The sequence below is a fragment of the Dermochelys coriacea genome, chromosome 11, assembly GCF_009764565.3.
Source record: "Dermochelys coriacea isolate rDerCor1 chromosome 11, rDerCor1.pri.v4, whole genome shotgun sequence".
Lineage (NCBI taxonomy): Eukaryota > Metazoa > Chordata > Testudines > Dermochelyidae > Dermochelys > Dermochelys coriacea.
Genome location: NC_050078.2, coordinates 13,169,872 through 13,314,050, shown reverse-complemented (window position 1 = coordinate 13,314,050; position 144,179 = coordinate 13,169,872). Strand labels below are relative to the sequence as shown.

General features: G+C 41.3%; 2 protein-coding genes across 6 annotated transcripts in view; both read left to right on the top strand.

The window, feature by feature from the left end:
• The window catches only part of ZNF148 (zinc finger protein 148), a 52,073-nt gene extending 7,806 nt beyond the window's left edge, over positions 1-44,267 (top strand). Inside the window, exons 2-7 of one of the 4 annotated variants that reach the window (XM_038421652.2) lie at positions 17,439-17,784; positions 19,238-19,363; positions 27,490-27,613; positions 28,260-28,343; positions 34,858-34,976; positions 35,255-44,267. In XM_038421652.2, the coding sequence (XP_038277580.1) occupies positions 17,455-17,784; positions 19,238-19,363; positions 27,490-27,613; positions 28,260-28,343; positions 34,858-34,976; positions 35,255-36,850 (2,379 nt within the window). In that variant the 5' untranslated portion in view covers positions 17,439-17,454 and the 3' untranslated portion in view covers positions 36,851-44,267. Of the gene's footprint in view, positions 1-17,438; positions 17,785-19,237; positions 19,364-27,489; positions 27,614-28,259; positions 28,344-29,390; positions 31,034-31,306; positions 34,977-35,254 lie in introns of those variants that run through there. The other 3 variants (XM_043504964.1, XM_043504965.1, XM_043504966.1) reach the window with 3 other exon arrangements.
• A 12,424-nt stretch (positions 44,268-56,691) lies between these two features.
• SLC12A8 (solute carrier family 12 member 8) lies at positions 56,692-143,892 on the top strand. Of its 2 annotated transcripts, XM_043504962.1 has the most exons (14): positions 56,693-57,013; positions 66,065-66,293; positions 70,168-70,314; positions 74,775-74,966; positions 79,700-79,931; positions 105,925-106,038; positions 115,945-116,032; positions 117,946-118,033; positions 124,749-124,895; positions 129,901-130,588; positions 131,819-131,916; positions 134,863-134,980; positions 136,568-136,628; positions 140,178-143,892. In XM_043504962.1, exons 2-14 carry the CDS (start codon positions 66,174-66,176, stop codon positions 140,341-140,343), a joined length of 2,259 nt encoding a protein of 752 aa, XP_043360897.1. In that variant the 5' UTR covers positions 56,693-57,013; positions 66,065-66,173; the 3' UTR covers positions 140,344-143,892. The 2 variants fall into 2 exon arrangements, with proteins under 2 accessions (XP_043360898.1, XP_043360897.1); XM_043504963.1 differs by lacking the exon at positions 124,749-124,895 and having other exon boundaries at positions 56,692-57,013.
• The last annotated feature ends 287 nt before the right edge of the window (positions 143,893-144,179 follow it).

The window sequence follows — 144,179 nt, the reverse complement described above, 5'->3', positions numbered from 1 at the left end:
TGCCACCAACCCATAATCAGTATTGTGGTCAAAAGGTCTTATTTGTAGAATTAAAACTTGGTGTAACAGAGTCCCCTGTGGTTCCTCCCACAGATGGTAGGAGAACCTGACCACACACAGTTATTTTCACTGGGTGGTTCCAGCAGAGGCCCTGGTTCCTTACTACTTGCAAGGAGGGGTGGAAGGGCTGTCCTTTGTGAGCCTTCTTAAGTCTCTGCGGATGGGGGATCGAAAGAAAAGTCACAAACCTCAACACATTTGAGAGTACCCCCATTCCCAGGGCCCCTCAAAAAGTGAGGTGGGGAAAAGTCCATAGTGCTGCCAACGATGCAGCACCTGCATAGTGACTTTTGAGAAATCTCCCTGGCTGGGCTTCTGAGTCATTCTGGCTTACCATGGGAGTTCGCTGCACTCTCAGTAGGGTCAGGGTGAAGGTCTTCTGATTGGGAGTTCCCTCTGCGACTTTAGGAGTCACTCCTGCAGTCTGCTGCTTAGGGCAATTCCCTTCTCATCCCCACAATAGCTGGCTGCCGTTTCCTCCCTTTTAAATGCTCCTCCCTGTCATACAAGATTGACAGTCCTTGAGGGGGCGGGGGGGTAGCCCAGGCTGCCCCCAGGGCCTATCTGGGACCTTCCTCATCTGTGTAGGGTCTACGTACACCCCATCAGACTTGGTATTTATATGCAAATTGATGATTTCTCCAAAGAACTAAATAAATTAAAATGTATTTCTAGCTCAAATCAGTTGGCTGACATGAATCTTCAGTGCATTTTATGCAATGTGGTATCATTCAAGGTCTACACTAATTAAACAATTAAACGGTGTTTGCATTCATCATGGGAGAAGCATGCAGGGGGCAGCACTAGGAGCTCAAGTCATCTTATGCGGTGGGAATGATGCACTATGGTGCCTGGAAGGTTTTCTATATTCAGTCTGGCTGACAGCCAGCATTGAAAATTGGAACCTCCAGCCTTCTGATCAGTTGAGTTTCAAAACAGCATCACCAAACAGCTCAGGGAAGATTGTATTTAGCACTTTTACAACTTGAAGAGTTTGAGTTTAACCTTAAAGCAAATTATTTAATCTTAAGAGTGTGGTGAGAGTGTTTTTTGTCTGCATTGTTGGTCTTGGGGAGGATGGCATTCTTTTGGCCAAGTAGCAAATTTTTTTAATTTAGTTTTTGAATTTAGAATTTGAATATAGTTGTTTAACTGTATCTCCTGTATGTATTCGTCTGATTTTGGAGTTAGTGTTCTGTGACTATAGGTGGAAAGATGTCCCAAAATGCCTTTTTTTGCAAGACAATCATGACTATATTTCTTTCAGACTCTTCGGATAAATGCCTTTTTTGTGACTCCTAGACAGCCTTATTATTTTGTTACTTCTTATTTGTGATCTGGTAGTACAGTGCGCTGGACAATGTCCCCATGCTTATTTATACCCAGTAGCACTTCGTGCACAGGGAAATAGTCTGTGTCCTGAGAGCCTGGAGTCTGAGAAGACAAGCAGCATACAAAGGTAAGGGAAAGGCATATACAGTTTTTATGAATATTATACATGTTACACTACGTATTTTTAAATTAAAGAAATGTATATCGGCTATATCTAACTGCCCAGCAACTTAACCCTTATTAGATGGTCAGCTGTTATGTGTTGTGGAATTAATATCTGGAATTACTGCATTACACTCTAGGTAGGCCTTGAACACTATATAGAAGCTATAGAATGTGCCGAATGTGACTGTGGGACATTAGTCAGAGTGCATATATTACACCAGAACGTAGGGCTGGTCTACACTATGGGGGGTGGGGGGAAATTGATCTAAGTTACGCAACTTCAGCTACGTGAATAACGTAGCTGAAGTCGATGTACTTAGATCTACTTACCGTGGTGTCTTCATTGCGGTGTGTCAACAGGAGATGCTCTCTCGTCGATTCCCCTTGCTCTCCTGTTGATTCCCCTCGCTTCTCGTTGAGGTAGAGTACCGGAGTCAATGCTAGAGTGATGGGCGGTCGATTTATCTCATCTATACTAGACATGATAAATCGACTCCCGCTGGATTGATCACTGCCCATCGATCCAGCCAGTAGTGTAGACAAGCCCGTAGTTTCCTGCCTTTTTTGTGATGTTGGTTGCAGTGACCATCTTACATGCATTCTGGCTTGGTGGTGGAGTCCCCTGGGCTGTTAGTTTTAGGAGGTTTCCAAGTCAGTGCAGATGACAGTTCTGTGAGTTCATGGAACCAGTGTCTTTCATCAGTTTGTCCCTGATAAGTACAGGGAGTACAGACACAGATGGAAACATTCTTTGCTTTGTTTTTGGATCAGTCCAAATGTCTGTTCTACTGTATTCTGACACTTAATTAGTGCATACAGGGATCAGGGTACCAGTGCCACTGAGGTCAAGGCTCAGTTTCAGTGGTCCTTCCCCAGAAAAGTGCCTCTTCCAGAGAACTGTTAGAGAGTTCTTGCCTGAATTGCTATTGAGGCATTTCTGCAGTGGATTAATGGATTAGTTTAACTGTTTCAGAGTAGCAGCCGTGTTAGTCTGTATTCGCAAAAAGAAAAGGAGTACTTCCACATTTGGTGGAGAAAAAAAAATGCATCCGATGAAGTGAGCTGTAGCTCACGAAAGCTTATGCTTTAATAAATTTGTTAGTCTCTAAGGTGCCACAAGTACTCCTTTTCTTTTAGTTTAACTGTGTTTAGTTTAGTGTTTCCTATTGCCATTCATGAAATGGCTCCAAGACATCCTCTCTTTTTGTATCATCCCTTTGGCTTGATTTAATAAAAGGCTTGAGTAATTAAAAAATCAGGGAGAAGACTGAAGTCCTGGTGAAGGCCAATCTGGAGTCTGTGGTGGAGGCCAATAGGTTTTTCTTTTTCTTAAAGTTCTCTTAGTCTAGACTAGATTGAGGAATTATCTGGCAGAACTAGTTTGCATTGTTGGTAGTCTGGTGACTACAGTATGCCAGTGACCCGTAATGGGATTCAGCAGTTGTTTGCTCTAACACTTTTTCCTCATTCTTTGGACAGTAGTTCAGTCAGGATAGAAAAGATTGGTTTATGACTGTGGTATCAATATCTAAGCTGAACAAGATGTCTATACCCGGTCTGTTCTGGCTGAGTTTCAGACTCCCAAGATCAGAAAGGTTCTCAGTGGGTTTATTCCAGGGGTGGGCAAACTTTTTTTGGCCTGAGGGCCACATCTGGGTGGGGAAATTGCATGAAGGGCCATGAATGTAGGACTGGGGCAGGGGGTTGGGGTGTGGGAGGGAGTGTGGGGTGTGGGAGGGAGTGCGGGGTGTGAGAAGGGGTGCAGTGTGCCAGAAGGGGCTCAGGGCAAAGGGTTGGGCCAGAGGAGGGGTGTGGTGTGTACGAGGGGGCTCAGGGAAGGGGATTGGGGTGCAAGAGAGGGTGTGGAGTGCAGGAGGGGGCTCAGGGCGGGGGTGCAGGGAGGAGGCTCAGGGCAGGGAGTTGGGGTGCGGGGTGTGGCAGGGGGCTCAGGGCAGGGGGTTGGGGTGCAGGAAGGGTACGGGGTGCGGCAGGGAACTGAGGGCAGGGGATTGGGGTGCAGCAGGGTTGCAGGGTGTGGGTTGGGGTGCAGGCAGGGTGCAGCGGGGGCTCAGGGCAGGGGGTTGGGGTGTGGGGTGTGGCAGGGGGCTCAGGGCAGGGGATTGGGGTGCAGGACGGTTGCAGGGGGTGGGTTGGGGTGCAGGCCAGGTGCGGCGGGGGCTCAGGGCAGGGAGTTGGGGTGTAGGAAGGGTGTGGCAGGAGTTGGGGTGTGGGGTGTAGGAGGGTGTGGGCTCCAGCCTGGCACCACTTACCTGGTTCCCCGTTCCCGGCCAATGGGAGCTGTGGGAGGCACAGGCAAGGGCAGCGCACAGAACCCTCTGTCCCCCAGAGAGACGTAGTGCTGGCTGTTTCTGGGAGCAGTGCGGGGCCTATGGCGCCACAGAGGTGGCAATCCTGCTGGCAGATCCGGCCCACGGGCCATAGTTTGCCAATCCTGGTTTATTCTGACCACAAGTGTCATGTACCTCTCTGGCTGCCAGTGGTTTAGTGATGGGCTTGCTGCTAATAAATGTCAGTGACTCTCTTTAAGTTAGTAAGGTCTTGACTGTGCTTAAATGTGTGACGGTGTGGGCCTTCAGTTTAAAAAAATTCTATATTCTGGCAGTTTTGCCTGGTTTCTAATTTTTCATGTTTGGGAAAGATTTTTGAGAAAGTCATGACTTGGGTGCTCTGTTCCCACCAGTCTGCGGTTGATTAGCTATTCTATTTCTTTCAGTTTGTGTTCAAACTGTCTTGTAATACAGACATGTTCTGATCAACTTGCTGAATGCTCTAATGATCCTTGCTGATAATGTTAGATACTGATAGCAGCCTTTGATACAGTTGATAGCATGGTGTTGGTGGCCAGACAGCTAATCTTGATTGTGATGAGCAGAATTGTTCTTCAGTCATTGAGTTCCATAACTGGAAGAGAGATTTCAAAATTTGGTGATAGACATTTTCTCATCATTACTCAACACTCTTCTTTATGTACTGTCACAAGGTTCTCTGCCCCCTATTGTTAATTGTGCATAAAAAGTCAGAAGGGGTTATCATAATGGAAAATTGCCTGAGATACCTATAGGGCTGATACTCATTTCAATGTCACCTTTACTATTCTCTCCTCTTGAGGTTCTTATACAGCTCTGATCATCATAGTGTCTTAGCACCTTCCAGAAGTGCATTAAACATCATGATTAGTAACTTTCACTTGTGTTTCTCTCTCCCAGGGAGTATTGTACAGGAATTATTTAATTTCAATATATGTACACTGTACTGTGTTTACATTGGTACAAGCAAAGTCAAATAACTTTTTTTCTTGTGCTTTCAGTGGTAATAGTGAGGTTTATGGTTGCTCTTAGTTACTATGGGAGTTTATTCCACAGTCTTCGATGGGCCCCTGAGATAGCTCTTTCTCCTGTCCATGCAAGCTGTACCTCTGCTGTAGACAATTGCAATTCTGTTGTGCCTGAGGAGTGGAGCTGTCAGCTGTGGTCCTCACTCCAGAGATTTAGAGGGGCTCTTCTAGGTATCCTGGGCCCAGGCTGTTCATGGCCTTGAGGATCAGGATTGAGACCATGAATTTTGTATTCTTAGGAAACCAGTGTAAAGATTAGAGGCCAGGGTCACCATCTGGTCTCAGTCTTACCCCCACTTGCTGTTTCTATCCCGACTTCCCAATCCCAGTGTCCTTACTCAAACAGTCCCGGTGCAGACAGAAGTCTGTTGAGCATGTGCCAACTGAAATTTTTCAGAGGATGATAATTTGGCCAGATTTGGGTGGATTTTCATGGGGTATAAAAACGTGCAGGACTAGAACTTGGGACCATGAGGTTCTGGGTTGCTGACACTTCCTCATCGCAATGGGAAGCTTGGGCTGGATTTCTGCTGGAGGACACTGTGAAGCTAGACACTGCAGGAAGTACCACCCAACAGGGCCTGTGTGGCTGCCCCTCTTAGTCCATTGATTGCTGGTATATAAACTAGGAAGCCATCATGGGGAGCAGCCTGAGCAATAATGCGGACCGCCTCCTTGCTTCTGCTCCAGACCTTGCCTTGCTGTGTACCCTAGTCTCCAACTTCTGACCCTGGTTCATCTCCAACTCTGCTTTTTTCCTGCCGCCCGTAACCTGGTGCCTGACCCTGACTCCCTAGTATCTTGACCTGGCCCGACCCCAACTGCAACTTGGTAACTGATCGATGCACACTGGCCACCTTCGGATGTGCCCTGACATGGGGGCAGAGAAGGCACATCCCTGATATAAAAGCCATCCCCTGCCAAATTCCAAGTTCCTTCTCCAAAGGATGGGGGCATTAGAGCTTTTCAAAGAAAAGGTCACTAAAATTTTTTAATATGGGCAAAAGAACATGGACAAATACAATGATGTATTTTTTCTCTGGCCTTGCTCTCAGAAACTGCTGAACTGTTTTGGCTGAAATATTCAAAACAAACAAAAAAACCCCACAAATTCAGCCCATGTGGCATGGAAAATTTCAACCCAAACAGTTGAAGTTTGGCAAAGATATAAGCAACTGAAAACAGAGAAGTGTCAGGCAACCTTAAATATAGGCAGTGCTACTATCCCACCTATAGTAAAGCTAAAGCTAGAGCTAAGACTTCTTAATGTTTAAGTTTCACAATGTAAGGACACAGATACCATATGTAATCTATTCATTTCAACCATACAGTAGTAGAAATTCTAATGTTTTTTTGAAATATTGCTTTTATTAATGTTGTAGAGAAGCTGATAATATAGTGTCACAAGATTCATGGACCTTTCCATTCCAGAAAGTAAGCAAATGTTGCATATTTTATTATCATCCATGGTTTTTTGAATGGCTAAAGTGTGGTTGCCTCACTGGTTTGTGGTTTTTAACTTGCTTGTTGCTGGAGTAATATGGAAAGCTTTTTGAGACTTCTGTTCAGTACTGAATATGTTCTAGATATGTTACAGTATGATAAATGGTCAACTAATATTGAGTTTAGAAAAAGCAGGAAGTTCTAGACTATGGCCCCAAACCGCTAAAGGTTTTCACACATGCACTATAAATAATCCCGCTGGGAGGAGTCCCGTTGATTTTAATGGGGGTATTCACAGTGCACAAAGTTAAGCATATAGGTACATCTTTGCAGGATCAGGGCCTATATTGGCATAAGTTCAGCAACATAGTTATTCACAGGGGCATATGCTGTATGATCTGAATCTTAAGAGGGTTTCAATCGTATGGTACAGTTAGAATTCTCTAATTTTGTGATCTGTAAACTTTTTGTGTGTGTATTGATTTATGTTTGGTAACTTTCTTTGCAATTCAAAACTCAACAGCTATTAATTTATTACCTTGAGTGCTACTTTTCTTAATTTCTGAGGAGAGTTCTGCTGATAGTACTGTTTTATTAATACGAAGGATAAAAATAAAACATGTTAAGCATTTACAATTTTTAAAGCATAATTAGGTCATTTTGTCATCTCTCTCTTTGTTAGTATAAAGAATTGCAGGAATATTTCCGTATTTCCTCCTGTAAACAAATTCTAATGTTTAAATTTGAGAGTTTAAATACAAACCCTCTGCTGTTGTAAATTTTGGCATAGGTAAGGTTTCTACACCAGTCTTACCTTTCCTACTCCCAAGTGTACATACAGTTAGAGTTTGGACTGAGTGGCTCTGGCAAAATAAGAGTACAGACACAAGAATAAGACATGGAATAGCCCATGGAACTGGACTGGAGGCTTTTGTTAGTTTTTCCTTTGTGAATTTTATGATTGATTCATTTAAATCCTCCACTTGTCTTTTGTTGCGAGACTGTGTCTGCTGCTGGTACTTTTTTTAATGAGGCTTCAGCAAAAGTTGCTTGTTAGGGAGGTTTTTGCCAGTTTTTATCAGTTATACCAGTGTAATTATACTGGTATAGTTATACTGATATAACTTATTCCAAAATAAAAGTGACCTTTTTTAGTTTACCTTAACCCTCTTCAAATTAATGTAAGCCAGGGGTTCTCAAACATCATTGCAGCATTATCTTGATTTTGATTTTGAAAATTCTGAAGAGAGATTTATTAGCATGGCATCCAGTTGATAAAGATTTGATAGAATTTCTATTATACACACTATTTTTATATTTATTCTTGGCTGAAATTTGGAATGCACAGTGAGAGGGAGTTAGTGCCTGAATCTGTTCATAATACATTATTAAATTAAGTTTTACAGTAGAATTGGCTGATAAATGGTAAATAATTTCCCCCCCGAAAGTTATTTTAAAAAATATATAGATGTTCCATTTTGGAGTGGGATCCTTCCCCCCTTTTCTCTTCTTTTTTCTTTCTGCCATTTTGGCTCTGTAAAAAGATGGAGAACGATGTGTGGAGGGAGGAAATGAAAATGATGAAAACTCAAAACTTTTTGATGTTTTGTTTGAAACTCAGAAAATTTAGAAATAAATGTTAAAAATATATAAACATTTTCATTCAAAGAAGGGGCCATTTTTAATTTAATTTCTTTTTTTGGACAAAAAATTTCAACCACTTCTATTTTACAGCAGATAGGTAGGTAGGTAGGTAGGTAGGTAGATAGATTAGATAAAAATCAGTGTGAAACTTAAAGAATGCACATTTAATATGTGAGAGCAGATAGTCATTTTCCTTCCTCTTTTATTTACGTTATCAGTTTTTCCAGATACTTCCTCTTTCTTCTCTTTTGCACAAGTTGTCTATTCATTCATTACAATCTCCCAAATTCTCTTAAGCCTGTATTGCACATATTAATTTACATCTAAGATTTCTGAAATGCACCCAATTAGTATCTCAAGGTCCATGTTAATTATTTAATAAAATCTACTTTATTTGTACAAGAATAAAAGGAAAAACACATATATACACCCATCCACAACCAGTCAAAGAGCTTGGTCTTGCATTCTACCCTGATGTTAAACAAGCTGATTCTTTCCTGTGGGGTGTCTGTTCTACTCCACTGAGTAGTCACTATCATCCTAATTATCGAGTTAGGTTAGTTCTCTTGCAGTCATTTGGACAGCGTACAGGCCACAGAATACATCATGCAACTCCATGATTTGCTGTCCACTGAGTCAAATCTGGTGCATTACAAGATAAAATGGTTGTGAGGGACAGGGATCTGTTGACACTGTCCAGCCATTGTATTTTAGGTCTTCTGGGGGTCTTTTCCATCCTGGTTTCATTGGGTCAAAGCAGAAAATGATTCTTACAGAGAAGCTGGTAGGCATTTGAAGCAGATGACCATACCAATTTACAGACTGTTGGGAGACGGTATGACAAAGCACAACCTATTTAGTTAGAAAATTGATTTCTTCATTAGACTTTAATTCATGCTATTTGATATTTTTTGATCATTTGGACATGCTTCTTCAAAATGGTGTCCAACTTTTTTTTAATTTGAAGAGAGAAGCATCTCATTTCAGCCCCATAGGTCAGAATACTGACCACAGAAGCTTTATTTATCCTTAGCTTTGTCTCTCTACTTATTAGGGTGTTTGGTTCATGAAAGACATTCTTAATAAAATGCCCCATTACTGATGAGCTTTTGAAGTGGAGGCTTCAGGTTCTTTCTTGATACTGCTTGTATTATCAACAACATAGACAATGTTGGTGAAATCACTGACAATCCCAAATAGGTGGTTGTCCACATGCTAAAGGCCACAGCATATTCAAAATTGGAAGAATTTTGGCTATACCCCAATTAATTTTCACACCGACTTTGGCTGCTGAGTTTTCCAGAGATTTAAGAGCCACAACCAGCTCGTCTGTCGATTTGACAACCAGTGCTATGTTGTTGGCAAAATTGATGATGGTAAGGTTCTTATCATCAAGGCATATGCCTAACCTGCATTTACTTATTGTCTGGTCAAGCATGTAATCTATGATGGCACTGAAGAATTTAGGGGTAGTAACGTGTCCTTGTTGAACACCCAACCTAATTTTGGAAGAAGACAGTTCTTTTCCGATTTACAAGAATGAAGCTTGAGGAGTCATCATGTAGAAGACGAAACATTCTACAGAGCTTATCAGGGATGCCTGCGAATTTCAAGATCAGCCAAAGCAATACCCTGTCAACAGAATCAAATGCCTTGATATCCACAAATGTAATGTGAATGGGGCACTTGAATTCTTGTGCCTTCTGAATAAGCTGTGAAGATTTGCTCCTTTCGTTGTTGAACAGCCGGGAATGAAACCAGCTTGTTGTGGTCTTGTCTTATTGCTTAAGATATCAGCGGCTTGGGCCAATAAGACAGAAGCAAAAACTTTTCCCGGGGTGGACAGAAGAGTAATGCAACAATAATTACAAATGTCTTGTTTGCTGCCTTTACGTTTCCAAAATGGTAGAATATCACTTTTTTGCCAGTCGTATGGGACTGACTGTGCTCTCCGGATGATATTGAGCAGTATCTGCAACCATAAAATAATAGCTGGTCCAGAACTTTTTAACAGTTCTGCAGGATTTTCACTGAATCCTTCAGATTCCTTCCACCTTATTTCTCTTAAGCTTCTTTACAACTCTGTATATTTTGTTTATAGTGAACTTCTTAGGGTCATTTTGTGCAGAATGGGTCAACGTGGCAGTGGCTATCAGGTTACATTATCAGGACACATTTCTTTTGTAACCGCTGTCAAAATTTGGTGGTATTTGTCCTTTTGTTCTAAATAGGCAAAGGCAACAATATTTTTCTTTCAAGACATTTTCAGTTAAGTACCTTTTGCATTTTGAGTGGGGTGGGCTTGAGAGCCCAAGATGCTGCCTAAGCCACAATGTCCATACTGAGAAGGAGTACTTGTGGCACCTTAGAGACTAACAAATTTATTTGAGCATAAGCTTTCATGAGCTACAGCTCACTTCATTGGCTGCTACTCTGAAAAATGTCCATACTGCTATTTTTAGCAAGTCCATTTACTCAAGTGGAAGGCTTGTTCAAAGCTGTTATGTAGATATATCCTTAGATTTCCTTAATGCACCAGGAATCTTTGGAAAAACTTATGAGAGGCACACTGAAACTAACTGTTCTGAAGTGCTGTAGTAGGGTTTGTCTGAGTAGCAGTTTTTGAAACAAAGCAACATGGTTCAGTGGCTCTAGAAGGGGTTCTCACAACAAAATTTTTGGTGGCCTTAGAGTGTGGTCACCAACTCTGGCTGGTGGCCACTATGACAATTTTTCTGTAAAATGTAATTAACTTTAGGAAAAACAAATAAATATGCACTATACCTGTCCAAATCATTGTAATTTATTTATGTAGGGTTTTTTTTGCAGATTCAATAATAATAACAACATACAGTTGTCTCTGTTCTTTACAGGACCTAACCAGAATAAAAACACAAATAAGGTGCTTTGGATGTTCTTGTCTTTTTTGTTGTTGTTTCTTTTTCTTTTTTGGTTTATGATTTTTTTTAAAATAGAATTGCTAGCTAATAAGTCTGCTTCTGTGAAAAGTGATATTTGAATGTTAGTTAATCTTACTTTTCACTGCCATTTGTTAATATCACTTTTCTCGGCAGCAGACTTGTTAGCTAGCTGGGAGGCAGTGAAAAGTGGTATTAACAAACACAAATATCAGTTTTCACAGCACTTACTTACTCAGCCCTCGCAAACTGAGGGACAAATTTAAGCCTTGGATGGGGAGGTGGTAGGGAGGCATTGGGGGCCAGGGGTGATGGGATGGATGGATCAGGGACCGGGGAAGGCAGCAGGGGCCAGAGGCGATGAGGGTGGTGGTGACCCTGAAGCACAGTGGCATCTCGGGCTGAAGCCGGAAGCCTGAGCCCCACCATCTGCGGGAAGGTAAGGAAGTCACACCGGCTGTCTGCTCCTCCGGCGATGTGGCTCCAGAGGGGCACAGGGCCCAACTCCTACTTGCTGACCCAGGGTAGGGGCCAATGCTTTGCTCCCCTCCCTCTCCAAATCACTGCCCAGGCAGTTGTGGCTGCAAGAAAAGCCTCTGGTGGCCGCATGTGAGAAATGCTGTGTTCTGCAAGCAATTGCTGAGCATTGTATCAAAAGAGAAAGAAACTCTAGGACAGAGCAACTGTTCTGAGGTTGTTTTTCCAGTCCTTCCTTTCTTTTTGTTTCTTTCCTGGTATACATATCCGTGCAGTCTATCCTGTGGAGTCCCGCATTCAAGTGCCTTGCTTGAGGCGTTGAGTTTGGGGAATCTCTAACAAGCACAGTGAACACCCTAACTCTGCATTTCTTTTAGCTTTGGAGCATTTAAGTTACACCTTTTATGTTACCTTTTTTTTAATTGGATCTCTGCCTTTATTGAGAGATTTTTTAACTAAATTTTCAAAGATGGTGCTAAAAATCTTACTAAATAAAAGTTTTGAATCCCAGGAAAAAGACTGCTGTGTGAATCACAATGTTTTATATCATGAAGTGTACTAATTTACACTAGTATGTGGTGTATATTATCATGGCTTCTGTCAAGGATAATCTTATTTTGGGGATATCTTCTTTCACAGATGTAGCTTGTTCTGACTTTCTGGTTGACCTACTACAGGTCCAGGTGAATTATTTTGAAAACTTCAGCTTACTTTTTCTGGTCAGTCTGTTGTTCTGCCAAGAGCATTTTTTTTCTTGGTTTCAATTAAAATAATATGATTTTGCTTACTTAAGCAACCTCTGCCCTCCTCCCCACCCCCCCCAAAAGCATCTTGTGGTCAACTATGCTTGATTTGCCGAGGCAGTTCTAATCAGGACACTTCTCATTTGGACTAGTAGCCTATTTTTATGTTTTTCTTTACTTTCATATTATTTGGTACTGTTTTTAGATTTTATGTAGACTAGATTGTGTTTCATCAGTTGTAGCGTTATGCTGCAGATTGAGTCCTTATTATTTTTGTATGAATGGCCAGTTATCTAAAAACCTGCTCTTTTATAATGCACCTGAGGTGACTCAAGATCAGAGCTTGAAAAATGTACCTGATGCCTACTATCCCAAGGACTAAGCCTACTAGTCAGTGTGAAAAGCAGCCATGTAGTCATATCCCTCACAATTTAAACAGCTGACAATATGTTACAAATAAATGCTATATACTATCAGTGTGTGTCCTCTGCTAGGCAGCTGCTGAACATTACCAATTGTTCCTCTCGCATTCTGCTGCTATGTATCACCAGTCTGCCCCAATTCATTGGTGACGGCAGCAGCAGCAGACTCCTTTGCTGTCTTTCTGAGACCCTTTTCTCATTATTCTCCATACCTTTCTGCCAGGAAATAGCTTTAAATCCAGGAATTCCTCAGTTTGTGCCTGATTTCAGAGCAGTGTGACAATATTCTGCATCTGGAGCAGTCCCTAGCACTGCTTTCAGCTGTGCCTTGAACTGACAGACTGCAGCTGCTGTTTTTCACACTTGAATGCTTGCTTCTTAGCAGCTTGCACTTCCCCATCTCAGCGCCTCTCCAGCTGGTTCCTATGAAGGCTGCCGTGCACTAAGGTAATACTGCAGTAGGCCTCAACATAGAATCATAGGATATCAGGGTTGGAAGGGACCTCAGGAGATCATCTAGTCCAACCCCCTAACATGCATAGAATCATAGAAATGTAGGGCTGGAAGGGACCTCAAGAAATCATCTAGTCCATCCTCGTGCACTGAGCAGGATTAAATATACCTGGATCAACCCTGACAGGTGTTTTGTTCAACCTGTTCTTAAAAACCTCCAAGGATGTGGAGTCTGCAGCCTTCACCAGTAACCTGTTTTAATACTTAATTATCCTCATAGTTAAAGTTTTTCCTAATATCCAACCTAAATCTCCCTTGCTGCAAACTAAGATGATTACGTGGCCTATTCTGGGTAGACATGGAAAACAAATGATCACTGTCCGTCTTATAACAACATTTTACATATTTGAAGACTATTATGTCCTCCCTTGGCCTTTTCTTCTCTAGACTAAACATGCCCAATGCTTTCAATCTTTCCTCATAGGTCGTTTTCTAAACCTCTTATCATTTTAGTTGCTGTCCTTTGGACTCTCTCTAGTTTGTTCATAATTTTCTTGAAGTATGGTGCCTCGAACTGGAAACAGTACTCCAGCGGAGGACTCACCAGTGCCCAATAGAGCAGAACAGTTACCTCCCATGTCTTACATGCAACATTCCTGTTACTACATCCCAGAATGGCATTTCCCTTGTTGCAAGTCCTCTCCAGGAAACCTTCAGCATCATTGGCGATGAACAACTACTTCACCCTGCTGCCATGAAACCCCAGTTACCTCCAAAAAAAAATTCCATGGATTACAGTTTCTCTCCCTGGGATCATTGGTGGCATTCCTGGTGCACTTCATCCCTTGAAAAGTGTGAAATCTCATTCTTTTCTTTGATAATATGTGATTCAGACAACTGGAAATACTTTTTATCTTAGCTGAGATAATCTAACCCTGCTTTAAACATTGAAGAGTTGGTGTCCCTTCATTTGAAGAGAAATGCCCTGAAGATGATGCATAAGAAAGACTTCAAAGTTGCTTATCTAAGTATCCCTGGAGAAACTAGTCCATTCTGACTAGATCCCTCCCAAGCACATACTGTCTGATCAGAAAAAAAACTAGAGTTTAGCAGGATAAAGTTTTCAAATTGTCCTTAGTGCCTCAGATTGGCTCTTTTCATACTTATAGAGGTAGTTTGATATAAGTTCTGTTTGATGGCTTCAGACTGTTTGAAAGAGCCTCAGAAACTTAATAAGATAATGCTCCTTTAGTGTTCTTCCAGAGTCAGTCGATCCAAATTTTGAACTTTGTTTCTACAGACCATTTCAGAACAGATTCAACCAACTGTCCTTTAGCTCTGGGTACTCCACTGGTGCCAGATCACTTCTTCCCAAAATCCCTGCTAGACTATCCACTATGTATATAAAAGGTAGTAATTGGTCTACTGTAAGATGGCACGATGGCACTAGAAGCAGAAAGTTAAATGAGAAGCTGTCAAAATCCTAGGTTTCAGAGTAGCAGCCGTGTTAGTCTGTATTCGCAAAAAGAAAAGGAGTACTTGTGGCACCTTAGAGACTAACAAATTTATTAGAGCATAAGCTTTCGTGAGCTACAGCTCACTTCATCGGATGCATTTGGTGGAAAAAACAGAGGAGAGATTTATATATACACACACAGAGAACATGAAACAATGGGTTTATCATACACACTGTAAGGAGAGTGATCACTTAAGATAAGAAAAGGAGTACTTGTGGCACCTTAGAGACTAACAAATTTATTAGAGCATAAGCTTTCGTGAGCTACAGCTCACTTCATCGGATGCATTTTTCTTTTTTCTTTTTTTTCTCCTTTTCTTTTTGCGAATACAGACTAACACGGCTGCTACTCTGAAACCTGTCACTTAAGATAAGAAATCAGCAGCAGCGGGGGGGGGGGGGGAAGGAGGAAAACCTTTCATGGTGACAAGCAGGTAGGCTAATTCCAGCAGTTAACAAGAATATCAGAGGAACAGTGGGGGTCAAAATCCTATCTCTCTAGCAGTATATGAGATCCAGCAAAGCTGAATTGGCAAAGTTAGAAGGAATTCTCCCCAGCAGATTGGAAATTTAGGACACCTGGATTTACCTGACCCAGATGTGCTTCCTTCCACAAACAGATTTATTTGCAAATTTTATCAAATAAGAAAGTTCTGAACTTTTTCTTTGTTCCAGACTCTTAACCACAGCAAGATTGGACAACTGCTTTCTTCTTCACATGGGCTGGTCTGCAGAGACTTTGCTACCTTCCCCAGCAAAGACAAAGGATTGTTGATCCTCATCACCCCAAACTGTCCCTACAGACTGTGGTTTCTGCATCTCTCAGGAACATCTGTCTCTTTGAATCATTGATATTCACACTTATGGAATCTTGTGTACCGAGCCCTTTTAACATGACTGTACTTAACATTTTTGTTGAAATCTAGGAGGACATCTATTCTGGGAAAATACAAAGGGTCTGGAAGCCCTTTTTGTATGGTATTGCTAACTGGAATATTAATTCCATGCAAATGTGTTGGAGTCTCTCTTCTCTAATTTCATCAAAGGCCTTGTTATTCAGCTACCTCACAGGTTAGGTTGTAGATTTGGGGAGTGTCAGTCTTTACTTTTTCATCTCAAATATATTCCTCCATTTTCATATTTCCACATTTTTAAAGGTTGGTGGTTCCTTTTTACTTTCTTATTCATTTATAAATATCTTTGACCTTTTGTATGCGGAGGCTTGCGTTTCAGTGTCTCCCAAAAAGGAAATGAAGCCACATCATTAAATCTTTTAATGGTGTCAGTACCCTACATATTTAGGGTCAAGCTGAATGAATACATCAGTAGTCAATCCATTCTGACTTCCAGCAGTGGAAAGTTTACTGGGACAAGGTCCACTTTACCACGAATATCCAACATGCTTCAGTCTTTTGTCTTGGCAGTTGAGCACTTGAACTTGAAAAGGGGGAGGATTATTAGACAATCCTACAGGTCTCAAAAATCAGCCACCTATCTGACATATTCAAGGAGTTAGAGATTCTTGCTCTTGTGTGATAGGTCAGGCACAGATCCTCTCCTGTCTTGACTAGATTAATGCTGGAGAACGGAAATGTTGGCTGCCTTTTTAATTCTGTTTTAATTTGCTTGAGTGAATTGAATATTCACAGGAATCAGAACTACTAATAGTACTGTCTGGAATCAGGCATGATGCAGATCAGTAATGTGTAATCTTCACCACTCTGTTCTGCCAGTGGGCCACATTCCTAATATCAAATGCTCCTGGCCCCCACTTGGGGTGAGTCTGCCCTTCATGCCAGATTGTGTGATGAGTTTGTGAAAAATGAACAAATCTTCACTAGAAATTAGGATAAATCCAGAATCCTCCCTATTTTTCTCAGTCACTGCAAGTGTTTTTTGAGACATATTTTCTATTTTCAAACTGAAAACTGAGGTTTAAACATTACATGTTGATCTGTTTGATACAAGTTTGTGGATGGAATGTGTGCTTTTGGAGTAGCAGGATGTTAAATTGGTCTGTAGGGCATCACAATGTAATTCTTAGGAGATGATGGAGAGCCCTTCTGTACTGCTGGGCAAGATGGTTTGGCTTCTTTGGCTATTTAATTGGACAGTTAGAACATTAGGGACAGAGCTGACCCAGAGCCTAATTAGCTAAAAAGCCTGACTGAGTTGGAGCTGAGCCTCCGCACAGCATGCTGAACTACTGCCTATTTTCTACTCTGTTTTCGCACTATTCATGGGGGCAGTGTTAAGCCCATAACACCCTGACTCATGCTCTAGTGTCGGAGTGGGTGTGGAGGTGATCACCCCCTTATAAGTATGTTTAACTACTCCTCTTCCTTCCTTCTCATGCAACAACAGCAGCAGCAAGAACCAAAAAATTCTCCTTCCTCTCCCTTGTGAAGATAAAGCTGTTATGGCAGCCTGGAGCAGTGGTGACAGGAGACACAGACAGCACATACAAAGAGTGGGGAGTGGAGAAGAGAGAACACAGTGAAAGGAAGCATCTTCAGGAGAGGGATCAGGCACAAAAAAGGGGGGAGGGGATGGGGAAGAGAGGCAGAAAAGAAAAAACGGAAGCAGTTTGCTTCCTTTAAAGGGTAGGGAATGTATTTAAGTTTCTTTTGGCTATCAATTCTTATAACTACTATATCACCCCGTTATATCGGTAGTCAAAAAACAACCACAACTCAACTACAACCTATTTGAAAGTGTGTATGTGGGAGAGAGAGAGATCTCCTTTAGCTTATTACAACAAAGATGAAGTGTTGAAAGCCCTGGACAGTACTTACAAGAAAGGCATGTGTTGTTGACTCTATTTTGTAAAACTTTTTTTTTAAATGTCAAGTAAATTTTTAAATAACTTCCCCATTTGTAGATATTCACTTGCTGTCCTTCTCTTTGTAGGGTATTGCACTTAAGCATGAATATTGAAGACAAACTTGGAGGATTATTTCTTAAATGTGGTGGCATAGACCAAATGCAGTCACCGAGGGCTATGGTAGGGATGGGTGCAGTATCTGACCAATCTTCAGTATCTGGGGAACGGCAAGAGGCAGTGCTTCAAGACCGGACTATGGCACATCAAGAAATTCTTACAACAGATGAAGTGTTACAAGAAAGTGAGCTTCGACAACAGGAGATGATTTCACATGATGAACTCATGGTCCATGAGGAGACGGTAAAAAATGATGATGAGTTGGAGGCTCAAGATAGACTTCCTCAAGGGCTACAGTATGCAGTCAATGTTCCTGTAAGCATTTTCTTCATGAAATATTGCACACTCATTTAGGAAGCATGGTTTGGTAATGTTGTTGTGTTATGTTAGGAATACATTAATGAGTTATTTGTATTTTGATTATAAAATATTTATTAATAATGGATGCTATTTATGAAAATGTCTTTAGCTGCTGAATGGGTGAAATCTCTGTTAGAGGGCCGACACAAGGCCCTATACATCATTTAAGCCAAGCTTCATGAGCTTAAGTGTGGTTTAAAAAGTGTATTACAGCCTTTTTTAGGTCATTTGCATTGAGGTGAGTTTCATCCAGCTATATTTCATTTTTATAATAAGCATCTATTTATAAAAAAATAGATAATTATATTTGTTGTTACTATATGAATTGACTGGTTAACATTAAACACTTAAAAAAATCACACAATAATAAATTTTAAAGAGCAAATATAAACCAGGATAAGTAATATTATTTAAAGGACCTGCATGATTTATTTGTTTTATGAAAAGCACATTTGGCCATGTGTGGAAATGTTTTTTCTTTTTGCCACCTGAAGCATTTATGTACATGTTTTTAAAGTATATCTCATATAGAAATTTAGCATTTGACAGCTATTGCTTGCATTCATGCTACAGGTCGAACATATGACACTTGGTAGATGCCCATATTATGTCTTCCTTAATATTAAATAGAAAGTGTCTTCCATCCACTACAGGGAGAATACAAATGGCTTCCATTTGAAAAATATGCATTAATACTGTTAAGTTTTATATTTTATTGGTTTAGGTGTTTACTGAAATGTCAGTGATTTAAAAAGACATGTTATAAAGGGGTAAAAAAAAAAAGAATAGTCTTTTTTCAACTGGAGTTTTGTTAAAACACTGTTTATTGGGAGGGCTTTCCTTTTAACTGCAGATCAGAGATTGTTGGGCAGTTTAGAAAACATTTCAGGAATATTTAAGAATATGATTTTTAATAAAGTTGACAGATCAAGAAGTATTACTGGGAAAAAGTTCATTTGCTGTATTTTTGGGGGTTTTTAAAAAAGTTTTTTAGCTCAAATATATAGTAAATTGATCTGTTTCTCTTAAATCCTGGCATTGACAATATGACAGGCAAAAGTAATATAGGTATGAAACAAATGGAAGAGTGATTATATGCACATATGAGAGATTTTGATATACACGAGAAGTCACAAGGAGACACTACAGGTCAGAAAGAAAAGCCTACATTTTTTTGGATGAATGAAGAGGTACAGCAAACTGTAAATCTATATAGAATTATTTCCTTTCCTTCCTTTTTAAGATATTGATTACTCCTTTTTTGTTAAATTTCTGAAAGAATGAAACCATGGGACAATTCCTTCAGAAAAAATTTTAGCCTTTATTTCAGCCTTTTGTCATCTGAAAATGAAAAATTGCTCTTTTGTAATGAGAACCTCACCTGAAACTGACATTTGTATCTTAATAGATCAGCGTAAAGCAGGAAATTACTTTTACTGATGCATCTGAACAACAGAAGAGAGACAAAAAACAAATACGAGAGCCAGTAGATTTGCAGAAAAAGAAGAAAAGAAAACAGCGTTCACCAGCTAAGGTAAGACTGATTTTGGAGAAACCAAGCTTGAAAAGAACCTGTAGATTTGCTATGACTTTGACTGATTTCTTTAGAATTTGAAGTAGTAATGTCAGAAGTTGTTTTATTTGTCCAGTAAAGATGCAACTTTGGAGCATTCCAAGGTCCAGAGAAGACTGTGATATAAGGCATTCATAGTGTGTTTCTTTGAACTCCTTTTAGAAACATGAACCTTTGATATGCTTCAACATCTGTCTCTCCAGACAGTTCCCTTTCCAAATATTTTTTTTAAATTATGAGTCAGTAGTTTTGTGGACAAGTTATAAATCATTGCACTATGTTCATCTAATAATAGTTGTACCTTTCTGTGAGCCTGAGAATTATTGTATGCCCTTATTCATTGAGAACAGTTTAAAAACAAATCTAAAATGACAGTTTTGAAAAATTTTAAAAAGTTTTCATCCATAAATTTAGTAAAATAACCTGCTGGTAGAGAGCATTCCTAAAATTTAAGTGTCTTTATATATATTCTACTCCTGGGGGAATTCTGTGCTGCTGCACGCATACAGAAATATGTCCCTGCACAGATTCTCTTCGTTTTTCTGCAGAAAAATGGTTTCTGTGGGGAACCAAAGAGAAACTGCACCAGTGCTCACTCACTCCTCTCCTGCAGGGTCTATTCAGGCAGCCAGGGGAGAGGAAAGTCCCTGTGGCGCAGCGAGTGGGGGGGCGTGTCTGGGGATGCCCTGGCTGCCCAGGGATGTTCGTCCTGGCTGGGCATGGGAGGGAGGAGGAGGAGGATGGAGACAGAGTTCCCCCTCCGCTGCCCAGAGAAGCTGGCACTGGGTCAGATCAACCCTAGGAACTTCCCCTGCCTGTAGGAAGCTCTGCACTGTGGGGGGAGAGTTGGAGGGAGGGGCTAGGTGCAGGGGGTGAGGCACAGCAGGGCGGATGTCCAGATGCATGGGGGTTGCGTGGACGGGAAGCAGCTCCCCCTACAGTGACCCTCTTCCCCCACTTCCTGGTCCTATCGTTCCTCAGCTACTTTACGGGGAGCTGCTCCCCCTGTCTGCCCAACCCCTGTGTATCTGGACCTCCCCGCACCAAAATCCCGCCTGCCAAGCCTCACCCTACTTTCCCCATGTATCAGCAGCCCCCTACACCCAGAACCCCACAACAAGTCCCTGTGATCCAGATCCCTCCCAGATACCCCACCAAGCTACCCACACCAAATTGTACCACACAGAATCCTGGTACTCTTGAAGGAATTCTGCACCAAAATTTAAAAATTCTGCGCCAAAAAATTAAAAATTTTAAAAATCTGCAAAATTTTATTTGGTGAAATAACATAACGTAATCTCAATTTGGGTAATTTATTTCAAAATACTTGTCAGCAAATAATTGAAAATAGTGTGATTATATTGTGTTATTTTGACAAAATTTGCAGAATTTTTAATTTTTTGGCACAGAATTCCCTTAGGAGTAGTATTCTTATTTGTGTTAGAAGTTCTCATGAAAACTGTTGTTCTACATTATTTTGAGAATTTGTTTTCCAGATCTACTGTCAAGAGGGATATAGCAATTTTACCCATCTGCCTGTGTCACTGGGTAGCTTGCCCTTTAAATGAGGTGGCGCATAGGGGTCAGCCCACTCTGCCAGATGGCATGGCCTTTTAAGATTTTGAGTACTTGTGGCACCTTAGAGACTAACAAATTTATTAGAGCATAAGCTTTCGTGAGCTACAGCTCACTTCATCGGATGCATTTGGTGGAAAAAACAGAGGAGAGATTTATATATACACACACACACAGAGAACATGAAACAATGGGTTTATCATACACACTGTAAGGAGAGTGATCACTTAAGATAAGCCATCACCAGCAGCAGGGGGGAGAAAGGAGGAAAACCTTTCATGGTGACAAGCAAGGTAGGCTAATTCCAGCAGTTAACAAGAATATCAGAGGAACAGTGGGGGGTGGGGTGGGAGGGAGAAATACCATGGGGAAATAGTTTTACTTTGTGTAATGACTCATCCATTCCCAGTCTCTATTCAAGCCTAAGTTAATTGTATCCAGTTTGCAAATTTAATTCCAATTCAGCAGTCTCTCGTTGGAGTCTGTTTTTGAAGCTTTTTTGTTGAAGGATAGCCACTCTTAGGTCTGTGATCGAGTGACCAGAGAGATTGAAGTGTTCTCCAACTGGTTTTTGAATGTTATAATTCTTGACGTCTGATTTGTGTCCATTCATTCTTTTACGTAGAGACTGTCCAGTTTGGCCAATGTACATGGCAGAGGGGCATTGCTGGCACATGATGGCATATATCACATTGGTAGATGCGCAGGTGAACGAGCCTCTGATAGTGTGGCTGATGTGATTAGGCCCTATGATGGTGTCCCCTGAATAGATATGTGGACAGAGTTGGCAACGGGCTTTGTTGCAAGGATAGGTTCCTGGGTTAGTGGTTCTGTTGTGTGGTGTGTGGTTGCTGGTGAGTATTTGCTTCAGATTGGGGGGCTGTCTGTAAGCAAGGACTGGTCTGTCTCCCAAGATCTGTGAGAGTGATGGGTCGTCCTTCAGGATGGGTTGTAGATCCTTGATGATGCGTTGGAGAGGTTTTAGTTGGGGGCTGAAGGTGATGGCTAGTGGCGTTCTGTTGTTTTCTTTGTTGGGCCTGTCCTGTAGTAGGTAACTTCTGGGTACTCTTCTGGCTCTGTCAATCTGTTTCTTCACTTCAGCAGGTGGGTATTGTAGTTGTAGGAATGCATGATAGAGATCTTGTAGGTGTTTGTCTCTGTCTGAGGGGTTGGAGCAAATGCGGTTATATCGTAGCACTTGGCTGTAGACAATGGATCGAGTGGTATGATCTGGATGAAAGCTAGAGACATGTAGGTAGGAATAGCGGTCAGTAGGTTTCCGATATAGGGTGGTGTTTATGTGACCATCGCTTATTAGCACCGTAGTGTCCAGGAAGTGGATCTCTTGTGTGGACTGGTCCAGGCTGAGGTTGATGGTGGGATGGAAATTGTTGAAATCATGGTGGAATTCCTCAAGAGCTTCTTTTCCATGGGTCCAGATGATGAAGATGTCATCAATGTAGCGCAAGTAGAGTAGGAGCATTAGGGGACGAGAGCTGAGGAAGCGTTGTTCTAAGTCAGCCATAAAAATGTTGGCATACTGTGGGGCCATGCGGGTACCCATCGCAGTGCCGCTGATTTGAAGGTATACATTGTCGCCAAATGTGAAATAGTTATGGGTCAGGACAAAGTCACAAAGTTCAGCCACCAGGTTAGCCGTGAAAGTATCGGGGATACTGTTCCTGACGGCTTGTAGTCCATCTTTGTGTGGAATGTTGGTGTAGAGGGCTTCTACATCCGTAGTGGCTAGGATGGTGTTTTTAGGAAGATCACCAATGGACTGTAGTTTCCTCAGGAAATCGGTGGTGTCTCGAAGATAGCTGGGAGTGCTGGTAACGAAGGGCCTGAGGAGGGAGTCTACATAGCCAGACAATCCTGCTGTCAGGGTGCCAATGCCTGAGATGATGGGGCGTCCAGGATTTCCAGGTTTATGGATCTTGGGTAGCAGATAGAATACCCCAGGTCCTGGCTCCAGGGGTGTGTCTGTGCGGATTTGTTCTTGTGCTTTTTCAGGGAGTTTCTTGAGCAAATGCTGTAGTTTCTTTTGGTAACTCTCAGTGGGATCAGAGGGTAATGGCTTGTAGAAAGTGGTGTTGGAGAGCTGCCTAGTAGCCTCTTGTTCATACTCTGACCTATTCATGATGACGACAGCACCTCCTTTGTCAGCCTTTTTGATTATGATGTCAGAGTTGTTTCTGAGGCTGTGGATGGCACTGTGTTCTGCATGGCTGAGGTTATGGGGTAAGCGATGCTGCTTTTCCACAATTTCAGCTCGTGCACGTCGGCGGAAGCAGTCTATGTAGAAATCCAGGCTGCTGTTTCGACCTTCAGGAGGAGTCCACCTAGAATCCTTCTTTTTGTAGTGTTGGCAGGAAGGTCTCTGTGGGTTAATATGTTGGTCAGAGGTGTGTTGGAAATATTCCTTGAGTCTGAGACGTCGAAAATAGGATTCTAGGTCACCACAGAACTGTATCATGTTCGTGGGGGTGGAGGGGCAAAAGGAGAGGCCCCGAGATAGGACAGATTCTTCCGCTGGGCTAAGAGTATAGTTGGATAGATTAACAATATTGCTGGGTGGGTTACTGGAACCATTGTTGTGGCCCCTTGTGGCATATAGTAGTTTAGATAGCTTAGTGTCCTTTTTCTTTTGTAGAGAATCAAAGTGTGTTTTGTAAATGGCTTGTCTAGTTTTTGTAAAGTCCAGCCACGAGGAAGTTTGTGTGGAAGGTTGGTTCTTTATGAGAGTATCCAGTTTTGAGAGCTCATTCTTAATCTTTCCCTGTTTGCTGTAGAGGATGTTGATCAGGTGGTTCCGCAGTTTCCTTGAGAGTGTGTGGCACAAGCTGTCAGCATAGTCTGTGTGGTATGTAGATTGTAATGGATTTTTTACCTTCAGTCCTTTCGGTATGATGTCCATCTGTTTGCATTTGGAGAGGAAGATGATGTCTGACTCCAACGAGAGACTGCTGAATTGGAATTAATTTGCAAACTGGATACAATTAACTTAGGCTTGAATAGAGACTGGGAATGGATGAGTCATTACACAAAGTAAAACTATTTCCCCATGGTATTTCTCCCTCCCACCCCACCCCCCACTGTTCCTCTGATATTCTTGTTAACTGCTGGAATTAGCCTACCTTGCTTGTCACCATGAAAGGTTTTCCTCCTTCCCCCCCCTGCTGCTGGTGATGGCTTATCTTAAGTGATCACTCTCCTTACAGTGTGTATGATAAACCCATTGTTTCATGTTCTCTGTGTGTGTGTATATATAAATCTCTCCTCTGTTTTTTCCACCAAATGCATCCGATGAAGTGAGCTGTAGCTCACGAAAGCTTATGCTCTAATAAATTTGTTAGTCTCTAAGGTGCCACAAGTACTCCTTTTCTTTTTGCGAATACAGACTAACACGGATGCTACTCTGAAACTTAAGATTTTGAATGGTCCTATACGTACATAATATAAGGCCTGTCCTATGAGATATTGATAGAGAGGAAGTGGTTCCAGGAGTAAGTAGTGCTTGCAAGGAAATTGCGAAGTGAGCTGTAGCTCACGAAAGCTTATGCTCTAATAAACTTGTTAGTCTCTAAGGTGCCACAAGTACTCCTCTTCTTTTTAAGGGCTGGGAGTCTTGGTGAGAGGGTGGGGCCAGGCTCTCCTGTCATCCAGGCAATTGGTGGTGAGCTGGGAGATGCAGACCAGTGTGAATGCTGTCTCCTTCCTCATAGCTGGGCAGACATCAGCAAGAGAAGGCTGGTCTGCTGAGGCTTCTGAGCAGCTCTTCTACTAAAACGCAAGCTAATTATTTATTTTATTTGGGTTTATGCAACAATTGAAATCACACAGGTGCTATAGCAGTTCAGTAAAATCACAGTCCCATAAAGAAGACCACACAATAGCATAAAAATAAGTGTATTCAGGAAATAGCCCAGCCAACAAATAAAGCAGCAAATCTCCCCCGCTCCCTCTATCCTTTTTGCCCCCCAGAAAAACCTCCTGAAACAAAACAAGCCTTTTCATTCTCCCAGGGTTACCTATCCCCCCAAATCTTCTTATATAGATGGCTTTTGTGGCATGCCTGAAGGGCTGACAGATTATAAATATTTCAGATAGAGTTCGGGAGCAAGTTCCAGGCTCTTGGGTCCCTGATAGCAGCACACCTCTCTCTGTTATAATGAGGGGGATCCAGCTTGAATGCCTCACCCTTTCTCCTCAGAGACCACACCTGTGGGAGGATTGTTTGGTGGGGGAAGTGGGTGTCCCTCTTACAGAAGACTTCATGGGCATTCATGTATGCTTCCTTTCTCTCTCTCCCTGTCTGCCCGCTCCATTCTTTTGAGATGAAGAGGGATTAGAAAAGCTTGAGGGAAATCCTTGAGCAGGGTTTGTATCAATCTTTTATTGGCTCATAAAAATTGGAATGGCAGGAAGAGCAGGATTGGTATGGCATAATCCCAGCATATTGGTCTTGATTTGCTGCTAATCCAACAGCTGGGTTTTTAAGTGTGGAGGTCACTTAATGCATTGAAATATTTTCAGTACTATTTTTCTTTTATTACTTGTCTACTTGAAAAATCTACAGTTTTTATTCATTTTTTACCCCCATTATTTTTTGGACTACATTTTGGCAAAACCACATTGGCAAAACTGATTTTCTTCATTTAAGGAGAGCTATAATGCAGTAAATTAAAAAGATTCCAGAATGTAGAGGAAAAATGGAGGAATATGAAATCTTTTTTTTTGTATAGTTATTTTAAAATGTCAGTAATATACATAATACATGTGATGAAATTTCATTGTTTTATAAAATATACTTTTTTATCTGACAGTGTCCGTTTAAGTAGTAGCATATTGTTACAGAACATAATTTTATAAGCATTGGACTTTACAGATCTATAAGGCCCCTGCAAACATATTAATGTGCTTATTGATAAACATGTGAGTAATCCCATTGGTTTCAAGTGTGTGTGCTTGATCAGAGCCTAAACTGTCTGTGAGGTCTGCTGTAGCAGAACGAGCAGCTAAAATTAGAACAATTTTCAAAGTAGGTCCTATAATAAGAGTTAATACTGAGTTTATCCACAATCACAGAGCAATGGAATGGCTCTTTTGCTTGCTCTGTTAAAATATCCTGACTATTTAGAGTGCCAGCATGCTTTCCTCTTCGGTTTTTATAGTTAGAGAGCTAATCACTATTTATTTGAGATTATTCTGTTATAACACACTATTATAACACTGTTTTCAGTCACATAAAACTTCCTGAAAATTTCATTTGTTGGGCTGCCATTTTCCTGCTGGTGTCTTCCCAGTGGTGTTATTTTGGGCAAGTTTGAGCAAAACTGTACTGAGCTGTATCAAATGTGGGAGAGGTGTGGAAATGAACTTTCCCTAGTATTTAAAAAAATTCTTGCAACTTAAACAACAATCTACCATGGCATCAAAATTATTGAAAGTAGAAAGCTGAATTTGGCAGGAAGATCTTCTAAAGGGATACACTAAGTGAGGAAGGGCTCTGTAAAATGAACGAATTAGGAGGGATCCAAGGTGGGTTTTTTTTGTTTTTTATCATCTCCACATTACAGAATATTGGGAGAGGTTGTCTTGTGGCCACTTAGCATACAATAGTGATATAAAAGCCTGCTAAGTACTGTACCATGACATTATATCAAAGAATTAGAAAGCCAGGCTAAGGGAATATAATGGAAAATAACTAAATAATTAAAGGTTTCAGAGTAGCAGCCATGTTAGTCTGTATTCACAAAAAGAAAAGGAGTACTTGTGGCACCTTAGAGACTAACAAATTTATTTGAGCATAAACTTTCGTGAGCTACACATCCGATGAAGTGAGCTGTAGCTCACAAAAGCTTATGCTGAAATAAATTTGTTAGTCTCTAAGGTGCCACAAGTACTCCTTTTCTTTAAACAATTAAAGAGTCACTGTGATACTTCTGTACTGACATTTTATAAGTAACTGGACAGGGGTATAGTTTTATTAGTCCAGTTCTATTTTTAGCTATGATGTGCAGTAGCAGACAGGTTATGTGGTTACTCGGGGATAAGCTTTTATACATCTTGACAATCATACAGTCTTGCTTTACTTCCACAAAGTTCACACAGCATTCCACTTATCCTTTAAAATATGATCATCTATGGGTCTGTGCCCAAAGATGGTATGGTTACTTTACCTCCTTCCCAACAGATGGAGAAAGTAAACACTGACATTTAAAGTGACTCCACTCTGAATAGGGAAGCTGTAAGTTGGTTTTCCATCAATTGCTTTTGTCTCCAGCAGCTGGAAATATCTCTTGACAATTGATGATACACAAATTTGGAACAGGCAATTGTTGCAAATGTAAAACCAAAATCCTATTGGTGTAGATTTATAGAAGTTAGCACTATTTTTACCTGAAATATTTGAATTGTCTGCATTATTAATTCATTTTATGTTTTGATTTGTAGTTAATAAAACATCTTTAGTGGGTAGTGTGAGAACAATTTTACTTTTTTTAAAATAGATCCTTACAATAAATGAGGATGGATCACTTGGTCTGAAAACCCCCAAATCTCATGTTTGTGAGCATTGCAATGCTGCCTTTAGAACCAACTACCATTTACAGAGACATGTCTTCATTCATACAGGTACTGCTTAACTTCACTTGTTTTTTCTACTATATAAAGATCTGTTTACTCGCAGTAAAAATGTTTTCAGCCCTATGCGAATTTCAGTTCTAAGAGTAGGTAACTTGGCATCTAAGCTTAGAGATTCCATGCACCAAAGTGTCAAAAGAATACCAGAAAAAATCAACATATGTTCATTACATTGAGGCTATAACTGTTTACAAGGTTTTTTTCTTTCTTTATGAGAAAGTAATGGGTTGACTTGTAGCCTAAGTGCCAATATTGATCCCTTTGTAAAATGTGCTCTAGATGCTTATTTGCCTGATGAGGTATCTATCTCTGGTTCGGAGAAATGAAAAGGTACTTATCATTATAGTAGCTTGCCGGAACCCAAAATGCAGACTTATGCCAGCATCATAATTGATCTTGTTCTTGAAGAAATTACAGCCATTTTGGCTCCAACTCCTCCATGATTGTGTTAATGTGACTCATGGGGAGAATTTTGAAGTCCATATAGTTAGTAGGGATAAATTTTTTGGTATTAGACTATTGTGGAATCTGCTCAGATGCTGGTTTCTTATAGATAACTATTTTATTCCTCAAAGTAATCATCAGAAACAACAGTTTGTAGTTATTAACTTATGGATGTGGAATTATATTGTTCAAGGTGAAAAACCATTTCAGTGCAGTCAATGCGACATGCGTTTCATACAGAAGTACCTGCTACAGAGACATGAGAAGATTCATACTGGTGAGTATAGTGCCTTGAGTATCTTTGTTGGGGTGCTTAAAGAACTGTTTTCCAAATCAGGCCAGGTTTCCAATAATAAGTGTGCAGCTTAATATCCTGTTGGAGTTTGTTTTGATTTTAACATATATGGTACAAAACATTTAGAAGTGATTTTAGTTCTGTGCTTTAGCCTTGCTTCTCTTTTCTTTGGCTGCAAAGTGAGTGTCAACTGTAGTGAGCAAATGTGGGAATTAAGTATTCTTCTTAAAATAGTCCCACAGTGGCAAATCATAAAGTTTGTTTAACAACCCATGTGTTTTTCAATCTTCTCTTTTGTCATATAAAACTGACTTTTTCACTGGGGTCTTCATAATTTAGATGATTTCTTATTTCCTATTGAATTAAAGGAAAACTAACAGGACGGTAATGGCCAAAATGCCTAACCCTCAAGGTATTAGCATTAGTATTACTTTTCATTCTATTTTAAAAGTTTTAATGCAGAATTATTCTAATATATTTTGTGTGTGTGTGTGTGTGTGTGTGTGTGTGTGTGTGTATAGAGAGAGAGAGAGAGAGAGTCAAATAAGGCCCAAATTTTAAAACAAATGAGAGTTTATGCATATTTGTTTATTTTTGTCTTATTGCAATGTTCAAAATCACATTCTCTAACAGATTTGGCTTTATTGGGTTTTTGGCATTTTGGTGCATGGCCTTTCAATCCCTCTAAATATTTTGTGATATGGTCCTTTTGGACTGGATGCCAATTTCTCAGTCTCTTTTACAGAAAAGCAGAGTTGGTGAATGTGCAGTGTTTCTTGGCTGTAGCATTTAAATGGATATGAATGCTACTAATGTGAAGGTGTGTGTATGAAAGTTGAGAAAGTTAAAAACTCTGCAAAATGAATTTTTGAGTAGTGTACAGGGAGTTACATGCACAAGTACCCTGTTGTTAATGGGATTTGTGTCTTATGTTGCCATGAATCCAGACTTGGTAGGTTTCCTTTGGCCAGTCAGCCACAGAAGAGTCCAATGTTCTTTTTCTGTCCAATGGTTTTGCTCTGTTCCTAGTTTTTCCTCTGGCTCTGAATTGGTGAACTTCACTCTGGAGAAACTGCTGCCTTCACTCTGTGTAGATATTAATCTTGTCAAGAATTGATCACACCTTTTAAAAAAAAAAAAGACAGGAAAGGGTTTAAATGTCACTTTTTGCAGAATCATTTTTTCTGCAGATTATTCCCTGTACATGGCTTTGAAAATGAGACTGGATAATGTATCCAATTAGCAGCTAGGTACAAGCATTATGTAAATGTCATTAGTACAGTATTTTTGAAATTCAACATTTCCAGCCCTAGTGAGAAAGCTGCTATGTTGCTTTTAGAGTTGGTTTGTTTGTTTTATGCCAACTCTTGCATAGGTGTGTCTTTTGTGTATAAGAGTAAAAAACTGCAGTCTTAACAAATTAACCTTACTGTTTCCTGAACTTTTGGAAAAATATTTTCCCCCTCTCCTCAGCCTCCTACTAACTTAGCATAGTTTGGTAATTTTCTCTTGGAACTGGAATAGAGGATTTGGTTTAAACTATTAGAACCCTGGTGTTTTCCAGATGACAGTTAAATGAGTGATTAGGACAATCTCCACTGGGGTAATTCTCTGCTTTACTGACCATGCAGTCAGTAGGGGCTGGGGTGCCTTAAAATCTTAGTAAGTCCCAGTGAGCTGTTGTTATTATATTTATATGGCTTATTTGAAAAAAAGGAAATAACTTTTTGGTTGTCTTAAAAAGTTTTCTAAAGCTCATTTAGTAAATAAACAGAAACTGTAGTGATAGAATCTATGGGCCTGTGTTATACAGGAGGTCAGACTAGATGATCACAGTGGTCCTTTCTCGCTTTATAATCTGTGGATTTTGGTGTCCTGCTTCAGTTATAGTTTGGCTCCTTACAGTCTACGCACCTAAAAATCCTTCTGTATTTTAATTTAGATATGCTATTCTTCACCACTGGTCCTAAATTGTTGTCTAGTGTTGCGGTATGCTGTTCAACAGTTGCATACTGGGATCTTCCAAATAATTTACATTTTAAGATCACCTTCTATGGTTAGAAGATGAATACTGTCTCCATGATTTTACTCTGGGGGGAAAAAGTCTTTTCCTTGCACTTCAACTTCAGTACTGCCATAGATTCTTTTTGTCTGTAAAGGGTGAGAATCCATGGGAAGTGTTTCTGCCTAATTCTCCCTTTCTCTTTTGTAAACAGTTTTCAGCACCAGCTCCCTACCTCTGCATTCTTGCCTCACGTCCTAATTCTTTAATCCAGCTCACTTTACATTTTGAGTACAAAAAAATTTAAAAAATAGATAAAACAGTCTTGGGACTAACAAGACATCTGCCAAACATAATTGCTCAATCACTCTGTTTTTATGTTGCTTGCCTTTTCTACTCTTTTGTCTAAATTTTAGATGTTTAGATTGTAAGCTCTTCCTAGGCATTTGCTTGCATAACTGTTAAGCGTCCTGTTCACTACACTTTGTAGCTGCACTTTATAAATACAGTTTTAGAATTAATATTAACAGACTTCCAGTACAAACACCAAAACATCTGAGGTGATTTTTCCTTTATATGACTTAGATCAGTAACCTGCATAATATATTGTACATTCCATTTAAGTTATTCCTTCTATATGCAGTCTTTTCCCACTCAGTAACCCATTAAGGAAAATATGTCCTCAACTCTTTCCCTAGTTTAAGAGAAGAAGATTGTGTCTTAATGATCTTATCAATTCACATAATGTGTCCTGGTTCAAAAGTTGGATAGAATTTTACAAAAAGTCTACCTTCAGATTTCAGCTCTGTAAAATGGTTTACAGTAGGCATCAGATCATCTTAAGAATAGAAGATGAATTTTCTGATACATTTTTAATACTTTTCTAACATACTCATCCTTACAGAGATTTAAACCAGAGTTAACTGTGGTATTAACTTCACAGACTCACCTTCACAAGGTATTTCTTAATTTTATCTGGAAGAACATTATGCCACTCTGCTGAATAATATCTTCTGAGATCTAACAGCTCATTTGGGAACAGTTTCCTCAAATCAAGATTCCTCCTCTTTCCAGTCAAAATCTAGACAGAGATAATGTTTAGATTTGAAGGCGTACTTAGTGTATATCACAAAGGCCCCAAATTCTCTCTTATGATCTGACCCATTCACACTTTTCAAATGATGTAAAGGGGACAGATAACTGGGAGAGTAACCTACCAGCATATTTCCCCATTTCACCTCACGGAGGGCCTACCAGTTAGAGTAAAGCAGTGTAAGGTCTCTACAACAGTCCATTTATGCAGCCCCTGGGGCATGCTTGGGGGTGAGAGGTGTGTGAACAGAGCACTATGCTCCAGCCTTTACAGGCTGGCAGAATGACTTCTACAGGGATGTTAAAGCTAAAATAAGTTTGAGCTTTCTCTAGTGCTGTTCCCATTTGGGCTGGGGAGGCCCAAAATGTGGGAGGCAAAGCCACCTTTGCACCAACCCCAGAGTTAGGTTTTAAAGGGGGATTTAAATGACAGTAAGGGGGGCATTTGGTAGACAAGAAGCAGGAAGTTGTTCCAAAAGTAGGGACAATGTGATAGCACAAAATTGGGAATGGTAGGAAACAGGAAAAGGAAACAGCAAGGAAAGAGGATTGAAAGCAGGATAGGGAATGATGGGAGTGATATGGAGTATAAAACTAGAGCAGAAATATAGATGGGACCGAATTTTTAGGGCTTTGAAGGTAATGGTGAAGTTCTTGAACTTGATTCAAGAAGCAGGTAGAAGGTTAGGCAAAAATACAACACTATGGTAAAAGTGGTATAAACACCTAGATAAATAAGTGTGAAAGTACTGATCTGATTACAGTGAAAGTGGAGAGAGAGAGAGAACTTTAATAATGGCTAAACTGAGTAGACTGGAGTTGGAGAGGTACAAAGCTAGAAGGCCAGAGAGGAGAAATGTATGCTATTCAGTACAAGAGATGAACATGTAATGAGCAAGTGGGTAGTGAAGTAAACCAGATTTTGGTGATAGTATTAAAAAGGAAGAAGTAACAAAGGTTAGCAAGAGACTAGATGTGGAAGGAGGAAGAGAGAACTCAAAGACGATACTGAGGTTGTGAGCCTGGGGAGAGGGAGACAGGGAAGGAGCAGCAAAGAAAGCTCAGGATGGAAGATAAGTTCAGTTTTTGAGAGAATACATTTGAGATGGCAGCAGGCCATCCAAGAGGAGGTATCTGAGAAGCGCTGGAGATGCAAGACTCAGTAGCTGGCGTTGGAAGCTATCTATCTGCATAAAGGTGAGAGATGAAACCGTGGTAGCTGATGGGGTCACCAAGAGAGACAATATATAGATGATCTAAAAAGGTCTTTTCTTTTCTAGTTTCTATGAATCAAATTTCCATGATTTTACTGTAGGTGTGTCTAATTATATCACTGAATAATAAATAATACTCAGATAATTAAAATGTAAGTTTCAATAGTAGGCTACTTATAGTAGATGGAGAATCTGTTCACTACATGGATATTGGAAGGATGGTTACATAGAACGTATACAGTATTTATTTTTTTAATTTTGCATCATCCATTTGGAATTCTAAGTAATAATGAAGTAAAATTGCAGTACTATAAATGTGTCTTATATGAGGCTTTAGCCATGCTACCCTCATTTACATTAGTACTGGGATGTGGTTAAATTCCTCTATATTGAGTGGAAAATGTACCTCTGAGTATCAAATTCATAACTTAGTAATAATGAGAACAGATAACACAGTATCACAGAACCTCAGATGGAAAGGGTGGAACAATCTAAACCTTACTTCCAGAAACAAAGGAAGGATGCCAGTATTGTCCGCAATAACAAACATTGCGTTGTTTCCAGGACCAAAACCATGCAGATGCGGTCAGCAGAATCCCTGTTCTCTATCTCATTAAATCACAAGATTGCATAATAAATATTCAGAAAAAAGAACCATCGGTCACATCAACAATAAATAAGTTTGACATTGGAGAACAAAAAGATAACCAGATAATGCAGAGACTTAGATATGGTTATTGAGAAGTGATAGGAGTGCGATATATTATTTATGTCTAGATGCTGTAATTCCTGTTTCCTGAAGAGATCTATACAGAACCTTTACATCTATACAGAATCCACTCTGTATTATAATATCCTATTGATGATACTGGTTTAATTTATTTTTTTAATTTAATTTTGCCCCAGTCTCTCTCCATTATGAAAGATGGAACTTTTTCCCTGGACAAATACCAGGATCTCAGTAATTTTTTCTTCTTAAGAAACTAGTTTATATGGGAATATGTGTAATTAATTCATTCATTCATAAACACTAAAGTGCCATAGCTTTGCAGATTGTTTTGCAGTTACTAAAAAGACAAGATTTCTGCCTTTATTCTACAGTCTTGAAGCCTTAATATTACATCTATAATGCAAGAGATGTCCTGCTCTTCATGTGAATTCCATTGAATAACAGTGAGTTCCTGTAAAAGAGAGACACTCTGCAAGACAGGTAGATTTTTTTTAGGCTTCATCAGACAAACATATACAATGAAGATAGCAAAGGACAAAAGTTAAAACAAAGAGAGATAATCTGAGTTACTTTATAATGTGAATGGATATTTATACATTTTGTTTATTTTTAATTAAGAACAAATTAGGTGGGCGGTATAGGTAGCACAGAAGTGGAAATAGCATTCAGAATATGTTGTCTGAACAAATGAATAATATGACAAAGGGAAAGACTTCCATTTCCATTTGCCAGAATGAAAAGCTACAGAGATTTGCTGTTTTTAATTTAATTACCAAAAGAAAAGGTCAAGTGAACATGCCTTTTACTTATTATTGGAACTATTCTAGAAATCAAACCAAAATTCTTAAATTATTTAGGGCTATTATTTCAGCTTTTCATACAGATATGGAGAGAAAGAAGAGGGAGAACTATAGAAAATAACACAGATATTTTAAACTTTTTTAACCACTGACATCTTGAAAACTTGAATTTCTTTTTTAGAAAATAGTGTCAAATGGTGCAAGAAAAGTGAAAGATTTTAGGCCTTGTCATCAGTACAGTCTTCTCATTGTCCTAAATATGTATTTTTGGCAACAATTCATCTTGAAAAATATTTTTCTATCCTATGCAATCCTTAGTAACACTTTGGATATACAGTACATATCTGCACCTAGGGAACAGAGATGGCAATAGAAACTGGTTACTTAAAATTTCCCCTTTTTTAATTAGAATTTCTTGGTATATAATTCCCTTTTTGCTTTCCTTCATTATTCTTGATATATTAGTGAATACGAGGGAAAATTGAGACTTATATGAATGAACACAGATTGCTTTTTCAACAGGAGCATACTAAATCCTCTTCTCCGTTACTTTCAGTAGAGGCTAGTAATATTTGTCAAGGTTATCATATGGAATAACCCTTTGTATTTCTGTTTTTATTTTGTTTAAACTATATTTTAATTTAATGACTGTTTTTAGGTGAAAAACCATTTCGCTGTGATGAATGTGGTATGAGGTTCATACAGAAGTATCATATGGAAAGGCACAAGAGAACTCATAGTGGAGAGAAGCCTTACCAGTGTGAATATTGTTTGCAGGTAAGACGGTTAATTGAAATAATTCACATTATTTTAAAAACTGAAATAACAAACCTGATTGTAAAGTAATACACACAAGAATTTCTCTAGATTTGAAGTCTGACAAGCCTACAAATTGATGTAAAAAAAATTATACTAATGCAAACTGGATGCATGTTGTAGAGCAGCCTTCAGTTGAAGTGGCTGAACTGCGTGTGAATTAATGCGTAAATTACTTACAATCAAAGTTGGCTTTTCTTATTTATATATTTTTCTATAACTTAAAATATCCTCTACAGTACTTTTCCAGGACTGACCGTGTGTTGAAACATAAACGTATGTGCCATGAGAGCCGTGATAAGAAACCTAATAGAAGTGCCACCAAAGTTGGCCTTTTGACATCTGAGGAAGATCCTGGTTTCTCTACACCGATGAAAGATAGCTCCTTGCCAAAGAAGAAAAGGCAGAAAACAGAGAAAGCAAAGTCTGTGGACAAGGAAATTGGAGATAAATCAGAACAGAAGAAGGATAAAAATGACTTCTTGCCCTTGTATTCTGCCAGCGCTAAAGTAAAGGATGAATATATGGTGGCAGAATATGCTGTTGAGATGCCACATTCTTCTGTCAGTGGGTCACACTTAGAAGATGCAAATTCTGGAGAAATACACCCACCTAAACTGGTTCTCAAAAAAGTTAATAGTAAGAGAAGTCTAAAACAGCCACTTGAGCAAAGTCAGACCATTTCACCTTTATCTACATATGAAGAGAACAAGGTTTCAAAGTATGCCTTTGATCTTGTGGATAAACAAGGTTTATTGGACACAGATGGTAATGCTGACATTGACCAAGTTGATACTTTACAGGAAGGACCCAGTAAACCTGTACACAGCAGCACTAATTATGATGATGCAATGCAGTTTTTAAAGAAAAAGAGGTATCTGCAAGCGGCTAGTAATAATAGTAGAGAATATGCCCTGAATGTAGGTACTATAGCATCTCAACCTTCAGTAACACAGGCAGCCGTAGCAAGTGTCATTGATGAAAGTACCACAGCATCCATATTAGATTCACAGGCACTGAATGTGGAAATTAAAAGTAACCATGACAAAAATGTCATTCCAGATGAGGTGCTTCAAACCCTACTAGATCATTATTCCCACAAGGCTAATGGACAACATGAAATATCTTTCAATGTGACGGATACTGAGGTGACCTCCAGTATATCAATCAATTCTTCTGAAGTATCTGAGGTCACCCAGTCTGAAACTGTTGGAACAAGCTCTCAAGCTTCCTCATCGGATAAAGCCAGTATGTTACAAGAATATTCAAAGTTTCTACAACAAGCGTTGGACAGAACTAGCCAAAATGATGCCTATTTGAACAACCCAAGCCTTAATTTTGTGACTGATAACCAGACTCTTACAAGCCAGCCAGCATTCTCTTCCATAGACAAACAGGTCTATGCTTCTATACCTGTCAATAGCTTTCGATCGGGAATGAACTCTCCATTAAGAACAACTCCAGACAAGTCTCATTTTGGACTAATGGTTGCTGATTCCCAGCACTCTTTTCCCTTTTCAGGTGATGAGGCAAATCATTCTTCCTCCTCCTCTACACAGGACTTCTTGGATCAAGTGACTTCTCAGAAGAAAGCAGAGGCACAGCCTGTCCATCAGGCTTATCAAATGAGCTCCTTTGAGCAGCCCTTCAGAGCTCAATACCATGGAGCAAGAGCTGGAATATCACCTCAGTTTAGCACTGCCAACGGACAGGTGAACCTGCGAGGGCCAGGGACAAGTGCTGAATTCCCTGAATTTCCCTTGGTGAATGTAAATGATAATAGAGCTGGGATGACCTCTTCACCTGATGCCACAACGGGCCAGACTTTTGGCTAAAAAAATCTTTGTAAATAATATTGGCACTTTAGAACAGATCTGTCAAGAGTGGTGTTGCTCTGTATAAGATGGAGTGCTGTACAGCTTTTAAGAATGTTGTGTTATAACAAAAGTAAGCTGATATAGCAAGATCAATAACTTCATTTTTGGTTAATCACCAGTCATTGAACTGCCTTACATGTTGTCTCCCCTATAAAAGGCAGTTTATTACTCACTTGTTCGAGACCAGAAACTTGCTCTTTTACATACACTTAAATTTAAAACAAAACAAAAAACCCAAGGTAAGGTTTCCTCCCATAATAGTTTCCTATTTGGTTTCATTGTACATTCTTGGGAGAACAGTAATTGTCATGTTGTCATTTTCTAAGCTTGTCAGTGTAGTCATTGCTCTTCAGCAGGGAATCTAAATATACTAAACAGAATAAACTAAAAGTTTAAATGTCAAGAGATTATGGCTAAACCACAGTGGGGTATTCTATAGAAATACCTTTTCTTCCCTCTCTCTTAAAATGAAGTATATGGCATATGCCCTTTATTTTTGCTTTGCATTACACTGAGCTGTGTTTTGGAGGAAAGAAGTAATAATAAATTCTTACAGACTAACTCCATTATTTAAAAGTTTAATTAATTTAAAATACTTTAAAAACTTTTTTAGCAAAATACATGTCTGCTAATGCATTTACTTCAGTCCTGAAGTGTGTTGCATATTTCTTTGTACAGTTGAACCTAGACATAACTTTTTATGATTCTTTCAGATGCAGATATCAAGATTTTGAAGTTTTAGTTAAAATACTCTGTAGATTACATTCCCAATTACATAAAGCTTACACAAATTGTGTATTCCGAGATTTTAAAGCTTAATTGTACTTTACCCTGCATATTCACAGTGATTAACAATGAGCACTTAGATTCTATTTGATATTTTTTGATTTCTCAAAGAATAAAAACTATTTTAGATTTTTAGGTCTAATATGGCAGCATCATTATCATCTGATACAACACTGATTATTATTTTTTAATATAAAATGAGATTGGAATTTCTTAGCTTCTGTAAAAACTGGTTTAATTCTCTCTGTCTAGAACTTTGACAATTCAGATAATTAAACATACTAAAGCATCCCAGTAAGCTGAAGAAGTGGGCCTTCTAATTGCATATCTTTTTAGCGATTTCTTAATGAACAATGTTCATTACAATTTTACCAACCAAAACTGTTGACTAATGCTAGTGAACAGAATTTTTTTTCAGTATAGATGAATGATCAGAAGCTTTTGTTGCATTTCACAGTATAAATAAACTACAAACTTTCTCTCTGTACCATGAATATGTTTTCTTAATAGTACTTTGGCTTGAAGTATACAGTAAGGTACGATAAATAGTTCTGTGTGCATTTTTAAGGTGGTGAGATTGGAGTAACATAAATGTGTTGTGTAGTTTAAGTTAACAATTTTGAACTTTATGTTCATTCTTTTGCACCTTTCCCTAGAGGGTACACGTCAGGTAGTTTAAGGCAGTTTAAACCTAACATTGTAGGTTGATTAACCATTAAGTGGGGATACAGATAAGGATGCATACATCCCTTTACAGCACTGTCCCTGGCGGACATCTCTCAAATGAAACCATCAGCTTGGAGAGGAGGTTGAGCTCCATCGTGCTGAAGAACACCCTCCCCAGCCAGTAGACTTGAGTGGGAGAGCGCAACTTACCCATTCCCAAAATAGTAACCACATTTTATTGTTTTGCATCATTGTAGCTGCAGTAATTCCCTTGGGCCCATTTTAGGAAGAAAGTTCATCTGGAATCCATAGACTGCACCTCAAGTAGCCAGGGAGATCATTTACATGAGCTTCCTGCATAACTCATTTGTATACAGTGAGACCTTATTGCCCTGTGATGGCCTTAACTATTCTTAGGATTTGTTGGCCCAATGTGCAGCTGTTTTATGATGCTGCAAGAGGTTATATACCCTACCACTTACTTACAGTAACAGGTCTGAAGATTTGGCCCTGAGTTAAGTAGAAGAATAAACATCCAGGGAGAAAAGCGAAATCATTGTACAATATTAGTGACACATAAGAAAACATCTTTAAAAGAATATTTTAACCTGATTGTGTCCCTTGAATTTTTTCTACATTATTGTTTGAGTCTCCTGTCCTACTTGCATAGACATACCTACGTGTATGGCACCTAACTCACAACAAGAAACAGCCTATCATGAAGCAGATACCTCATTTCCATTAAATATTACTTCCATCACATCCTAGCTTTCACTGTCCCCATAGATCTACATCGGCATCTTTGGTTTAATATCCTACCATTGCAAATATATGACCATTTATTTACCATTGTTTTAAGAAAATTCCCTTGGGGCTAGATTATTACAGCACTTAGTTGGACACACAGGGAAATAAGAGGGAGTAAGGCCTACTAGGCCCTGGCCAGATTGATGACTGGCTATGTTGAAGAGGGCAGGAGCTACTCTGCTGATACTCAGTTGTGAGAAGGGGGGAGGGGACCTTGGCTCCACTCTCTGCACACTAGCCAGAATAGTTAACTTTGTGCATAGTGGTGAGTATGGTGTTTCACACAAAGGGTGAAATAACTTGCTTCTCCCCAGAGGAGGAATTATGGTTCTCTGAGTCACAGTTCGTTCTCTGGTGTGTTCCTGGGGTATTAGAGTTGTGCTCTTTGACGTAGGGCAAGATGTAAAGTCCCCACTCTATCCCAGGGTGATTATTTTATAGATCTACCGTATACAGATAGTTAGAGGGCATGCTAATAGTTAATCAGTGGAAATTTAGGCCTTTTCTACGTGGAGAAATTTACCAGCAGAATTCTTCCAATATGATTTTGTTGCTATAGTTATACCAGTATTGTTCTGCCAGTAAATTTCCCTCTTTAGATAAGCCTGTATTTTTTAACAATTTCATCAATTAAAAAAATATTTTTCCCTTCAACATGTTTTATTGTTTACATCCTAACACACACATGCTTCTCCCCTTTTGATCTGACAGATGTTTATTCTCATCTGTGCCCCCTATGTATTTGAAGGAACTAAAAATGAAAATGACTTTTTATTCACTACATTGTTCATTTACCAGCATTAAGTTAGCACACTTTTGGGAATAGCATTTACATCCCAGCAAGCCAACAATAGAAGCTCTTACATTATTTTATTGGTTGTGAAAGGTGTGTGTGTGTGTGTGTGTGTGTGTGTGTGTGTGTAAGGTGTGGGATCTTTTATGGCTGTTTTTTTCTGTGACAGAGTCAGGATAAATGAAAAATATATATTTTAGAAAATTGAGGGCATGTACTCCCAGATTATAATAATTTTAAATAGATAGTATTTTGGGCCTAAATTACTAGACAGTATCCCTTTTAGCACTAGTCCTTTGTTATGTTTTACCACAATTATAACTACTAATGAAGGAATTGATTTGCAATGGTATATTAGTAAGCATCTACATTTTCTTGTACTGGTATGAGAGTGAGTTAATCATAAATGACAAAGTTTGAAGAGGAGGATAGCATTGTGTACTACTATACACTGGTCTTATAAACAGTAATATGAAGAATTTAAATCAGGCTTTAAGATGAATTTTTTCATGGCCCTGTGTGTCTCCTGGTGTTGCCTATGGGAAAATTATGGTGCAAGAAGAAAATACAACCACCCTTAAATACTCATTGTGGTTTAACATTTTTATTACTTTTTATATTTATATTGTAGGTTGTCAATGTTTTGAGAAAGGGCTCAGTTCAGTGATAAAGGGGAAATACAATAAAATCTTTTTAATTCGCAGATTGCTAATCAAAGCACCCCCTAATTCTTACACATACAATCTGCTTTCTCCCCACTCTGCAAAGTATTAATAGTAAAGTACTGTAGTGAGGTCTCACTTTAATAAGACTATTACTTCAACCAAGTATACTACAGAACATTTATTAGAATACTCTGAAGTAGTATAATGAAAACTAACTACAGTTGTCGCAATAAATGAACGAAGTACATTTTGTGATGTGATATCCTTGCCTTTGTTTGCTTGCTTACTTACTACTTCTCAAAATTCAGTCATTTGTAATTCAGTCATTTTCCAAGTCATTACTGCGCATTAATGGGGTACTACTGTGGCTTTTTTCAAAAATGTTTGGTTTTCCCTCTGAAAAATCTGGATTAAACAATATATTCCATGCTTGTTTTGAATATTTTTAAGTTTTCATCATGTGCAGCAAAAATTTTAAAATGACCCAAATAATCTACTCTGAATTTTGCAGTATTGCATTATTCTGTGTATGTAAATTTGCAAACTGAATTATCTCATTATATTTTTTTTTTTAAATTAATTACAAATTGCAGGGAAATTCCTAATATTCCTGGGAATACATTTGGAACTTTAGCAGGGAGACATATGCTTGTGCTATGGTACTTGAGCTGGTACCAATACACATGTGGACTTTCAAATTATGTGGTTAATACTGAGGCAAAATAATAATTGTATGCTTTATTAGTGTTAAAAGTTCTACTAAATGGAAGCCTTGTAATTTTGAAAGTTCATTCATTTTATGTTGGTGCATGTTTATGTTAAGCATGTAACACATTAAACTAGAATTCACTTTTGCAAAGAACATGTACTAAGAAAGTATTACTGTTAATGAAATACACCTTTTAAGTTTAAATTTGAACTTTTGTTCAGTTTTAAATTGCTTTAAGTCAGGGAAATAAATTTTATAGTTGCTTTTGTTATACTCGGCATATAAAAACCTTATGTTTCCTTTTTAAAACTATTTCTTTTCTTAGGATACACAAATTGAGGCAAGCAAACGTTTCTAAGATTTGTTTCTTGCTTTCCTTAATCCAATGGATGGAAAGGTAAAATTGTGTAAACAACATTATTTTATTTTTTTATGCAATATCTTGCTGTAAATATGATTTATCAAATAAGGATGTACGTATGATTGAATCTTTGATTCTGCACAGTTAGAGTTTATATATAAATATAAATGTGTCTTGACAATCAAGGACTTATGTCAGTCTTCCTTTATGATGATTATTATTGTTATGCATTCCATTTGTTTGAATTGAGTACCAATGTGGAAATCTGTATTGTCTGTAAAGTATGTAATGTTTTTATAGCTTGTTTAAAAAAAAAACCCCACAAAAAATGCTGTAAATATATACAAACTAATCACAGTACTGCTTTATGTTAGAAGGCATATGATGTTGTACTGTATGTAAGCAATAATACATGACAGTGCTAACTTTACAAGTAGCATAAGGATAGTTCCAAAAATAGTTTTGGAGTTAATAGCCTTGTTTGAGTTAATCAATATTCTTAATCATTTTTTATAAATAAATTCAACTGTCCTCCTGTTGGAGTATATAACATTGTTTACACAGCACAATTTCAGTCACAGAGGAGACAGTCTTTAGATTTATGACTTCGTCTGTACACGCTTTCAGTAAGAAATGAATGGCTTTACTTCACTTCTGCGAGATGAGGAAGACTGCAAAAGTTTAGTTTTAAAGGAATAGAGATACTTTTCTGCTTCTGTGCTGATTCCTGACAATTCTTGTACTTTAATTCAGAGTCCTTAAGTCCTGATACTGACCTGGGGATGTGACTTGGGGCTCCAATATAAAGGAATAGTTCTCTTCATAATTCATATACAGTTAAATAGTGAATCTACAAGTTGTATGTTCATTTTATGTGCTAATTTTTTAAGTGTGAGCTATTCTCAACTGATGAGATGGGTTTATTCAGTTATTAAGGGTCAAACTTACTTTAGTTTGAACTGACTAGGTATTGGATAATAGAGTGTGGCATAGCTATTTGGACACAGTCATCCCTGCTTTAGAAAAAACACAGATTTATAAATGTAAATGACCTACATTTTATAAGAGAAATGTTTTTAAATGCTAGTCAGTTATATAATATGTGCTTTGAAGGATTTGCTAGTCCACTTCTGTCACTTTTAGTACACTGGTATCTTTTATATGTAAGGTATGCTTTTTATTATTGTAGCAAAACGTTTCAGTAGAAGGAATTTTGCAACAGTATGGAGGGAATTTTCATTGTCAGAAATGAATTATACTGGATTTTGTCTGTGTACTCTTGTCTTTATTTTAATGCTGTCTGGAAGGGAACTTCATATCCAAATAAAACAGGCGACCTTTTATTTCAAGGGCATACTATGTAGTGCTAAATTGAGTCTGGAAATATGATAATTTTGAATACATACATACATACATACATAGTGGAACACTGTAACAGTGCATTTTCTGATACAGTGTTATTTTCCTGAAGTCCATATGCCTTCTTTATATTTCAACTAATAAAAAAAAGACCAACACCCTATAGTTAAGTTTTTGGCAGGATAATAGGTTTATTTCAGTGGTAATACAGTATTCTTTTAACCTACACCATCAGCTCCGTCCATTTTATTGTCTGTGTAAAAAAAACAAACTCAAATTCCGTCTGTAAAAAAAAAAATGTACATAAGTAATAGATGGTTTTATATAAACCTGAAAAGTATGAATTTGTAAATTCCTTATGTTTCTGATAGAAATTAGGAGGTGAGTCTTAGTTCCTGTGAGATCAGGGATTTCAGGACAAAGGTGTGTAGGGGGGTGTGTGTGTGTGTGTGTGTGTGTGCACGCGTGCGTGCGCGAGAGAGAGTTATCAAACAAAAAAGTATAAAAGGGTTATTTCATTTCAAAGCAGTCTCTAAGCATTTAAATTTAATAATCCATTCAGAAAGGTGAAAAATATTTTGCAGGGAAGTTATTTAACCAGAATTGTTTAGTTCTTAGTGTTTGATCTTGCTCCCATTCAAGTTAATGGGAGCTTTGTTTACTTGAGTGGGAATTTAAAAAAAGAAATGTGCATTGTGTTACTCTAAAATCAAAAGAATAAAACTACTTGGTTAGCAGGCTTGGCCAAATGAATTTTTTGATTAACAATACAGTTTAAAAGATCATTTTTCTGCCTTTATTTCTCTTCTAAAAACAATTTTTAAAATACTTTAGCAGTTGCTATTCCTATTCATTTGACTGTGATTGTAAATTCAATTTTGCTTGACAAAATATGGCATGAATGATTGGATTGTTGTGCCTGTATAATTCAGTGGAAGATGGTTTTTATGCATAGTCATAGTGAATGATATTGTATTCTTAGAATTGATTTATTCATTAAGTGGCTTAATGGGTTTCATTGCTTCTGACATTACTGTTTTCTTATGGTTAACTTAGCCATTTTGGGTTTATAATACCCTTTTATGTATTGTGATACTAAAGGAAATTACGTTATTTGCTTTCATTTTTAATTAATCTATTAGTTTGATAATTTATATTTGCAAATGATGCATTTTAAATGTGGTCACTGGCTGTTTGAAAAATAAAAATATAGAATACTGTTTTATGAATTAAACTGTTTAGCGGTATTTTTCATGTTAGTTGATTTAAGACAAAATCTGATCTCTTAACATGGCAGACAAAGGCATGTAGAAATATATTAAGTATGCCAGAAATGATGTGGATAACTTTAACAAGTAAATGAAATATTTAAATATTTGATTATGGGGTACTGCACATTTTCATAGGGCTTATTTCCTGTTTTTTTCCCCTCCTATAGATGTAGAACATTATTACCACACTTGCTACTAATTTTAATTCAGAAATTTTGAGTTGATTGCATTACTGTAGAGTAGGATAGCAAAAGATAAGTGAGATAGATTTTTATGTACACTAATGGCTCTTTACACCACCATGGCACTGTAAAGAGGCCATAGTGTAAATGAGAATTAGGTCTTAGTATGTTTAACTGTATATGTCAGAAATGTAAATTTTAATTTTAAGTTTTGAATATATTGGATAAAAAATGCACAGTGTGTGTAATATATAATTTAATAGAGCATATTCTTCCTGCATTGAAGCAGAATCCATCAGAAGAATTGCAAATCATAGCATTGTGTATTTATAAGGAAGAATAAATCTTGTGATCAAAAATAAAAGCAAGCCCTAGTGCTAATCTCTAGTCACTTTGCATATTTTTAGTGGCATTATTTTACTGAAATGTTTTTAGTATTGATGATTTTGGTATATAATTATAAGACCATTTCCAGTAACAAAATCATTTTGAGAAATGTATAGATCTGCTGATTGGAAATCTGTTCGACTTTGCATAAGTAGACTTCATATCTATATCACAGTATATGTAAAGATAACACACAAAGTCATGTAAACTCTGAGTTAAAGCTAGTATGACTCCTTACTCCACTCCTTTTTAGTCTATGCACATTGCTTTCAGACAGTTCACCATTACATGGTTGTGCAAGCAACGAGAAACATGCATCCAATAAATATGGGTTGAGTACACTATACATATAAATATGGTGCATCACTTCTGTTGTGATTTTACTGAAATGTACACCTATAGCGTTTTAAGAAAACAATGTATAAAGAACCACACAAGATATGTAAACATGATTGCAGACATAATTTTAAAAATGTGTAAAACAAATCTTAGATTGTGGGCGTACTTTGAAATATGACTGAGAAAGTTACACCTCCTTATTCAGCAGATCTGTTTTCTGTATTCTGTTATATTTTCTTACTTTAGTGATACTTATTTTTAGTTATTTATTGGAAACAAGGCAACATTTAAATCTGAACTTGGTAGCCTAAGACTGTTTGCTTTCGTGCTTTAAATGTAATATTGTCAAATAGTGTAGATCTGTGATCTTGAAAATAGGGACATTTGTCAATAATTTGATGTAATATATATTTATCTACCCCAGTTTTCTTTTATAAGTAGTAATTGTTGCAAACCAAGTTGGAATACGAATATCCCCTAATTCTTCACTGAGCCAATATTATTGCAAAGAGAATAACACATTAAGCTATCTTTAATATTTGCTATGGTTATTCAGAGAAGTGTAATCATCTTGCTCTTAATATGACTTCCTTAACAGCCTGACCTGTCAGAATTGGTGCTCCATGTGTTTAGAGGGATACAATCCCTGTTCCTTTAACTTGGAATTTTCCTTTTACTTCATGTGATAAACCGTGCTGAAGCTTTACTCCAGTGATCTACTCACATAAGTGGAGGCTGGTTATTATCAGAGTCTGGAAAAGACTTAGTACTGATCTCATCTGTCACCCTCACTAAGCCAATGGAGGATTGTTTCCTACAGTAACTACTGTGATGTTTTGTCTAATCTGTTTCTCAAGACATGGAGTTAAACAAATGCAAGTCTTCCATTGGGAACCAACAGTTTTTTGAGAGGGACTGAAAATAGAACAGGTATGTGTTTTCCTTTCAGAAGTTGGTGAAGCCAGCAACACTGGAATGGTCTTTCAAGTAAGTGGCCTCTTCCTGTATGCCTCCTTTCTATTCCACTGCAGGGCTCTCCTTCAAGTTCACATGTTCTATCACAGCATCCAACCCATGCTGTAAATTATGAAACCTGTCAGATGTGTCCACTTCTGTTGATCATTTGCAGGAATTAAATATGATGATTTGGTAAAATGTCACCTGGTAAATCCAATCTTGAAAATTCTACTCAGCCACTTGCCTGGATTTTTTGACAGGCAAGTAAAACAATACTTTTAAATTATAATTGTGGTAAAGACTAGATGAATGTAGGTTTTGTCGCTGGGTAGGTAAGTTTTCATGATAGTTTTGCAAAGGTGTTAATCCTGTTCTGTTTCTTTAGCTTTACAAAGGAGGTCAGTTTTACTATTCCACTTTATAGATTGGGAAACCAAGACACAGGAAGGGATGTGACTTGCCCAAGATCACCCAACAGGCCAGTGGCTGAACCGGGAATAGAACCAGGTCTCCCAAATTGCAGAGGACTGTGGGTGGCTGGGTCTGCTTTGGGGTCATTATGAAGGTTTGGGCACTTGGTTAATTAAAAAAATCCACAGCCATATTGTATATGTTCCTCAGCTGCAGCTGTATACCAGAATCGTATCCTGGAACTGCATTAACTCATTTTCTGAGCTGCTTGTTCAGGGAAGTTTGAAAGATACAAGTCTAGGTAGGGAGTTGTGTGCTAAAGCCAGAGAGCCCTTTTGTCACAAGTTTTATATGGGCAGGTCAGGGATACTTGTTATTACGGAGATAGGAAAGTCGTCCAAGTTCTTGTCATTATTGAGTGGTTGGTGGTTTCAAAAGGACTTTTTCAGGAGGCAGGTTAGAATTATGACTACAGGGAGAGGGGCTGGGCCCTTCATTTACTCTATCAAGGTTTGGGCCAGGAGGAAGGAAGCTTGTTAGTGAGATGACAGGGAGTGTTCTGGAAGCTCTGGGCCCTGAGCAATCATATACTGTGAGCTAACCCTGTATTCCTTCCCTACAGTGACATTTAGAACGGATAGACTCTTTCAGTGTATGTCAAAGGTGGTTACGATGTCACTTTCTCTGGTACAAGAAAAGGCAGGCAAAAGTTTAGATTGCTCAGGCTGTGATTGCCTCAAATTTGAGGGCGGTTGTTTCTTTTTAAATACAATGCTAAGGATAGTGTGGATCAGGCAGAGTGGTTTTTCCTCTGTTAGAGCCTTTCCAAGCAATTTGATTTCTTTAAAAAAACAAACATGTTGTAGTTCATTTGTGTATCTAACTTCCAACCAAATGGTACCTTGCCCATCATTGTTATCTGAGTGCCTTGAAGCCTTCATGAACAAGAGCAGCTCAGTGGAATATCTTAGTAACACACTTGATGGTAGCTAATAATTGACATTTAAAAAAGAATAATTGATGCTTAAGCTGCCTTCCACTGTAGGAAGGGATGTTAGAACATTTTCCCAGTGAACATTTATCAATGCTAATTTTCTGACACTAGATTGTCTTCCTCATAATTTAGCAGTGCAACCTACACTCACACCAGCCTATTAACTCGCACATGCACACCAGCTTATGATCTTTCTCTCTCTCACAGACACCACCCCCCAGCTTCTTAACTTATTGTACACAAGTGTTGGATGGTTGGGGTAATGGTATTTGTAAGTTCATACTCTACTTTGCTAAAGGACTTAATTCCTCCTCCTCCTCCTAAAGATCATCCACTAATAATTTCTATTTCCTACATTTTCTTTGCAACCTATCCCACCCCAAATCTGTCTGTCACCGGTGTAGCCATCGGTGGACCATCGCCCACCCAGCTCGCATGCAGGCCCTCCCAAGTACAAGCCTGTGTGAATGCAGAAGCTGAGGTCCTCGTGATTATGGATCAGAAACTCCGGGCTGAAGAGTGCGTGGTTCTTGGCCTGTCTGCAGAACGCCATGGCTGGGAGGGAGTAGAGTGGAACAGCCTAGTCAATCCCCCTGCTGCCTCCGCTCAGCACCTCAAGCTTCTTCCAGCTCTGCATTGCTTTGATGAGAGCCAGGCCCGGAAGCATGCTGATTAGCGCCCCTCCCTCCCCAGCTTAACCTGTACCTGCCTGTGGGACTGCAGGGTTCGTTCCTCTCCACTGAGCAGCTCAGCATCCAGCATCCCTGCTCTCAAATCCCTTCTCTGCACTATTTACACCACTCCCCTATAATCATGCACCCTGGTATTCAAATATAATATGCAATAATCCACAGTAATATTCAGTATCAGTGATTTGCTGTAACACCAGAGCTTTCGTCATTGCCCATGCACCATAATTTGGGGCCCACCCAAATTTCCACTCCTAGCTACTGATCTATATAGGTGTCAGCAGCCATGCACTTTCTGAAAAAGACTGATTCTTCCCCCTGTTGTATGTGCTCAGCAGAAGTTTTGTGGGTGTTTTGCAAGGCAGCTTTTGGCCCTGTGTTCTGAATCCCAGCATCACCAAACCACAACTGTTCCTTTTTTCTGGCTTGACTAGCATTTTCCCAGCTGGAGTTCATTTTGTTGGCCAGTGCTTCTGTGCATCGCATACACAAGAGCCAAAGTATGATATTGTAACAGTTATCATACAAAGAAAAGGAGTACTTGTGGCACCTTAGAGACTAAAAATTTATTTGAGCATAAGCTTTCGTGAGCTACAGCTCACTTCATCGGATGCATATACTACTACCCACTGATTAGCAAAGCAGTTTGGCTGTGGTTCTGCAAGCATACACATGTCTCTGGTATCTTACGATATCTTCTATGCCAGTACAGCTCTCTTACTGGCCTATAAACATGTGTATTCATGACCGTAGCCACAAGTTACATTTCTATCTGCTGACACAGTTCATTACACCAATATTATATTGTAGCCAGTGCCTTCTTTCAGAACAGATAATATTCCCTGGGCTGCATAACCTTATAAACTGTTATTTGAGAGAGGTAAGCTGGCACAGGTACAGAAGTACAAGCTATGACACTGAACACGTTAGCTTTCACAGTTGCCTCTATATGATTTTTTTTCTCATGGTCAGATCTGATTATTAGTGCCACTTCACAAAGGCAGAAATACAGGGACTTTGCTGTTGTTAAATCAAAAGCACCAGGCTAGTCCAAATTAAACTTCCGTCTCATGTGGTTCATTCTCTCTCTCATCCTCTCTCCAGGGCAAGAATTGTGTGTGTAGTGGAGTGTTTTCTTTTGAGGTTGTTTTTAAAATATGCACATTGCTGTGTGTGTTAGAGAAGACTGGTCAAAGGGCTTTGCATGTGGTGAAGAAGGTGAACCTTGTGACGGTCCTTATTAATATGCATGTAAGTAAGAATATTGTTCACATTTTCCTCCACTTATAGTGCTCCCAGTCTCTGTTTAGTTTAAATGATGATCACTCGAGTTGATAGCCATTTTAAATATGGCTCACTTCCTTCTTGCTGACTAATCTGTCTGCTACTATCTTTCGCACCTCAAGAATCCTCTTTCTGCTGTCTGATCGGCTTCACTTCTTGGCCCCCAGAATTTGTTCTCGGCCTGCTTGCTTGCTCTCATTGTAGAACATCTTTTTATCACTTCATCGACTCTGCCCATTAATCCGTCTCCACATTCCAATCCTCTGAGCAGTTTCAAATGGCTGGCATAGTATGATTTTATGGAGAAAGGAGATATTTCTATTTTAAAGTCTAAGAGGAACAATATTCAGTGCTGCTAGGATTGGCATCTCATAACTTTGAAATGGGAGTTCTGTATTATTGGAAAGGAGAGATTCCTGGCTTTCCATAGGGACCTTGAAAGCACTCAAGATATCAAACTTCAAGTTCATATTGTTCTTATGTAAAACTAAGATATTTTAGGACATTTTTAGAAATGTTTTAATGAATTAATTATATTTCCCCCCACCCAGCTGAACTAAGGAGCTTTGCTTTACAGATTGGAGAGAGAGAGAGAATTTATTTATACCACACCACATACATATTTCCTACATGTAATTTTAGAGCGTGTTCTGTAGTATATTGCTTACCACTTCTCACTTTCACTATTCTCTCAAAAATAGTTAAATACATTTTGGAATGATTTATTGAGTAGACTTACAAAAATAACTGTGCCATATCAGTCTGGACCCTTTTACTAAAGGGCTAAGCATTGCTAAAGGTAAATGAAATTTAACACTCATCAGAAACACATATGGTTGCACTTAAATGCTAGGGTGGGATTTTCAAAAATACCCAGTGTTAACCTAACTGCTCCCAATGAAGATGATGGTAAAACTCCCATTGACTTAAGTGAGAGCATATTTAGGTCATTTTTGAACGCTTTTGAAAACCTATCCTTAACTTCTTGCTCAAAGTACAGTTGTGCACACAAACTTTCCTCCCCATCCACACTGAATCCTAATACAAATCACTAAAATCAGCTGTCTTAATTTTTCTAGTTTACATCAATTTTACATCACAAAATTAAATGGCGATTTGCACTGGTGTAAGTGAAACCTGGAGGGAGGGATAGCTCAGTGGTTTGAGCATTGACCTGCTAAACCCAACGTTGTGAGTTCAATCCTTGAGGGGGACATTTAGGGATCTGGGGCAAAAAATAAAAATAAAAATAAATTGGGGATTGGTCCTGCTTTGAGCAGGGGGTTGGACTAGATGATCTCCTGAGGTCCCTTCCTACTCTGATATTCTATGATTAGAGAATCTGTTTTCTTCTAGTTGTAATGAACACTTAGGTCTTTGAAGGGAGGATGGTGGAAGGGTGAGCAGGTGAAAGGGGAAATCTTTAGAGATTTACATCCTCAGGACATGGGTTTTTAAAAGTCAATGACGTTTTTCATACATAGATATTTATTGTTCTAGACAGCAGGTCTGAGGTAGACCTCCCCATCCTTCGGGGGCAGCTTTCTACCCACCACATTTGAGTTTGTGCTCCACCTAATTGCACCATTCTGACCCCAGTTCACTTCCTGTCTCTGAGAGAACAATTTTAGGGTTACATGGGGAAGTTATTTTCAAAATAAGGTAGGGTGCAACTTTAAAATGCTTTAGCTATTCCAGAATATTTCCCCATGTGGATACTCCTATTCTGAACTGAAGTAGCCAACACGTTATTCAGTGACAGAATCTTCCCTTTCTCCTTCAAACACTCAGTAGTCTGACCAACACTAAAGAAACCCACCCTGGATACATTGGTTCTAGCCAATTATTGCCCAGTGTGAAATCTCCCATTCCTGAGCAAGCTCATAAAGATGGTAAGCAAAGGCCAACTACAAGATCACCTAATTTAAGATAATATTCTAGACCCAACATATAATCTAGGTTCAGGCCAGGACATGGAGCTGAAACTGCTTTTGTGTCATTACTGGATGAACTCTTCCAGTTAACGGGTAAAAGGCAGACATCCATTCAAATCCTCCTGGACCTCTCTGCAGCATTTGGCATTATTTATCATGAGATACTGCTGCCTCACCTGAAAGAGTGGCAGGAGTCCAGGGTAATGTGTCCTGAAGGAACACGCTCAATAAACAATGATGGAAAATGCCCCTTTCCCACTTACCCCCTGATTTGTGGAGTCCCAAAAGGATCAATTCTCCAGTCCTCTTCAACATTTACCTGTAACCACTAGGTGAACTGGTCAGACAACATGGACTGAAGGATCAACAATATGCAGATAACACACAGCTCTACCTATCCTTCACCATGTATGACCATACCATTAACAACAAGATGGCCCAGGGCCTGGATGAGATCAGCTCATGGATAATGAGCTACTGGTTGAAGCAAAACCCGAGCAAGACGGAGATAATGCTGGTGGGCAGATTAAAGGGCAAGGAAGAAGAAAAGAGTGGCTAGTCTTACAACAATATGGGAAGAGACAGCCAGGAGGATAGAAGATGATTTGCAGGGTCAAGTGAGAACAGAAGACAAGAAGATTGCAGCCAGAGAGAACAGAAGGAAGGAAGGCTGAATAATTGCACCAGCACCAGGAAGAGACAGGTCTACATGACTGGGGACTCCTTACTAAGAACAGCAGACAGAAGCTGAGCTGATCTGCAGAACAGAAGGGTGTGCTGTCTGCTGAGAGCTAAAATACAGGATGTGGACCTGAGACTGAAAAGGATCGACTGGGAGCAGGAAAGAATCCATTGATTTTCCTTCACATGGGAATAAATGATACTGATAAGTTCTTGCTATCAAGGCAGACTATGCCAGACTGGAGAAGCCACGTTGACAAGAATGTGTGAGAAATGGTGTGTGTGTGTGTGGGGGGGGGAATAAACATGAGGAAATAGTTTTACTTTGTGTAATTACACGTTCTTGTCAACTGCTGGAAATGGCCCACCTTGATTATCACTACAAAAGGTTTTTTTTCTCTCCTACTGGTAATAGCTCACCTTACTTGATCACTCTCCTTTCAGTGTGTATGGTAACACCCATTGTTTCGTGTTCTCTGTGTATATAAAATCCCCCTACTGTATTTTCCACTGCATGCATCCGATGAAGGGAGCTGTAGTTCACGAAAGCTTATGTTCAAATAAATGTGTTTAGTCTTTAAGGTGCCACAAGGACTCCTGTTCTTTCTGGGGATACAGACTAATACGGCTGCTACTCTGAAACCTGTTAGGATGCATCAGCTGATGTATTTCCAGTAGAGATAGGGAAGTGTTACTACCATTATACAAGCACTGGTGAGACCTCATCTGCACTACTGTGTGCAATTCTAGTCTCCCATGTTTAAGAAAGATTCATTCAAACTGGAATAGGTGCAGCAAAAGAACTACTAGGATGGTTAAAGGAATAGAGAACCTACCTTACGAGAGAAGACTTAAGGAGCTTGGCTTATTTAGCTTAACAAAAGGAAGGATGTGGACAGAGATGATTGCTCTCTATAAATACATCAGAAGGATAAACACCACAGAGGGAAAGGAATTATTTAAGTTAAGGGCCAATGTTTGCACAAGTACAAATGGGTATAAACTGGTCATCAATAAGTTTAGGCTTGAAATTACATGAAGGGTTCTAATCATCAAAGGAGTGAAGTTCTGGACCAGCCTTCTAAGGAGAGTAGTGGGGGCAAAAAACCTAATTTGTTTTAAGACTGAGCTTGATAAGTTTATGATGGAGATGTTATGATGAAATTGCCTACAATGGCATATGGCCGATCTGCAACTGCTATTAGGAAATATCTCCAACAACTGGAGGTGGAATACTAGATGGGGAGGGCCCTGAGTTACTGCAGAGAATTCTTTCCCAGGTGTCTGGCTGGTGGATCTTGCTCATCTGCTCAGGGTCTAACTGATTGCCACATCTGGGGTTTGTAAGGAATTTTCCCCCTGGTCAAATTGGCAGAGGCCCCTTAGGTTTTTTCCCCCTTCCTCTGCAGTGTGGGGCATAGGTCACATGCTGGTTTGAACTAGAGTAAATGGTGGATTCTCTGTAACTTGAAGTCTTTAAGATTTGGGGACATCAGTAACTCAGCCTGAGGATGGGGTCTATTACAGGGATGACTGAGTGAGGTTCTGTGGCCTGCAACATGCAGGAGGTCAGATTAGACAATCGCTAGGGTCCCTTATGTCCTTAATGTCTCTGAATCTATGTGTTTGCAGTGACGGTGCAGTCTCCTTTGATTAAATGTACACACCTACAATTGGATTCCTCACTGATGTTAAGCTCTCACATCGCAGCATCCATGAATAATACTTTAACATCTCTGGTTGGCTAGAAGACTCTGTCCCAACCTGGCAGATGAAGACCTGGCCTCAATTATTCATACCTTCATTACTTGTCTGAACTATAGCAATGCAATATACGTGAGGACAAAAACTTCAGCGCTTAGGAAACTCCAACTAATCCAGAACTCTGCAGAGTGCATCCTCCGCAGCACACGCTTTTGCCAGCACATCAGATTTGTCCTCTGCTCTCTGCATTGGCTTCTCATAGAATTTCAAATCAAGTTCAAAGTCTCAGTCCCAGTTTTCAGGGAGCTCTGGGGGCAGGACAGCTTAAAGTTTGCATAAAGGTGTGAGATGAAGATCCCGGGCAACAACTATGTGCCTTTGGCCCAACGTAACTCTCTACAAAAAGGTTAAAGCTTGTCTCTGGGGTTGAACTGAAACTGTGGCATGAAGTCCTAGGAACTGAGGACCATATCCAACTTCACCATCTTCTGCTCCAAGTGCAAGGCAAATTTATTTGAACTTGCCTTCTCCAGCATAAATACATAACAACAAATTCTAAAACCCTACCAAAATACCGCATTCCACAGCTTGCTCTTGGCCCCCCGGGCAGAGGATGAGAGAACAGACTACAGAAGTGTAGTCACATTGCTTAATGCACCATGGGAAGGTGCTCAGATACTGATGATGGGCAGGACCTCAGAACCTGTATAGGACAGAAGGGAATTCCAGAATAAGAGTGCCTTAATCTGATAAAGTGAGCTGTAGCTCACGAAAGCTTATGCTCAAATAAATTTTAGTCTCTAAGGTGCCACAAGTCCTCCTTTTTCTTTTTTTAATCTGCTTTGCAAATTCCCCTTAGTGTGCCACATTGGGAGCTATTTAGGAAGAGCTATTATGAAATGCCCTTGTGTAGATAAGCCCTTATGCACACACCCAAGTTCAGCCGGATGGAGCACAGTGGGCATAACTTATGCCCACTGTGCTCCATCCGGCTGAACTTGGGTGTGTGAGAATTTCTTTTCACAAAGTGCTAGGACTTTCAAATAAATCGAAAGCCTCCATTATGAATAAGGAAATGATGATTGCTTTCATGTTTTCAGTGAAATACAGGATGCTGCTGCCAGCATCCTTATTTGGACTGTTTATGTGACTCATTGTCTTCCACCCTTAAGGGGAAAAAATCATGTTCCCTGAGTGTCAATAAAGAATAAAGGAACAGGCTTGTGAAGCAGGATGTTGAGCCTATTATCTCTGATAATGAGACTCATTCTCTGTTTGCATATATAGCCTGTCACATTCCCTCCCTACTGACTGCATGTATTTGTAACAGACAAAATTGTACAAGGCTCCTGTTACATGTGCTGCTCCCTTTGGATGCAACCAACAAGCGTTGTCTCTTACTAGGACTAGTACAAAAATATACTGCAGGACACAATGCTGCACAAACAGGATTAGGGAGGGGCCAAATACCAAACAGGTCTCATCCGCCTCCAGACTCCACCCACTATGGGTGAAATTGTGGCCCTAGGGAGGTTGGTGGGAGTTTTCCCATTCACTGCAATGGGGTGAGGATTTGCCCCCATGGATCTAATTCTGCTCTCAGCTCTGAATCCAACACCCTTGTAATGGAGTTACTCTGGATTTACTGGTGTGAGTGAGAGCTGGAGTCTCTCATTTACAGTCTGGGAATGCCAATATCAGCACTAAGAAAGACAAAGCCCTAGCCCTTGCTCCCCTAAGTCAGGGTAGAAAGCCTGCTGACCTCAGGGAGTGGCGGCAAGATCAGGGCCGTATTTGGTAGCTAGGGGTAGGTTAGCTGGATGGGGGCAAGTCTAAATCAATAATAAGGGCCATCCAGCTGCTGGGGTTGCCACCCATCCTGCTTTCTGGAGGCAAGTGAGCTCTTTGGGGAAGGCCTGTTGTCTGGGTCCCCTTTAGGCTGCCTAGCACAGCCCGGGAGCAACAACCAGCCCCAGGCTGGGGAAGGGGGTGCTGGCCGTTAGCTGTGGGCCGGGGCATGGAGAGTGACTGCGGCTGGATGGCGAGAGGAGGCTCTAGGGTGGCGCTCTCCGGCTCCTGTGCAAACTAGCAGGGAGTGTCCCTGCCTGGGGAGAGGCCACCCCCACGTCCCGTCGCCGCCGCACCAGCAGGGCCAGGCCCACGTGGCAGGAGGGCCGCGGGCAGGGCAGCGCCGGCTGGAGGCTCGAATCCCCCCGTCCCGGATCGCAGCAGAACGGCCCGGCCCGTGTCTGCAGGGCAGGGGGGAGGCGAGCCTGAGCGGGCGCCCCCAGCCGGAGCCCGGGGGAGCAGGGAGCGACCCCCTGCCCCAGCCAGGGGGCCCCAGGTGAGCAGAGCCAGCAGCAGCTGCTGCGTGGGGGGACGTGAGCCCGGGGCCGGATAACGGGCTGGTGGCGGGCTGGACCCCGCGCGCGGAGCGAGCACCGGGGGGCTGCCGTGCAGGGGGTTGCCGCTTCCAGGGCAAACAACTTCTGGTTTCTTTTCACTCGCCCTGTAAATGGGCTGCCCGGAAACTGCCACTGACTGAGCAGGTTTCAGAGGCGCAGCCGCGTTAGTCTGTATTCGCAAAAAGAAAAGGAGGACTTGTGGCACCTTAGAGACTAACACATTTATTGGAGCATAAGCTTTCGTGAGCTACAGCTACAAATGCATCCGATGAAGTGAGCTGTAGCTCACGAAAGCTTATGGGCTAATAAATGTGTTAGTCTCTAAGGTGCCACAAGTCCTCCTTTTCTTTTTACTGACTGAGCAGAGAACCAGGGGCCCGGCTGCTGCTACCTGCCCCCCTCCAAGGGCAAAGCAGGCGGGGGCAAGAATGACGGGCAGGAGAGGAAAGGGAGAGCAGGGTGACTCAGGTGCAGGATCTTCACAAGCGGATCAAGGCGGGGGCAGGGCGCAGAGAAAAAGCTGCAGGTGCCTCCCGGATCCAGGAAACTCCTGCTCCCAGCTTGAAGATGGGCAGGGCTCGCCCTCCTTCCTGGTCCTTTCTAGGACTCGTCAGCTCAGAAGTTCCACCTAAACCTGCCCAGCACGGCTGGGAGGAGTCTGGGGGTGAAATGGCCGCGGGCCGAGCTTCGGAGAATGGGCACTTAAGGGCCCCCAGCAGGCTTGTGAGGTGTGCAAGGTGATGTTTGTGGCTGGTTAAGCTACTGTCTTCAAAGACAGGTTTCAGAGTAGCAGCCGTGTTCGTCTGTATTCGCAAAAAGAACAGGAGGACTTGTGGCACCTTAGAGACGAACAAATGTATTTGAGCATCAGCTTTCACTTCCACTGAATGCATCCGATGAAGTGAGCTGTCGCTCACGAAAGCTTATGCTCAAATAAATTTGTTCGTCTCTAAGGTGCCACAAGTCCTCTTTTTGTTTCTTCAAAGAGGCTACCGAGATCTAGTCTGTATGCTGGTAAATCTTGGAAGGAATAGCTGTCCCGTCTGTGAGCTTCCTTGGACATCTCTTTTTTATTATTAAAAAACAATAAGAAACCAGTTAATGATAAGAGGTGGGTGGCTGTATTTTCTGTAGGTTGTCAAAGAGGTGAGAGCTCTCTCATCACAAATGTTTTGGTTCACTTCAGTGTTTTATTTATACCATAATATGCATGATAGTAGTGCCTAAGGGCAGATGAGAACAGGACCCTGCTGTGCTGGCCTCTGTATAAACAGATTTCAGAGTAGCAGCCGTGTTAGTCTGTATTCGCAAAAAGAAAAGGAGTACTTGTGGCACCTTAGAGACTAACAAATTTATTAGAGCATAAGCTTTCGTGAGCTACAGCTCACTTCATCGGATGCATTTGGTGGAAAAAACAGAGGAGAGATTTATATACACACACACAGAGAACATGAAACAATGGGTTTATCATACACACTGTAAGGAGAGTGATCACTTAAGATAAGAAATCAGCAGCAGCGGGGGGGGGGGGAGAACCTTTCATGGTGACAAGCAAGGTAGGCTAATTCCAGCAGTTAACAAGAATATCAGAGGAACAGTGGGGGGTGGGGTGGGAGGGAGAAATACCATGGGGAAATAGTTTTACTTTGTGTAATGACTCATCCATTCCCAATCTCTATTCAAGCCTAAGTTAATTGTATCCAGTTTGCAAATTAATTCCAATTCAGCAGTCTCTCGTTGGAGTCTGTTTTTGAAGCTTTTTTGTTGAAGTATAGCCACTCTTAGGTCTGTGATCGAGTGACCAGAGAGATTGAAGTGTTCTCCAACTGGTTTTTGAATGTTATAATTCTTGACGTCTGATTTGTGTCCATTCATTCTTTTACGTAGAGACTGTCCAGTTTGGCCAATGTACATGGCAGAGGGGCATTGCTGGCACATGATGGCATATATCACATTGGTAGATGCGCAGGTGAACGAGCCTCTGATAGTGTGGCTGATGTGATTAGGCCCTATGATGGTATCCCCTGAATAGATATGTGGACAGAGTTGGCAACGGGCTTTGTTGCAAGGATAGGTTCCTGGGTTAGTGGTTCTGTTGTGTGGTGTGTGGTTGCTGGTGAGTATTAGCTTCAGATTGGGGGGCTGTCTGTAAGCAAGGACTGGTCTGTCTCCCAAGATCTGAGAGAGCGATGGCTCGTCCTTCAGGATAGGTTGTAGATCCTTGATGATGCGTTGGAGAGGTTTTAGTTGGGGGCTGAAGGTGATGGCTAGTGGTGTTCTGTTGTTTTCTTTGTTGGGCCTGTCCTGTAGTAGGTGACTTCTGGGTACTCTTCTGGCTCTGTCAATCTGTTTCTTCACTTCAGCAGGTGGGTATTGTAGTTGTAGGAATGCATGATAGAGATCTTGTAGGTGTTTGTCTCTGTCTGAGGGGTTGGAGCAAATGCGGTTATATCGTAGCGCTTGGCTGTAGACAATGGATCGAGTGGTATGATCTGGATGAAAGCTAGAGGCATGTAGGTAGGAATAGCGGTCAGTAGGTTTCCGATATAGGGTGGTGTTTATGTGACCATCGCTTATTAGCACCGTAGTGTCCAGGAAGTGGATCTCTTGTGTGGACTGGTCCAGGCTGAGGTTGATGGTGGGATGGAAATTGTTGAAATCATGGTGGAATTCCTCAAGAGCTTCTTTTCCATGGGTCCAGATGATGAAGATGTCATCAATGTAGCGCAAATAGAGTAGGGGCATTAGGGGACGAGAGCTGAGGAAGCGTTGTTCTAAGTCAGCCATAAAAATGTTGGCATACTGTGGGGCCATGCGGGTACCCATCGCAGTGCCGCTGATTTGAAGGTATACATTGTCACCAAATGTGAAATAGTTATGGGTCAGGACAAAGTCACAAAGTTCTGCCACCAGGTTAGCCGTGACAGTATCGGGGATACTGTTCCTGACGGCTTGTAGTCCATCTTTGTGTGGAATGTTGGTGTAGAGGGCTTCTACATCCATAGTGGCTAGGATGGTGTTTTTAGGAAGATCACCAATGGACTGTAGTTTCCTCAGGAAATCGGTGGTGTCTCGAAGATAGCTGGGAGTGCTGGTAACGAAGGGCCTGAGGAGGGAGTCTACATAGCCAGACAATCCTGCTGTCAGGGTGCCAATGCCTGAGATGATGGGGCGTCCAGGATTTCCAGGTTTATGGATCTTGGGTAGCAGATAGAATACCCCAGGTCGGGGCTCCAGGGGTGTGTCTGTGCGGATTTGTTCTTGTGCTTTTTCAGGGAGTTTCTTGAGCAAATGCTGTAGTTTCTTTTGGTAACTCTCAGTGGGATCAGAGGGTAATGGCTTGTAGAAAGTGGTGTTGGAGAGCTGCCTAGTAGCCTCTTGTTCATACTCCGACCTATTCATGATGACGACAGCACCTCCTTTGTCAGCCTTTTTGATTATGATGTCAGAGTTGTTTCTGAGGCTGTGGATGGCACTGTGTTCTGCATGGCTGAGGTTATGGGGTAAGCGATGCTGCTTTTCCACAATTTCAGCTCGTGCACGTCGGCAGAAGCAGTCTATGTAGAAATCCAGGCTGCTGTTTTGACCTTCAGGAGGAGTCCACCCAGAATCCTTCTTTTTGTAGTGTTGGCAGGAAGGTCTCTGTGGGTTAATATGTTGGTCAGAGGTGTGTTGGAAATATTCCTTGAGTCTGAGACGTCGAAAATAGGATTCTAGGTCACCACAGAACTGTATCATGTTCGTGGGGGTGGAGGGGCAAAAGGAGAGGCCCCGAGATAGGACAGATTCTTCCGCTGGGCTAAGAGTATAGTTGGGTAGATTAACAATATTGCTGGGTGGGTCACTCTGTCCACATATCTATTCAGGGGATACCATCATAGGGCCTAATCACATCAGCCACACTATCAGAGGCTCGTTCACCTGCGCATCTACCAATGTGATATATGCCATCATGTGCCAGCAATGCCCCTCTGCCATGTACATTGGCCAAACTGGACAGTCTCTACATAAAAGAATGAATGGACACAAATCAGACGTCAAGAATTATAACATTCAAAAACCAGTTGGAGAACACTTCAATCTCTCTGGTCACTCGATCACAGACCTAAGAGTGGCTATACTTCAACAAAAAAGCTTCAAAAACAGACTCCAACGAGAGACTGCTGAATTGGAATTAATTTGCAAACTGGATACAATTAACTTAGGCTTGATAGAGACTGGGAATGGATGAGTCATTACACAAAGTAAAACTATTTCCCCATGGTATTTCTCCCTCCCACCCCACCCCCCACTGTTCCTCTGATATTCTTGTTAACTGCTGGAATTAGCCTACCTTGCTTGTCACCATGAAAGGTTTTCCTCCTTCCCCCCCCTGCTGCTGGTGATGGCTTATCTTAAGTGATCACTCTCCTTACAGTGTGTATGATAAACCCATTGTTTCATGTTCTCTGTGTGTGTGTATATAAATCTCTCCTCTGTTTTTTCCACCAAATGCATCCGATGAAGTGAGCTGTAGCTCACGAAAGCTTATGCTCTAATAAATTTGTTAGTCTCTAAGGTGCCACAAGTACTCCTTTTCTTTTTGTATAAACAGAGTGAGAGACAGGCCCTTACGGTCTAAATCTTTGGGGAAGGCCTGTTGTCTGGGTCCCCTTTAGGCTGCCTAGCACAGCCCGGGAGCAACAACCAGCCCCAGGCTGGGGAAGGGGGTGCTGGCCGTTAGCTGTGGGCCGGGACATGGAGGGTGACTGCGGCTGGATGGCGAGAGGAGGCTCTAGGGTGGCGCTCTCCGGCCCCTGTGCAAACTAGCAGGGACACTCCTGTTCTGAAATCTTTGTACTGGTGACCCCTTTCACATACCAAGCCTCTGAGTGCAACCTCCCATTATACATTAAAAACACTATTTTATATATATTTAACACCATTATAAATGCTGGAGGCGAAGCGGGGTTTGGGGTGGAGGTTGGCAGACCACGACCCCCCCATGTAATAACCTTGCGACCCCCTGAGCAGTCCTGACCCCCAGTTTGAGAACCCCTGGTCTAAATAGACAGGACAGACAGGGTGTCAGAGAAAGAGAGAGGACATACAGCCAGAGCGAACAGTGCAATGGTGGCAAATGTCATTTACTTCTGTGGTTTATTTTGTTATATAAATCCTTCCAGTGGGGTTTGTTCTTGTTTTGTCATTATAGGTGGTCATTTACAGCATAAGTGTAACAGTGTTTAGTTACCTGAGGTGGTGAGGACCTTATAAACAACTTTAAATAGAAGTAAGACAGGTCAGGCTGAAAAATTGATATACTACAAGAGTGAGTAAAGGTTTGTCCTTAATATGTAATACTCTGTTACTATTGTTTTCAAAATATAGAAGAGCAACAAAATTAGCTTGGCTATTACATTACCTGGAGAACATTGTTGTTTTTGTATATAATCAAACGTTCCTGAGTGTGCTATTTAAGTTTATTGTGCTGACTGCCATTTGATTTATCTTTAATTCATTTTTCCTTGGTGTCCCCAAAATTAAGTGTTTTTAAAAACTTGACCATGATGAGGATTTAGGGGATTTATTGAAAACAAAGTACTCTAGGCTATTAGGTCCTGTCATAAAACAAGCCTTGAAAGTAACTCCTGTGACAGGAAGGGAGCCCCTTCAGAGGTCATTGGACCACACACAATTGTGGTTGGAAATGTATTAACCTCTTTTCTTTAAAATCAGCCATCTGTTGAGTAGCTTAGAGTAGTGATTTTGGGTGAGAAGCTTCTTTAATGTGAATATTAATGAAATAGTCTTAGTTTGAAAAGGTAAAAAAAGAAGGAGGACTTATGGCACCTTAGAGACTAACAAATTTATTTGAGCATAAGCTTTTGTGAGTAGCTCACAAAAGCTTATGCTCAAATAAATTTGTTAGTCTCTCAGGTGCCACAAGTCCTCCTTTTCTTTTTGCGGATACAGACTAACACAGCTGCTACTCTGAAACCTTTGAAAAGGTACAAAGGCGGTTTGAGTTGCAGAATGCACACTAAAGCCTGTAATTTTCATCTTCCAGAATAAGCCTTTATAATTAAATATGAAAGTATCTCCACTTCCAAATTACTTGTCACCATAAAAGCAAACAAAAAATCAATCCTACATAATTATTTTTCCTTAAAACTACAGTGGACATATTTCCCCAAAAGCTCTTGTTTTGCTCTTAGCCATGAAAGCCCTGGGGAAACAGATACGTGGTCATTGATTACATTTCACTGATTTATTTAGTGCTGGGGAAGTGACTATCAATCAAGATTTGAATTAGGCCCTAATTTTATATTTGGGGAAAGGAATTATTATTCTAGCTGACTAATTTTTGAATGGTGTATGTAGCATAACATACTTCAGCCATGGTGTGGCAAATGCTAGATAGAACCAGGGGTCACCCAATGAAATTAATAGGCAGCAGGTTTAAAACAAACAAAAAGAAGTATTTCTTCACACAGTGTGCAGTCAACCTGTGGAACTCATTGCCAGAGGATGTTGTGAAGGCCAAAACTATAACTAGATTCAAAAAAGAATTAGATCTATTGTCCATGAATTTATTAATCAGTGGCTATTAGTTAAAATGGTCAGGGATGCAACCCCATGCTCTGGGTGTCTCAAAGCCTCTAGCTGCCAGATACTGAGACCAGATGATAGGAGATGGGTCACTTGATGATTGTCCTGTTCATTCTCTTTGAAGCATCTGGCATTGGCCACTGCTGGAAGACAGGATACTGGGGTAGATAGACCATTGGTTTGAACCAGTATTGCCATTTTTATGTTCTAACCTAGATGGATATTTTGTGGTGGTATTATTGAGCTAGGCACCTATATACACACACATAGCAAGAAGAAGGTCCCTGCCCCAAAGACTACAATCTCAGACCCTGATCTCACAAAGAAGTGTGTTTATTTATCTTACATACTGTAAGAAATTCTGTCGACTTCAATGGGATGACTCACATTGTACAAAGTTAAGCACGTGCAGAATCAGAGCAAAATATTTATTTTCCTTTCATTTACGTATCTTGCACAGCGTCCTACATAAAACAGTATCCCAAATTGCTTTGCAATGCTAAATGAATGCAAATATTTGTGATTTATGTATGTGTATAAATCATTGTAGAATTAAGTTATAGGAAAGGGAGAAAAATTAGGGAGGCTGTTCAATATAGCAGTAGCTGCAGAGGAGAAAGCACTCAGACCAATAGGGGTGAGACAGTGTGCAGGGAGCGAGAGAAGTTAGTAATAGACAAGCAGAGGGGTTGGGGAGTAGAAAAGAGAGCAGGGATTTTCAGAGACCAGAGTGAATAGAAGAAGGAAGCAAGTCTGTTGGAGGATTTAAAAAGTAGGAGGGCAGAATATCCTGCCAAGGTTGCACCCCAGTCCTGAAAGTCCTGAAAGCACAGTTCACCTGCAAGTGATAAATTTCATGACTGGGGCCTTACTATATAAAAGATCTTTACGTTTGCCTGTGGAAGATATGGTAAATGAATGATTACTACTTGATATTCCAAACTTGCTGCAAATGCACTCTTGCAAATGTACTTTTGCTGCTAGGAATGCTTTACCTATGTGTGTCCAACAAGCATATGGGTCTTAGAAATGAACACCGTAAAATGAACAAGGACAGAGATGCTCAATTTTTACTTCCAGGTGTATCTTCCATAGATTAAATGAATTTTGGTGATCACAGTAGAGCCTTTACTAAATAAAATCTCTTCCCATTAAAGAGCAGTCTAATGCCTTGTGGAACACTTTAAAAAATATTTTATTTAAAAGCCTGCATGTCCTGTATTTTCCTCCCTCCAGTTTCATCATTGGGGCTATTTGCATAAAAACACAATCTTTGTAACTTAAGAGTTCATCAGCTCCTGCTGCTTTCCTGCTTGAAGCCCCAACCGCCCTAAAACAGCAACCAATTGTGATATTGTAAAGGATTTTTTTTTGGCTTCAAAGCAGGGAATGAGCAGCAGGGAATCAATGATTTCTTAACTGCTTCACTGCTGCTGAAGAGGACAAATGCACAGGGTAAAGAAACACCTCCTGTGCTGTCCAATGTACCAGGCACAGCAGAAATGCTACAAAGGAGGATCATCAGTGCAACTACTGGGGAACACAGATGTTGTTTCTATACTAGTGTGCTCACAATGTTACGTTTTAAGGCAAAGACAGAATTAGAAAGGAAGGCTGGTTAAGGAAGGATTGTCTTGTGGGTAAGGCCCTGGGCCAGGACATGAGCAATCTGGATTTAAGTCCCAGCTTGCCTCCCGATGTTGTGTGTGACCTTGGGCAATTCCCTTAATTTCTCTGTCCCACTGTTCCTGCAAGCTGAGGACAATAATCTTCCTTTCTCGGTTTAGACTGTAAGTTCCTGGGGACAGAAACTCTCTCTCCCTATGTGTTTGTACAGCGCCTAGTGCAATGGATCGCCGATCTCAGTTGGGGTCTCTAAGCACTACTCAAATACAAATAAGTAAACATGGATTTTATAATGATGATTGATTCTTTGTGTGTATTTGTTAAATACCGCTACCATGAAGTATAATTCATACTGATGTTAGAAACCCAAAGGAACAAAAAAGTTCCCATCTTCAAATTTAATAACTATCAGAATATAAGCTAAACATCATCGTTCAATCCTTATGCTGTTGTTAAGTCCTTTGCCCCAGCTGAGATTGGTCTCTATAAATACATCAGGGGATAAACACTCGGAAAAGGGAAGATCTATCTAAGATAAAGGACAATGTTGCACAAGAACAAATGGGTATAAACTGATCATGAATAAATTTAAGTTGGAAATTAGATTTGTAAGCATCAGAGGAGTGAGGTTCTGGAATAGTTTGTCAATTGAAGTAGTGTGGGTAAGAAAACTAACTAGTTTTAAGATGGAGCTTGATATGTTTCTGAATGGGATTATATGACAGGGTTGCCTGTGATAGTCGGGGACTGGACTCAATGACCCCGGAAGTCCCTTCCCATCCTCTGCTCCTAACTCTCATCTGTGAGTGCGCACTTCTGTTTTGATTGTAAGCTGTTTGGGGCAGGGACCCGTCAAGCTATCTGTTCTGTGACACACCTGGCATACCTTGCCTTGAGGCATGGTACAAATCATAGGTGCCAACTTCCCCTCTTTCCCCTGGGTGCTCGACCCCTGCTCTGTCGCCGGCCCCACCACCACTCAACCCCTTCCATGAGGCCCCGACCCTGCCCCGTTCCTTCCCACCCCAGCCCCTCCACCATTCCAACCCCTTCCCCAAAGTCCCCGCCCCAACTCTGCCCCCTGCCTGCCCCTATTTCAACTCCTTCCCCAAATCTCTGCCCCGGCCCTGCCTCTTCCCCGCCTCCTCCCCTGAGCGCACCGCATCCCTGCTTCTCCCCCCTCCCTCCTGGAGCGAGCTGACGCTGCCAAACAGCTGTTTGGCTGGGCGGGAAGCGCTGGGAGGTAGGTGGAGGAGCAGGGACGTGGCGCGCTCAGGGGAGGAGGAGGAAGAGGAGGTGGGGTGGAGGGTGAGGGGAGCTTGGCTGCCAGTGGGTCCACTAATTTTTCCCCAAGGTCAGGACTTTGTTTTCTTGTCTTCATACTATACATGCTCTATCAAGATGCCTTATTAGAGGCAGCTCCTATATTTCACATGCTGGCATCATTATAAGGGTATGGTTTGAAAGGATGGTGCTGCATAAATGACAGATTTGGGCTTCTTTGTCTTCTGCAGAATTAGAAAATTACAGTAGGTTGGTCTTTCTTTTTCTTCCCCATCCCTTCTGACTAGGAGTAACAAAACCATGAATCCTCGTCTGTGGAGATTCCAGTGTTACAGGAATTTGTCTGAGGAGAATAGCTGACCACCTACTCTGCCCCTCAGACTTGTGATTGGCATTATGACTGCACGTTGGATATACAGCTCTAACATAAAAGATAAGATGTTTGTGCTGAATAGCGCCGCTGGCCTGAGAAGTGACATGCATGTGCAAGAGCTGTTCCACGAGGAAGCACAACAGGTATGTTGAAAAGGCCCCTTCTCCCCAAGCCACTAATCTCTTGTGTTCCATCTTCAGCCCCTTGTGACGTCATCGTGAACTGGCAGATGAATAGCCTGACATAACAAATATCTGCAATTAATCAGGTTATGTCAAAATCACATGTGTTCCAGTAAGAAAGGTTTTCATTCCTTCTTAGGCCTTGAACATGATGGATACCTTATTACGCTAGTGAGATCCAGCAGAGTTGCATGATGGTCACCCTTTCTCAAGGTCTTACGTTTCCTCCAGTCAAAAGTAGCCTCTGCAGGGCCTGGTCCAAGGAAGCTCTATGAGACTCCTTGGATGAACATCTTGTTGGATGTCAGGCAAGGAAGGGCCTGTCTTTTCCAGAGAATGGTATAGGGTATAGTCACCTTCCCCAAACTCTAACTCTTGGCTTTGTTCACTATGAGATTCTAGTCATGCTGGTACCAAAAGAGGATGGTTTTGTGTTTTTTGTTTTAAAAAGCTGAAGGAATGGACTTTTAAATGGACCCTACTCCCTGCCTCTGAGACCATGCAGCAGAGCCATTACAAACTTCTGCTTGTTAGGCTTCTAAGTCCACATTTAGCTGCCTAAACAAATGCCCTTATTTGTCAAGAGTGCTTACCAGCCAGTAACACTCACTTAAATAACAGCTTAAGCTAGGTATCTGCTTACAGTAATGACAAAAAACAAGTTTGTACTGTTAGCTCTGCAGGGCCCAAGCAGAGAGAGTAGTTTCCCTGCCATTGTGGGGGCCTTGAGCATTGGTGCACCCTATCCCTCCTATTCTCTGCCTATGGCACATAATAGTCTAGTCTCTTGTTGGCTGTAATACTTTGGTCTAATTTTGGTTGTTGGGTTTAGTGTGCGGGCGCTGGCTGGTGGTGGTGGCCTGTGCTATACAGGAGGTCAGACTAGATGATCTGGTGTTCCCCTCTGGCCTTAAACTCTATGACTGTGAGTGAGCTGGATTCTCTTTCTTCTTGTGAAACTTCAGCAGAATTGCTTACTAAGTTCCCACCACTTACATGTGTGCAAATCCAGCAAAAATGTTGGGGCTGCACAGGTGTCACCGAAGGGTTAATTTGACTTATGGAATCTTTAGTACTGGTGCTGATCCATGAGAAAGAAAGACCCCACCTTGTCTTTCAGAGTTTGCAGGGCTGGCAGTTAGAAAAAACATTTTTGAGCTTGTAAACAGGAAACGTTTGATAGTCACTGGGAGAAAATAATCATGGAACCCTCTGATGCCTTTTCTATAGAGTCACTTTTCAGAGGAGAGCCACAATTAATTATGGAGAAGCTGAATTAGCATCACTCCATATTCTGCCAAAGCATTACATTCCTTCCCCACCCACCCTCCAGCTCCTCACCATGTAAATTGCATATGCTGTAGCAGAAGTGTTCCAAGGTGGTGGATATGTCCTTTGCTGAAGCAGGATGTGTCAGCCCAGAGCACTTCCCAGCCTTTAGTCATAAGCACATAAGAATGGCCAAACTGCAGCACACCGATGGTCCATCTAGCCCACTATTCTGTCTTCCAGGGGTGGCGGGTGCCAGATGCTTCAGACGGAATGAACAGAACAGGGCAGTTATTGAGTGGTCCATCCCCTGTCGTTCACTCCCAGCTTCTAGCAGTCAGAGAGTTAGGGACACCAAGAGCATGGAGTTGCATCCCTGACTATCTTGGCTAATAGCCATTGATGGACTTATCCTCCATGAACTTATCTAATTTTTTTTTTGAACCCAGTTATACTTCTGGCCTTCATAAAGTGCCCTGGCAACGAGTTCCACAGGTTGACTGTGAGTTGTGTGAAGAAATACTTCCTTTTGTTTGTTTTAAACCTGCAGCCTATTAATTTCATTGGTGACCCCTGGTTCCTGTGTTTGTGAAAAGGTAAATACCACTTCCTTATTCACTTTCTCCACATCAGTCATGATTTTATAGCCCTCTATCATAGCCCCTCTTAATCGTCTCTTTTCTAAAATGGGCACACCTAGCCTTTTTAATCTCTCCTCATATGGAGGCTGCTTCTTATGCCATATCACTTTTGTTGCCCTTCTCTGTACTTTTTCCCAATGCTAATGTGTATTTTGGAGATGGGGCAGAACTGCATGCAGAATTCAAGGTATTGGTGTACCAGGAATTTATATAATGGCAATATTTTCTGTCTTCTTATCTATCATTTTCATAATGGTTCCTAACATTCTATTGTTTTTTTCGACTGCTGCTGCACAGCTAGCAGATGTTTTCAGAGAACTGTCCACAATGACCTCTTTAGTGGTAACAGCTAATTTTGACCCCATCATTTTGTATGTATAGTTGGGATTGTTTTCCAATATGCATTACTTTGCTCTTATCAATGCTGAATTTCATCGGCCATTTGTTCCCCAGTCACCCAGTTTTGTGAGATCCGTTTGTAACTTCACAGTCTGCTTCGGACTCAATTATCTTGAGAATTTTGTATCATCTGAAAACCTTGCCACCTCCCCGTTTTATGCCCTTTTTCAGAATATTTATGAATATGTTGAACAGCACTGGTCCCAGTACAGATCCTTGAGTGAAGCTTATGCTCAAATAAATTTGTTAGTCTCTAAGGTGCCACAAGTACTCCTTTTCTTTTTGCGAATACAGACTAACACAGCTGCTACTCTGAAACTTGAGTGACCCTGCTATTTCCAATCTCCACTGTGAAAACTGACCACTTATTCCTACCCTTTGTTTCCTGCCTTTTACAAAGCTACTGATCCATGAGAGGACCTTCCCTCTTATCCCATGACTCCTTACTTTGCCTAAGAGCCTTTGGTGAGGACTTTGTCTAAGGCTTCCTGAAAGTCCAAGTGCACTGTATGCACCGGATCACCATTCTTCAGGTGTGTGTTGAAATCCTCAGAGTATTGTAATAGATCAGTGAGGCACGATTTTCTTTTACGTGGTCCTGGTCCTGTACCTGTGTTGAGTCTTCCCCAACGTATCATGTTCATCCGTGTGTCTGGTAATTCTGTTCTTTGCTATGGTTTCAACCAATTTGCCTGAAGGTAGGCTTACTGGCTTGCATTTGCCAGTATCTCCTCTGGAGCCTTTAAAAAAAATTGGCATCATATTATCTGCCAGTCTTCTGGTATAGAGACTGATGTAAGCATTAGTTTACATACCACAGTGAGTAGCTCTGCAATTTCGTACTTGAATTCCTTTGGAACGCTTGAGAATATGCCATCTGGTCCTGGTGACTTATTACTATTTAATCTATCAATTTGTTCTGAAACCTCCTCTATTGACACCTCAGTCTGAGATAGTTCCTCAGATTTGTCACCTAAAAAGAACAGCTGAGGGGTGGGAACCTGAGGAGAGGACAAGTACACTCCACCATGACTCCATTAATGGGGAACCTGCTGATTTGGCATCTCCGGTAATGTATCTTTTTGTGCCTGATAAAAAACTGACTGTATAGTTTTTACATCTAGCGTCCTGGCCAGATTGACTGAGATGTTGTGGCCCTGCCTTCTGTACAGTAGAGGCTGGGTTTTTTTATGCTTCAGCATGGTGTTACTTGTTTGATTGAGTTCTATGTGATAGAGAAAGCCGTTTAAGAACCAAACAGTGGCGCTTTCTGCATCCATGTTGTGGAGCCTGCAATAGTTTCATGGCATTGCTGGGGTCTGTGGACCCTCGTGGTCCTGTCCCACCACTCAGGGTTTCCCCTTTCTGTTGATATACTGCTCTTTGTTGGTGATGTCAGGTAAAGGGACGCTGTAGTAGCCATGCACAGAGCACCCTGTTGTAGGAGTCTTGGCAGGCCACTGTGCTACTTCTGCAATCACCCAGATGACAGCATGGAGGTAACTGAAGGTTTTACTTTTCTCTAGGTATCTCAAACACAGACTGAACCCTGGTGGAAGATACAGCTATTCGTCTGGGAGCCAGTGCTCTTTGGAACCTGGGATGGCGTCTTTACTTCTTGCATGATCAACATTTTTGGAGTGGTTCTTTTTCTGAGGACTGGATGGCTAGTGGTGAGTGAAGGACAAACTGGGTAATTATGGGTTAAGTGGTAGGTTATTCTCTCCCCCACCACAATTATGTCTGATTTTGTGCTTCGTGAATCAGTTAAATCTCTTGGTTTCTCTTCTTGCTCTTCTGAAAATGTAAATGACTGTGTTTAAAAATACATCACGGCTGGGGCCGTTTTCTCTGTAATGTGCTGTTCTGCAAATGCCAAACAAACCTGACAATTTATAGGGAAGTCCATGTGTAATGGTGTATCCAAATATAACTTTCCAGGTAAAATGTATTGCCATGGTTACACATCCTCCACTGTCCTCCTCCAAGCAGCACTGAAACAATTGTATTTCTAACATGGCAGTTTTAAATAGAGACCCTGCTGTTCCAAATAAAGGGCCCTAGATTGCGCAACATTCTCCTTGATATCCAGGAGAGTCTCATGGTTGGCTCAAGGGTAGCGTATATCCCAGTGTCATGAGCCTGATACTGCAGCTCAGGATCCAGCCTGGCTCAGAAAATTGTGCTGTTCCTTGCAGCTTCCATGTAGGAAAACCAAAGCTTCCCGAGGGAATGTTGGAGCTGAAGCCTGGACTTAATGTCATGAGCCCAGCTGTTCTTAAAGGCCCAAGAAGAAACTTTTAACATCTAGCATTTGATACAGTTCCTTTCTTCTGAAAGGGGTAGGGATCTGTGTGTTTTTACAGGGAGAGAAATTCAGGGCCAGGTTCTGATCTCCCATGGCACCAGGGTATACTTGGAATAATGTCAACGAAGATGTGCAGTCTGAGAGGTGACTCAGGCCCATAATAAGGAGATATCAATGAATCCTGTTGCCACTACTGGGAGGAAATGAAGCAGCTGTTCAAAGGCACATAGCATTACTTCACAAGGATTTATAGCAGGAAGTGTAGATACGACCGTATCCAATTGAATCTGCAGGGGAAACGTTGAACCTATGCATGTTGAACCCAGTCCTGCCAGGTTCTGTGTGCCTTCAGTTCCCTTGCATAACTACTTTAACTCACTTCCTGATTATATAATCTAAATTTGGTATATTGGTTCTACGGGTACTGAGGTTCCCAGCCCTGGCTAGGCCCAGTGTAGTTCCCACATAGGCTGTTGGGAATAATACTCTTGTGAGAATTGCCCTGGGGTCTACAATGACCAAAAGGGTCCAGGCCTTCATTCAAGACTGTACGTCCAGAAACCCCTCTCCCTTAGTTCCACGTAGCGGATTAGTTCATCACTGACTCAGAAAGCTGAGTGCCGCCCACTGAGTCACCAATGTAACTTTCTTCAGCTGCCATGATTTTCCTTGGAGGTCTCTCCACGAATCATCCAGGCCCAATCCTTGCCTTATGAAATCTGATAGTCCATTGGCAGCTCAGGTGTGACATCATCAGAAAGATCCTCATTCCCAATTGGATTACCCAGGGCCCTGTACTGATACTCATTAGCCAGACATAATAGGGGAGTTTTTTCATCATTTACTTCCCTTTCCCACATTAATTTCAACTGAGATGTCGGAAAGGTTTCCATAAGGCCTTCATCAACACTGTCGTATTGTCTCCACACCTCACTTTGCTATTTAATTGAAAGTTACTGGTGGCACAGTCAATAAATAAAGTAAAACATCAAATAGAGGATTTTTAAAAGGGAAATGGGGAGTGATTGAAAATAATGGTATTAGGTCTTAAAGTCAATGTGACTTCACACAAGCACAGGGGTTCGCTTGCATAGATCTGATTGCAAGATCAGGGCCTTAGACTGTAAAATTTTCAAGACAGCAAGGGTCACGTCTTCCTATACTGTGCTGGCCCAGCACCCAGTACAGAGACACCCTGATCCTTACTTCAGATCTTTGGGCCCACATTGAAGTATTAGATAATAATGCTAATGATACACTGGGCCTTTTAGTCTTAACTGTAGCATGTTCTGTCACGCACGTGTAATTAAGCTTCAGTGTTCCAGTTTTCTCTCCTGCTCTGCATTCTACTCTTATCCCTGGATGTGGTGTTCCTTCCCATGAAGCATTGCAAGAATGAATTCTGATTTTTAGGGTCTGTGTTATTGACTGTTTCTTCTGTAGATCCAAATGGACTGTCCATTAGTGCAAGCACTGGGCAAGAACTACCATCCCTCCTCCTACCAATTTAAGAAAAAAAACGTTGAAAGTATTTCAATGTGTTTTTTAAAAAAATGCAAGTTTTCTGTACTGTCTTAACTTGACTGTGCATAATTGAGGCAAAGAAACAATTGTTCCTTTTTCTAAAAACAAAACAAAACTAGATTATAAGGGTTCATGTGATGTAGACCCAGCTAGCAGCTGCATTCATTATGAGCCCTGGCTTCATTTTCCACTGATCCAATAAAATCAACATCTAAAACAGCAGGATATTGAACCAAAATAGGATTTCACAATGATAGCAACATCCTGGATACATTTCTCTTTAAAAAAACAAAACAAAACAAAACAAAAAAACAAGCACCAACAAAAAATCTGGGACTTAGACCAGCACAAAATAGAAGCAGCAGCCACCTGTTGCTGATAAGAAACAAAATGGTGCCAGAGGCCAGAGTGTCCTCAGATACAAGAACCACTGAAATGGAGAGAGGCAGTTGTCAGCCAGCAGCGGAGAGAAATTATGCAAAACCTTACTGTAGTAATGGGGCACTGCTGCGGGGTAGGGAGAGGTTTCCAATCCTCTTTGCATTGACATTGGGTCCTGGATGAGTTTTCAGGGGAAGTGACTGAGATTCAGAGATCAGCGAGTTACACTAGCTGGGAAAGTTCAGCAGGAAGATAAAGAGGCACTCTTGACCCTGGAAAAGAGATTTCTGCAGCATGAAGAACAACATAAGATGGTGAGAACAGGGATCACAGGAGAAGCAGTTGATGCCGGGCCTCCCTGAAGGCACTGAACAGTCTCTAATTTTATTTCACTTTTGGAATTACTTTTGAATAGAATAGCCCACCAAATGTGGCAAGCTTCAAACTGAAGGCATACAAGGTATGCTGTCCCTTAAAGCTGTAGATGGTGGGAGGCCATGGGCTATATGTGGCCTAGTGCCATGGCTATCAAGGCACACAAGCTGACTTACCTGCTGCAGTCACCAAAGTCCATGGCACATGGTGGCAAGAGCATTACATGTTTCTGGGAAGAATTGGATTTCCTTGTAAGCCTGTGGGCCAAGGGGTTATGGGATTCTAACACAGATGACCTGCTTGCCCATTTGCCATCTCATAACACAGCTACAGTGGTTGGATACATGGAAAAGGGATTTCAGGTAGGTCTGTTAATGCAGCTTAGAGCTGGGAATGAGAGGACGAGCCAGTGCCATATGTCAAGACAGCTGTTTGTGGACCTCTGCTCTAGATCAGGAAGTGAAAAGTCACAGGTTGCACAAATCCGCTTGTGATACCACCAAAAGGTGAGCCAATTTCCATGTTGCAGGCCACTGAACCGGCCTGCTTAAAAGCAGGATTGTCCCAAGCATCTGTGGAAAGCTGGAGGAGCACATGGGTGTGGACTGAGATATTGCATCACACGAGACAATGTGTAGTCCAGATAACAACCAGCAAGCAATTACTTATAATGTGTTGATTTTTTCTCTTGTATATTCAGAATTTCCTTTGGTTTTTGTGGTTCATTGATTTGGGTGTTCTCAATGTAGTAGTTCTCAGTGGCTTAGACTTTCAGAAGCATTTGATCTCAATCAGAGCTGCTGGGTTCCGAGCCCTTTTGAAAATCCAATCATTTAGGGGCCTAAGAAATGGGCTGTTTGAAAATCCAGGCTTTTATTTTAGGATCTGTTGGGAGCTGAGGTTTTTTGTTTTGTGTTTATCTGACCCAGTATTTGTAACAAACAAAATATTTCCTCTCCCCTACTCTCTTTTTTCCTTGTGGTGGATTATTCATGGTTACAAGGGAGTTGTAACTGTGAAACTTTAGCTGAGTAGTGATCTGCCCTCAATAACACCGTAGTGTATTAAATCTCAGGTCGAGAGATCAGTGAGATAATCTGATGCCCTCAGGAATTTATACAAAGTAGGGCTCTTTTGGAGAGACCTCACTCACTTGTTCATAAGGGTAGAATTATCTAGAAAGAACCAGTGGGGATAAATATTATTATTTATTATTATTATTTGTACTACGGTGGCATCTAGGAACCCTAGTTATGGATCAAGAGCCCATTGTGCTAGGCACTGCACATACACACAACAAAAGGACGGCCCTTAAACCTCAAAGACCTGAACATGTTTCAAGAATTTTACAATTAACATACATTTCTGTGGTTGCTAAATTTACAGGTGAGAAGTGTTTGTGTTTTTTAATCTGAATATAAAATAACCTACAATGAATTGACACAATGTGTTACAGTTAACTGGAATCTCAGAAGGTGATGGGTTTTTTTCCTACTCTGAATAATTTTCCTTGTGTTCTTCAATGTCTTTGTTTCTCCATTACAGGGAAACACTGGCATTTTAATGGGCATGTTTCTGGTGTCCTTTGTTGTCGTGGTTGCCCTGGTAACTGTCTTATCTGGAATTGGGGTTTGTGAGCGGTGCAGCATCGGAAGTGGAGGAGTCTATTCCATGATTTCTACTGTCCTTGGTGGTCAAGTTGGAGGGACCATTGGCCTCCTTTATATTTTTGGTCAGGTAAAAATGATTGTTACTGCAAGCACACCTTTAGTCCTTTTCTTCCAGGCTCTAAAGTAAATAAGATGATCCCACTAAGAAGGAGGGTGGCATGGAAAAACGGAGTTGTAGGCATATAATTTCATTCCTCTCAGTATGATCAGGCTTGTTGTCACTCATCCACAGCAATACATCGAAGAGTACAGATAAGTCCTGTCGTGTTTGAACAGGGGAAATGCTAACGAGGAGGCTAATGATTTCCTCCCCATGTATGGAGCCATCTCTGACACAGTCTGAAATCTCTCTACTGTCCTGACGCGCTTGTCATGGGAACAATGACCAAAACAGAATGAAACACAAAAAATGCCATAGCTAACACGTCTCATCTACAAGCAAGGGAATATTTAAACTCAAGAGGAAAAAGCCTATGTGGCCAAGTGGACAATACAAACTCTACAGATCAGCTGTGGGGTTATACATTTGCCCATAGTGGACTAAATGTTTCCTTACGAGGGTGGAGGCATAGGAGCAGCACTTGGGGAAAAGAGATGAGGTGGTTTGGAGACAAAGTAGTGTCTGAGCCATTAGGGAAATGGAGAGGAGCCGGAGCCCGAGCCCATGTGGAGGAGGAGCTGACTGGGGAGGAGCTTAGGGGTAGTTGATTTTGTTCACAGTTTTTCAGCTCTTCTTTTTCAGAGAAACCCTAATGTGCCACTGAAGCGGTGGATTGAAATTAAAGGCTTAAGAAACACAAACAACTATCCCGACTAATAGAAAAGTGATTATTAATGCCCATGGTAATTGGGGAAAAAAAGAAGAGATATGTGAAATACCAGAAAAGGTCGCACGCAGAGAAGAATTGTTCATTTAAATGCATTAGCTTGCAGCTGTCTTTAAAATCCTGGCCAATTCGAAAAGTCTACATAAAATACAAATTCAATAGTTACAAGACAGGGCATGCACAAAAGTCACACATGTAAGAAAAAGATTTCCCCCAGCCTTTTGCACTGTAATTCCCTCAATCTCCCCCCTGCCTGGGAAAGCAACTGAGATGTGCAGCATGTCCTGAGGTCATAGAATCCGCGCTCTGGCAGCCCAGGGATTTACCTAGACAAACGTTTTATGTCGGGGGGGGGGCGTGGAGAGATGGGGAACTGGCAACTGTTTAGCAGTGCTGTATTTTATCCCAGAGGTTTTCAAACTGGGGTAGGCATACTCCTAGGGCTACACGAGCTTTCATTAGGGGGTACGCCAGAAAATTCATGTAATGGTGGACAATGCATTTTATGTAGTTAGACTTGGCAATCTAATCAATGTTTGATCTCCTTTAAATTAAAACTACAGCCACCGTGAGACTCAGAACCATTTTCAAATGGTGGGGCATGCCCCCTGAAGGGGGGCATGGAGGAACTTTGGGGGTGTGAATGGCAAAGAGCTGGGCCCTCCTTGGAGTTACAATTTTTGGTTGCACCCCCTCCACGCCAGACACGCCGGGTGGTCTGCTGAGGTGATTCAGGGGGTGGAGATGGCGCTCCCGCCCTGAGCTCCACCGCATGGCGTTGCTGCTTGTCCCCAAAAATCATTCCTTTGCCTCACAGTTTGGTGACTTCTAGAAGCTTTTGCTAAATGGAAGGCAGAAATGTTGGTGGGGGGAGGCCACTGACCCCACATCCGCCCTTCTCCCATGCGTCACTTCTGTCTATCTCCGATGGGGATATGCGGTAGATTCCATTATTTGGAAAGAGGTACACAGCCTAAAAAGTTTGAAAACCACGTTCTGTCCAAAAGCTGGTGTATTTTTTTCATACTCTCCTCCTCGGTTAGATATAAACCACTTGTTTCTCTGGCCCAGCATCCATCTGAAGCTCACATGAGGGGCTATCTGTGTGGGTAGTGAACGCTATAACCTCTGTCCTGGTTATTTGAGCTAGAACTACTTGTGCAAGGAAGGATTGTCAGACTCCAGCTCTAAAATAGTTGTGTTTAAAAGCAGAGATACTGGTGGCTCTTATGTCAAGAACTGTGGATATTTAAACCCAATTACACTGTTCAACAAGCTGGATATATGGTTTTCAAAAACCTCATAAGAGGTTAGTTTTCCACTGAAATATGCATTTCTGATTTCAAGATGGATAGTTCAAAACCATTTAAAAATTCCCATTTCCATGGTGCATTTATGAAGAAATTGGCTCCACTGTAGAAATCACAGCAATATCTTTATATGCATAGAAATATTTCATTCTTCTGGTGAAGATAGGGTTTATCGAAGGAAAGACAGGCTGTTGCTTCAAGGACACTTATAGGTTGAGACTAGCAGGGGCTCCTTCTTTCTCTCCACACTCTGAAGTATCCTTTGAAGTATACATACTGTTTCCTCTTACTTGGCCTTATTACGAAAGTAGAAGGATCCTATTTAACTCCTTCCAAAAACTGGTGTTAATCAGTTGAAAAGAACCCTGAATCCTAAATTGCAGTGCTCCCTGCAAACAGCTACATGGCATTTCTCTGTGCTTTCAGGATTCTTTCTTGTATTAGGCTTTTCAGGCTAATGCATTTGGTTTGGAGTCAGGTTCTACTTTTCTTTTCAAGTTTCAAATGCAATCTTTTGTGAATATCCCATGATGACACTAGACGTCCTTTCAGAAATTATATTTTTAGAAGTTGTCTGTATTAAACATGCATATTGAAGGCAAAGTTTTCAAAACTAAGCATGTGCAATTACACGGATGCATTGCGAGCACCCATTGTCTGCCTGGAAATACCTGTCCTTGAATGCACCGATGCTAAGTTCGTGGAAATCAGTATTGTTCCACATATAGCAGTGCTGATTTACCCCAGCAGAGGATCTGATCTATGGTCTGTTAATCACTAGTTTGTAAGGGCTTGATTTAACTCTTGTTGAAGTCAACAGAAGTCTTTTGTTTGACTTTCCTGGGATTTGGGTTGGGCTGTTTGTGACTAACTGACCAGATTGGGTCATTTGTCCTGGGACCACTGGATCTAAAAGCATGAGCCTCTACTGCTTGAATTAAAGGACAAGGACCATTAGTCAGGAGATAGTGGTTGACTCAAACCTGTATACATGGCCTGACCATTAGAGGGGGACAAAGATCCATGCTGTGTCAACATAGTTTGCACACTCACCCTGGCTGAGGAAGTTCATCCTAAACTTCAGAAGTCCACAGCCGTTCAAATACCCATATGGGCCACCAATTTGTAACGCCTGCATGTACACACATTGGTTTTTTGAACCCATATGTTTGGTGCACACTGATGTTCACATGTAACTGCCCATGCCTGACTTTAGAAACGTGACACTTGGTATGAACTGCACGTTGAAAAGGATTGTTGTTGAAATGTCAGATATAATAGGAAGGTGAGAAGTTTTTAGTTTAGGGAGTTATGCAGTGAATAAAAGTCCTCTCTCTTCCTCCACCCCCTCCTTCTTCTTTAAATCTAGTAGTGCCACTTTGGTTTGGGCAGGGAAAGGATTGCTTGGGTTTGTATTTTCTCTCTGGCATGAATTGTGGCCTTAACTGGCACACACTTCCCTGAGCTTTGAAATGCCATTCCTGCAGATGCGCACACATCCAGTGAAGAACACAAGTCTTTCTCTGCATCAAGAAAAATAAACTGCTCTCCCCAGAGCTCATGGAATATGAGTTGCACAATACACGCTTATCAGAAGTGCAGGCTATGTTCCAGTAAAGAGACAGGGAACCGGTGGAACAGCAAACTTTAAATCCAAACTAAATACTGAATTAAAAACCTTGAAAACAATAAAGCGGGAAGCAATCAGTCATTGGTGCTCTACAGAAAGAAAGGAAAACAAGAAATTACAGAGATGTGCTCTTATTTTGTGCCTTGGTTGGGCACACACATTTTCTTTCACTTCAGAATATTGTTCAGGACATGCACAGTGTCTCTGGGGTGTCAGTATGACAAATTCATCCTAACCTCACCATTGCTTTGTGTATTCATTGAGTTTTATTCTGTTGTTTTAAAAGAGTGCATTTAGAGTTGGTAAAAGGCAGTAGATTAACAGTCTCAGAGCCCTAAATCCCCTATTTACCCACGGAACAGGTCCAAACTTTCTCACTATCCTGCCAACATACCTCATTTTTGTGTTTCATCTCCATGTGAATGTTTGGCCCAGGGAATCCTCAGCCTCTCTGCTAAAGTTACGCTAGGGCTGTGGGTGGGTCATTGCCTGTGGGCATCAAACCCAGGACAAGGAGCCTCTCTTGCCTGAGCTAAAAGCCCAGCTCTGTTACTGAAAGTTGGAGCAATTTCTGTGTGTGGCCTAGCCACCGCTCGAGGGGGACAGAACACCACCCTGAGTGGATGGGGGATTACACTAACAAGGGTGCAAATTGTGATGTGGTGCCTGTTCTGCAGGGATTCGACTGAGATCATCAAACGCCTCTCGCATTCACCGTGGTGCAGCCATCAGATGGTAACCTTCAGTCAATACCATGCTGGACTGGCTGAAACTAAAGGGTGAAAGGTTTCAGAGTAGCAGCCGTGTTAGTCTGTATCCGCAAAAAGAAAAGGAGTACTTGTGGCACCTTAGAGACTAACACATTTATTTGAGCATAAGCTTTTGTGAGCTACAGCTCACTTCATCGGATGCAAGGGTGAAAGGCTCTGTATCTTGTCACCAATCCTCTGAGCCATCCAACATCCTCCTGTTCAGGCATGTTGGCCAGTACTTGCTCTGGGGGTGGGGGTGTTTATGTTTAAATGTCATTCAGTGTGTTGCAGGTGCTATGTACATCACCGGGTTTGCAGAATCCATCTCCGACTTATTGGGTTTCAGCAGCACTTGGGCAGTTAGAGGCATTTCACTGGCAGTCTTACTAGGTCTGCTTGGAATTAACCTGGCTGGTGTTAAATGGATAATCCGGCTCCAACTGTTACTGCTCTTCCTGCTGGCTGTTTCTACGCTGGACTTTGTCATTGGATCGTTCACGCACCTAGATCCAGGTAAAACTTCATGAATGCTTTACATTTACAGTTGTAACAGTATTTAATGTGTGTGAAATTTTGTTTTCCCCTTAATTTATGATTTTGTGAATTTAAAATCCGGACAAAAATATGGACCAAAACTTCCAGAGGTGGATCCCTAAAGTTAGGCACCTAACCAGAGTCCCTATTCTGCAACCACATAGGGCATCTCTACAGTACAGCCCGAAGTCGACCCAGGTTAGGTCAATTTACAGCCACCACAGTAATTACTGCAGTGGCTGATGTCCACACGATCCTCCTTCTGCTGGAAGTGCGTATCCTCACCAGGAGTGCTTCCACCTACTGAAGAGGGACAGTGGGGGGGGGAGGCTGAGATCCCTCCCCGCCAGGAGCCCAGCTGCTCCCCCACAGCTCCCTGCTCCCAGCCAATGTAAGGAACTCAGTGTCTACACAGACACTGTGTCACCCTAACTACACCAACATAAGCCCTATGCCTGTCATGGAGTTGGGGTTATGATGTCGATGTAATAAGGCACTTACATCGGCGGGACAAGGCTGTAGTTTGTACACTCTCATAATTAGGTTGCCATAAGTTGCAGCCTGAGAAGAGGTAGACCAGGCCTAAGATACATCCCTAAACTCAAGTACCAATGTTTGCAGGAATGGGACCATAGGTGCCTAACTTTGGTGCCTAAATTTAGGTACCTACTTTAAAAAGTATTGCCTATAATCTTTTATTGAGTGCTTAGTTTCTGAAAGCTTTCTAGCAATAGAAAATTGTCTGCACAGACAAAGCTGCTATGTCCAATGAACCAATTTTTAAGATGTGTCCATAAAGACACAGGATAACAAATTTACATTGTGTTTCTTATCAGTTTGCTGCCTGTAATGTGCTTTAAAAAATAAAACCGTCAGCCTATAATGAATTGCATGACAGCACATGAAACAATTTAGACAGTATGAGCAATATTGTCTCATTTTTTTCCCTTGTGCTGCCCACCCCCCAATGTGTGTGTCTATATCCACCTTCTGTCTCTTGTCTTAGATTGTAAATTCTCTGGGGGCAGAAAACATCTTTTTGTTCTGTGTTTGATTCTACAGCACCTAGTACAAGGGGTTATTAGTCCATGACTGAGGCTCCAACGGGCTACCATAAAACAAATAATAAATAAGTGTCACCAGGAAAATATTCTACTTATAATGTGAAAACCCTATACATATTTGGAGAATAATTTTGAAAATTTTGTTTAGGTTCTTTTTAGATGTGCCCTTTGTCATTGTAATCAGCAGTTGCTATTGGAGCTGGATGAAATATTAGCAAGAATATCCAAAATGCATGAAATTTGAAAACTTTTGGCACTTCATTGTGACTTCAATATCAGTCCTTTTTTTGTAGCTTTTTACACTGAAATGTACTACGTTTAGTAAAAATTGGTCTTATGTTCAAGCGAATATTGATCCGTTTAAAAGCAAAGAAATTTTCAGGATGACAGGTGGCCTGGTTAAGGAGGGGAATATTTTCTGGGATAAGGAAAGTCTCTTAAGGCTGATTGTGGTCCAGGGTTGGAGACGGACATAGCTGCACTTAATAATAACCCCACAGTATGGAGTAATGTTAACCATGTGATTTTCTCTAAGCCAGGGGTCATAGAAGCATATTGCATAATGTGATGGATTACAATGAAAGGAGTGCATTAATGCTTAAGTGACACTGACCACAAAAAAGTGCAATTATCCAAATAAACAGAAGGTGTCACTTTATCTTTGATTTCCCTCCATTCCCAAATGCACCACAGTGTTCTCTCTCTCTTTTTTTTAATAAATGCACAAAGTCCATTTTTCATTGTCCTTAATTTAGATTTCAACATTTTAAAAAAAATATAACTGCTGGAACAGGGATGGGAAGATGTCACCTTGAAAATATTCATAGCCCAGCTGGTTTGAGAGAATTTCACATCAAGATATTTTGTGTTTGCAATGCTGATAGCAAGCATTGTTCTGATGGCACAGGACTTAGACCAGAGCGAAAGCATTTTATGATCCTTTGTAGGAAGCAAACTCTGGGAAAACAATGTTTTATTTCAGCACAGTAAGTGTTGCAAAATTAAACCTGCTTTATCACTCAACTGATGCTTGGAAAGAAAAGTAAATTGAGGAATGCTGTGCTAGGTACAGAAAATTGAGTTAGTGTGCTTTGCAAGAATAAAGGAGGCTGTGCTTTATAACTAAAGAAAACATTAGGCGGATTCCAGAGTTGTTCACTGTTCAATTAACTTGTCTTGAGTAGAGGGAAACTGGGCCTAAAACTAGCCATCCTTTTTTAATAAAGAGGAAAAAATAGATACAACGTGAGAGAGAGAGAGAGACTATGGGTATGCCTACACTGCAAAAAAAGACCCAGGGTAGCAAGTCTCAGAGCCCAGGTCGACTGACTCAGGCTCATGCTACAGGTTAAAAATAGCAATGTATGTTATGTCTACACTGCAGTTAGGCACCCGAGGCTGGCCTGTGCCAGCTGACTTGGACTAAGGGGCTTGGACTAAGCCGTGGTTAATTGTGGTGTAGATGTTTAGGCTTGGGCTGGAGCGAGGGCTCTAGGACCCCATGAAGTGGGAGAGCCCCAGTGCTTGGTCTGCAGGCTTAGCTGCAATGTCTACACCACAATTAAACAGCCCCTTAGCCTGAGCCCCACGAGCCCATGTCAGCTGGCATGGGCCAGCTGCAGGTGTCTAACTGCAGTGTAGATATATCCGGAGAGGCTCAGGTTGGAGCCCAGGCTCTGAGACCCATCCCCTCGCTGGGTTTCAGAGCCTGAGCTCCTGCCCAAACCCGAATGTCTGCACTGCTATTTCTAGCCCTGTAGCACAAGCATGAGTCAGTTAACCTGGACTCTGATACTTGCTGACAGTGATCTTTTTTTTGAAGTGTAGACATACTTTATAGCAGGAGGATGAATATGGAACTGGAAGGAGAGAATGAAAGGAGGAATGTAAGAAACAGAGAGAGAGAGAGAATACGTGCCTAACTTTACAGCTGGAATTTTTTATTACTTTATTAGTTTTCCTTATGTGAATTTATCTGATAGAAAAGAGGGAGGAGAAAGGAAGGGAGGTGGATGGGAGATACCCGGTTTAGCAGTATGGAATCTACAATGCATCTGTGGCCTAGTTGAGGAGAGGAAAATTTTCAGGGTGAAGGAAAGTCTCTTAAGGCTGATTGTGGCTCAAGGTTGGGACGCCCAGCTCTTCATTCCAAACTCCCTCTCCCTCCAAGTGTGCAGACTGTATCTACCATCAAACTTCTGGCTTAATGCTTGTTTTGAGAAGTCTTCATTTGTTTGATTTACAAACAACTATATATGAGAGATGTGTGGTGTTTATTTTTTTTTTTAGTTGCCTGAAAAGTGTATTCATAGGGAAGTCCTGCATTACCCCCGAAGGCCTCTGAGTGGTATCTCAGCCCTGATTGTAAGCACTAGGGCTTTGGAAAGAATAGCCCACTCTGTCTGGATTTCCAGCACTTCCTTTAAAGTGGCCTAGATAAATTAACCTTGATTGTGTCGGTTTACATGAAGCTTTTCCTACAAGGCAACATCTAATGATTTACAGATGATAAATACAGATATTGATAAACCCAGCTGATCTTTTTCACACATTCTGTTGATTAATAAATAATTTTGTAATTGCAAATAGAAGGACCCCTGTTCAACTGGGCAATCACTATGCAAGAAATCAAATTAATACTGCCTGGCTTTGAGGGAAGGGAAGTGTGTGGTGGTTTAAAGACAAATAAATTGTCCTTGGCAATGGGCAGAATACCTGTCTCAAGAACTATTTCTGCCCTTGATAAGTGTTTTACAATCTTCATCTTCTTGATCTTTATGTTACATCTTCAATATTTGTATATAATCAACTTTTTGCAGTTTTAAATCTGTTGTGGCTGGCTGCTAACTTTGGTCACATGAGGATAGTGTGAGTATGTAACAGACCAGTAACCTAGGTACCGAGGGCAAGAGAGAGGCACTGTGAGACACAATGGTCTAGGGGATGAGCATGGATTGGGAGTCAGGTTGTTCTGGATTTTAATCCTGACTCTGACGTTTATTACCTTTATGACATATGGCAAGTCAATCAACCTGTGTGGGCCATAGTTTGCCCATCTGTAAAATGGGGATGGTGGTACTTACTATGTTTCTCCATCTCATAGGCTTGCTAAAGGGGCTAGTTATTGTCCGCACAGCACTTTGGAAATATGGAAATGCTATATATTTTTTTCTTTGGATTTTTAATAGTCTACATGAATGCCCATCCAATAATAAGGGATGCCCTAGACACACATTTAAAAATATGTTGTTATTATTAGGGCTGTCAAGTGATTAAAAAAATCAATTACGATTAATCACATGATTAATCACACTGTTAAACAATAATAGAATACCATTTATTTAAATATTTTTGGATGTTTTCTACATTTTCAAATATATTGATTTCAATTACAACACAGAATACAAAGTGTACAGTGCTCACTTAGTATTTATTTTTGATTACAAGTATTTGCACTGTAAAAAAACAAGAGAAATAGTATTTTTCAATTCACCTAATACAAGTACTGTAGTGCAATCTCTTTATCAGGAAAGTTGAACTTACGAATGTAGTATTATGTACAAAATAAACTGCATTCAAAAACAAAACAATGGAAAATTTTAGAGCCTGCAGTCCACTCAGTACTACTTCTTGTACAGCCAATCGCTCAGACAAACACATTTGTTTACATTTTCAGGAGATAATGCTGCCCGCTTCTTGTTTACAATGTCACCTGAACGTGAGAATAGGTGTCCTCATGGCACTGTTGTAGCTGGCGACACAAAATATTTACGTGCTAGATGTGCTAAAGGTTCATGTGTCCCTTCATGCTTCAACCACCATTCCAGGACACATACATCTATGCTGATGACAGGTTCTACTCGATAACAGTCCAAAGCAGTGTGGACTGATGCATGTTCATTTTCATTATCTGAGTCAGATGCCACCTGCAGAAGGTTTCTTTTTTGGTGGTTTGGTTCTGTAGTTTCCACATTGGCATGTTGCTCTTTCAAGACTTCTGAAAGCATGCTCCGCTCCACACCCCATCCGATCAGATTTTGGAAGGCACTTGAGATTCTTAAATCTTGGGTCGAGTGCTGTAGCTATATTTCGAAATCTCACATTGGTAGCTTCTTTGCATTTTGTCAAATCTGCAGTGAAAGTGTTCGTAAAATGAACCACATGTGCTGGGTCATCATCCGAGACTGCTATAACATGAAATATATGGCAGAATGTGGGTAAAACAGAGCAGGGGACATACAATCCTCCCCCAAGGAGTTCAGTCATAAATTTAATTTATTTTTTTTAATGAGTGTCATCAGCATGGAAGCATGTCCTCTGGAATGGTGGGCGAAGCACAAAGGGGCAAATGAATGTTTAGCATATCTGTCATGTAAATACCTTGCAATGCCGGATAGAAAAGTAGGAGTGTTGCCAGTAGCTCAAGGGAAGTGATTATTCCTCTCTATTTGGCACTGATGAGGCCACATCTGGAGTCTTGCATCCAGTTTTGGGCCCCCCCAAAACTGAAAGGATGTGGACAAATTGGAGCGAGTCCAGCAGAGGGCAACGAAAATGATCAGGGGGCTGGGGCACATGACTTATGAGGCGAGGCTGAGGGAACTGGTCTTATTTAGTCTGCAGGAGAGAAGAGTGAGGGCAGATTTGATAGCAGCCTTCAACTACCTGAAGGGGAGTTCCAAAGAGGATGGAGCTCGGCTGTTCTCAGTTGTGGTAGATGACAGAACAAGGAGCAATGGTCTCAAGTTGCAGTGGGGGAGGTCTAAGTTGGAAATTAGGAAAAACTATTTCACTAGGAGGGTGGTAAAGCACTGGAATGGGTTACCTAGGGAAGTGGTGGAATCTCCATCCTTAGAGGTTTTTAAGGCCCAGCTTGCCAAAGCCCTGGCTGGGATGATTTAGTTGGGGTTGGTCCATCTTTGAGCGGGGGTTGGACTAGATGACCTCCTGAGGTCTCTTCCAACCCTAATCATCTATGATTCTAAGAAGAGGGCAGCAAATGTAAACGAACTTGTTTGTCTGAGCGATTGGCTGAACAAGAAGGAGGACTGGGTGGACTTGTAGGCTCTGAAGTTTTACATTGTTCTGTTTTTGGACACTTTTTGATTTCACTTACAACACAGAATACAATCTATATGAAAATGAAGAAAAACATCCAAAATATTTAATACAGTTCAATTGGCATTCTATGGTTTAACAGTGCGATTAAAACTGCGATTAATTGCGATTCGGTTTTTTGAGTTAATCCTGTGAGCGAACTGTGATTAATGGACAGCCCTAATTATCATTATTTATTATTATTGTTATTTATTGTCAACCTCACCAATAGTTCATCTGATGCCCCGGCCATGTTTCTTTGTATCTTTATGTAGGAAAAATAGGCATAAGTCCTAAGCAATACTTAAACTCATGTCTTTATTTGGTTCTGCTTGGACAGTCCCCTGGCTTTTCCTCCCGCACCCTAATCTCATCCCCAGACACACATACACACAATCAGGATATTGTCCAAAAACTCACTCCTTTCCTGTGGTTTGCCATTATTGTTAGACTTCTGAGGCAGGACTGTACTTGTAGAAAAGGGGTTTTCTCAGCTGGGCTTCCTTTCTGTTTCTCTAGCTCACTCTCCCTTAGAGAATCTCTCAGGCTTTTGTAGCCCTGAGCTGGAGCTGAAGAAACCTCATCTGGTCTGGTTGCCAGGGTGAGTCAGCAAATAGTCCTGCCCATTCCTACAGTCTGACCCCTGCTCACAATGATGTGAACTGCAGCCCAAGAACAGTTAACCATTCGTTACTTCACCTTATCAGGGTAAGAAATGTAGGCTGAGAATTTTCACAGTGGGTTAGCATAATGACTTAACCCACAGGTTACTAAGTAGGGAGATGTTGCAGACCCCACTGAGGATAGTAATACCAGATAATTAGTAATGCTGCAAGATCCTGGGGGTGACAGTGGGCAGCAAATTAAAGATGAGATGTAATGTGAGATGGCAGAAAGTGTCTCTGTGTATTTCAGATGTCGCTGAAAGAGCACTAACAACCAGTACCGAGAGAAATAATGCAATGAAGGAGAACCAGTAAGAATATCAACTCATCTGTGTCAAGCTCCTTACCTAGATATGAATGACTGGGAAGATAATGGTGGGAGGTATATGAGTTTTCCCATGCAACTGAGTCCAGTGCTCTGCGGAGTGTTGCTAGCGATGTCACTCTTCTGTTTTCTCTGGTAGCTACAGGGCTTTCTATAGCTGCTCCATGGTACAGTCACCAGAGCCTCAATTTCCAGAAGTGACTAGAACTTTCTGAAAATCGGGCCCCTTTAAGGCATCTCAGGTTGGGCACCCAAAATCACTAGTTATTTCTGAAAATTTGGATCCCACGGTCCTTGTATGAACATCTGCTTCAATAAAATATGGGGCTTGCTTAAAGTGGAGAGCCTTATTGTGCTAGGGAATGAAAAATAGCCGTATTGTCTTGCTAGCTGGACACTATTATTTTTACTGAGTCCAATATACACGCCTCAGCACCAGAAAGTCCTGATGCCCTTTGACCCCCTAATAAGGACTTGTGTTTGTTACAGTATTATTATTTTTGTCTGCACTGAACACCATTTTCTTTTTTGTCTTTGTGCCTTTGCATTTGAATATTTACTTCTCTGGGATCATACATTTCAATATTCGTCTCTATTTGCTACCCACAAAAAATAAACGATAAAGATAGAAGACTACTGCAGTATACGTGATCACTTCTTCAGAACAATATGCAAAGCCTTTTGGCCTTTATGCATAGAACATTAGAGTCATGGAAAAAGAAGATAAGGCCGCTGTTATGCCCTACTTTTATTTTCCTAGCCTATCTCTAGTAATTTTTGTGGCGGGTTACTCCCAAATACTCCCTTCGAATAGGCGCCTGTTTTCCTGTTTTGGCAATTGCTTTCAGGTATTCTGTGAAAACAGAACTACTGAGGGAGTCAATAAAAAAGGGTTGGAGTGTGTGGGCGAGGTGTTGGAGGAGAGGAGATCTGGTGTTAATTTTGTCATGCTTTGTTCCTTTTTTGAGATGAAAAGAATAGCAGTTTACCTAGAAATGGCTGTTGCTTTGCAATTTTTAAATGTCTAATGTTCGTTTAAAAGAAAATGCGTTCTCTTCGTTCTTGTGTTCTCTTTGGCTGTGACTGCAAATTATATCATTAAACCCAGCGTGGGCTAGCGGTGTGAACTTCAGACTGGGAGCTAGTTCTGCCGCCAACTTTGCTGTGTGACCTTGAGCAAGTCACTTAACCTCTCTGTGGATAGGACCCTACAGTGCTAGGGTGGATCAAGGCCTGTGGCTTTTCCCCATCTGTAAAATGAGGTTTCACTTCATAAGAGATGCTGTGAGACATTAGTGGTAGGGTTGAAAGTGCTTTTAGGTGTGCAGCTGAGGTGCTACATAAACACAATATATTCTCCTATTGTTATTTCCAAATGTATTACTGTTAGGATAATTCTCTTTGGAGTTATTATTCAGATAAATCACATCCCTGGTGTCAGTAATTTTGGTTTTAGTATTTTGAAACTAGCTTTGCAAGACCCGGAAAAACGTTTGTTCTCCCTTTTCTTCAAAGGGTGTATTCTTTGTAGGCTTTTTATCCCCTGGGCTTCCTGTAACAGGACAGGGAGAAGTGACATTTGTTAGTCAGTGCTGCAGCTGGCTAGTTATAAGAGGAGGGGAGCCTCTCGTAAGCCATTTCATAGAGAGGGAACCTACCACCGTTAAATCAAGGTCTCTGTTGTATAAACATTCCATCCTAAAGATCCTTAAAATGGTGTCTCGGGCTTTAGTGGACAGTTTTTGTTTTTTTTTAAAGAAATTCAATCACAAAAACAAATAAAAAATCAAAGAATAAAATAACCCTTTTTCTCTGCATGGAGTTTTTTTGGGGGGGTGTAAGGGGCGTGTCCAATTTTGAAAGAGAGGTACAGGAAGGATGTGTGTGTCAGATGATGTGCAGCTAATCCCACAGGCTTTATCCAGCCTGATTGCTGACTTCCTGGCTTGAAACACATCTGGAAATTGGCATCAAATTCTAAGTAGAAATCACTGAAGAAACGGCAACAGAAAATCCCACTTTGCTACTGAACAAGGTAGACACAATGGTGAATAAAGCAGGAGACTGCTAATGTGATCTTTATTTATTAAAATACACACGGTTGCTTTACCCAGGTTTTTCCAATTATAGCACATTGAATCGGCGTGACATCACTTTTGACCATAGGCCAGTCTATTCAACAGTCTGGCGAAGAAATTTATTAACTGGTTACCTGCCAATTATCTGGGATAGGAACTGAAGTATAGATGTGTTTTAAAAAGTGATAACATTGTTAAGATTCTTGTTTAGATACTAACAGGAAGGCTAAACAGGTCTATATAGTCTCTAAGTATTTAGAGAGAGATTTTTTTAAAAAAATTGATCTATAACTTTTTTGGGAAGCTGGGGTTATCACACTTGGACCCTCCCACTCCTATATAGGTTTGGAGCCTGTGTCTGTCTCTGCCCATTTTCCAGTCTCCAGTGTACACCCACTGCTCTGATTGTATTAAGCAACACTCAGTGTTTTGTGTGGTGTCTGTAGGGTGACACACAGACAGAAATTTATTACAACAAGTTGCCCTTTATGGACCCAATCCTGTGAGCATTCAAGCACCTCCTGCAAGGTGCCGTTTGCCATCATTTCCCACTGATGACGTTCATCGATTTTGAGTGTAGAAGGCTTTTGTGATTATCGAATCCGTCTGAGAGGTGAAGGGACATGCCCAGGGTCACATAGTAGGTCAGTGGCAGGGCTGGGAATAGAATTTAAGATTTCCGATTCCAGTGCTTTATCTGCTGGACTATGCTGCTTTTGAGGTCCTCAGCGGGATCAGGGATCAGTGCTGTTGATGAGTGACTTTATTTTGACTTGGATTTCTCCCCTTAAAGATACCGAAAGGCCATGTTTAGGAGTAGCTACTTAGAGATGGGTGACGTCCAGACCACACTGAAGTCCCTAGGGGTCTTGCCACTGACATCTGTGGGGCCAGGATTTCACCTACAATATCTGTGTAGGCAAACTATGGTGAAAGAAATGAAATAAAAACACCCAAACATCTGTGCAAAAGACTATTAGTAATTAAATATTGATATCACAGTAGAACCCAATCTCAAAGTGAGCCGCTCCCTATCTGTTCGTTCTATTATCACACTTAGCTATCAGCTCCTGCCTTTGCTCTGCCAGTGGTGCCAACCTTGATGGGTCACCTATCCCCTGGTCCTCAAAAACCTCAGCACTTTCTCCAGTGCCATCTCCCAAGTCTGGAAAAAGTTCTCCATTGAAGTTCCTAAGGGAGCCATCATATTCTCCATTTAAACCCTCATGTAAAACCTGCTTTTGCCAGCCTTCATAGATTTTTGAGGCCGGAGGGGACCATCAGATCATCTGCTTGGACACAAGCCATAGAATTTCTTCCAGTCAAGCCTGTAGTGAGCCCCAAATCTGTGTTTGGCTAAAGCATGTCTTTCAGAAAGGCATCCAGTCTTGATCTGAAGTCTTCAAGAGGTGGAGAATCCACCACTTCCTGTGGAAGTGTTTTCCAATGCTGCTTCGTCCTTGCTGTTTAAAATATATATATATATATATATATATATATATATATATATAAAATAAATGCCTGTAAATCACTCCTCCCTGGCTTTGGTTAGACAAGTAGCAAGCTGTGACTTCTGCTCTTCTCCTCAGCTCTGCTTTCTTGTCACCTCATCCTTCAGATTTGTTCACCCCATTTGTCTGTTTCATCTATCTGTTGTGTCCTGCCTGACATGTATGTTGGGAGCTCCCTGGGGCAGGGACAGTCTTCCTTGTTGTTTGTACAGTGCCTTGCATAATGGGGCCCTGATCCTTGATTGTGGGTCCTACCTTACTCCAAATAGATGGTGATAACAATGGAAGGTGGAGAGAGGCTACAAGCAAATATATACAGTTATTGCAGTGATTTATATATACATGTACACATTTGATTTTTTTTAAACTACATATAATCAAACTAAATATCTACTTTTTCCAGCTGCCCTTCCTGGCTGTCAGGGGCTGACTGACTTCTCATGGGCTTGTGGCAGGCTTGTGTTTTGAGGAAGGAGAGGGTAATGGCCTAATGGATTAGTTCATGGAGGGAATTCCATGCATAAGGGCAGCAGGAAAGGGAGCACAGCCCATGTCTCATCACTAATCCTCTTAATTATCCAGGGCATGTGTTCACTGCAGAGTTAACCTGGACTCTTACTCAGGTTTTAGCCCAAAGCCCGCTAATGTCTGCACACAAAAACCCGTGGCCTGTGTTTGGAGGTTCTTTAAGCCCAGGCTAGCTAACCCAGCTGGGCGTGGGGGGTAGTGTTGGGCTCCGTTTTAACTGGAGCTGGAACCCACCCACTTTGCGATGAGGATGCAGCCTAAATCACTCAGGTGCTGGTAGCCCTCCAGTGACTTCCCACAGCCAGAAAAGTTCTCTCACAAGTTACTGGGAAAGAACCCTAGAGAATCTCAGCACAAAGAACCATGGGTTATGCTCCTAGACACACATGGACAAGCGCAGAAACAGTGGGGACACAGTAACGCGGGTATGGTATTGCATTGGGGGGGACACACCAGGGCTAGGCTAATGGGGTATCCTCTGGAGTTTATACACTGAACAGAGAGGGTGATAATTTGGATGCCTGCATGAGTGTGTCCCCTCATAGTCGGATGTATTCCTGGTTTATGGCACCTTTGTTTGCAACTTCTAATGTCTGAAGGGTCATGTGAACAAAGCTGTGAATGGAACAGTGTCCTGAGGAGAGGTTTGTTGGGTCTGGGCTCAGTCATGAGCCAGTCGGTATGGGACTTTCTGTGGGAACGAGGACACAGAAGGCACCCCTATACTCCTGAGCAGGGGCTACCTGCTTTCAGCTCCCAGCTCAGAGGGAGCAGCTGGTGGGTAGTGGGTAAGCAGGGAGTGGGCAGAATCTTGACTTCCTGCCCTCCAACGCACGTCTGAGCCAGTACATCTGGGGAGTAAGTTGTGCCAGGACAAAGGGAGGGAGGGAGAAGGTAACAAGGGACCAAATTATGAGACTCTGAGTCACAATTCAGTCCCTGCTGCAGTCTTGTGGCAGCACCACTATGCACTCACTGTTCTTTCCTTAGGGGAAATGGGAAGGACTCCTATTGTGTGTTGGTATACAGTGCCTGCCGCAATGCAGCCCTGTGCTTGGGCTGGTGCTCTACGTTCCACTGTGACACAAATGATTAATAACAGTGCTAGCAGAGGTGAGTTTGTGGCTGGCTCCCAGGAGTGGCTGTTGGTGATGGTACCAAGCTTTTTTCTTGGTGTTCTTTGTGCTGCTACCTAGTTAATTTTGACAGGAACTTCTGTCATCGCCCTATTGCACATAGAGGTGGTACTTGCACTTCCACTCAGACACCTCAGTTAGAGCCTTAGAAGGAGCCAAGAGCATTGAATCAGCTAACAATAGCTGTTGTACGAAGAGGATATTTAAATTTAGAAAATTTGCTTTACTTTCTTTATTCTTTCTCTCTGCTTTTGGCCATGGGATGGGAGTTGATGGATAAAGTGGGTGGGACAAAATATGCCTGTAAGTTCCATTCACTGTTCTCTGCCTGTGGCCTCTTTCATCCCAGTTATCAAGTTGCACTTCTTTTTCCCCTTAAGTCCTGTTTTTCATTTTAATCAATCTTTATCCTCTTCGCTCATTTAATGCTTTCCCAGGTGGGCAGTCCAACCATTAGGTTTGCAGAAATTTCATCTCTGTCCATATTCTTCTCTCTTCTCTCTGTTGGTTTTTTTGGGTCTGTTTTTCCAATTTCACTTTGTGCTCCATTTTTCACGTTCTTTTACTTTCTACTGGATTGAATCCAACGGAGCTACACACATAAGAACAGACTGCTGGATCAACCAAACTAAGCCCTGATTCAGCAATTTATTTCATATGGGCAGAACCCCATTGAAATCAGTGGGGCTTTGCATGGCCCTGCAAATACACACCAAGTAACAGAATCAAGGCCCTAAACTTTAAAAAGCATCCATATATTTCTGGGTGAAAAAAACAGAATCTGGTGATTTTCTCTTCCTTCATAAATATATAGCATGTACTACTGTGTGACCTTGGCCTTGTCACTTTGCCTCTGTCTCCCTCCCTTCCCCCTCTCTGAACTGGGGATGGTAATGCTTTACCTGCCTTATAAAATGCTGTGGGGCCAATGGATGGAAAGCCCTATGTTAAGTGATAACTATTATTAGTATATATCAAACCAGTCTTTGTATGGAGATGCTAACAATAGATAGTCACCATGGAAATAACATTGGCAGCATTTGCCACTTCAACTTTGAACTGCCTTGTCCCTGTCAGCACTACTTGTGCTATAGTGTTGGATATAATTTTGCCTTGTATTTTTTTGATAAATCCTGCTAGAGTTCCCCCTTCCCCCCATCTCTCTTTATAGCTGCAGTATATTTAGTACTAGAAGCCAAACAAGGTTAAGTAGTTCAAGGGAAATGTTTACTGTCCCATAATCTCAACTTTCCTCCTCTTCATTATGTTTAAATGGGGCAATTAAATAAAACCAAAATCACTTTTTCTTTTTTGTCTACTAATGATTGTTTTTAAATTAATGAGATCTTTTCTGTCGCATGATTTCATTCCTTCAGTGTTTCATCCCTGTGGTCACGCCACTGTTTTGTGGCCCAGCCTTGCCTAAGTACGTTAATTTATTTTCTTTATGAAAATAATTTCCAAATATTAAATTATTTCTCCAGCTGCCTCTCTTTTTTAATTTGATTTCCTGTCCTACCATCAGCAATGAATCGAAAACTGTGCATGGGGCATTTGGTTCCTATCTGCAATGTGGAAAATATAATATAATGATAATTATAATGAATAATAAATCAATACAGTTACTAAACCAATTACTAATTAGAGTAATAATTACAAATGAACAGTTAGAATACCAATTGAGCCAACCAAGTACTAATTACCAAACCAATTACAGTACCAATTACCAATTTATAAAATATACACAAACAATATACAATACAATAAAAAAATAGTTTAAATGGCTCAACTATTAGTGTGAGGTCACAATATAATATGATGTCAGGACATGATAAAAATGACATGATTATATTATAAACTATAATGTAATATAACCTAGAAGTTGAGTTAATAAAGTCAAAACATAATTTTTTGACCTTATGTAAATGAAATATCATTTTGATGTTTCCAAAATTAAATTTCAGAATTTTGTTCTGCAGGAAATTTCAAAATTTCAGTTTTTGGTTCTGATTCAGAGCAATTTTTGTTGTTGAAATTTCAGATTTTCCTCTGGAATGGGAAATCGAGGTTCCAACCACCTCTATTAACTACATTGACAGGGATGTTTTGAGGCTTGTTTCATTACAGTCCATGTAGTGCTCAGATAGCATGGTGGGGAGTATAGTATTTGATCTGCATTTCTCTTCACCTACATTCTAATCTCCTACCTTGTCTCTTTACTTCTCAAACCCCAGTGTTCTTCAAGAAGTCAAGACAGGATGAGAACATACAGGTATCAGTATGTTAGTGACCATTGTTAGTATTTCAGTTTAAGCTTCCACTACTCTCAAAGCATCTGCTTAGAGAAGGGCGCATAGAGATCAGAATTACTGCAGAGCTCACCAGAGCTAATACATGTGTAAGGTGATAATATAGACTCTTGGCTTTCAAAACCGTGGAGCACCCTCCACCTTCCATTAACTTCCATCTGTTTAGTGGGAGAGGCAGAGAATGCGGCATTTTAAAAATCAGAGCCCTTATTTCGGAAATTGAATAGGAAATTTGGAGCCTAACTTTTTAATGTTTGGGTTTTTTTAAGTCTTGGCTAGAACCTTTTCAGCAGAAGGTCTGAGTAGTGTAATCGTTTATTGAAATGAAGGCTACTGATTGATATCTCACTAGGGAAACCCAAGAAGTAAACAAGCTAAGAGGGAAGATCTGGTCCAGTATAAATGGCTTCTTTAAGTGGCTGCAGTGAGTTGAGTCAATTTACTGGTGGAGTTTGATGGCTAAAGAATATGAGTCCCACCTGTCCTAATCATCATTGTCTTCAAGAAAAACAAATGATGGGGACTTTGCCACAGCCAAGATGGACTTGCCAAACACCCTGAGGTGCGTGGCGGTTGGTACAATGGGAGACAATCCTAATGCTTGGTTTTGTTACTCATACAAGAGACAGATATTCAGCGAGTCCCTATTTTTAACCAAGGCTTGTGCTCACTCAGACAACCCCCGGAGGATACTTCTATCCTAGACATCCTTGTATACTGAATTACTGAAAGCCCTGGAGTGAACAAGTCCTCTGCTCCAGCCAGGTCTCAATAATATACATCAGAACCACTGCACTGTCCAATATAAAATCCCTTTTAAAAGTCTTATTCCTGGACAGCAAGTAGCAATGAGATTTTAACCTGCTTTTATTTTGACTAATGTTAAGTTATTCTTCATCCAATAAACAGTTCTTCATACTGTAAATATTAATGTATTATCCTTGGAGGGAATATAATATGAAGAGGTAGAGTGACCTTGTGGTTACAGCGAGAGGCCTGAGTTCCCTGCTCGGTAATTAATCCACCAGGTGAGCTTTGGTGAGTCACTCAACCTCTTATTAGCTCAGTTTCCCTATCTATTGAATGGTGATATACCACCTACCTCAGAAGGGTTCTGTGGGTCTTATTTAAATGTTGATGAAGCATTTAGAGATCCTCTGGGGACATGCTGTAGAAATGCACGCAAAATCTAAAGTGTTACCGTGTATTGAAACCTGCATTGAACTGCAAAGATGCAGCATTCTGTTTGTTTAAACTTTGCAAAGAGTGTTCTGTTTAGTCATCATAAAACATGCACAGTGAGTGTTTCCCCTTAAAGCGCTGACGGTCTTTGCACTTGTTAACTTGTTCGTTGTACACACAAATATTTGTATATTTATTGGGGGCTGACTCATCCTCCTGCTACAATTTCACTGGCTGCAATTAGAGCAATCCCAGTCACCTGCATGTGCATAATATGGCTTGACTGAAGTGTGACCTAAATACCACATTTTCCTTCTTGTTGACATTGGCAGTGGCCAGAACGACAGGTGCAGTAAATTTTCAACCTTTGGCAGCTTTTGGGAGAGGGTTAATTCTGGGATCCCTCACAGCCAATAGCTGACAGGAAGTTGTATTGTGTGTTGACTTTAAACAGGAGGTTTGGGAGATCAGTTCAAAATCAGAAAACAGTAACTTGGAAGGAACAAACAGTCAATGCTTCAGAAGGGTGGTGATTTCCTTTTGGGTAAACACGTCATTAATCTAAGGGAGCACATTCTTTTCCATCAAAAGATAAGGAGTCCAAATTGCCTTTCTCAGGGCTTGGTCTTTTTAGATTGTTTTAACTGTGGCTTTTTCTGCTTCAATTACAGACTTTATATAATCTTTCGTTTTGGGTTTGCCCTGCTTATTATGAGTGTAGGAAAAAATCTCAGACCAGGATTCTTTCTTTCTTTCTTTCAAAACTATTCAGTGATTCCCCCCCTCCAGTTTTTTTTACAAGAAAAATGTTGATGCAGAGTTGTGTTATGTTTTTTTTGTTTTTTTTTTGGATTGCTTATAAGTGTGCTGTGTTTGTTTGTCCTACTTTATAACCCACCTGGAAACCTGGGTTTCTAATAAACACTGTCAGCTTCTTCTTTTATCATTAGTACACTTTGAATAAGAAAAAATAGCAATCAGATCCTTTCTTCATTGTTTCTGATTTCATCTTGCAGCGTTCGAGATACCTATCATAGAATGATGTCTTTCACGTTGGCCAGTGGGGTATTGTGAGGGTCCGTTGTGAGACTCAGGCCTTAGCATGGGTAAAGGAAGACACCATTAGCACATTCGACTCTGGAAGTCAATGGGGTTCTGTGTGGATGTGACAATCCGCTTGCAGCAGTGGGACCTAAAACTGCATTTCCTCAGGATCTGCAGAGTATTCCCACATGTCCTCAACCATAATTAGTTTTAATAAGAACGCAGACAAATTATGCTAAAATAACTATTTTAACGACTAGTGTGAGTTGAACTGAGATTTGCACTCTTGCCCTAATGCTATGACAGCTTTGAGATGTAGGCAGTTATTCGTGGGGCAACCAAGCTTCACCAGACTCTGTTTCACTTGCAACCTAAAGCTAGGATTTGAACCCAGAACTCCAGAGGTGAGTGGCAAATGGACTAACCCAATCCACCAGCTGATTTACTGTAACACTGTGTGCTTAGCCTTTTGTGTAGTGTATAGAATTGCAGTGCATGTGCTTGTATGAACTAATACTGCTATGTTCCATTCAGTGATCTGATCGCGTGCATGAATTAACACTTCCAAACTTTTTGTATTTATGTTTATGAAGTTGTTTTGGGGTTAATGGACGGCAAAGCAGGAGCCTAAATTAGTGCTAGTAATGGGTTGACTCAAAAGGTGTTAACGTACTATTTTGGATAAAGCTTCTGGTAGTTCGGATCCAAATGTGTCCAGCGCTGTTTGGTTTGGAATCTCACATGATCAGGCTTCTTAGTAAGATTTTTGGATCCATATTCAGTGGCTGGAGGCCTGGAATGCAGCAGCAAGTTGTATGCTGAATGTGGCAGGGCGCAAAGCTGGTTGCAACCAAGCAACAGCGGCTACTGCACACTCTGGGGAGGGGGAAGTGCACTATGAACCCTCTTTCAACCCTGCAGGTCCCATCATGGCATGGTCCAAGGGAAAGCAGTGGCAGGCAGCAGCTCGGAATTATGTTACCCTCACTCAGCTAGCATATGCCACACCTACTGCTGTCTGTGTGGAGGGGCTGCCAAGTTTTAGTGGATCTGGCCCCAGCGTAGTAGTTTTAATCCACCAGTGCCTGTCAGAAAATATGATTTAAAGCAGAGTTTCTTGTATTTCTAGAGCAAATCAGGAAGTGCAGGGATGTCTGCTCAACTTTGTTTGAAAAATGTTAAAACTTGTTTGAATCTCAGTTCTGGTTTGGCAAAGATTTTGTTTGTGCTTCATCCAGTCTGGCTTACCTGGCAACTCATCTTTCCCTTTTGAATTGTTCAGTTTTACAACTCAGCAATAGCTGAACGCATCTTCTCCTATAACATTTGGGGGCTTGAGGGGGAAAAAAAAAAGTCCGCTTGTGCTTATGCCTTCTATACCAAGTTTCGGGCCACAGTGAATTGTTTCAATGAAGTTATTCCTGAATGTAGGATTAGTAGAAACTCTGACACTCAAATCCGTTCACCTCTGCCTCTCTCTCTGCTCTTCTTTCTTCCAACTCCCTCCCACTTCCTGTCCTCCTCCCAATCCTCCCTCCTAAACTCTGTTTCTGTATTAGTCTCTCATCTTTGTTCCCTCATTCAGAGATCTACCTCCATGTCCTGCCTGTAACAGGTTGGCAGCATTTGTTGAAACACCCCATAAAGATATTTCACAGGTGTTGCTGAGAAAAGGGTTACATAAGTTCTCCTAACTTTCTGAGATAGGTGTTAGTCCACCTGGATATAAGGGAGGCCAAAGTGACTCCCTCATGAGAGAGGATCTAGGGTGCGGGCTAAGTAGTGACAAGGGGAGAGCCTGAGGAGCCGCCCACTCTGGGGAGGTTTGAGACGGACTTTATCTTATTGATAATTTCACTGTAAACAAAGCCCAATCATAGAAAGGTGTCTGTGTGTGGGGATGGGGGGAGTATGGGTTGTCTTTGACTCTGCAGTGTGAACACTTTGTTTTTTGGAGCAGGTTGGGAAAGGCACTTACAGTATCATTCATTTTCCTCCTTGGATCCCACATATCTTCACCACGGCCTTTTGATCATGATAACTCACTAGAGATCTATACCATTTCAAGTGACCTTCACAGTTGGCTGACCTTTTACTGTTGTAACTGATGTAGATTAGCAGGGACAGTGTCTTCCCCTGTGTTTGTGCATGTCAAAGGCAATTATAACTGAATAATAATCTTAACTAAAGTAGCACAAATGGCACCTGCACTGGATCGTGCCTCAGTGAAGCTTGCGAAACTGTCATAATAACCAGTGGATCTCATCTTGGCTGTCATCTGCATAAGAACTAAATCCAGTTGTTTATGTAAAGTGGAAGGCGGGGACAAAATGTTAGCAAGCAATTGTGCCACGATCTCCATTGTGATTTGTAGCATGAAACCCTACAAGCAAATGAATTACAGAAACCATTTACAGATCTTCCGGAATCCATTTGCATGCAAGTTGTTTTTCTTCTAAGGTTTAACCCTGGACGGGAGATCGTCCACTTGGATGTTTGGAAACTAATCCCTAGCACTGTGTTAGAAAATCACTGTGAGTAACACTGGGCACAGTTAAGAGAATAGTCTTGACTTTCTTGGTGGAGAAAAATGTTGCTCTTCGTAGGAGTGGGTGGGTGAGATTCTGTGGCCTGTGTTGTGCAGGAGGTCAGACTAGATGATCAAAATGGTCCCTTCTGACCTTAGTATCTATGAATCTATGAATCTATAGGCTATAATTTTTAGTGAGTTTACTGCTGGTGTGAGCTGAATGAACTGAAGTCCTATGTGTATTCACCCCACAGACGGTGGTGGTGTGAGCTTCTCCATACATACCTCAGCTCTGACGTAGAAGAGTCAGCACCAGGAAAGAGAGGGTAGTTGACTGTCCATACTCAAGTCAGTGTTTTGCCCCTCTGGTGAGGTTTTCAATAGGATACTGTACTTGTACTAGTTTTATGCTTGGGATACTTGTCCTCTGGAAACTAGACCAGACCAAATTCATTTCGTATAGCTCATCCAACATAGCAACAATCTCTGGGTACCACCAGCCTGACTGGGCTAGTACGGATGACTTTGTGGTGAAAGGACGTAACACCACAACTAGAGCTGGGTGAATTTTTTATGGATGAATTGGGGTTTTTCCCCCTGAAAAATTCAGTTTTGGTCAACCTAAAACTATTTGAAAATTTAATATGAATTTGCCTAATAATTTTGACCAGTTTTTTTGAGGGGGGGGGCCTTAGATACCATTTACAAAATGCAGGGAGGATCATCCACCTTATAACTTTTAACCCAGTGGTTGGGGCACTCACCTGGGATGTGGGAAACCCATGTTCAATCCCCCCCCTTCTAATGAAGAGAAGAGGTGTGAATGTGGTTCTTTTATGGTGTAGGAGAGAGTTCTAATCACTGGGCTATGCAATATTCTGGTATGGTCTGTCTCAGTCTCTCCTGTTGAAGCTCCTCCACTGTGAATAAAATACTTGAATAGTTAATGGGCCAGAGAGTGTGAGTGCGAGCAGACATGACTGTATAGCCTGGTGGTTAGGCACTCACCAGGCAGATGAGATCCATATCCCTGTTCCAAAAAACATTTAATTATGTATACACAATGCAGGAGACATTGAGAGAGACCCGCACCATAATATCCCATAGCCCAATGGCTAGGCACTCCCCAAAATGCTGTTTCATGAAGACTGAGGACTTTGCAGGTCTTTTGGCAATGGTGATGGAGAAGAACAGGGTCGATTTTGGTGACGAAACAGACAGGATGTAGTGATTGAAGAAGGAGAGAAATAGAGAAGAGGAGATAATTACTCTAGCATTGTACAGTTGTGCTGTGGCTCCCCTAACCCCACATCTTACGCTCCGGGATCCTGCAAGTTCTAGGGTCAGCCTCAGGAAACCTCCTGCAAGAAAAACCTTGCTGACTGTTTCAGTGAGAAAAATCCAAGCCAGGTACCCACTTTGTGGAATTTGGAATGGAAAAATGGTATTTTGTTTTTTTTTAAATCTCACTTGTCTTCCAAGCCTTTAGCATCCACCTTTACGCGTAAAACTCTAACCACAAGTACAGTGTAGTAAGTGACGATCATTTGGGGGAATGTTCTTTAAAGTAGTTTTCACTTGTGCATGATTTAGTTCCATGCTCAATTCTGCCTCCCTGCCAGGGTTTGCTTAACTTTAAGTTTTTGAGTAGGCTTTTTGAATCTGCCAAAACTTGACTAATTTGTAATGAGCTCCAGGTTGCATGAAATTTGGCAGGGTAGATATCCTTTATGTAGTTGCATAATAGGCTGACCCCAAATAACCACTGCTTGCTGGCAGGGTCTCCAAATCAATCATTTTCCAATTTCTTAAAGTGCTAGGTGGAAACCTCAGGCTCTGCACACGGCCAGCCCACTAAGGTGTGTCCTGTGTTTTTGAGCCCCACATCTCAAAGCTGACTTGAGTATTTTTCTCTTCTTCAAACTGAAAAAACTCAACTTAAAATTGGCCAAGGGTGAGGAGAAACAAAGCTTCCAACATCAGCATTTAGATCTCAGTGACGAAGCTTCTCCTCGCCTTCAGTGAGTGAAGTGTTAAGAGTTACGGATGCTTTCTGTTTCCTTTTGTAATATACCACACAACATGGGTGAGGGATCTGAGTACACTGTGAGCTAAATCCTGTGGCTTCTCTGATCTCCTAGGGATCCAACCAACCCCTTCTCTAGGCATGACTTTTTCTCAAAATCTTCTCACCAGGAGCCATAAATGAAGCTGAAAGCAAGTTAGCTCTCAGCCTTTATTTGGACTGTAGCTGACATCCTTTGGTTTGTATACGGTGTGTCTGTGATTGTAGCTGATACCATAATAGCAGTGGGTAAAATGGTTAGCACCCCCTCCAAGATCCATGAGCGAGGGCACACAATGGTCTACAAGGACATAAAATAAGACCCAGCGCCATTCTCTCTTTCAGATTTGAGGGTGAGGATGATGCTGGTCAGGGATAAATTTCCTCAATAGGCATTTTGTATTTATTTGGCAAGGCAAATGGAAGAACAAACAAATAGTACAATTGTTATACAGCACACCCACAGTGCACAAGATACTTCACAAAACAAATACAGGGTCCGGGTCTTGCAATCCAAGATTAGGTGTGTTGCAGCGAGTGACCGTAAATAATAAAAAGGGGGAAGAAGTACAAGGATCACTAACAGTTCTGTGCATTTATAAACAAATTAGATGCAGGTGGCTGGCCTGCTGCCAGTGGTCAAAGTTTGGGCTCCTCTTGCATAAGGCCAACCTACAGACCATGCCATTTACTTTTTAAGCAAGAATCCCTACAAAAATAAATCCATCTCTTGTATTGTATTTTCATACAAAGGAGGGTTCCCAGCAAATGCTTTTGGTTGAGCTCCAGAGTACTTAGTGCTCTTCTTTGACTACCTGCTTGGGATAGGCGAGACACTCTGCCCAAAATAATTGTTCAGTTGAAAACACAATTTTCCATCAAACAATAGTTTTGACAGAATATTTTCAGCCAGCCTTACTGCAATCCTAACTTGGGCAAAACTTCAATTTAAGTCAACCTTTTACGTGCTTGAAAACCGTTATGTCTCCCCTTAGTCTTCTTTTCTCCAGACTAAGGTTTAAGTATAGACATACCATGAGTCTCTCTGTGCCTGAGGCTTTTGATCTACATTAGTAACTTTGCTCAGTATAACTACATTGCTCAGGGTTGTGGAAAAGCTGTGAGAAGCTGTCATAAATATAAAGGGAAGGGTAAACACCTTTAAATCCCTCCTGGCCAGAGGAAAAACCCTTTCACCTGTAAAGGGTTAAGAAGCAAAGACAACCTCGCTGGCACTTGACCAAAATGACCAATGAGGAGACAAGATACTTTCAAATCTGGATGGGGAGGGAGGAACAAAGGGTCTCTTTCTCTGTCTGTGTGTTGCCTTTACAGGGACCAGAGCAGGAATGCAACACAGAACTCCTGTGAAGGGTTAATAAGCAATCTAGTTAGATATGCATTAGATTCTGTTTTGTTTAAATGGCTGATAAAATAAGTTGTGCTGAATGGAATGTATATTCCTGTTTTTGTGTTTTTTTTGTAACTTAAGGTTTTGCCTAGAGGGATTCTCTATGTTTTGAATCTGATTACCCTGTAAGGTATTTACCATCCTGATTTTACAGAGGTGATTCTTTTACTTTTTCTTCAATTAAAATTCTTCTTTTAAGAACCTGATTGCTTTTTCATTGTTCTTAAGATCCAAGAGTTTGGGTCTGTGTTCACCTATGCAAATTGGTGAGGATTTTTATCAAGCCTTCCTCAGGAAAGGGGGTGTAGGGTTTGGGAGGATTTTTTGGGGGGGAAAGATGTTTGCAAGTGGGCTCTTTCCCTGTTATATATTTGTTAGATGCTTGGTGGTGGCAGCAATAAAGTCCAAGGGAAAAAGGTAACATAGTTTGTACCTTGGGGAAGTTTTAACCTAAGCTGGTAAAAATAAGGGGTTTTTTCATGCAGGTCCCCACATCTGTACCCTAGAGTTCAGAGTGGGGAAGGAACCTTGACAGAAGCAGTTATACCAACCTAACTCCCGGTATAGACAGTGCTATGTTGATGGGAGAAAAATTGTTGTCCTCTCCTCAGAGGTTAAGGAGAAGAAGCAATGAGCTTAAATTGCAGCAAGGGAGGTTTAGGTTGGACATTAGGAAAAGCTTCCTAACTGTCAAGATAGTTAAGCACTGGAACAAATTGCCTACAGAGGTTGTGGAATCTCCGTCACTGAGGTTTTTAAGAACAGGTTAGACAAACGCCTATCAGGAATGATCCAGTTGTTACTTAGTCCTGCCATGAGTGCAGGGGATTGGACTAGATGACCTACTTAGGTCGCTTCGAGTCCTACACTTCTAAGATTCTGTGATTTAAAAAATATAGTAGCAAGACATTTCTTTGTGCTTTTTGTCAGTGAGTATCCATTCATGCTAAGGCCACCCAGCTGATGAGCATTTGGCAGGAGCTTTTGATTAGCCATATGAATTTTCTGTTATGGTTTCAAAGCCCTGTTGTTCTCTGTGGTTTTAGAAGTAAAATTTGTAGATGTTTTAAGCAGAGCTCTCTTTCATCAAAAGAGTCATTTACGTTCCCTTTGAGACAAAGGACAGCTGTGATAAAGTCTACACTCAGTCACCTTTTCTCTTCGTGTGAAACACTGGTCATTGCACTGAACACTTATTCCACTGGACTGTTAGTTCCTCATAAACACAAGGAAAATTCTCATTGGTATAATAATATGCCGTGGACAAACGTTTTGTAGTTATTAAAGCAAATGTTTTGATTAATGAAATGAAAAACCAGTACAGTTCAAGTCTCCTGAAAGAAGTTCCTGCCACACTAGGACACCATATGAAAAACCAGGACTGTCCCAATCAGCTGAGACAATATGATCACTTTATCTGTTGTATGCATCATTTACTTCTTACCACATTTCCATGATCCGAGCCATTTTTACTCTGACCATCCCATGACCTTTCCTTGAGCTATCAGGCTCAAATATGTCTGGCAAATTCAGATGGTTTAATTTGCAGTATCCAAGTCTGTAGTGTGTGGGTGGGTGGTGGAGGGGGGAACAAATTTCTTAGATACTTTGAGATTATCGTTTATACAGTGCTGATCTCTCACCAGTTGCCTTTTTCCATACTTCATAACACTTTTCCTTTTTTTAAATCAAAATTCATGTGTGATCTGGAAAAACTTAGTATGAGGTGGGTGTGGGGAAGCATGAAATCTCCAGCAACAGCAGAAGGTACGCAGTTATTGGCATTTGTTTTTCATTATGATACATGTTTACACACCAGTTTAAATATCTGCTGAAGATCTGGGAAGGAGTTTTGTTGGTCGCAGTGCACAGCCATGTGTTTAGCTATATTTTTGAAACCATAAGACGGCAACAGAATAACAATGTACGTGGAGATGATGAGAATAAAACTTGATGTGGGAGTCTCTGGCTATAATATAGGGCCTTATTGTTTTCAATCTGTGTCTGAATCTAACCTACAGGAGAGGACCGAATCTACAATACACCAAGTTTATCTCAGCTGAGAGTTTATTGATAACATGCGCTAAAGATACATTGTATGTATTGATTGATGGAGCAATTCTCACAGTCAATGTTTGTGGATGCTGACTTAGGGCTTCTTTACACGGGGAAATTGACAGGCAGATCTATAGTGGTAAAATTATACTACAGTGGTATAACTCCCATGTGGACACAATTCTGGAATAAAAGTGACTTTATTTCAGTATAATAACTCTGCTTTAGAAGTGGAGAGTTTTATACTGGCATAGCTATAGTGGGATCATTATACTGCTGTAGTTCTGCCAGTCAGTTTCTCCATACAGACAAGCCCTTTTTGGCAGATGTTGTGAGCCTTGTCCTCAGATGGCTTAAATCCACGCAGCTCCATGGATTTCAATAGTGCTGTGAAGATTTACACCTGCTGATGATCTAACCATGCCTATTTTAGTTGTATTTATCTATAGTTTCTCCAGAAATTTAAAATAGGACCAACCATATTTTCCTGAATTCATATTAGTTATTACAAATTTAGGGCTTAAGCCAATTGGTGTGGTCACATGTTTTTGGAAAATAGACCTTCCCCAATGGTGGGGGAGGAAGAGAGAGAGAGTATGTCTACACAGCGACTACTAGACACCCACAGCTGGCCCGTGCTAGCTGACTCCTGCGGGTCAGGCTGAGGGGCTGTTTCATTGCTGTGTAGACAGCCTGAGCCCAGAAGGCTACACAGCCCTGCAGCTCGAGCCCCGTGAGCCCGAGTCGGCCAGCATGGGCCAGCCACGGGTTTTCCTTTGTTGTGTAGATATACCCTTTGTGTGTGTGTGTGGTGTAGATATACCCTTTGTGTGTGTGTGTGTGTGTGTGTGTGTGTGTGTGTGTGTGTGTGTGTGTGTGTGTGTGAGAGAGAGAGTGTAAATAAGGATTTCCATCTATCAGATTCCAAATCCATTCTCTCACAGTTTACATTTAAACCCCTTGTGTTTGCAGAACATGGCTTTGTTGGATATTCAAAAGAACTTTTGTTGAACAACACACTACCAGACTACAGTACGGGGGAGTCTTTCTTCACCGTTTTTGGAGTGTTTTTCCCAGCTGCTACAGGTACTATACATTTTATTACCTGATGCTTTATTACCGAAACTGCATTATAGAGGCGAGCACACATAAGCAATGTGAATTCGTCTTAGCACCTTTTCAGGGCAGCAACGCATGCAGCTCTCCTGGTTATCAGAGTTGGCCAGGCCAGCCTGCCTCAGTGAGTGCATGGTGGATCAGTGATTCTGGGGTGCCTCGCATTCTGCACAGCCTCACCACTGCACTCTTTAATTTAATCTTCTTTTTCTTGCTGGTCAGAAATTCCATGTCGTTTTTAATCTATCAGTGCTGAGCTGTAATTGGTGTGACCTTCTGATTTTCATGCCTTTTCCCCCCTAACCGACACCAACTCTTTTCTTAACTCCTTGATACAGGGAGCTGGGATTTCTTTGACTGCAGTCCATTGTTATCTATGAAACCTGTCCTGACTGCCAGACTAGAGGGTTAGGCATTGGTTTAGGTCAGTGTTTTTAGGCCACAGTATTAACCTACCGTATCACATTTGATAGTGCTTACCTATAATGGTGATGAACAAGATTTATTTTCTAAATTTTGGGTAATAATTTTTAAATGCTTTTCCTAAAGTAGATGGGCATTCCTCTTTCATTTTAGATGGGGCAACTAATGCACAGATAAGTTTTGCCTAAGATTACACAACAAATCAGTGGTAAAGTTGGGAACAAAACCTGTTTGTGCTGACTCCAAGCCCTTTACTCAATGCACTAGCCCACAGTTCTCCTCTCTCTCTAATTATAGATTTTGTTTTGCATTAGCATCTCAGCATAGCTACTGAGAGACTCTCGTTGATGATTGCTGCTGTGGTGGTATGTGTAAGGTGAAGGCTGGTGACGTGGTATGTGTAGTACCACTGCTTATCATTCCAGCTGACACATTTGTTAAAAGTAATTGTGGGTCTGGTTTTATTTCACTTTCCCTAAATTAACAAAAAGGCCATAAAAATGAATCTGGCAATGCCAAGTGGGAATGAAATCACCATCAATTCAAGTTAGAATACCTCTTGTTGATGCTATTTTTATGCTATAAAAAGTACCGATTGTAAGCAGTTTCCATAGTGATGAATCCTTGGATTATAGAATGAATTTTCAGAGGATTAGCTCTAAGCAACTAGCCAAAAGTTGTTAGCAGAATTGCTGCAATACAGGGAGACATATTATATGGTTTCATAAAACAGATGAAATAAATGAGTGTTCCAGTAGCATAAATACTTGTTTTGTTAGAAATCTACCATTTGCTTTGGAAGAGCAAGTGTTCCCGTTACTTCCCTTTTGTCCCAAAATATTCGTTCAGCCAGTTGGATCACCAGGGCTACGTGAACTTACTGCAAAGACCGACTGAAGAATCTTTCTTTCAATGGCTTGTGTGGCCTTTTACAGAAGGGAATTGCTTCCCGTTTCCTTGAATACTCCTGTAGTTCTGTTCTGATGATGCTGATTATAAGGGCAGTATTTGTCAGAGTGGGGACAGAGGGGGTGGTGATGTGTTTGGCCTAGCAGACTGTCAAAGCACATTCAGCACTCAGAAAGGCTTGGTCTCTGAGCGTCTCATTTTATGCATTTTGTTGAGTAGTGGGAATAGTTTCCCTTTTGTTCACTCTCTATGGAAGGACTGAAGCACTTTAAAGGCTTTTGAATCCTCTATCATTGTGTTGCCTGCACAACCTATGGCTCGATCCTGCAATGTTGGAGCTCCCTTTATTTCCTTTCACTTCCACGGTGGTTGAGTGTGCTCAGTACCTTAATGGAGACTGGGCCGTTATGAAAGTGCTTGAGTTATTTCTTATTTGCCTCTCATTGAACTCCCTTATTCTAAGTCCAAAAAGGTTGGGCAGTGATTTGGCAGGCAGCTTCTCGCGTGTGCCCAGTGAGAGTTTGTTTTACTTTACTGCTATCTTGTGAGCGTGGCTAGCGGCACCATGTGCTCCCTCCTGGGAGAATCACTCTTCTGAGTCCAGCCTCAAGGTAGTGGTTGATGGTATTGTTTTTCCTTTCTCCCTTACCCGTGACTACTGACTATGAGGAGGCTGCCATGTCATCCCCATGTCTGGAGTGCCGCTGCACCTAACCAGCTGAATAGGGAAAAAAGGAGTACACTAAAACCTCAGAGTTATGAACACCAGAGTTACGAACTGACTGGTCAACCACACCCCTCATTTGGAACCGGAAGTATGCAATCAGGCAGCAGAGCCACCCCCCGACCCCCAAAAGCAAACACTGTACAGTACAGTACTGTGTTAAATGTCAACTACTAAAAAATAGTTTAACAAAAGATTTGACAAGGTAAGGAAACCATTTCTGTGCTTGGTTCGTTTAAACAAAGATGGTTGAAAGCAGCATTTTTCTTCTACATGGTGAAGTTGCGAAGCTGTATTAAGGGTGGCAAAATACCTTGTTCGCCTCAGCCCTTTTTAGCCTTGGAGACTCGGGTTTGGGGCAAGGCGAATCCTTATAGGTGGCACAGGGTCCTGCTACTCCTCTCCTCAGTCAGTCCCTTGTGCTTGTTTTCCTTCCCTTCTGGGGAGCGAGTGCAGCCTCCTTACTGGGAAGGTCTGGTGTCTTGCTAAAAACAGCCTGCTGGCAGCTTCCCTGCTCCTCTCACTCCTTCGCTCTCCCCCTCCTTCCATGCAGGAGAGGGTTTAAAAAGGTCTCAAGTAGTTGGAGTCAGCTAAACCTAATTGGTTCCCTAGCAACCCCTTTTCCAGCTGAACCTTATTGCCCCTTGGTTATCTCTCCTCAGTGGATAGGGAAGGGCCTTTTAACCCCCTGGGACTAATTACTACCCTCCCCGCCCTCCTTGTAGCTGTTTGTCCTGGGTTTACCCTGTAAGTCAATGTTCAGTTGTAAACTTTTGAAAGAACCACCATGCCATTTTGTTCAGAGTTATGAACAACCTCCATTCCTGAGATGTTCATAACTTTGAGGTTCCACTGTATTTATTATAAAGCTGCAAAGAAAATTAGCCTTCGTGTTATTAAATGGTTCTTCATCGCGGCTGGTTCTTGGCAGCTGGGAAAGCCAAAGCTAATAGATAGAACTTATTTAAAGCTCCGGCAGTTTATTATTTCATTGGTTCGCAGTTGTAATACCAGTAATAATACTCAAGAGTCTCTTAAAATACAGCTTTCTCCGGTGTACAGTATAATTAATTGGCTTGCTACGCACGACTTCACTCGTTTTGGTTAGTCAGTTATTCGAAGGGTTTAAACAATTCCCTGGCAGTAGCAGTGTCAGTGGTGATTGTGTGATCTTATTCCCATTCCTGTTTGTATTAGAGCAGTGAATAGAGGCCCCATCCAGGTACCAGTGTGTTAGATGCAGTACCTACAGAAGAATTTGCCCAGAAGAACTTGCAGTATGTTTAGACAAGAAAAGAGATAGGAGTAAGGAAGTACAGGGAAGTGAGGGCTTGTCTACATTTAAAATGCTGGACTGGCACAGCTGCACCCATGCCACTGTAGCCACTGAGCCACTGTAGCTCTTCGGTGAAGTTAGGTCGGTATAACTGCATTGCACAGGGGTGTGGATTTTCCACAAAATGGCTTATGGTGTGTCTATACTTAAAGCACTACAGCACTGCAAATGCATCACTGTAGTGCTTCAGTGTAGACCACAGGGGGCAAACTACAGCCCGTGGGCCACATCCGGCCTGCAGGACTCTTCCCTCTGGCCCCTGTGCTCCTGCCAGGGAGCGGGGTCAGGACAGGCTTGCGGAGGAGCCAGTCCAACTCCCCGGCAGCACGGTGAGCGGGGCGGAGGCTATCTCCTGGCCCCTCCCCTTCTGCTCCCCTTTCTCCCTGCCTCCCTCGCAGTCACAATTCCCCCAGCAGCTGGGCAGCATGGCTGCAGCTCCAGCCAGGCGGCTCGGCTATAGCGCCGCCAGACCTGGTGCTCCAGGGCGGCGCAGTCGGGACAGGGGGAGTTCCGGTGGAGGGTGGATCAGGGAGGGTTGCAGGGGGAGGCCAACAGGCTTGGGCCCTGCTGCCAGGGACAGGGGCAGAGCAAACCACCTCTATGTCATCATACTTGGCCCCTGTCCCCAGCAGCGAAGCCCAGACAGGGAGCGAGCCCTGCCTGACTGCCAGAGAGAGCAGCCAAATGAGCAGGGGAAACACACAGGGAAAGGACTGAGCTCCCCTTTCCCCCACCCCACAGGTAACATGGAGCGGGGAGAGCAGGGACGGTTGGATAGAGGTGGGGGTCCCGGGAGTGGTCAGGGGCTGGGGAGCAGGGAAGATTGGATAGGGGTGGGGGTCCCGGAGGATTGGTCAGGGGCAGAGAGCAGGGGTGTTTGGATAGAATGTCACTTGTAGAGTCAGACCAGTTGAACTAGCAGGAGAGAGTTTTTGAGACGATGACTCTTTAATAATAGAAGTGAAATAATCTTGGAACTAGAAAGTTCTGCCACGTGGGAGGGAGGCAGTCTATCAGAGTGCAAAGGGTGCTAGTCCTTAGCTTCTAACTTGAGGATTTTGTGATGGGTGATACAGACCCCTCTCTCTCCTGAATGAACCCTCTCTCTGCTGGAAATGGAGGGATTTACATCTGTGAGTGAAGAGGAATTTCATAGAAAGACACCATGAGAGTTCAAGTTCAGATTCAGCAATAAATAGTGGTTAAGGTACACTTTGTGGAGGAGAAGCAATTTGTGGAGATCTGTATGTTGGGGACTTAGTGGGGATTGGAGATTGGAACTGTCGCAGAGCGAGACAATTGTCATAGGGCAGTGGTTTTCAACCTGTGGTAGCACTACATCTAAGGGGTCTTTGAAAGGTTGTTGTTACCATAGAACAGTGGTTTTCAGTCTATGGTCCATGGATCCCTGGGGGTCCGCAGACTATGTCTAAGATTTCCAATGGGGGTCCGCACTCCATTCGAAATTTTGTAGCAGTCTGCAAATGAAAAAAGGGTGAAAACCACTGTCATAGTATAGAAGTAGAGGATTTGAGTAATGGAAAGTTCTTTCCAAATGCCAGCCTTTAATAAATCAGTTATTAATACTAGAAAGCCACACACATGAATTAACATTAGAGACTGGATATGTATCATTTATGTGATATTTAGGAAACTGTGCTGCTCTGTGTAATTATAGGTGAGGCTCCGATTATGTGTGAGGCCCCTGTGTATCCTACCACCTGTGAGTGAACACTTTTCACAGAGCAGTCACTCCATATCTGACCTCATCCTTAATCGAAATCTGCACAACACTTTCAAAAGATGAGCCCGAGAGCTTAAATCCATAAGTTTGTAGACACTAAAAATCATGGTCTTAATAAAGACACTAGATTTATGGCTTATCACAACAACCTGTAACCCACTAACCTGTATTTTTTGTCCTTTGACTGCAGCGGTGTTAATTGGCCACCTCACCTTGAATTGTTTCTTAGATTATATGTTAACTACTTATGATAAACAATGTATTCCACCTTGTATTTGGGTGTGACATTCACAGTACCTTTCCCAGAACTGAGGAAGAGCTCTGTGTAGCTACAAAGCTTGTCTCTTTCACCAACAGGAATTGGTCCAATAAAAAATATTACCTCACCCACCTTGTCTCTCTGAAGTGAAGCTGAGTAAATTGTACTTTCTGGGGACTTCATAAAAAAAACTAAAATTTAAGGCCATGGTTCAAATTATGTTCTCAGTTTTTCTGGATTTTCAGTGATATGACTCCAGTGATGGGAGTGGAGTTAGTCTAATTTTACAGTTAGGCTAGGTTGCCTGGTACCCGGTTTTTGACCGGAAAGTCTGGTCAAAAGTGATCTGTAGGGTGTTCAGTCAGTACTTCTGACTGGACACCAAAAGTCCGGTTACTGCCTGCAAACCCCACCAGCAGTCTGTCACATCAGCAACCAAAACTTCCTTTTGACCCTAAAGACTATGAGCTGAATCTACCGGTTCTGCCAATACTGACAAGGGTATCTTCGTCATCTGCCAATGAGGTGGTCTCTCCAGCTTTGCTGTCCCCTCGAGATGACCAGCAACTCCTGAAGCTGCTACCAAAGGTGGCGGAAGAATTCCAAATCTCCTTAGAGGAGGTCCAGGACACACAACATAAGTTCCTAGACTTCCTGCAATCCCTGGCATCCAGCTAGATAGGACTGTATGGCATGCACTGGTAACATGTATCCCTACTTCCAAGAGGGCAGAGAAACATTACGTTATCCCAGCAAACAGAGCAGAGTTTCTATTTACTCACCCGGTCCTGAGCTCCGTAGTTGTTCAGGTTGCCACAGAGAGATCCAGGCAGCAACACCCATAAGGAGGCCAAGTGTGTGGACCAGCTGGGGAGGATGGTGTTTACATCTACAAGCCTGCAGTTTAGTGTATTGAATTGTCAATTGCTTTTGGCTAAGTATGATTTTCTGCATTATTAAAAGTTTATAGATTTAAGGGACAAATTGCCCCAGAGGGACAGGGCTCATTTGCAAGGTCTTATTGATGACGACAAGCTGGTGGCAATAATTTCATTACAATCTGCGGCAGATGCAGCCTGCACCACATCAAGATCAATGGCTATTGCCATTGCCTGGGAATCATGGCTACACTCTAGGGTTTGCCAGGGAGGTCCAGAACACTGTAGAAGACTTGTCCTTCTATGAGACCCATCTTCTCCATGAAAAGACAGATGAAACTTGCACTTGCTAAAGGACTCCATGGCAACCCTCCACTCTCTGGGTATATATCCACCAGAGGAAATACAATAAGCAGTTACCATCACCGCTCTTATGAACCTCTTCATAAAAGCAGAGGGTGCAAGGGCCAGGATACCCTGCACCTTCCACTTCAGTCACATTAACCCAACCTCCCGTGGCAGCCAAAAGCTACTTTTGACAAGACATTCAGAAACTGTGAACTACTGTTGATGCCATCTCCACCTAATCCCCAGATCTCCTTTGGTGGCTGCCTATCACTCTTTTCCCACAGTTGAAGGGCAATAACAATGACAAATGGTTGCTGGATATCATCCATTCCAGCTATACCATAGAGTTTCCCTATCCCCCCCTAAACCTCCTTCCCTGTCCCTTTCAAGGGATCATTCTCACCAGGAGATCTTCCTCCCAGGGGATAAAATCCCCCCCTTCAGCAGGGAGCAATAGAGCAGGTACTCTCTATAGAGCGGGAGGGGAGTAGGGACACAGGTGTGAACCAATGGACACTGCTTGCAAAAATTCTCCAATCTCGGGCACAGGACGCACATGTGTACCCACAATGGAATACAGACGGGGACCATACATCTCAAAGAACTCCAGTGACAACAAAGTAAGTAACTTACCCCTTAAGGTCATTTTAGTGTGAAATATCTTTGCACTGAAACTGAATTCTGGAATAAACTGCATCTGGTGTTTCAAAGTGACAGCAAATAGATTTAGAAGTCTTGGGCTAAATAATCTGCAAACTGGCACAGCTCCACTAAGGCTGTGGAGTGGTGCCAATGTACATGAGCAAAGAATTTGGCCCCTTTTAAAAATGATCTCTTATCTGGTATTTTCCATTCCCCATCTCCAGAAGGAATGAAGGAGACAAGGAATGGAAAGGGCCCTTGCTCTCTACCTTGATTTATAATGTAATGTACCAGAAAATGTAAAAATCTTGGTCATATGACAGTGATATATGATAAATCGTAGGTGGTTAAGTTATAAACTGGAGTTGGTGTAGCTATTGATTGTCTCTGACCTATGATGTAGGTAGTACCCTCTGCAAAAGTTTTCATGTGTCCATCCCATGGATAATTCCCAGAATAGGATTACATTGGGTGTAGTTGTGATGTACAAGCTGTCTCGATACTCCCTTGGTTTCCTGGCTGAATTGACCACATTTTTATCCTGCCTTGCCCAGCAGCCTTGCCGTTATCTGCTTTGTGAGATAGTGGGTCTGTGTGGAAAATCGAGGCTGCTATCGGATTGAAACAGAGACGTGGGTAATTCTCTCTGAGAACAATCTGCAGATAAGATTGTTCAAATTTGGAGAGGGATGAATGCTTCCATGGGGGCTGATCTATGTCTGGAGGAGAGAAATGTCTCAGCTTCTCAAGTTGATTTTTTGGACAGTTTTTCTTGTTGAGAGCTAGAATTTTTGAGAGCACTCCACCCTACTGCTTTCAAATCAGACCCATTCTTTCTTGTATTTAACAGGGAAGGAGGACTTTATTATTTAGGGTAAGCAGGTTGCTGCTTCATTGAAAAGAGTTGGACTTGCTACTCAGGAAAGCACTTCTTGATGCTAATCTTCTCCAGCTATCGCCCTGTCTGTAACATGTCCTTTGTGGACAAGGTGATTGAGAATAAAACAGCAAGACGCCAGCTGTGACTCCTGAACTTCCTTGGTCCTCTTCAGTAAGATCTGAGGCCTGCGTGTTGTATAGAGGAGGCTGTATTGGCCTCTGTGGTTGATGATGCCCACATTAACTCTTGTGCACTATGTAATCTATCTATCATACTTATATGGCCCCATTGCTGTACTATCCGAGTGGCTCAAAGTCCTTAGCGTACTTATCCCCATACACTATTGTGACGTAAGGAAGTATTATTATCCCCATTTCACAGACGGGAAACTAATCAGAGTTTGGGTGGTGAATAAGTGACGACAGGCTCCAATTCAGCAAGAGTCGGTGCCATTTTAAGGCACTCCCATGAAGTGATTGGCCCTTGTGTGGCATTTCATCCTGAGCCGAAGGCTAGACAGGAGCAATTCATCTTGGCAAAAACCCCACAACAAAGGGAACTCATTGCCGTGCCAGCAGACTACAGTCTGCAAGAGACACCTTCCAAACACTTTGCATGGTAATGAGTTGAACATCACTGAGGAGGAAGGAAGTTCAGTGGTTCGGGTGCTATCCTGGAACTGACTCAGGGTCAATTCCCTGCTTTGCCACAGACCTCCTGTGCAACCTTGGGCAAGCCATTTGACCACTCAGTTTCCCATCTGTGAAATGGGGATAATAATATTTCCTTACTTCATGGTGGTGTATGGGGATAAGTACATTAATTGTACACTGAAGAATAGTAGTACACTAATAGTGCCTCCATTTGTGCCTCCATTTGCCAAGCTGCAAACTGAGGGATAATTCTCCCTTTCTTCTATCCTTTCGTCTGTCATGTCTATTTAGATTGTAAACTTTGTGGGGTAGAGTCTGTCCCGTACTATGTATTTCTGTGTGTCTATTGCCTCGGGATCCCAGCTGGGGCCTCTAGGAACTACTGGCATATAAATAATAACAGTTTAGTTAGATTGTCCCCAGTTCTACCATGTGCTTTCTATGTGACTTTGGGCTTAACACTTAACCTCTCAGAGCTTCAGTTTCCCTATCTGCAAGCTAGAGATAATGCCTATCTCACCAGGGTGTCATGAGCTTTAACTGACATCCGCAAAGTAGATTCCTGGATGGGAGATGCCATATGCCTGCACAGTATTATTATTCTCTATCTGTTAAATGTGTGTGGCATCGTTGGTAGACACAGACAGTACAAGCCATTTTATAATAAAGATTGTCTCTCCTGGATGTAAGAACCTATCATCTCTTTGGGTCTAACTGCATGTGTCAGAGCTGGGTAATATGGCCTGTTGAATGGACACTGGGATGAATGGCAGCACTTTTCTATTGACAATTGAACAACGCTGTTTTCTGTGATGTTTGTATTAAGATAAGACGTTTTTGTTTAAATTCATGCTTTTTTCTCATGTCATTGTCCAGTCTGAACAAAGGGTCCTTTGTGGGCATGTTTTTGGTAGCTTGTTACCATTGGATACAGGGTTGAATGGCTACTTACTTACAAAGCTACTGCTATGGGGCAAATAGTGTTTGCAACAGCGACGTGACAAAGTATAGCTACATTTCTGACACTATCAATAAATGATCTAATTCCAAATTATATTTATCTTTGTCTACAAAATGCAGGTGTGATGGCTGGGTTTAATATGAGTGGAGATCTCCAGAAGCCTGCGGCCAGCATCCCACTCGGGTCTCTGGCAGCTATCAGCATTTCGTAAGTCGCTTGAAAGAGAGTGAGAAGAATTTACTTTCTGTTTAGAGTGTGCCCTGGATGTGACCAGTCTATTTCATATTCCAGTCAACCTTTTATTACTCACCCATCTGGAAAATTAAAGTCTGGCTCTTGTTCAAATTATCATCTATTACCCCTCCTGCTCTGGGTGGTTTTAGTGAAGAGATTCATTAATGCAGATATAATCAATTCTTCTCCACCCCTCAGGCCCACTTCCTAATACAGAATGTTTATTAACTCTAGAATTGTCAAATTGGACTACTCTGGAGTAGATTTCAAAATTGTTGGATTTAGGGTGTTTTAAGAAAAGAAAAATTACAAGCTTTCTAAAGAAACAGGCTGAGTCGTTCATTTATATTAGCTCACGTGTTGCAGCTAAATTTCTCAAGTACTTTTTTATGAAGAATGACTTGGGGTTTATCCTCACAGCAGCTGGGAGGGTGCTTCCCAGTGCCGGTAGACAGTCGCACTAGCTTTGCTCAAGCTAACATGCTAGGAACAGCAGTGTGGCCATGGCGGGATGGGAGGCGGATCAGGCTAGCTACCTGAGTGCACATCTAGGAGGTCAGGCGGGCTAGTCTAACTGTGTCCACACTGAAATATTTAGTGCACTAGTTCGAGCTGAGCTAGCGCCTCTGTGTATCCGAGTTGGAAAGCACACTCCCAGCTGCTGTGTAGACATAGCATCAGATGAAAGGAGCCCTTCTGGTGGCAAACCCATAGTGAATGTGACACTGTGTTCTTTGTATGTCGTTTCTCATCCTGATCAGTTTTTGCATGATAATGTGACAGGGGTTTTTTTTTTTTAATGCAGTGTGTGTGATGGTAATATTTCCTCTCTCAGCCATAAAGGGTAACGTTTTATCGGTGGGATGATTTTGATGGCTTGTAATTGCCTGGTACACAGTCTTGGGGATTAACTTTGCATGAAGTGTGGAAGGTCATTCCCGAGGCTTAAAAAAGAACATTGGAGTCATTTGGGCCCTGGGCATTTTACACATCGTTCTGGGCAGGCTAAATTCCAACTGCCCCATGCAAGTGGCAGTGAGTTGCTCTGCTGTCCCTTGGGACAGAGAGGCAGATTGTGTCACTGAGATTTGTTACCTGGCACAGTATACACCCTGAGGAGAACCAGTGCTGTTACTCTGGCTGGTGCATTGTGGGGGACGGAGCCTAGGGTCCCTCAATTCCCTGCCCTGCCCCACCAAATCCCACCTGCTTGTGCATGGTGGGATGTAGTGATTTGTAAAAGGCTACATCTTTGTCTGTGCGGCCTACCCTCGGACAGATGCAGGAAGGACAAGGTAAAAGTGAGGCAATCACATTTAATATAATATGCCGCAGACTTGGCATGCCCACTTGCAGGCATTTAAGAAAAGGTGAGTTTTAAGGAGGGATTGAAGGAAGATGTCCATTTACATTGACTCATTTTCCTATTTCAAACATTTCTCATCTAGTAGTTCTTTCTGAGGCCATTTTTTCACATACAATAAAACCTCAGAGTTACAAACACCAGAGTTATGAACTGACCAATCAACCATGCCCCTCATTTGGAACCAGAAGTACGCAGTCAGGCAGCAGTAGAGACAAAAAAAAAATACAGTACAATACTGTGATAAACATAAACTACTAAAAAAATAAAGGGAAAGCAGCATATAGCAGTTGCTGCTTATCACTTTACACTTTTGCCTTCTCATGTAGGCAATGCTACTATGCTAGTTCCTAAATTTTAGAATAGGGAATACAACAAGTATTGCAGTAATGTCAGTTATTTGTGAAGCTTTTAAATGGTGGTCACTGTAAGTAGCTGGATTTCTTCAGGCCTTAATAATAGTAAAATGCCCAATGAACTCATTGTTTTGGGAACAAATGGTGTCTCTCTCTGTTGTTTGCAGGTGGTTTCTATATATAGTCTTTGTTTTCTTGCTGGGAGCCATTTGTACCCGGGAGTCGCTCCGCTATGACTTTATGATAGCAGAAAAGGTAATTTGTTAAATTTAAAATAACTCAATCCATTGTAGAAAACGGTGCTTTCCAGTCTACAGGGGCATTATTTATAGCTGGGATTTTCCAGAGCCTAAGGGAAAAGCAGTGGGATTTGGGTGCCTTAGACTCCTTTGAAAATCCCAACCCAAGATTCCTGGGTAAGATTGATTTGAATAGCGTGCATTCTCCAGCATGATCTGTAATGCTGAATCTTGGAATAATTCCACAGCAATAACTTTAATAGCTAAAATATGCTAATGTTGCCTAATGATAAACACTGTACATTATTCAATATAGCCCATTTCATCAATGGAAGCTTACGTCTAATTGAAATCTCCAAAGAATCACACTGCTTATCTTTACTAAGTCAAGCAAAGCTTACATTTTCATATCCATTCTAGTGTAATTGCAATGTAAGTAATGGGATTATTAAATCCTAGGCATTCTGCATTGGCATATACCTACAAAGCTGGTTTGTAGTGTCATAGTCAATGAACCTTATCACTGAGGCCCTCTGAAAAGAGAAGAAAAGATTTCAGTGCATTTCATTGCTCACTTACATTAAGTGGAAGTAAAATGTTATATGGCTAATTTTCAGTTATCCCCCATTATCCAAAATTATATGCTCGCTGCAATTTGACAGAATTTCTTTGATTAAGTTAGTTTGGCATGCTTTACTTTTATTTAATTCTTAATTCTTCTAACAGAGTTTAAGCTATAATTTCTATTTGAAATACATGCTTTCATTTTCCCTCTGAATGCAGCCCTAGATTTTGTCCTGTTCCCAAGATAAGAAAAAATAGTTTAGATTTACACTGAAATATGATTGTATGTGGGGTATCACGGACTCTCAAGTCGTGCCCATTCTTGGCCCCGTATGGTCCCTGGGGGGAACCCCCTTTAGTGTGACAGCCCTTCTTGGAGATCCACTCTCTCTCTGGGGTTAAGCCCCTCTGCCTCCTGGAACCGCACCTCTCTGAGCCTTAGCACGCCTCTCTTGCTGTGGGCATCCTCAGGGAGTCCACTTGCTCTGGACCCCCAGGGCCTCCACTCCCAGAAGGAATAATGCAACCCTGTTCTCCAGACCGGAGCAACTCTCAGCCAGCATAAAACAGGAGGGTTTACTGAACATCTGAACCCAGCATAGGAAACGCTCAGGACCCTCAGGCCTGGCCTCCCTCAGCACAGTACATCTAGGTCTCTCCTGCATCCGGGTGGGCTTTGCCTGCTCTCTCTCCCCAGTCCCGAGACCCCCGCGCTTCCCAGCTGGGCATCTGACACCCCCTGCCCCCAAGCCCCGCCTTTGTCCATTGTCTTCCCTCCAGGTAAACAGGGTTGCCTGGGCTTCCTCTCCTCTCGGCCGTCCTTTGTTCCCAACTGGCTGGTCAGGTCACTGGGGTCCTCTCTCCGCAGCCCATTGTCCTCCCACTGGCCAGAACTGGCTGTGACTCCTGAGCTGGGCCTCCCGGTCCCCAGGTCACCAATCGCTGGGATCTCCATTCTCCAGGCCATTGGCTGGGGTCCCAAGTTCTGTCGCTGGTCGTCTGTAACAACAAACTCCCTCTCCCACCTCCTCCTTAAACCAGTAACACCCAGGGAAACTGAGTCCCACCCTCTCTGCATGCAAACCATTGAAAAAAACAAGAAAGTCCCCCACTTCATCACACGGGACTTATATCACTTATAGCTAAGGCAGAAATCATCACTGTTTCTGAGAGAAAAGGGGAACAATTCTACGCTAGCCATTTTAATTCAGTGTCTTTGTTATATAAATGTTGATAGTCCTTTATTACCATAGCACCCATGAGCCTCAGTCATGGACCATTGTTCTAGAACAGAACAAAAAAGATGGTCCTTATGCCCTCAAAAACTTAGTCTTAGTATAAGAATAGAGACAACAACTAGATGTAGACACACCAATGGGGAAATGCAAAGAAACAGTGAGACAAACTTTAGTGAGACTCCCAGTACACCCTAGTAATGTATTCTTTTAGCTGATAAAAGTACTGTACATACCTGGTACTTTTAATAAATAAGTAGAAGAGAAAAGATTTGTAAAATTAGGTTAGCTTCAGTACCCCATAACAAACAAGCAGAATAGCTTGATTTCCTTCTTCGACAGGGTAACTGGTTTGGCGGATAGAGGGAATGCAGTGGACATAATATACCTGGACTTTAGTAAGGCTTTTGGCGCAGTCCAACATGACATTCTGATGAGTAAGCTGGACAAATGCAGGCTCAGTGGAACTACCATTAAGTGGATACATAATTGGGTAAACCATCGCAAACAAAGAGTAATAATGGAATGATGTCAGGTTGGAGGGAGGTCTCAAGTGGGGTTCCACAGGGATCTTTCCTGGGTCCGGTGTTGTTTAACATCTTTATTAACTACCTGGATGTAAGAATAGAGAGCATAATGATCAAATTTGCAGATAATACAAAGCTGGGAGGGGTGTTGCAAACACTTTGGAGGGCAGAGTTAAAATTGAAAGGGATTTTGATGAATTAGAGAACTGGGTTATGGACGACAAAATGAAATTCAACCAAGACAAGTGTAAGGTGCTACACTTAGGGAAGTAAAACCAAATGCACAAACACAGAATGGAGGAAAACTGGCATGGCAGCAGCACTGTTGAGAAGGATCTGGGAGTTGTGGTGGATCACAACCTCAACATGAGTCAGCAATGTGATGCTGTTGCAAACAAAACAAATGCTATTTCAGGTTGCATTAACAGAGGCATAGCATGCAAGTCACAGGAGGTGATAGTATCACTCTACTCAGGGCTGGTTAGGCCTCAGCTGGAGTACTGCGTCCAGTTTTATTCACGAATGTACCAAAAGGATGTAGAGAAACTGGAAAGAATCCAGAGGTGAACAACAAAGATGATCAAAGGGATGGAATGCAAGCCATCTGAGCAAAGGCTAAAGGAACTGTGTATGTTTAGTTTGGAAAAGAGGAGATTAATGGGGGATATGATAATGGTCTTCAGATACTTGAAAGGCTGCCATAAAAAAGATGGAGAAAAGTTGTTCTTTTTTGCAACAAAGGGCAGGACAAGAGGCAATGGGTTCAAACTACAGCATAGCAGATTTAGATTAAATCTAATGAAAAGCTTCCTAACTGTAGGAACAGTAGGACAATGGAACAAACTGCCTAGGGAGGTCATTGAAGCTCCTTCACTGGCGGACTGGAGATTTTCCAAAGGAGGCTGGATAGCCATCTGTCTTGGATGGTTTAGACACAAAAAATCCTGCATCCTGGCAGGGGGTTAGGCTAGATCAGCAGTTCTCAACCTTTTTCTTTCAGAGCCCCCCCTCACATGCTATACAAATTCCACAGTCCCACATGTACCACAACACCTATATTTCTGCATATCCAGTAGATTAAAAGCTAGGATTGGCATTGGGGCATGGCAGGCAGGCAGGGCAACTGCTCGGGGCCCCATGCCATAGGGAGTCCTACTAAGATAAGTTGCTTCAGTCCCGGGCAGCGGGGCTTGGGCTTTGGCTTTCTGCTGTGGACCCCAGTGAGGCTAACACTGGCCCTGCTCTCTGGATTATTGTGGCAGACCCCCTGAAATCTGCTCCCGACTCTGTAGGGTGCCCCAGATCCCCAGTTGAGAATCACTGGACTAGATGACCCTTGCGGTTCCTTCTAACCCTATGTTTCTATGATGCTATGGAATCTTCTGGAAAGAGAGTCTTACGCCTTTGTTATATATCATAAAAACACAAGAAAAAACAAATACAATTTTCTTTTCCCCTTGTTCAATATGAATGATGATGCAATAAATGTAGAAAATATGGCTTCTTATTAGAATTATTATAAGCACATTTGTATTTTATTGGCCTTGTTTGAGAGAAGAAAACATTACACATCAAAAACTGTGCAAACTTTCCATTTCTGTCATTCGTGGTTAAAGAAACATTTGGCTGCTTGTCTTCCTTAGAATGTATTTTTGTGAACCTACAAAATAGGGACACAAAGTAATTTCACTTCAAAGGAGATCTAATAGGCTAGGGCTGCCAATTTCTTGTGAAGTATTTGTACTCTCTAAACTTTTTTAAAATTAATGAATTAATTTATTTTACTTTTGACAAACTCAGTGAAAAGACATTTCCCCCTTAAGCCCTGAGTGGAATGTCAAGTAGCACATTTAAATACAAGTGTTTCTTTCGAGTATTTTTTTAAAAATAGGACCAATAGCATTGTGTTTTTATATTGATTAGCATTCTGAAATCAAAAGGGACTTTTCTATTCTCTAATGTAAATTTCTGTTCATTGATTTGTTTCTTGTATTTTTCATCCATCCATTCACAACACACTTTGTTTTCCTGGAGCCAAATTAGTTTGTTAGGGTGTTTGTTTTGGGGGGAGGGGGTAGCCTGGAGGGGGAAAATGGATTGGTTTGAGGGTTTTCAAATCACAGCATGAATTTATGTGCTGTCTCCAAGCAGAATTAATTTTATATCTTTTCATCCAACCTCCTTTACAATGCAGGCTGCTTTCATAAATAAGAAGAAAGGCCAATGTATCTTGAGCTTTCTTAGAAAATGTACATTTATTAATATTTATATCTACTAGTCAAGCTCACACCAGCAGGGTATGTACAACCTCAGGAACACAAAGAAGCAGGGAATAATCTCTTAAGTGAACAGGATGAGGTATGTGTTTGTTTAGAAATTTTTACCTGTGAGAGGAAGGATGGTCCAGTGGTTAGGGTGCTGCTCAGGGGACCTGGGTTCTTCTTCAGCCTGTAAGGAAGGGTTCTCTCTTGTCCTCACTGTTACTTGAGATGTCTAAGACTCAGCATCCTATTCCTATCCAATTGAGAAGAGACTGTAGCTCTATTGTCGTGTGTAACGTCTCTGTTCAGGTCCTCCAAAGATTTTGCCAAGGTCCTGTAACAAAGACAAGGAAGAAAGGACCTCATTGATATTCCTGATATTTCATGTATTGAAAAAATGTAGGAAAGTATTTTGGAAAGAAATTGGAAAGCTATCTTTATACATCACAGAGAAGCAGGAAAAGATTTCCTTTGCTTTGCTGTTGATCTTGAGGGTTTGATAAACCCTTAACTTATATTGAAAATACTGGGAACAGCCTCTATATTTTCTTCCTGAGAGAAACTAGAATCCAGATCTTCCAGTTCCCTGTCCCTTCTGCTAACCTCAAATAAATCTGTTCTCTTTTTGTCTGTGTTTCTGGATAACTATAACTTGTTTTTTCTTCCAAGAATCAATACCTGCACAATTAATGTGGATGTTAAGGGAAATATCATGTAATTAAATTATACAATTGGCTAGAATTTTGGGGGCCCATTCACATCTTGGATTGAAGCAAGGTGAACACAGGATGCTGCAAGAAGTTATGATGGGGGTTCTGTAAGTGTTATTCTTCCATGCTAAAAGCTACTTAAACAATCCATGTTCCACCATGGTCTTACCAGCAATTGTGTAGCCGGAGGCACCTTCTTTCAGAGGAGGAGATTACCTGATCAGATTTCAATTTGTGCATCTACATTCTGCTGACCTGTAGTCCCTTTGAAATTTCAGTTGGCTACAATATTTTTCACTTCCTGTTCTGAATGGTATAATGTTGCTGTGTGCTGTCAAACAGCAGCCTTGCTCCAGCCCAGCAGTGAAGAGCAGAGGAAGGATGCTGGTGTGGTTAAAACACAGGACAGGAGATTTGGGTTCCATTCCTTGTTTTGCCACAGACTTTACCTATGAATTGGGACTTTATCTCTCTGTGCCTCAGTTCCCCATCTGTAAAACGGGGATATTACTCCTTTCTCCCATGCTTTGCTGTCTTGTCTATATAGATCGTAAACTCTTTAGGTCAGGGACTCTTACTGTGTGTGTGTATTGCACCTGCCAGATTGGCACCTTCCATCATACAAAATATTAGTAATAAAAGGTGCCTGCCCTTAAGTGATGAGTCTGTATAAAAGTTTTGTAAAGCTTAAATATTGGTTTGGGATACAGTAGAACCTAAGGTATTAAATACAAAAATAGGAATAAAGCAGTCTACTTAGCACTATTGCTTTAAGGATTTTTAAGTTTTATGTTCATTTAACTTAAGGAAATTCCTTACACATGTAAGACAGGAAAATAAGGTCGTCACATTATGTCCTTTGGAACATGTTTTTGAAATCCCATTTATTTAAATGGCAGCTTTGATTTGATTGCACTGTGTATATCTTCCCCTTCCCTGCTACTCCTCCACTATTGATATTCCCTTATGGGACACAGGGGTTTGTCTTCCTGTTTTGGATGGTTTAGAGCCTTGTGTAGCTCTTCCTGTATGATGCTCTCTGTATATAAGTGTGCACTCCTGAAATAAACTCCCTTCAAACTCACTTCCAGTTGCTTAAATGGAATCAGATGTCTGCTTCCTTGATGCATTTTCTCCAAGTGGCACATATTTCTGGACGTGAGCTTATCGAGTGGTTTCCAGTTGGTACAGAATGTTCAACACTGAACTGCTTTCATGGGATAATTTTACTATATTACTAGTTCACACTCACAGAACAGAGCAGTTTAAGTTGCTACTTTCACACGGCTCCTTCTGTTAAATTTTTTCCAAAGTCTTTAGCATTTACAAAGGAAATTAATTGATTTTAATTTGGAAAAATCTGTGTTTAAAGACAATTAAGTGTTTTTTTAAAAAATATTTGATAAATATTTGTTTTCTCTTTGCATTTTCCAGGTGTCCTTGGTGGGTTTCTTGTTTTTATTAGGATTGTACATTTCCTCCTTAGCTTCCTGCATGGGAGGTTTGTATGGAGCACCCCGAATCCTTCAGTGCATTGCCCAGGAAAAAGTGATACCTACCCTGGCCTTTCTTGGACATGGGGTTAGTAATCAGTGATGATGTAGAATTAGCTGTGGGTTCTATAAAAAACAAATGTTAATGGTGCATGAAAACAATAAATCTGCTGTCAATAGATTGTCATGGCTGCTGTACAGTAATTAAATACCAGGAGAGGAGGGGGTCATGGTTTTTCTCCACTGGGGATCAGCAGTTGGAAATAGCATTCAAATATTTGCTTTGTAAAGAAACACAGTTATGGGAGAAGTCTTTCTGTCTGAGTCCAGGTCCTTCTCATCTCCCTATTTGATTACTGTAAACTCCTCCTCTAATTTCTGCTCTCACCAACACTCATATTGCCCCCTCTGTCGTCCATGCAAAACACAGCACTAAGTTCCTCTTCCCTGCCTGTTGCTCTGTTCTTATTGCCTGCTCTTTGAACCCCCTCCATTGACTCCCCCTCCTTCATGGCAGGAAGTTCAAGCTTCTTGTCCTTGCCTTCAAGGTCCCATATAACCGCCCCTTCTTACTTATCTGCCTTTGTCTTTCATTGTATGCCCCCCATCTCGGTTCCACCATTGATGTCTTCCTCAGTACCCCAGGGCGCTTCTCCCACACCAGTCTCTTCCAGACAGAACCCTACTCATGGAAAATCCTTCGTGAGCTGGTCTGCAAGGCCTCTATCCTCTCTTTATTCAAGTCCCTCCATAGGACCCACTTCTTTTATGATGCCCACAATAAATTAGCCAGTTAATAAAAAAAAATGATTGGCTAATTTATGTCTTAATATATTAACCCGCCACCACCACCTTTACTACTTCAAGCTGCCATGTAGATGTCATGCACATTCTTGAGTCCCAATCGAGTCAATGGGGCGTAAGCATATGCTTATGTGTTTTGCTGAATCAGAGCCTGTATACTCTGTCCTTCCTCCTTAACCCTTCCCTGCTATCTTTTTGTCTCCCTTGATTTCATCATGTTTGAAACTAGGTCCAGTTCTGTATGTAAGCACCAGAAGGCAGGGATCACTTCTTATTTATATTGTGGGGTGTCTAACTCATTTTGGACTCTGTAAACCTAATGAATAATAAAAGGAGAAACAGATACATTTTAAAGGTCAGTTTTGGGGACTACAAATCTTAAATGCTCTTTTAAGCTAAGCTTTGGTTTGAGTACTACTAAGGCTTGTTTCTGTCACCATTACTCATGTACATAGCCTTATACACCTGGGTAGTCCCGTTTACTTCAACTGGGCTCACATGAATAAGGGTTGCAGGATTGGGCCATAAATTCAAACCAAATCCTTCTTTTCTGACTAAGGAAAAAAATTGCTTCTCTCAAAGCAACCCTGTAATAGCAAACCAGTCTGGAAAAATTTCAAGAGAGCAATTTTTCACATGTGCAAGACCTTGTAAATAAAGTGAGGAAAAATTATTTAAAATAAGTTTTAAATATTTTAAGTGTTCTGTAAGTGTATCCATTTTGTGTGCACTGTTTCTTGAATATTCCTGTGGTTCTCTAAAATAAAAGTAATCATAATTTAAAAAAAAACATCAAAGCATTGAAAGTAGTTAAGTGGCTTCGGTGGAAAGAGCCAAATTCTGCACTCAACTATTGTGGTGTCATTCATTGACTTTGATGCAATGGTGGCAAGGTTGATTCTAACATGGCATAGCACTGGCATAGTTAGCTTCTGTTTTTTCATAACATTTCCTAATATGAACTCCTTTGTCCTGGCAAGGTACCAGAACAGGAAGTGCTTTGAAAAGAGGTTAGGAATTAAGGGAAAATCTCCTTCCTCCCTGCCTGTATCTGCTACCTTGAGAATTGACTGTTGATTTGGTTCGCGGGCTGGTTAATAAAGTGGATTGCCCGTAACAATGCATTCTGCATTGTTTTTTTTATATAATGGTTTAAACATGTTTGTAGTCATCGTAATCCTAGTTAATATGAGGGAGCGGAGTGTTGTTTTCTGTGTTGTTAACTTTAGGCCAAAGGCATCCTAAGACTGTACCATCTGTTCCCTATCTCAATAAGTATCTCTAATACTTAAGATGATTTCTGAGAACACTGTTATGCTTGAGACACATTTCTCATATTGTTGGAAAATCTGTAAGGTGCAGGATGTATAACCCTTTCTATTAATAAATGAGTGTGGAGGAAATGGAAATAGTTTCCCTTTGAGCTGTGCGTTTATTAAAGAAGCACATACAGTAGAGGAAAATATAGGATGAAAAATATTTCAAGGTGGCATATTTTGTGTTACTATTGGTATAACAGGACTGTACGTTCCAGACATTATTGGAGTTACCTTTGTATGGTCAGTACTATGGTTTATATGGAAGCCAGTGAAAGTCTTAGTATTTTATATTTGAAAAGCATTTATTTTAATTTATTTCTTGTTTATCCAGTCAGAGCTGAAAGATTGTATGAAAGGGACAGTCATGATTTAAACGTCTTGCTTGTGGTACTAATAACCTAACTCCTTAAGGAGGGAGATTGTCAAGGCACAAATGTCATTTAGGCAGCTGGCTCCTATTGGGATTAGGCACCTAGGCACTCCTAATGGGAGTTAGGCAACAAGCTGCTATTTGAAAATGTTCCCTTGGGTTGCTAAAGCCACGAGAGGCTTAGACATCTAATTTCCTTTTCACCATTTATGCTGCTTCTTTCATTTGTGCATTTCACTCAGCATGGGCAGTGACATTCGTCTGCATGGTCAAATAACTAGCCACCTTCCCAAACAGAGTGTCGTGTTTCCAATACTGTAGGTCAGTGGGTCTCAAACTTTTTTTTACTGGTAACCCCTTTCACACAGCAAGCCTCTGAGTGTGACTCCCCTAATAAATTAAACACACTTTTAAATATATTTAACACCATTGTAAATGCTGGAGGCAAGCAGGGTTTGGGGTGGAACTTGACAGCTCGCGACACCCCCCCCCCCATGTAGTAACCTCACGACCCACTGAGGGGTCCCGACCACCACTTTGAGAACCCCTGCTGTAGGTGAATGTTTAAATGCCTCCAAAAATCTTTTTACTTTAATTTTTTTAAAGCCCATAACATTTCAGTACATAATTGATAGTAAATTAGAACCAGAATAGTCCTATTAAGTCATGTAATCTATCCCTCAGGGCAGGATTATTCTTGACAGTGTCTCATCCAATCCAGTTTTAAGTGTCTCAAGTAATGGTCTTCCACCACTTCCATAGAGAGACTATTCCACAACCTAATAAATCTAGGCCACGGTCCTGTAAAATATTGCTTCTTCCCATGCAGAGTCCTATGTTGCACTTTAGGATTTTGTTTTATACTCTGGCTAAGTTTTCCTTTTCTTAATGTCATCGTCCCATTCTGCCTATTTATACCAGTCTAATAATAATCCTTCTCCAGCATTGATATTTGCTCCTCACTGATGGTTATAAACTTCTATCATGGTGCCTTCTTGCCCTTAGAGTTTCCTACCCCAGGTGATGCTTTAGGCACTAATGTAAGGGTTTGGGTAGAGAAAGGCAAACTCCTCAAGAAGAGTCTTTTAGGTGCTGTAGGTTTACATCAGAGCCTCCAAGCTAATTAGTGTGGTTCTGCTTAGTAAAGTCGTGTTGTGAGTGTGTCTCACTGATTTCCAGATCACATTTACAAATAAAAAGCAAAATCTTTGTTTCTTTTACCTGCCAGCCCCACAAACTCATTCTAAGCTCGAAGGGCTTGTCTTCACTGCGGAGCTAGCACTGAATACAATTTGATCTCTGACAGTGGAGACATGATTCTGACTGGTCGGTGTGGACAAGGACAAGACGTGTTCACCATTGTGTCTGCTAGTCATAGGTAAACTCTGATCCCAGTAGGATTTGCCCACAGCTTGTCCTGGTCTGTGCTGGTCTGTCAGCTAACTCAGCTGTTGAAAATTATATTTAAGCATGAATTTCCCAGGGAAAACAAGGCCTGAGAGTGGAGCAGGGTTCTTTATGTCTCACACAGCATCACCTGGAAGAGAGGTTTTGCCATCAGATTGTGTCCTCACTGGTGTCCTGTGAGCCTTGCATGACTTTGCACAGGCATCTCAGCAGTGTAGAAACATTGAGTGACTCGTCCAGGGCGACCGAAGGGCGTGTTAGACCTGGAGTTAAAGTTCAGGAGCTGGCAACTCCCAGTCCTTTATTTCAGCTTGACGCACTTCATTCTGTGCCTCCTTTCCATCCTCCCGCTACCTCCACCCTGTCCCAAAGTAAAAGACTAAACAATACTTCTCGTGGTAGTCTGCCTTCCTGACCCTCGCCTGGCATCATTTGTTGCTCTTCCTGACACACACCCTTTAATATCCTTGACTGCTTATCCTCTCGTCTGCTCCTTTCCTCTTGGCCTTCGGGCAGTTGGGCCTTCTTTATAAAAAGAGGAGTAATGCTAAATGCCAAATCCGGTAATACCGGGACTGCTGGTTAGCCTCATTTGAAGGCCAGGCCAGCAGCTCCTCATGCAAAATGGCACCTCTCCTCTGACCCGTTGCCCCACAAGGCTTGCTTGGCTTAGTTGCCAGTTGAAACCATTTTCATAAACTCCTTTCCAGTATCTGTATATGTCAAGCCTTTTGTTTGGCAACAGCATATGTTCTTGCATGGATCTGAAATTAGAAATGCATGAGTAACAATCATTAGCAATTTTCCTCTCCAAAGCACCGTCTAAACAATATAATAATCCTCCCAATGCTCTGTGAGTTTGAGCATTGCTTCATTACCCTACTTAATGGATGGGAAACCTGAGATGCTGAGTGAAGTTAAGTGACCTTCCCAAGGCCACACAGCAAGTTAGTGGCAGAAGTCAGATTTGTGCTCGGTAGTTCTGGCTCCAGGTCCCTCACTTAATCCACTAGACTCTGATGCTTCTGTTCATATATGTATATATGTTCCCTTATTTCATGACCAGTCCATCAAAATATTACCTAGACATTGATAGTCCTCTATCAGTGTGAACAGAGAGGGTAGTCTTCACTTTGGGGTTGGTGGGGAATGCAAATATATATTTAAATATGTTTGTTTGGTTTACAAAATAGAAAGGGCGTAACAAGACCCCAGTGGCTGCGATTTGCTTAACGAGTCTCATCACCATGGCGTTCGTCTTCGTTGGCCAAGTGAACATACTTGCTCCTATAGTCACCATAAACTTCATGCTGACATACATTGCTGTGGACTACTCCTATTTCTCAGTCTCTATGAGTTATATCCTACAGCAGAAACCCAAAAGGACACAGAGGGAGGAGTCTAGGGCTGTCAACTCTTCCCAGCCTTTAACCTTTGAGAAAACTTCCCGTTATGGATCAGATGGAATAATTCAAAGCAGATCAGATGGCACCTTGCTGGAATTCACAAAAGACATGGACCAGCTTTTTAAGCCTCTTAATAAAGATCCAGGGACTTGTAAAGAGAAAGAAGAGAGAGACAAGAATTTAAACCAAAAGGTCAAACAGCGAAAGATAAAGAAGCCAGCCAAGCAAACATTACAAGACAGCTTTCTCTTGGATCTCGATCACAATATCACCCCTGCTCCTTACTGTTGCACCAAAACATCAGAGCCTGATGATAAAAGTCTGCAGAGTTTTATTGAACAGAGTCATCAGAGTGAAAGAAAGCTGTGTTTATCATCAGCCGTGGACACTGAGCAAAAACGTAACCATGAGCTAACGGAATATGGAGAACAGCTTTTTAATGAGCTGCAGAATCCTCCCAATCAGAAAGCGGAAGGTAAAGATTACAAAAGCCGAGATAGATATCTGGGTTTTCATGGGGGGATGCTTAATAATCTCTGTCCTGCTGGCACTTTTCTGTAGGCAGGCTAGAGACTAGTTTTATATGATGCTGTCATTCTGTGATTCATGGCAATATCATCTTTTTTTTAATAGGTGAGGGTAGAGTTCATCATAATGAGTCACAGGAGAGGTTCCAATCTAATTTGCCTGTGGAAGATTAATTGCTGGAGAACAGGCAAAATTATGTGGGAATGTTCACTGTATACAGCATGCTGCTTATTATTCTGCAAATGCATTCTTAATGCTGTACGTTAAAAGATTTCTGAGCATACTATGGCATTTTGTTTTCATCTTGATATTGGGGGGAGGAGGTTTGTGAGTTTAGAGCCCTGTTCTTCAAATGAAATTATACCCATGCTGTGCAAGGAGACCACGAGTAATTCGTCACATCATCATCACTACATCTAAGAATCTGAATTAATTTATATTGTAGATCTGGATACTTAATGCTTTGAATTTGTAGAGTTTTTCATCTGAGAATCTTAGGGCTTGTCTGTGCAAACATTTAGTTCACAGCAAGCTGGAGTGTGAATCTAGCCCACACTAGGCTGTTAGGGACTAACTGTACGTGTGGGCCCTACTGTCACGCATTAAGAGTTTGTTCATGTGATCTAGTCCTATTTCAAAGAATACTAGATCAGTGCTCACTAATGAACGGTTACTGTGCATCAGCAGGTTCCCTGGGGACTGTTAGTATGGGTAGGCTAGTGCAGGGTACAGTCACACCCCTGCTTGCCGCAAGCTAATTGTTCATGTAGAGAGTGTTAGTGTTCTACAAGCATTAGTGTTCTACAAGCATTGATTAATTAAGCTTCACAAACCACGGTGAGGTTTTATTATTATATCCTCCATAGGAGGAAAGTAAGGCACAAAGCGGGAATGACTTGCCCAAGGTCATACAAAGAATCCATAGTAGATCTGGGAATAGAACCCCAGACTCCCTGTCTCCGGCTCTAAATGCTAGACAACACTGCCTCTCTACAACCAGCGCTAAACCTGGCTAAGCCTTGTCATGCAAGTTGGAAGTCTTGTTTTCATGTAACTTGATGTAGATTGGGGGCAAAGACCCTAACCAAGGGGTAACCTGGCAGCTTCCTAGGATGTGGCTCTACTTCATCACCTGTTTTGGTTTTGTAATGCTTCGGTTTTCTTTTTCTTTATATAGATACAAATGTAAAGCAACAAAATCAAGAACTAGAAATTCAGAGAATGCCAGTTTCATTCTACTCCAGATTCTGCAATCACTGGGTTTCCCTTGTTGGTGTAAGTCACTTCCTTTTACTTTGAGCATTGCTTTAGAATGGTAGAAAAGTAAAAAATAAACAATCACAATCAATGCAGTAAAATATATTGGCATATTGGTAAGGGGGTTTTCATTTCCAATATCCAAAGTCATTATGTGGTTGGTTAATCATAAAACTCAGATACACAGTGCTGAATGAAAAGCTTTAGGGCTTAGCTATGACTTTGTATGTGTATATGGCAGTGCATTGTTTGGCTGCCGCAGGTATAGCCCAGGAAGGAGGTTATGACTCAATGTCGCAGTCTGCCTCCAAATCCCCACCTCCTCAATGCATTGGGGTCAAGTACCCTGCATCTGCACTCTACCTGGTGCAGTTGTGCTGCCCTGTGCATTGAGAGGGGGGCGCAGATCCAAGGCTCTATCCATTCTCGTTCCGCCCAATCACTGCCCACCTGGGCCAGTGGGAAAGGGCTTAGTGACTCTGCAGAGGATGCTTTCACCTACCACAAAATGCAAATAGTGGGCGTATACTGTCTTATTCCCTTCCATGTGTGAGCAGGCCAGGCCAGGATCTCACTAAAAGTCAACATGGGACAGAAGTGGTTGATCTTATTTAAATAGGGTGGGAACGCCATAATTTTAGAGGATCAAACCTAGGATTTGACTTCCTGCTTCCAATCCATATTTAGGAAGAAAGGGATGCATTCTGCTCTCAGTCTTGCTGATGTAAATCCAGAGTTACTCTGGATTTAGGTGGTGTAACTCAGAGTAGAATGTGGCCCATAGTAGTAAGAAACTGGGGTCTAAGGAGCAAGATGAAATGTAGGCCGATGGCAAAATAAGCAAACCAAGACTATGAACGAGACAGTGTAAAATCAGCTTGAAACACACCATTGGAAGCCCAGGCTGTGATATCTTGCACCAATGATCAACTTCCCTGCTGCATTTTGAGGTACAGTTAAACAACATACATCACTCCTATTAAATTACCCACTATCTTTAGCTTGGCTTTGGCAACCACATTTCAAACCACATTACTCAGTAGCTCATCTTCACCAAATGCTAACGGCCAGAGAAAGGCCCTGCTGGACTGTGATGAGATGGGTGGGATGCACGCCAGATATCTTTTCTTGAGTGGATGAAATCTTCTAAGCAGTTGCAAGCTAACACCTGCGTTTTGGATCAGTAAACAGCATGGTTCCCAAACACTGAGTTCCTACACCACGACTGCAGTTAACACCTCCCATAAGCATGGGGAATTCTTACTTTGTGTAAAGAGGTGATTCTGACATTGTCATTAAAGCAGACTTGGCTTCTGTGGAATGATTTGGATTGGAAAGAGATCATGGTGGATAACTGGGGCTGGGGTAGGTATACAGTGATTTAAAAGACTTGATATGGAAGCTTAATAATATATGTGCACATCTATAAATATACTTGTTGACCTCTTGCCTCTGTCTGCCCCACTCTCCTGCCTGCTCAGCTCTGGCAGTAATGCCAGCCTAGACTTGCTTAACTGTTTCTCCTACAAGTATCTCCATGCTTTCCCCGGACCTGGAACATGCTTCCTGAGCTGGCGCCACTCTGATCCCCATTCAGACACCTCCTGACAACTCATGTTTACCCTGACACCTATGAGACTCTATGGATAGTGTGACTGAGGATAACACGGGGATACTTTGCATGAATTCATTTTTCAAAAGTGCCTACATCCTTTTCTGAAAGAGGTCTAGGCCCATACCCTCAAAGGCACCTAATTGAAATCAATGGGAGTTAGGCACCTTAATGCCTTTCAGGATCTGGGCTTTAGTCACTTAGGCACAATGGGACTCAGGCTCCTAAGTCACTTTTGAAAACGAAACTTAGATGCTTTTGAAATTATACCCTGTATTTTTAAATTTGTAATACAGAGTTTGATAATACAAAGGCTTGACTAAGCGGTCACCTTGACCATTTTACTTCTAGGTTGATCCCCTTCTTGTTTCCCTTCTCCTGTCTATCTTATTTTTCTGTTTTCTTCTGTGTGAGCTCTTTGGGGCAGGAGCCATGCCTCCTGTTATACTGGCACAACTACTTGCACATTGTCGGTGCTACAGGAAGCAAATAAGGAAATAGTAATAATGATGATTATGTTGTAAGGCAGCTGCGTCGTAGATTTCTCTCATCATTATAGTAATGATCTTTGGGCGAAATTCTGCTGCATGTTGAAAGGTGGCAAATCTCAACCCGTTTATATGATGGGTAAAAAACTTGGAAAACGTTCATCCAAATTTGTGAAAAACTAGCAAAAAGTCACAAAGGAATCAGGTTTATGGCCTGATCTGAAGCCCATTGAAATTCTGCTGACTTTGATGGGCCTAGCGTATTTCCATTGTGTTTGGGTTGGGAGCCACAGAGAAGTCTGTTTTCGCGCCCTGTATATCACCCAGCCATGCTCTGTGGCAGCTCTCTCCTCACCCCTATACAGAGGAGAGCTAGTCCAGAGGACCAGTAGGGTACGGCCACGGGATCTATGACTATCCAGAGCTACTGGTTAAAACTCCAGAGGAGGCACTGGGGGTGCAGAATGTAGGTTTTTGGTAGAATATAAAATGTGGGTGGTTTGGTGTACAGGGTTTGGCAAGGCTGGTGAAGGTGAAGTTTCTGATGTTAAAATGACACCTTGAAAGCTCCAGTACTGTCGTACTCAATAAAAATACTCGATTGTCCATAGGTACAGGCTGCTTTTTACTTGGCTTCCTCATTGGCATTGACCTATTTTCATCCTGAAGAATAAATTCCTGCCCTGGGCAACCGCGCTGTGTAGTTGGTAACACTCCCCCAGGGGCCAGAGTATTGCCAGGTCTTGCACAAGATCAGAAAAATGGCAGAAAACATCTCTGGGTTTTGCAGGAAATATTTGTTAGTATAACAGTGAAATACAATCGTGCACTGTGTAGTAACCCTGAACACTGCATTTTCAACAGGCAATCGGATCGCTTGTAATCATGTTTGTCATTCAGTGGATCTACACTCTCATTAATTTGAGTGTAGCAATTATTCTGTATTTCTACATTGGCCAAATGAGTCCGGGACTACCCCCTGGTGAGTATTTTTAATCTGTGGCATTAAATCATCTTAAAAACCTATTACATTTTAATTGGAGTTAATTTGAAATTAAGGCATTTTCATTTAACATGTGAGTTACACATTACAAATGGCAAATTTTGTTTCCTTGCTAGTTTATAGCAAAATTTGATAATTGAGTCTTTAAACACAGTTATATATTTGTCTCTGGCTACAATTAGCATTACCAGATTAATTTTTGTTTCTGATGAGTTTAAACATCTTGTTTAAAAGTTAATAAGCTGTTTTGCTAGGCTGTAAAATAAATTAGAAAGAGCAATTACTATAAGTAAAAGCACTGATGTTAAGAGTTAGTAGGAATTGCAGATGTTAAATGTATTGCATCAATGGCTAATCTATAAATACACTTTAATAAACCTAATTAGTCAATATAAATCCACCTGAGAAAACTGCTGTGAAAACTGGAATTACGATAAGTATCTCATTAAATCTCAGTGTTTGTAATGGCAAAACAAGAGGGCCTTTTGATTCTGAATTAAACAGGTTGAATATGTGAGGAACATAATCTGAGCAAATACTCTTAAGCAAAAGGGCATTGAAAAGGTCTCTGTATGTGATTGGCTTATACTGTACAGGTTGAAAATTAAATACTAAAGCAAGTTCAGAAAGCAAAGCTACGGTAGCCTGTACAGTATAAGCCAATCACATGCAGAGACCTTTGCAATGCCCTTTGCTTAAGAGTAAGTCAATGAGTTCCTAAATCACTCACATGCTTTTGAAAATATCCTCTTTTAATAATTTAGACTTGAGGTTGCTAGATTGCAGAGTCCATGAACGCAAATTGTAAGAAACATAGAAATAAACAGTTAAGTTGTTGAATATCCCATCTACCCTCTACACATCAGTTCCCCATTTTTCAGCCTCAGTTTATCTCCAATATGGAATACTGGGGCAGAGTTAAGGTTGTTAGGAGTACCTTAATGCTATCTTTCCATATTTTCCAACATATTATTTGAAAGATTTACCTTAAATTAAAATGTCCTAGCTTTTCAGTCTTTGTTTTTTGTACAATTTGAACATGCTTTTGAGTTTTCTCCCCCTTAAATTATCACTATATTTTATCACAATCTATACCAGTAGAGGAGGCAATGTTGCCTAGTGGCTAGAACACTGGCCTGGCACTCAGGAGCCCTGGGTTCTATACCCAACTCTGCCCAGGTGATCTCAGGCAAGTCACTTCACTTCTCTGTGTCTATTTTCCCCATCTGTAAATGGGGATAGTGATACACACTCCTTTGTAAAGTCCTTTGAGATCTACTGGTGAAAATATAGGGTATATTATTATTGAAGTTTAATAAAGCTTATTACTAGGAATAATCAATGGTTCTCTCTTCAGGTTACATTCTTGAGAATCTTTAAAAAGCTTTCATGTATGGGAAAAAATGAAACACATTCTCACAGTTATTAAACCTGTAACCTTTTGTGTAAGTAAGGCTAATAACAATATGCACATTTGTTTGAGATTTTATTCCAAGTCTAGATCATGTAAAGCTATTATGAGAGAATTAGCAGCATGGTGACTTTTCATGTGTTTTCCCTCTGCAGGGGCAGCAGCTAACTTCAGTTTTCTCAGCTGGATTAAGTTAGGTTTGGTCAGCTCATGCAGGTTGGTACTAATCACTTGGCAGTGACATAAGTAATGCTCAAACTTAACAATAAACAATTGAAATTGTGCAAAAATGTGGCTGTGTTGCAGAATTGTTACACATCTCTTTTGGTGCATTGGAGTTCCTTGATATAACTGATATCATCTTGTATTTAGAGTGCTGATATGGCTACAGAAAGTGACTACGTAAAACTATTTACTACTTAAATCAATAGACCTGCCCCCTTTGTATATTCAGAGTTGCATATGCTTACTTTACTGTAAAATAAATAAATAAATAAACATTTGCTCCTATTTACATGAAAATGCACTGGGGAACTTTTAGTGCACTTCAGCAGAGGCTGCGCAGACCAATTAATGTGGACCACCTGAGTGCTCTTTGGAAATCAGAATGCCATAGAGTGAATCACCCCACTGTGTAGAAAAGCCCTGTATGTGCTAGATAGCAATATTCTAATCCAGTATTCGGATGGGAATGCTAGCGAGGATCCTGGCTCGTGTCACTTCCTGGAGGAAAGCAGAGGTCGGGTTCCAGGTTCCACATCGCTTGCTATTCAGAATAGATGATGATGACTGTTTCTTGTTGTATTTTAATATAACACCATTGGTGTGCATGGTGTTTTTTAGATATTTATTTATTTTATTACCTAAAGACCTCAAGCAAGATCGGGGCCGCATTGTGCTAAGTATCTGTGCATAGTGATTAACACTTCCTGTCCCAAAATGTTTACAGTCTAAATAGACAAAGGGTGGGAGGGAAACGGAAGTGAAGTGACTTGCCAAGATTCCCCAGCAGGTCAGTGGCAGAGCAAGGAATAGAGCCCAGACATCCTGATTCCTAGCCCAGTGGCCTCTCCACTAGACAATCTGCCTCCCCTATATAAAAGAAGACCAGGGACCTGCCTTGAAGTCTTTTTTCAAAGGTGCCAGTCCTGCAAACCCATAATCATGCATATAACTTTACTCCTGTGTCCGTTGGGACTACTCCCAGGAATAAAGTTTCATACCTTCATTAGTGTTAGCAGGATCAGGACCTGAGTTAGACAAAATATAGGCAAAGGAGAAAGAATTAAGCTTTCTACGTGTCTTATTAGATCCAGGGGTTTCTCCCTTTCTCTTTTCACATTGTTCGTTTGTATTCCGATGTGAGTGAAAGAGAAGAGTTATGAGGTGAGGCATGAGAACAGGGTGGATGGATGGGTTAGTGCTAAAAGACTAGTTAGAATTACTCATTGCATAGTGAGTCAAACCCAGCAAGAGGATCTGTGTCCTGTACACTGTGTCCATCCAGTTCCCCATAGGTATATATGCACATTCATTATTTGATTTATATACACACATTGCAAATGTAGAGAAAGATTCTCCTCTCCTGACACCTCGGCATATTTTTTATTCCCACTTCAAATCTCTGTGGACCAATCCATACCCAACACCCTCTGAAGTTTAGTACGCAACAGAGAGCTGCAGAGCAGTGGAGGAGCAATCCACGCTGTGGGCGTAAAAAGAGAAATGTTCCCCCTGTAATGAGCCAGTTCCACACCTTTCGGTAGATGTGTCACTATTACCAGAGGTTCTTAGACTGCAGCTTGGCAGCTTGATAGAGTCCTTGGTGCCTTTTGTCAGTAGTATTGATCGGTCGAGACACAGCTAGGAAGGATTGAGTGTAAGGCTGGCAGCAATCCAAGTTAGAAGTTGATCTTGTTTATCTCTTGTCACAAGATGAAATCTCTCTAATTTAGACAGCTGGTAGGGTAGCCTTATAATAATGCTTGCAGTCAATTCCCAGAGCAGGTTTTTTTTTCTTTTTCTTTTTTTAAAGCACACCCCTGAAGCTGTGTTATATCCAGGATATCACACACAAATAAATTGTGGGTGCTTTGGCTTCAGATTTATTTTTACAAATTGCAAAGGAAGGTGGGAAAGGACATTTTAACGAGACTGAGGGCCCAGTCTTGGAAGATGTTGAATGAATTTAAAGGCAGATGAGGGCTCTTTGCATCTCTGAAAATCAGGCTACTTGTTCAGATATTACATATGGATGGAACAGTGTTGCCAACTTTCACAATTGTATTGCGAGTCATGTGAATTTTGATGCGTTTCTCAAACCACAGCTTCTGGAATCAAGAGATGCCATGAAAATCTCAGCTTTCATTTAAAAAAATAAATAAATAAGTTTCTAGACCTCATGGTTGCAGAGAAAAGCTTGAAATCATGAAGCGTGTGCATCCTAAGGAGTCAAAAACCAGAGGCAACAATAAAGAACCCACCATTTATTAAAAATCTCAAGACTTTTAAGCCAATCTCATGCTTTTTTTGGTCCTGATTCATGATTTTTGAATGCTTGAGGTTGACAATACTGAGTTGCCTAAATTTAGACACCTAAATTTGAAAAAGTTCTCTTGAATACAGTAGATTATATTCTGTAGATAGAGAGCTCACTAAAAATTTTACTGTAGAATAAAGTTACACTGACTGACCTTTACCATTATAAGTAGGATGACTAGAAGTAAATCCTTCTCACTTTTCTGCAACCACATTGCCTGTAAACTTACAAAAAGGGTTGGTAAGATATATGGCTATCCTTTTTACTTGTTAGCAGCCACAAAGTGCAACTGTAATTGAAACAAATTCTGCCTCACTTTATGAATTCATCCAATGAAGTGAGCTGTAGCTCACGAAAGCTTATGCTCAAATAAATTTGTTAGTCTCTAAGGTGCCACAAGTACTCCTTTTCTTTTTGCGAATACAGACTAACACGGCTGCTACTCTGAAACCTGCCTCACTTTATGTGGCTGAAGAGCTTTGGAGCAACTGGACAGCAATCAAGGAGAGGAGGGATATTTATTAAGAAAATCTTTGTAAGCAATCGGTTTCAGAGTGGTAGCCGTGTTTGTCTGTATCAGCAAAAACAACGAGGAGTCCTTGTGGCACCTTAGAGACTAACAAATTTATTTGGGCATAAGCTTTCGTGGGCTAAAACTCACTTCATCAGAAGCATGGAACCCACTTCCACCTTCATTGAATTGGCTCGTTAGCACTGACCCCCCCACTTGGTAAGGCAGCTCCCATCTTTTCAGATGCTGTGTATTTATACCTCTCTACTGTATTTTCCACTTCATGCATCTGATGAAGTGGGGTTTAGCCCATCAAAGCTCATGCCCAAATAAATTTGTTAGTCTTTAAGGTGCCAAAAGGACTTCTTGTTGTTTTTGTAAGAAATGTTACTATTTTTTTCTAGGTTTCAGAGTAGCAGCCGTGTTAGTCTGTATTCGCAAAAAGAAAAGCAGTACTTGTGGCACCTTAGAGACTAACAAATTTATTAGAGCATAAGCTTTCGTGAGCTACAGCTCACTTCATCGGATGCACTAAGGAAAATCTTCTCTGAGTTCTGCAACTCACATAGCCACCAAGAAAAATTTTTAGTATTTTTTTTCTAAGTCTTTGTGCATCAGAGATTCGATTTGTTTTGTTTACATAGTTCAAAGCACAGCTGCTGATAGATTGGGAAACAGTGGGACATCTGAAGGTTGTGTGTTTGTCTGTTTTCAGAACAAGGCCATCCCCAGACGAGCAGATTGTTGTTACACCGTCCTTTGCAACAGTTGGCATGGAGACCACTCAGCTCACTGAAGAGAATGCAGATTTTGCCTCTCGAGACCGCTACCACCATTCCTCTGTTATCAGAAGAGAAGAGTTTGTCAATCAGTTTCAGTAAAAAAAAAAAAAAAAAAAAAGTATCAGATTGTTCACTCCAGCAGTCACTTAATACTAATAGCTGTGTGGCACCTGGTAAAAATACTTGAACAATGTGACTATATTTTTTAATGCTTCCACTGTTTGGGGTTGTGTCTTTTTATTTTATTTTTTTTACAAAGGACAAAGTTTGCAATTTTAACTAGGATTCCATATCCTATCCAGTTGAGAAAAAAAAATTAAAGGACTAGAGTAAAGTGGTCAGTAACTGAGGACAATAGCATTAGAAATCTAAAGAATTCAAATACTGTACACACTAAATATTACAAAAGCTAGAAACGCTTGAAGAATGCAATGTGAAACTTCCACGGACTGAATATGGAGGCAAGTGTGATCTTTTGGTTAGAGCAGCAAACTGAGACCTAAGATTCTTGGGTTCTGTTCTCAGTCCTGCCACTGATTTGGTTCAAACTTAGTATAGTCACTTTACCTCTTTATGCCCCAGTTTTCCTGTCTGTAAAATAATATTTTTCTACCTCACAGGGGTGATGTGTGTTTTAATTAATTGGTGCTCATAAAGTGCTTTAAGGGCATTTAGACGAAAGGCCGAAATGGTGAAGGCAAGAGAATTATGAAGTGGGTTCAAAATTGGAATCAAATCCATTCATTTAAATTTATGAACTCTTCTGAATCGTCATACTCTGAAATTATGTTTTATCATCACGAAAGAGCTATTTTCAACATCACTTCAGAAATGAGGATTGGGAGAGGCTGAATCTTGAAACACAGGTGATATTCTGGGACCCTCTTCCTGAAGGTATACAGTGTTTCCAAATATGACATGTCCCAGTTAAAATAATAATTTATATAAATGATTAAAAAGTACCTTTTAGGATATACGTGGACACACCCTTACTTCAGTCAGAAGAAGAAATGTGTCACTTCTGCTTAGTCCTTTAGGTAGGAAGCAATGCAGGCAAAGCTCCTGCAGAGGTCTGAAATGAAGGAGCAGACCTCGGGAGTATGTAGTAAAATAGTAGTGAGCACTGCAAAATAAGTCTGGGCATTTAAAATGTATAAAAAAGGGGAGTGATCTTTAATTTCCTTTAATCTTTGAGTCTTTCAATTTTTTATTTCTTGTTCAGTAAGATAATAACCCATTCTCAGCATCTGCTACAGAAAAAGCTCTGTGAATTCCTGCTAGCTTTGGAACCAATGCTACTAGAAGGGGCTGAAGGTCCACCGAACTCGATGGGAGCTGAAGGCATTCAGCAGCACCTCACAGGGTCAGCCCATTTGAGCGCTGTTTCTACCATGTGATATTTTCCTCCAGGTGGAAGGAAACCAGCTTTTCCAATGAAATCATGAATAAAGTTATTCTGGGATGCTACTGAAAGTTTGCTCCACGTTTTAATTTTCTGCTTTGGTCACAATTCAGCATTCTTTAAATGATCGCCCTTGTGAAAATTAATGGGAGGCTGTCAAATTAACTCAGCCTGAAGGTTGACCCACCCCAAGCTGTTTCATGTTAGAAACATTCATTTCAGGATTCCTTAGTTTCGTTTCTTTAAAACAAACAAACAAACAAACAAAGATATAAATACATAGAGATGGTCCTGAGCTATGTTCTAATCTAGATTTGATCTTCCCCAAATATCAAGAAGAGTTGGATTTGCTGTTTTGGTTTTGCTCTGTACTCTAGATAAAAAAGTTTGGATGTTGATCCATACTTCCCTTGAGTTCAGTGGGATTCTGAGCCAGTGCACATCCACCTCTTAAACTAAAGCCTAATGTTTTTCCAAATGTAGGACCAAATCTTATACCCACAGATCTCAATGTCAGTCTTGTCATTGACTTAAATGGGTGCAGGGTTGGATCTGTAAATGGACTTGTGGTGGTACACGATGCTCAGAGATCATCAGCTTGTCTAGGTGTATCTGTGAAGACACTTCAGGTGTTTTTTTCCTGATTCCTTGCCTGTGAAAAGATCAGTTGAAAGCAGAAACCTACTAGCAGAATCCTGCAGTAAGGGGCAATTTTGATTAAATGTTAAGGTCAAATTAACCATAGTATGACCTTGTAAACTGTATTTAATGTAGTTCTGCAATCTGCAACCTTTTCTTCATGCTGATTTGGGCCCTCAAACAACCTGGAGCATGCTGTATTTGTTCCTTTTACAGTATGATACGTAGCCACAGTTACATAATAAGGGCCACAGATTGCAAAATTTCATAGCACTTAAAACTTAGCAGTATCTAAATATGCTGCTGCTCATCCCATCTCAGGATGCTCATTCAGCCCCCCATTTTTCTGAAATAAGATGTTTAAATAAGAGAAAAGCAGATAGCACAGCACGGTATGAGAGATGGTTAGAAAGTCTTTGTTTTACATTCTCTTTCTTAGGTCCTAAATAGTTTAATGCCCTCTTTGGTATCAGAGACAGCAAACAAAAGCAAAATATCTAAGGGGAACAATGTCCCTTTACTACCCATATCTTGTTTGGAAAATGTGTTAATTTAAAACCAGATGACTGGTTTTGGTGTGGAATGTTTAAATATCAGCCACCACAGTTCGTTCAGTTATCCGTCAGACGTAACAATGTGAATGGCTGGAAATACAAACAATAGTTTCAAGCTTTGTGCAATGAGGTATTGACTGTGCACCATTCATATCGTTTTATCGATGTCAGTCTGTCAGAAAAACCAGAACAAACACCAAAACATGTTTTACCTCTCTCAAACGCTCTCATTCCATCTTAACGTTCTCTGACATGACTTTGTGCCGCTTGCCCTGTAACAATACTGTCAGGTATACTGGGCTTTAACGTGGGAAATTCAGTTCTGTGCAGAGGCCTACCACAAGGCCGTAAGCACCACTTAAGGACTATTGTGGGGGTTCTGAAAGTGGACTTCAGCACGGCACAGGGTTTTGTTAGTCTTCTGCACAACAGTGAATTTCACCCTAATATGATTAGACAAATGCATCAGGATTGGCATGTCCATAGTTTTGCTCTGGCAGTAATACGGTGTTGCTTTTGCAACGTTACTTCCCTCAGGAAGGATGGCACTTGTTGCAGCATTAGATGGAGTATGAACTGAAATACATGGTTTCTTGTACTTGTGCGCTAGTGAAATAATCCATCTCTCTTATAAATGGGCACAGTAATATGCTATCACAGCAACATGAGTGTAAGACATCACACACACACCCTGGGTGTGCACTGAACACGGGAGATCACACTACAGAGACAGTCTATTTTAACCATGTATTGTCTGGTTAAAGGGATTGGCTGCTCCCACTCTTGGAAGGTTTAAATATTAAACTTTAATAATTGCCTCCATGACTGAAGAAGAGCTTTTTATCATTGCTGAATAGAGTTCAAAATAGCTTTGATTGTGCAAAGAGAGTTATCTGAGTGAGTACAGAGAGAGCTGAAAGATGGTAGCTCTCCATGGCATTGTTTCCATGGTCCAGATCCACGACGGGACTTAGGCACCTAAACCCCAGACTTAAGCACCTCAGTCCCAGTTACCTCATTGAAAACCAGTCTGAGCAGAATGAAAAGGAGGACTTGTGGCACCTTAGAGACTAACAAATTTATTTGAGCATAAGCTTTCGTGAGCTACAGCTCACTTCATCGGATGTAGCTCATGAAAGCTTATGCTCAAATAAATTTGTTAGTCTCTAAGGTGCCACAAGTCCTCCTTTTCTTTTTGCGAATACAGACTAACACGGCTGCTACTCTGAAATCTGAGCAGAACAAGGCCCAAGGCATAATGAAATATGTTCTAGATCGACAACATGCTCAAAGAACCAGCTGTGTTTCGGGACAAGATTGAGGTGCATTGGCAGAGCTGC

Bases quoted from the DNA above. Each gene is read 5' to 3' on its own strand.
- SLC12A8 (XM_043504962.1), top strand. From the start codon at position 66,174: ATGACTGCACGTTGGATATACAGCTCTAACATAAAAGATAAGATGTTT. The intron at 66,294-70,167 runs GTATGTTGAAAA...ACTTTTCTCTAG, and splicing joins TCCACGAGGAAGCACAACAG to GTATCTCAAACACAGACTGA. The intron at 124,896-129,900 runs GTTAGTAATCAG...TTTACAAAATAG, and splicing joins TGGCCTTTCTTGGACATGGG to AAAGGGCGTAACAAGACCCC.